Source organism: Siphateles boraxobius, unplaced genomic scaffold, assembly GCF_051911475.1.
Source record: "Siphateles boraxobius isolate OS27281-9 unplaced genomic scaffold, OSU_SipBor_1 12, whole genome shotgun sequence".
Lineage (NCBI taxonomy): Eukaryota > Metazoa > Chordata > Actinopteri > Cypriniformes > Leuciscidae > Siphateles > Siphateles boraxobius.
Genome location: NW_027508722.1, coordinates 27,260,813 through 27,404,991, shown reverse-complemented (window position 1 = coordinate 27,404,991; position 144,179 = coordinate 27,260,813). Strand labels below are relative to the sequence as shown.

At 40.0% G+C, this 144,179-nt stretch overlaps 1 protein-coding gene across 1 annotated transcript; it reads right to left on the bottom strand.

The window, feature by feature from the left end:
- Positions 1 to 1,784: 1,784 nt before the first annotated feature.
- On the bottom strand, positions 1,785 to 4,563 carry pou3f1 (POU class 3 homeobox 1). Its single transcript, XM_077216921.1, has one exon. The coding sequence runs from the start codon at positions 4,548 to 4,550 to the stop codon at positions 3,444 to 3,446; it is 1,107 nt and encodes a 368-aa protein (XP_077073036.1). The 5' UTR covers positions 4,551 to 4,563; the 3' UTR covers positions 1,785 to 3,443.
- Positions 4,564 to 144,179: the final 139,616 nt, after the last annotated feature.

The following is a 144,179-nucleotide window of genomic DNA, read 5'->3' as shown; positions in this document are numbered from 1 at the left end:
TTTAGACATGGGTATTGGCATGGGATTAAAAGAAGCACATATTTTGGGAACCAATGGATTATAAGGCTGACCTTTGAAGAGGATTGGAAAATTGAACAACGAACCCTAGCACCGCAGCTCGTGCATTAACTCTTTACGTCGTTAGGGGGCGCTTGGGAATCACTGTGTTCTCATAACTTCTCTTCCAATTCGATGCCTGAATAAGTGGACACTCACAGCTTGTATTATATTTAGGTAGGCTACTATAGCAAAACAGAAATGTTAGTTGTCTAAGATAAATTGCGAGAAAAAAAGAGAAGAAACCAAGGTATAAGAACCTTGTCACTTATGTTTTTTTTTTGTTTGTTCTTTTGGCTTCAGCCTGTTAGTCTCTAGCATATCTGATGTTTGACTATACTGACAAAGCTTGTTTAGGATGCTGAGCTTAATTTACCAGTGCTAAAATCTTTCTTTAAAATTCCATTATTTGTGTAAATTATTTTTACTTCATAAACTAAGTAATTCATACTTAATAAAAGTTGCTTTTTGCAGGCTATAGGCTATAGCCTACGTTCTCTAAGCACCTCAAATCCACTCGCGAACGGAGAGCCGGTGGAAAACGAACAAAAATAAAATAGGCAATGATAAAATGGGCAAATATTTACATACCCTACGACAGTTTATAAATATTGTTAACAACTAATTTTTATATCTACCATTTTAAAAGATGACAATGTAATTTTTCGTGGGAAACTTTCTTGCTCTTAGCCTACTCTTAACTAACAAATAACGTTTTAATCCGGGATTTCTTATAAGTGCTTTCAATTTCAAGCAGAATCCTGAACTTTGATTATTCTCAAGCCGTTCTTAAAACTTATTAATCAGAGGAAATATATATTACAGAAAACTATAACGATTGATGATGGGAAGCAACAGTCTAAGGAAAATCAGCACCATATAAACGAATAATAGAAGATGCTTTAGAAGATGTTTAGCCTATAAGAGAAGTAAGAACCTTCTTAAAGACTTCGAATTTTGATTTGAGAGTCACGGATAAAAACAAACTATCACAGTAAATTACCAAATCAAGACTCATGTGAAATCAAACGAGTTTGCCCATGTCCGTTTATACATTTTTCATAGAAAATAGTGAAGATTTCTTTAGATAGCTAATTGGTTTTTAGATAAATTTGCATGGTCAGTATATAATCTTGGTGTTCTAAAAAATATTTTTCACAATCTAATGGGTTTTTAGAACAACCACATTTTGTTACATTTTAAAATGCATAAACCATAGAGCATAGAAAATAATAAACTGGATGAAATATATGCTGTTGTTATTAGAATAAAATTTTTGACGTACCTCAATAGATAATTATTATATAGACTTACTTGTGCGGTAATTTTATAGTGTCCTCTTACGCAGTGTACAGTTTTATTAATCGAAGTTTTATTAATAGAGCGAAAGTGAAATTTCAACATTTATAGCTCACAAAACATAATTTAAAATGTGTTTTTTAACGATATGATTGTCCATATTTAAAATGTTGTACTTTGTGTGAAATATTTTTATTTAATCATGCATTAACAAAAAAAAGTATATGATCAAAGCGTGATTCTGTGCATTGATTTAAACACATCAACCAACTTGAACGCTTCTGAGGTTTGAATCGCAAAAAAACTGAATCTTGAGAGGGATTTTATGAAACCTTATGAAACCTTCATGAAATTTGTATTTTATTTTTCGTTCCCCATCACCATGATAGGCGTGAAAATGTGCTTCAAAGAAGACAGAAGTCGTGTTCTTGTATATATGTTTTATGTAAGTAATAAAATATTACTATAACATAAATATAAACGTGACTTTGCAGTCTACATGTCGCAATCAACATACAACCAATGTAGTAAACAAAACATTTGTAATCCACTGCAACATAATCAACAGAGCCGAACAAAAAAAGCTCCAAACACACGTAGGAAATAAATATATAGATATATAAATGGTCATAAATGAAATATTAAAATATCTTCTTGGAATTAGTAAGTGTACAAAACTGCCCGGAAAACAAAACAAAACAAAACAAAACAAAAAACGAACCCAGAACAAATACATATGTTTACATATTCGACATATTTACATATTGGAAATAATCCTGACAACTATTTATTTAAAATCTTTTCTCTTGTAATTTATTTTTATTTTTATTACTTTTTTGGAAAATGTTGTATATTCACACTGTTCAAATAACATTTCAGAAATGAACACCTGCTGTCCAATGAAAAATGTCAGACCTTGAGAAACGACACGAAACGTTACCAGCCTCCTGTTTTTCTTCTTCTTTTTTTACCCCAATCCTGAAACGAAGTACCGAAAACACATCCCTTATTCACTAAAACAACTACTTTTCTCCGTGTCCAAGATCATGAGTAGGATGTAAAATGTAAGTTACATAAACTAAACGGACACAGCTGACATAGAGAGTGTCAAGAGTTGGCCAATAATCAAGAAGAACTAAGAGTACAGCACGATTTTTGGGCACTGAAAATTACCTGAGATATTTCTTTCTTTTTCATTTTGACTCATCCCTCTCAATATGTTTAGCTGGAGCAGACTTAGGAAAGAAAGAGTGCCGGTTCAAAATAACACGAAATTGGAAAATAAAATTGTAAACAAGTAAAGCATTAATGTCGTATACCTCGAACAAATACAGTGTAAAACAAAACAAACAAACATTAAAATAAATCAAAATAACATTATCATAAGTGCCTCATGCAAAGAGGGAAAAAATGAGACCATGTAGAACTCAAAAAATGACTAAATATTGTTTCAGACAGTGTAGCTATTCATGTTGCCATTTTAACGTCTCTGCATCTTTAGACGATATCAGGTGCTAAGAAATTATCATTGTAAACAGGTCCTGGTGCACTTGTTTGTATTGAAGGTTTTGACCAAGTGCCTGTTGTTACCATCACGAATTTCATCTGTCTTTGTTGAAATTATAGTAAAATACTCGCTAGACAGAAAAAAAAAGGATCTTAGCGTTAAAACATTCAAAATAAAGTAAACGACACAAATAATACAGATAAGCATTGTAATAATTAATCTGGTTAATCGCTTTAACAAAATCACTGTCCTCTCTCCTTTGTCCAAGGAGACATTGCCCTTTTTCGTGGCTCGTAGCTCCCTTTTTTCGGCGGTGAAAGAATCGAATTTTTCCATAGTGGCACAAACTATACGATTTTCGTAAACACTGGTACTGATTTGATAAATGCACGCGATTGGGACGCGGTACTTAATGCATTTTCACGTGATTCAGAATTAGTGGCGTCACGTATAAGCTGTCCGGTAACTGTCAGCGAACTCTTCCCAAACTTTCTGTCTCTGATGTCTTGGGATATACAAAGGAGATAAACAAAATCCATTGTAGTTTATTTTGAAACAAGAACACTGTTTATGCTAGCAGTCACTGGACAGGACTCTGTAGTGTGTGGTGGAGAGGAGGTGTCTCCGCTTGCGAGTATACGTCCTCCATGGTTGGATGAGGGACCCCCACCGGTGTCATTCTTTTCTCTTTCTGTCTTCTGTTGCAAAACCACACACGCACAACCTCTTTTTCCAACTGCAGAGTGCCAGCTAAAGAGGTGATTTCGTGGGCGGAGGGCTTGGGGCACTTTAAGAAATGGTTTTCCAGTGCCCCTTTCACTCCGACTTCGATGGAGGTCCTCTTCTTTCGTTTCCGGCCCTGTGCTGCAATCTTGTCCAAATTCGTGGGGCTGCCAGTGTTTGAATCTGTCTCCTCGAGCCATTTGTTAAGCAGAGGTTTAAGTTTGCACATGTTCTTGAAACTCAGTTGCAGAGCCTCAAATCTACAGATGGTGGTCTGGGAAAAGACGTTTCCGTAGAGTGTGCCCAGCGCTAAGCCCACGTCCGCCTGCGTAAACCCAAGTTTGATGCGCCTCTGCTTGAACTGTTTGGCGAACTGCTCCAGGTCGTCGGAGCTGGGGGCGTCTTCGTCCGAGTGGTCCTGATGGTGGCTGAACGGCTGCTGGGGCGACTCCATCTGGTTGTCGTGGCTACCCGCGTCGTCGTGGAGCGGTTCCCGCAAGCCGTGGTGCAGCGACGGCTGTGGGCTTAACATAGTGTAGCCCGTCTGCGAGTAGACCAGCGACTGGTGACCATTGGAGGCGGGAGAGAGCGGGGATAAGTGGTGTGTTGTGGTCGGCGCCCATGATCCGTGGTGGCTGTTTTGCGTCGGTTGGTGGACCAGGTGCGATCTGTGGTAGCCGTTCCCCAGGTCTTCTCTGCTCTGCACGCTGGCTTTGTTGTGCTCCGCTTGTCCGATGTGGGTGCCGCTGGTCCAGTCGGTGTTGGAGGTTGGCAGCCACTGGTGGTGCGTTAGGCTCATCGGATGTCCCGTGTTGGTCGCTAGCCCTTGTAAGTACTCGTGGTGCATCATTTTCTGCACCTCTCTATAGGTCGTCCCCTGGTGCATCCTGTCCGAATCCGGATGCATTAGCGGGTTCGAAGGCAATGAGTTATTCCGCGGAATATACTGAGCTGTTGTCGCCATGGCTCCGACTTAGAAAACTGACAAGCACTTCGGAGATCTTTGAGCTTTAGAGCCCAAAACGCAACAACCTGCTTTGGGAGGTCTTAGGGAAAAGCTAAGACACGCCTCCCCTGCGCGTGTATTGGTTCCTCGCAGACTACAGCCCACCAGGTTTCCTTATTACCTCTCGCGGGCCGCTTGGTTGGCTGCCGGGCGCCGTGATCCCAGTTACTCGCAATTGGCCGCTTTCACTAGACGCTTTCTATTTTTTTCCCTTTTCTTCTCCTCTCCCCACTAGTCAAGAGAGCGTGAGCAGCAAACCCGTAGGAAATTACTGGGCTTTGAGGGTTGTTTGGCAAATAACCACGTGGGGGAGTGTGGTACTCTTTTTGGTGGGGTGCAAGAATGACCCGCCTTGCTTTTAGTAACTGTACCACTCCTCTTTGCAAGTAGATTAGTAGCCTATTCTAAAGTATATCAGGAGCCACCCACGAGAACGATGAAAATCAGTATGATACATTAAAAGATGTTTATATAGCAATATTATTTAAGTGTTACCCACATAGCACAATTATTTATGATTAGCCTATTCAAGAATGCACTATCACGGAACAATGTATCGAATTAAGTAAACATACAGAAATACAGACCGCCCACACTGTAACTGTAACATATCAGACCTCCATCATTATGCATAAATGCATAAACAATCTACCACCGACCATGTAAATAAATATACTATCCATTTAATTTAATTTACCTTAATTTAACTTAGAGGCTAGTTTAGCTACGCATTTGAAATATTTTATGTAAATTTTACTGAGAGTAAATTTCAGTAAAATTGTCATTTACAAATAAGTAGGCTAAATTTCAGTTGTTGGCTTTTATAACTCAAAATTAAGCCAACAGATTTTTACAAACATACAAAGCCAAAGCTGTGGCGTGTTGACAATATCTTCACTCGAAGCATCTTTCTAAACAGTAACTTCGAGAGAAATCCAGTGTTTCTCCCTCCTGGCCTCCTCCGTATTCCTTTCCCGGCTGATCTGATTATTTTTCCCTTCACGTTTTGTCCCAATAGCAAATTACCAATTCTATGAATTGCAAAGCAGCCTCAGAGACGCTGAGGGGTAGAGAGGGGGAGATGCGAAGATTGAAAGGGATCTTTGCAAACACAATCACGTTCTTAAATGGAAATGTGGGGCTTTAAACAAATCTTACATCTCTCCTGTTCCAGTCGTCTAAAACTCCGCAATCAGGCACACGTTCGACTCCATCTAAAACCACAGCTTTTTTAGAAGATTTTTTAGGTATCACTTCTATTTAAATTATTTACCTCAGTGTATTTTTTTAGTTCACGTTCGTGTTTGTGTGTTTGTCTTGCTCTTACGGGGTGTTTCCACAGGCTTTTGCGAGGAAATGTGCCGGAGAATTCAGGCGTCAAACCACAACGCTTCTCAGTGGTAAGTTTACACACTGCTTTTCCTATCTGTCCATCTGCACGAGCTTCGCGCGTTCATGGTGTAACCTAAATGATGTTCTTAGGGTCACAAGTGCTCGTCACCACACTGTCAAAGGCGTGGTTATGTAAAGCCACCATTTATTTATTTATCACATATGCAGTAACACTCGCAGGGATATTTCAGAGGATATTTGAAAGGGATATTTCAACATCATTGCATTTAATACCAAATTAAACAACATGCAGGTTCTTTATACGATATTCTTAAGTGGTTTACACCTGTGTTGTAATTCAAAGAAACTGCATATATTCTTAAGAACAACGTTTATGTAATTTAATAACTTGAGTAAAGCATCTTAACTAATATAATATGTGTTTTTGATAAGAATGTTTTAACTTCACATCTTTTAAACTCTACAGTGGCTTTTAAGCGTTTAGGCTATATTAGACTATTCTCTTTCTTTACGTTTGAATATTGTCTGAATGTAATTTCCAAACAACAGTAATTTTTTAACCTCAGTTTTTTTTTCATAATGAAAAAGGCGGTGGTTCTGCGTCCATTATATTATTACAAATTAAAGACATTTTGTGTGCATGGCATTAGGGGGGAAATGAATATGTGACCCACAGGCAAGCAGATGACAGGATTTTAATCTAAAGCGTGCTGTATAGCCGAATGCAATCCGAGAGCCGCAGTTAACGAGTATGCTTCCCTGTACAGTTTCTCTCATTTGGAAGTCTATAAAAAGAGATGCCCCGCGAGCTGCGTCACAGTAGCAGCACAGTCAAACTCGTCGCTTAGTTTGCCAGCGAAAGAAAGTGGTTCAAAAAGCGCCCAGATGCTTCTTTTTTTTCCTTCGCAAAGAATATGGCCTTGTGTGGAGCGAGGTGAATTTTTCCTGGGATGCACGAGGTTGCTATGGAGAGCAGTTTGAAAGGATCACACTGATCCTGCAGATGAATGATTTGCTATACAGGAAAAGACAAATAATAGCCCTTGTTTTGTAAGATGGCAATGAAAGACAGTAGGGAACAATCGTGGCCTTTGAGTATCCAGGATGTACTAAATCTGTTCACAGAATTTTATAGCTCGAAGTTTAAGTAAAAAAAAGTTTTACTCATCTCTGCTTATCTGTTACAAGTTGATTTTCTGTAGGTTATTATAACCAGGATGCCTTGAATTAAAATAGGCTAAGAACTCAAATTAAAGTCTTTGCTGTAAAATTAGCTTTACTTACTTAATTTATTCACTTGATATTCAAGTAGCTCTATAAGAGCAACTTTTTATTAACATAGTTTAATTCGAATACAAAATGTCTCCTTTCGTTCACAAAAATATTGGATTCTAGGCTCTAGTCTACTTTTCTCACGATTCACGCGTCTGTGGTCACGTGCTTTTCTCTGCACTAGGGACCCCCTCCACTTGAATATAATTAGAGTCTGATCGGTCAAACCCTCCATTAACCATAGGCCGTAAAAGTGCACGGGAGAAAGAGTTCAGAAAACAGCTAATATACATGGCGTTATCTGTGGGTGCCAAATGCTAAAACATTTTCATATTAGAGAGTTTATATTAGAAAGTTTCATTGTTTTGACCTTTATCTTCTATTTTGCATGGCTGTATCAGCAATAGCCTGTGTAGAAATTCAAATTTCTGCATATTTATTAATTTGATTGCATCAATAGACTACACTTTTAAAATGTTCAAAAAATGTTTAATCACTAGCCCACTCAGATACAAACTAGAAAATAAAGTTAAAATGCTGCAATCTTCATTCCAGCATTAAAAAAAGAACAGAACAAATTATACATAATAAATAATAAATATGTAAACAAGGAAAATAATTATGATTCATTTTGATGTATCTTTTGATGTCTATAACGAGGAGTATAGCCAGGCCATTGTAATTAAAATTTAAGTCCATTTTAACACTTTTAAAAATAGATAAAAAAATGCCTACCGAACTTTAGGAAGCACATACTGACATATCGACTCAAATTTAAATGAGTGTTTTAATTAAAGACTCGTTCTACTAAAGATTCACCTCTCATTCTGTTTTCACCGGTTGGCTTTGACAGACATGCGTAATGGGTACGCGCGTTTCCTGAGTAACGAATTTACGCTTAGCCCTGAAAAAGCGAAGCATCCTGCGCTTTTTCAGGTAGGCTACCTCTTTCTCTCTTTTTTGGTTAATGAACTCAGGCGATTCCGGAAGCATCCCGAGGGAACAAAACGGGAATGTTTTCCTTTCCGTGAAAGGTGTGGGCTATATCTCTCCAACTCTCGACTTATCTTTGGGCTAATTAGGCGGGGCCCTGAAGACGCAAGCATGAATATTCATGTGAAAGCACAGGCGCGCAATTAGCCATGGAGTTCCTAACTTCAATCACTGGCCAGTGCAAAGAGAGAAGGGTACTCTTCCCTCACACCCAGAGAACAAGCCTTTTTAAAACATAATGTGTATGAGTAACAGCTAAGAGAGGTACTTTTTTTTTAACAGTTAATGCTAGACGCTGTCGGTACTTTTTTAATGGATGGCAAACCTATTTATAAATTACAGGCTACCCACATTAATTTTTTTCCATTACCGACATTTCTGAGGATTTTGAATATATAAAAGTTCAGAAGTGCATTTAGTCAATCAAGTAATTTTTAGATTAAACGATGTTTTAAAGCACACATTTCTTACAGTATCCTAGACAGGTGTTTTTAGTTATAGACCCAAACACCTCCATGCAGAGACTCAGGACCAACCCAGGACCCCCCAAGTATAGAAAGCTAGATTTTCTCAATAACATTCTGTAATAACTTTAATTAAAACTCACCAGAACATAATGATAATTTAAGTAATTACTAAACTTTTTTGTTTTTTCCATATATCTTCTCCTCAGACATCTGCAGTACCTTCACAGACCCCCAGGGGTCCCCTGTTTGAAAACCCTGGTCCTAGAGAGTTTTTAAACGAAATTAGGATGTATTGGATGCCAGATAATATGCTTTAACTAAATTAAATATGAAACATTCTATACATTTTTGAGATCGTCAAGGCTGATCATCACCATATTCTTGTAATGCTTCAGTGCAGCTTTCATTGTCAAATCACTGGTCATTTCTTCTTTTCCATTTCCTCCCATTCTAATACACTAGCATTTTAATTTAAAGCTAATTAATTAATTACATTTATATTTAATTTCTATTTATAATTAAATGATTTAATTTAGTTTTTTTTCTGTGCCTTAACATTATCTGCTTCTATTTTTATAAAAATATGCAATCTCTTCGTCTTTCTCTCACACACATTCATGCACCGTAACCTGTATTGCTGCCCGCTCTGTCCGCCAAGGCCTCAATCCTTTGCTTTGAATTCAAGGCGGTCTTTATCCTGCCCCCATCCAGGTGTGCACTTGCCACTTGCTTCCATAAAGATGCGTTTATGTATGTATGTATGTGTGGAGGGGAACAGGGAGCTTTTGGAGGGGGGCTTTTTGAGATAAGCAGTGGAATTTGTGGCGTCTGAATATGGATGGCAGCCAGACCCTTGGTAAGCAGCTGATAGAGTGGTAAACAGCTTGTGGGCTGAAGGGGCTAGAAGCATGCTTCTGAATACATTGGGTCTCTCTTCCACTGTCTGCCTGCACAATGGTCAATCAAATCAACGTCACTTTCCCCTCAATCCCTGTGATGCAGTGGGTTTGTAATGTTGGACAAGCTGCCACTACACCCATCCGCTCACTTATCAACCGCTGACATTAATGTTCAGGCTTGGTGGATGATTGCAATAGCAAACATTTTCTGTTCACTTTCGCTTGATATCAAATTGTTCTTCAGATTTCAGGACTTGACCTCTGAATCATACACTGTTGAATGTTAACTTAAGAATCAAATTCCATTATATGTGGCCTCTCTTTAGTCTTACATCTCATTAAATGACACTTTAATTAATTTAAGTAGTTCACAATCACATATTTAAATAGTATATGATTTCCATTCCCTTCTAGAATGTTTACTGATGGTTAGTTTGTAAACATTCTAAAATGTTTTATGATGACGTAGTCATGACAGTTTCTATAAAGTGTAACCATACTATTTTTTTATAGATTTATTTTTATAATAATACACATCTTAATGCTGATTGGGTTTTATCATTTCTTCTGACAGGACTAATGGAGCTGAAAGCTGATGATAATGATGTGAGAGAAAATATGCAAACATAATTTGCCTTCTTTGAAAGCACATCCAGAGATAAAAGATGTGATGCACATCACATTATTTAACAACTTTAAAGTTATTTAACAACAATTATTGTTTTAAAGAATTAATCAAAATTACAACATCATGTTTCAAAAACCCAACATATATATATAGGGCTGTGCAAGATTAATCGCATCCAAAATAAAAGTTTGTGTTTACAAAATATATGTGTGTGTGTACTGTGTATAATTATTTTTATATATAAACACACATACATGCAAAAATATGTTATTTAATATATAAAAAAAAAAAAAATATATATATATATATATATATATTAATATATTATATATAAATAGATATACATACAGTATATACATGCAAATATTTCTTAAATATATACATGTGCCAATTAATCATTGCACAGTCCTAATACACACACACACACACACACACACACACGCACACACACACACACACACACACACACACACACACACACACACACACACACACACACACACACACACACACACACACACACACACACACACACACACACACACACACACACACACACACACACACACACACACACACACACGAATACATATATTAGTGTATAGTGTATACACAGTGTATAGTGATTGTAACTTTTGGATGTGAGATTGACATCTGCACCTGTTTACTGCTAAGTTGCAGAGTGACATTATCAGAAAATCCACAGTTGTTTCTTTTCTTTCATTCATCAAACTCAGCTTGGGAAATAACAGTACTTCTAAAAACCTTGTGTAGCCGTATTAAATCATTATTCAGTAATTTAAATATTTAATGATTGATTTGATGATCCTTGTGGATTTCCTCATGTAAACTGTCTGTTGCACTCTTCCCTGGTAGCAGCCACAGTAATGCAGAAATAAACCAGCACAACGCCGCAGAATTCCACATGTCACTGCGCACTCAAGAGAGCATCTAGAGGCCCTCACCAAACTTATTAATGACTTGCTTCCTTATAATTAGAGAATAATTCATGTTAATGCATGCCTAATGAACCCAAATCGTTCCCTTCGGTCATTCCGTGGAGTTCCACTGTGTTTACTCATTCTGTCTGTTTTTCAGCTTTTGTGTTTTATTAGGCTCAAAGGGGCCTGAAAGGACAGAGCGACTTGCTTTAGAGACATCTGAGGAATCCATTGAAAAAGCCAATCACAGGATCAAAGGGAATTTGGGTATGAATTCGACCATATGATATCTAGTTACGGAGGCTGCTTTAGCTACAGATGCTTTGAGATCACCACGATATGTTCACACTGAACTTGAGGCTACGGGGTTATATGTACCTTATGTGTGTGTTTTTTCGAGGGCACCTCTGTACTGGGACTGGCTAGGAGACGGTGATGGCAAAGAGCGGAGTGACCAGACCAGCTCCAGCCCAAAAGGGGTCACGACCAGACGCCAAGTGGTCCCGTCTCGATGTCGTCTGTGGTCAAGCACTCGCCGGGGCATACTGAATTAAATTAGACTGCTTTTAATTGAGGATTGACCAGTCTGAGAGCAGCTGGCGCTTGGGTCAGTCAAGATAGCAAAGCTCGAATCCCCCCAGGCCCCAACTGCAATTTCAGCCCTGCAGGTCCTTGAATGGACTGGGAGGGAGAGAAGGCCAGAGCATGCTGGGAATGCATGGCTGATGATTAGCAAGAAGAGTTTACAGGAAGGCTTAGTTTGCTTGAGTGGAAAGTGTAACACACACACTCAGAGCCTGTTCTTGTGTGTAGACTAACTAAATCGGCTTAAGGTTTGCACCTCGCTGAAAATCTCCTCAATCGCCCGGTCGACACAATTAATCGCTTCATTAATTAACAATCGCTGTGCGTGATACACCACCCCGACTGCGTCTTGGCAAAGTGTGCAACTTACAAGCAACCTCCTTTTTCCTCTTACGACGTTTCTCTTCTTTCACTCCTCTCACCCGCTCCGATACTCCTTTTTATCTTTTTTCTTCTGCACTCCTTTTCCTTCTTTAAGCAGCATTGCAAGAGCCAACTCTGCTGTTTTAGCACGAACAGACGCACTTTTCTCTCGGCAAGCAGGTCAGAGCGCTCTGCTAACATTTGTTATCTATAATCCTGCAGGTCCCCGTGCAAAATGAGCATAGTAAACTCTTGCAAAGCCCTAATCCCTCCATTTCTTTTAGATGCGCTTTCTCTCTCTCACGCGCACTCTTTTCTTTTCCATCTATGGGGTGAGAAAGTGTTCTTTTTTTTTAAAGATGATGCATCTCAGATTGCGGCACTTATTTTTGAGCTCTTGTGAATCACCAAACTTATTTTACCTCCAAATAATTAACAATCCTTTACTGGCAATTAAAAATATTTTTTTAATGCAATCCAATGCTGAAGAATCATTTCAGGCCATCACCAGCCGCCCATGCTTTTATGACAGGCTTAGTTGATTTGCTTTTTAGAGTCCTTGTGTGTGGTTCAGAGTAGTTATGCAAAATCTCTCGCTGTATTCATACTGTACGCATGTATGGTTTGACTGTATGTCAGTTAATCTGGCTAGTGCTGTTGATTCATCTCAGTAACATACAAGGATATGTGCAAAAAAGTTTTTTTTTCTTTCGCCATCACTCTCAATTATCTATGCGCTCATTTGATTTGAGTTTGATACTATGGAAATTATGTATATGAATGCTTGCGCGCAGTTCTCCTGCATTTTGTCTTGGTCATGCACACCCACACATGTAGTGAGCATGTCGGTGTGTGTGTGTGTGTGTGTGTTGTATGGTGAGTAATAGACGAGTTCGGTGGAAGGCTGTAGTGTTGACAGCATGGTAAACGATGCAGTCTGCTTACTGCAGCAGCTAGCCTGCTAATCACACACACCACATGATAATGACAACAACCCCTGTCGCCCCCCACACACACACACACAGCAAACAGACAAACATACTCTCACACACACTGACCCATACTTCTACAGACAAATGGGAGACATAATGGTAGCCGGAGGCAGTGCACGCTGCATCTCTCTATCTCTCTCTTACACTCTCGAGCTAAACACATCTCTATCTCTTTACTGTCCTAACACACACACACACACACACACACATTCACTCATCTCTCATACCAACAGCCTTCTGTCAGAAGGGACTCGGACTTGAGCCACACTTACATTAAGGATGTGACTTTTACATGGAATCAAGAGACAAAGTATTTAGGTCTCAAAGGTGATCACTCACTGTATTGACTTTTAAAATTAGTTATTAGAAATAAAATAAATAATACATTTAATAACATGTGATTGATATTAATAAATATACCATTAGTTAATAAAATATTACATTTAGAATAGATTATTTTTTAAAGAAGTCTTGTATGCTCACAAAGACAGCATTTATTTAATCAGAAATACAGCAAAACCCCTAATATTGTGAAATATTATTACAATTTAAAATAACTGTTTTCTATTTCAGTATACTGAAACATGTCATTTATTCTTTTGATGGCAAAGCTTAATTTTCAACACCATTACTCCAGTCTTGTGTGACATGATCCTTCAGAAATCATTCTAATAAGCTGATTTTGTGCTTAATAAACATTTGTTATTATTGAAGATGGTTACAACAGTTGTGTTGTTTAATATTTTTGTGGAAGCTCTTTGATGAATAGAAAATTCAAAAGAGCAGCATTTATTTGAAATAAAAAAATGATAATGGAAAAGTCTTTACTGCCACATTTGATCAATGAATGCATCCATGCTTAATAAAAGTATTAATTTCTTGATCAACAAAATCTTACTAAACAGTAGTGTAAGGAAAACCTCACACACTTTATTTTAGATATGTATTTAATGACAAAAAGGATTTGAGACTTAAATAGTTTTTTTGAAAAAAGGCAACATGTCTATCTTTTCCCCCGTAAACATTTTACACACACCGAGATGCACAGAATATTACATGTGATATATCAGACCTTCCGGCTATAAGGGAATGAGGAGGAGTTGAAAAAGAAAGGAAGCAAGCAAACCCTCAAACTCAGACCCATGGGCACAAGATTGTACGTAACGGCTCCTTTCTAAAGACAGCTGTGGGCTATGAGAGATTTCCATTCAATTTTTCCTCTCTTCCTCACAACCCAAAAAAGTTCCAGCTGCGGATACAACAGCCCCTACTCTGTTAACCCATCAGGACACTTTGCTGTTGCATGAGGGACAGGAACAAGGGGGTAAACAGTCATCTGTCATTAAACCACACATGTACCTGACAAAATCTCACATCATTTAAACCTTAAGGCTATTTATGTAACACAAACCTGAGATTCCAAGACATTTGAGGACTGTGCCAGGATACAAAATATCACTGCACTTTGTTTGAGGACGTCACACGCAGATTTCCAGCACATTACCCATGATTAACAGAGGTATAAATGAGGATGTTGTTTCCTGGCAAACGTGCACTCTAAGGAATGAAGATGTGCAAATGGGTTCGTTCATTTTAAGTGAGCTGACACTTCACACAGTCTCACATTCACACTTCTTTGTATCTTGCAGGGTGGCATGTGCAGGATGTAGACTGGAGCAGGTGTAGTGCCTGTAGGTTCTTTTTGCAACCCATTCACTCAGGTAAGGCCATGGGGCATCATGTTGCCAAAAGTGTCACATTCCGACATTTTACACTCTTACGCTCTCTCTCTCTCAATCACACAAACAAACACATTGAACCATCTGCTTGTTCAGTATTTTCTAAATAAAAACAATAATCACAATAATAATATTATTACAATTAAATATTATTCAAATAATAAAATACATATTATTATTATTAATATTATTTAAAATAAATATGACTACTCATATTTATGTATTGTTTATTTTAGATTAATGTTTGTTTATTTTTATTTATTTGATATTTATTTATTATTATTGATGATGTCATTGTTTAATAGATTAAAAAGCACTTGATGATTTATTTTGTATGATGTAATTCTGAAGATGCCTTAAAAACAATAAAAAAAAGTAAAAGAGTTATATTTTGTAAAAAGTGTGCTTTTTGTATATTACTTGGCTACTCTACTTCTACTAGGAATTAGGACATTTCCGTGATTACCTGCAGGGACAGTTTCCCTGGAGCAGGGTGCTGTACTCAAGGGCACTTGGAATTGAACCTGCACCCTTTGTACTGTCAACCGAGATCCTTAACCCTGTATTTGTGTAGCAAAGTGGTAAAGCTTCTCATTTGACACAGAGAGCGAGCAAATGTGTTTGTGTGTAAAACGAGTAAAAGCCATTTAGGATTTGACCCCATGACACTGCTTAAAGGCAGATTTTCCTTGGCTGTGAAGACACTCTCTCATTCTCTCGCTCATGTTTGGTTCTCTTTCCTCTGGTTGCTAAGCCACATAGACTGGCACATGCAGTAGCAATGCTTGTACTGTCCGTCCTGTCTCTCTACACTGTCACCGTATGCTCGCTGTTGCGGGCGGGCAGGGGGTGGGGGTGGGGGGGGGGGGCTAATTATAAATTGCATATATTGCATAATATTGCAATATATGCAATATTCCCGCATTAAACCACCAAAATAAAACATATTAGAAACAAAATTAAAGTGATAGTTCACCCAAAATGACAATTGCGAAACAATGAATAAAATATGCAAGTAAATGGAAAACGAAACTCTTCGGTTAACAACTTTCATGTTCCACAGAAGAAAGAAAGTCAGGTTTAGAATGGCATGAGTGTGAGCTTGATGATTGCAAAAAGTGCAATTTCATATGGAAGCTTGTTTCTGCCACGGAATAATTTATTTTACAGACTTTTTTCTCACAATTGAAAATTTTTGCAAAAGGTTAACTTGCAATCTATAAAAAAATCTCTTTTTTATTTTTTATTCAGTGGCGGAAACAAGCTTCCATAATTTCACTATGAGAATGTATTTTTGAAAATAAAAATTCTAAATAAATTGTCATGACCTCTAAGAAATATTTCTTCTTATTTTATTTTAAATATTTTATAATAATAATAATTTAATTATTTTTTCCATAATAATAATAAACAGTTTATTTGGCACCCTGCATAATTTCAATGTTTAAAGCCCTGCTTAATTCCATTAATTTCTCAGACGTGCATTAGGGGGAAAAAAATCCCTTCATAGACAGACGTAGTGTCATATTTAAACTGTAACTCGAGTTTGAACCGAGGCTAAAGTTCTCAGATGGTGATGTTCGAGGGGTACCCACCATCAACAAACACTTCTACGTACACACACACACACACACACACACACACACACACACACACACACACACACACACACACACACACACACACACACACACACACACACACACACACACACACACACACACACACACACACACACACACACACACACACACACACACACACACACACACACACACACACACACACACACACACACACACACACACACACACACACACACACACACACACACACACACACTCACTTCCCCTTACCAAAACTTAGAGGAGTGGAAACGGTTCCCGCTCTGATGAAAGGGGCCCTCTGATCGAGACGACAACAAAGGGTTTGGCCGCCTGTGTTTGGAAAAGCTTTTCCTTTCTTCTCGCCTTCCTCCTCCTCCATCTCCTCTTCTCTCGTCTCTGATCTTTCCCTCTCTCTATCTCCCTCTGCCCGGTGCCACTCTCTCTGGCAGAGCCCCGCTCAGCTCTTCGTTAGGGTGGCGATACAATCGGGGTGACAGGATTAAAAATCAGTGTGCGTCCTTGTCGAAGTCGCCCAGGATGGCGCACTTTGATGTCTCTCCGCAAATTTGAAATTCATATGTTGTCACACTTCATTTTTTTCTGCCCTTTTTCTTTTTCTTTCTTTTGGCTCGTTCTTTAGTTGCACACATGTACTGTGCAAAAACGTGAATGGGAGAAGATGTAAAAGACATTCTCCCTCGTGCCTTTCTTTTATTTTTTATGTTTCTACATCTTTTGGTGGGCGGGAAGAAATAATGAATCATTTAATTTGCTTTGATTGAAGGAGGCGTGATGGAGCCGCTGCGGTTCGGTGGGATGGCAGTGTAGAGGACAGAGAGAGTTCAGAGGAAAAGAAAGAAGGAGGGGAGACGGGGGTTTACACTTTGATGACACTTCAAAAACTGTGTGCCAAAACTAAGCTATCAGCCCTATCTGAGAACTAACTAGCATATGTGTGCCCTCCTTTACAGTCCCCCGTGAAAACTAAACGCAACGCAACAACAAACAATGCCGGCAACAAACAAGGCCTTCTATTTCTTCAACCAACAAAACAAGAACGACGGCAGGCTGAAGTAATCTCATTAGCCTGTGAGGAAAAACATCTATTAACGGCAATTCAATACACTGGGCAAATTCACTGCAGTTGGACTTCAGATCAATGTGACTGATAATTATCCGACTCGGGTTTTACGTTTCTCATGCAACCTATCCCACAATGAATTCTCCCCAACTTCACTGACCTCCCCTGACAGTAACAAATGGGCTTAATGGCTGGGCTGATGTTTGCGTATATGGTGTGGAAGGGGTTCTCCTATCACTTACGGCATAAAACAAGCTTCGTCATCAATCTCTCCAATATCGCGATTCCTTCTACTCTTCCAAAGCCTGAATTCCCAGGCAATGGCAATACAGCCTCCGACACACGGCCCAACCTCTTGCTCTCCTCTTTATGACGAATAGGTTTTAATAAAAGCTGACAGAGTGATGAAATTAAAAGTGCATCCCATGGCCTCCAATTGCTCCAGCTGCTCAATTACAGCGCATATCTCAGCACCCTCACCCTCAGTTCTCCAGCATTGTCTTACATCACCATTGCCGTAATATTATTGGACTCATCGTCGTCAGATCCGATTGCTGAAGTCTAAGTCGTTGTTCTGATAGACACCCAAAGAGATGCATAACGCCTGTGCGTCTTCCTTTATCCTAATAAAATCCGCCAACCTCGACCTTATTAGCTAGTATTATGTCGATTTCCCATGCTACCTCATTACGGTAGTGATGGTAGAAGAGTTGAGCAAAGAGAACAAGTGTGCGTCTTTCTAAGGGAAAAGTCCCATAAGTACCAACCGACAAAGTACTAATCTGCCCTGTCAACCCTTTTGGAAAAAAGCATCCTTTGTTTTAGATTATGCAGCATCCTTAATCCTGCTCTTATCCCCCACTTGTACTAATTTATAATCTTTTAGGTCTGAGTTTGGAGGGGATGGAAGGGGTCCCGGTGCTCTGTTAGAGGCCAGTACTGTAAAAAATGTTACTGCTATTTACTTAAAATGATGGTAACAATATTACATAATATTTTTGAGTAGTTAAGGCTTTCATGGAATCTACCTCAATAAATCCTGTAAAATCCCCTAATTTATTTAGTCTGTGACAAAATGAAATTCATATTTTTAGTGAAATTTTTTTACTCAAAATTGTGTGAATTCAAGTGAATGGAAATGACCTGTTTATATTTGACTGAGTTATATTGTATTTTTAAAAGACTGTATACTGCACAGCACAGAAACAAAGCACAGAAAAAAAGTCCAGAGACTTTTTTTTTTACTATCATTAGCAGAGTTATTGCTCAATGAACAAATCAACATGCTTCAGAGTATTAATACATGCAGTTATTCACAACCTACACGCAATGGTAAAGATAAAAACTTTAATGTAAATGAAACTCTTTCAAATGTCAAACATTTCTGAACATTAAACATTAACAGATGTTTCCCTTTACTCAAAAACACATTAAATAACACTTAACTTTAAGGTTTACCGGTACTCTCCATTTCCAGCCACGTGCAAAGCATGCTTGGAACTAAGAATGGTGTCTCTAAATAAAACCGCATAATTTAGCTAATTCTGTTAAAACAAATAGGTAACCTTTTTATCATTTTAATGATCAGGTTTTTTTCAGGTTTATCAGTTCCTCAATTCAAGCCTCAAAATTGTTTGTTTCCTTAAACAATTTAAGAAAATGTATCTCTTGGTTTTATTAGTGAAATGTACTCAATATTTTCAATAAAACACTGAACCATAATTTTCTTAATACAATATACATAATATTTTTCACCTTTTTTTTTCATTACAAAAATTACTCATTGCAAAAAAATTACTCATTGCATCCAAGGCAGCAATGTTTTATAACAAAGGAGTTCATTTTAGGAAGACACAAATCCTCAGAACTGCTAAAACAATTTCAACATATGCTCATTGGAAAAATGTGCCTCTACCTAGATTTTTGCAAAACTCCAAAGACGTACCTATATATACAATTTACTACAGATTTCAGCTGAAATGAATAGTGGCAGGAAACACCAACAACTTTTATTCCTTTTCACACAAATTATAATTACAGGGTTAGATTATTGATTAATTTTAGAAAATGGTGTACAATGTTATGTTATGATCTTAATACACTTACCTTAGTGAATGATTTTTAAACTTTATTTAATAAACTAAATTTAATCAATTTTAATGTTTGCATCACATAACCAGCTACAAAATAATGTGTTTTTTTTTTCTGACAAAGGAAACTTGCTTGGTTGTTCACCTGGTACAGCATTGCACTTAAAATAATGTGAATGTGAGAACAGTGAAACATGAGTCACAACAACCCATAAAATATTTGTAGAAACAAGCTTTATTATCTCACATTTGCTTTTGTTAACAGCTATCAGTTAGGTTTAGGGTAGAGTTAAGTGTAGGTGGTACGTTATTTTCAAACACGATAGTGTGTTAACCTTTTAGATCCTCTCACCATTTCACTTTGAAAGTGAACATAATAAAATGTCACATCACATTCATCTGTTTCTGAGAAAACTGAACACTTTTGGCATCTCTTACTGGACATTTCACTTTTAAAGTGCTGCGAAATATGCAAAAAAAATTAATATCATTTTGCTGAAACGTTGCCACAGATCCTCTTTCAATGAGCCTGGGATGTAAAATATTTACCTGATGATCAAAATGATCCCAGCTGATATTGTAGCAATGTATAGTCTCACAACATCGTGTTTTTTACATCTACCTGAGCCCACATGTAATCTATGTGTTTCATGTATATAAACTGAGCAGCAGAGCTGAAAATCTCAAAGTGGCACATAAAAAATGTATTATATTAACTCCATACCAGTAATATAAGTGATCTAATTGCTTTGAGAAAACAAACAACACATAAAAAACCAAAGTAATGCAGGATTAGGAGGGTGGTTTACTTTGTCAATGATAGTGTGTGTGTTAGAGGGAGAAAGAAGTACTATCAGGGGTCGAGAGAATTGGAAGACGCAGTAGCCATCGATGAAATAACCTTGGAGGGCGTCCAGATTGACGGCGTGAGTGGCAATGACTTGGAGCCGTTCCATGCAGGGCCTTTTGTGACTATTCCCAACACGTTACAAAAAGACGTCGACATTTAAACTGTTTCAATAATTGAAAGGCTGTCTTGGAAGCCATCTGTGTAAGCAGCTCTCTGTTACCATGTTCACAAACTCAAGCACTTAATACAGATATTTATATGAGATTTGTTTTTATAAAGGAGATCGCATATATGCTGTTAAGGTGGTTTTTTATACTTTTTTATTTATTTACACACTTTGCACTGAGAAATGGCAAGCAAAATGTTGTGTTGTTGGAACAAAATTGCTATTCCCTTACAAAAAATAAGTATACTTCAAGTTCATTTTATTAAGCATACTTAAGTAAAGTTCAAGGGTGCTTCTCATTTCTTATTTGTGCATCCTCGTTTCCTTTCCTCGCATCCTTTCCTAGCGTCTCAGCTCCTCCCCCTGTAGGTTGTGAGGGAAGGATGCAAGGAAAGAAAAGGAGGACGGAGGAATCGAATGAAAGCTTTTTTTTATACATTGGAATACTAGATCACTCGAGCATCACTTCATAGCATCATCAGCAGCGCTCAAAGGATCTGCCCTTATGTTGTTGAAGTTTGTTTATTTAATAAATTCATAATGAATAATAATAATGCAAGATACCCTGTTGAAATATGTGAGATGTGTGGTTTATATAAACAGCAAGGGTAAAGTATAAATTCAAACTATTGTGACCGATGTGAAGGGGGAGGAGAATTTATACGTGCGTCACATTTAGTCAATAAAACACTTCCGCCCTCGCTCATTCCTCCTCTGGAAGCCTCCTCACTCCTCGATCCTCGACTCCTCGCGGTGCAATTAGAGAATTGAGATGTCCTTCAAGATGGCTGTGCTTGATTGGTTTCCGGGTCACAGGATGGAGGACAGAGGAGCGAGGAGACGAGGAGGGATATTGAGAAGCACCCCCAGTATATTTTAAGTGTACTTTATGTAGTAAGCACTAATATTAATGTACTAGTAATATACTTGTAACTGTACTATTTCACTACTTGGGACTAAATTGGCCAACTTTTTAGTTTATAAAAGTATTCTTTTAAGTATATTTTAGTTGTGTACTCAAAGTTTACTACTATTACACTTAGTTTACAACTACATTTATCGTTTGTACTGCAACTATACTACAAGTGAACTTATAAGTATACTGATAGCTTACTAGTTAAATACTAGTTAAATATACTTACTAGTTTAGCACATTACTACTATGTTCCTATTTAGCTATTCATTTTTATACTTGAAATATAACTTTAACTGTACTTTAAATAGATTTAAACTATGTTCCTATGCACTACCAGCGGACTATTCACATACACAGAATTAGGAACATAATCTTTTCTTTATAAATCAATACTTTCAAACAATGTAATTCATGTATGTAAAACTATGTGAAAAATTGAATAGGATACACAATCAAAAGGGTAAACACAACAACGAATCAAGTATACTGTACTTAGAATACTTAATTATACTTTTAAGTATATCTCGATCAAAAGATTGAGTACAGGTATAGGCCAAATATACTTTGACTTTTCTGTCAGTATAAGTCAAGTATACTTAAGTGTTATTCTAAGTATATTTCTGAGAAGTACATAAATGTAGACTGAAAGTGTACTTTCATATGTTTAGTTTAAAAGAAGTACTGTACACTAATAGCACACTTGAATACACTTTTTTGTTAGGAATACAAGTTTTTTGCTCATTGCCTTTACTCAAATCACTTGGAGACATAATTCCTTTTGCAAATAGATAAAAAGAGTTTCATTTTAAGGGCTAAATTGTAGCACTTTTCAGTAGTTCAGTACATCAATCCATATGTAGCTGCAATACATCAAGGCAATTTTAACTTTACAGCCTGCATCAATACACAATGAATAAATGGAGCTCCTGCCCATATGTGAGGAGTGCTTTGATTAATTCATTTACTGAAATATTAAAAAATAAACTTTAAACTGATGATCTAGTGGAAGGTTTTGATTTTCTGGGCAGTATTTCAGCTTGGGACAGAAACTTGTTAGGGTTCCTTTGCCAATTGGCACAGGCCCAGAGAGCCCTGTTAATTCCTGACCCACCTCAAACCTTCCAAAATGCTTTGTTTAATGGTCTCTGGCTGCCCACATTTTTTAAGCTGTGTTATGTGCACAGAAAAGGAGTTTCTTTATAAGAATAATGCCACAAAGGTCAAGCACAAAAGTCACAGAGAACAAGTGGCACTTCTCAAATATACAAGAAGTGCCTTAATAAGTTCTGCATACTGGTTATTGGAGCACTTGCAAAAAATATGAAACATAATTTGTATTGGCCATACAAATTTGTATCAATTGATTTCTAATAGATACATAATTGATCATGTCACTAACTAAACCGGAAAATTATTTAAAAAAAATCAACAGCAAACAAACAGAAATGCAGAAATTGCCACTAATTAATATGCCCTGAACTGTCAGTTAACAGGTTTTCTTAGAGGGCCTGTCCTCATGAAGCCTTTAGGACATGTTGTTATTTTCTCAGAGCATCAAGATAAGTGGAAAGTGCGGCTCTATGGCGAGCGGAAGGAGTGACTTTGAGAGAGAGATAGAGACGTCTCAATGCAGGAGGAGGATGATAACTCAGACATCCCTTTGAAGCTTCGCCTTTACCTGAAAGCTACTGGACAATAGATTTCATTTGTACCGGGCGTGTTTGGGTCCATTTCGCAAATGCTAAAAGAGTGGGTGGGATGGGAAACTGAGAAAAAGATTGAGGGGAAAAAGAGAAAGGGAGGGAAAGTAAGAACTAGGCCTTTGGATTCAAGCATCCCTCAATCTGGCAAGCACTTTACGGCTCCTTCTTCTGAGGAACTAAAAGAACTAAAAGCCCAATGCACTTAGTATCTGTTTCATCTCTCGTTTTGTGAAGCCAAGTTTGTTTTGATGCCTTCACTTTGAGAGCAGCGTATGCACAAGGACTGAGATTTGAGCTTTGTAGAAGACGCTGCCCATCAACAATCTGACTTTGCACTATCAAAGTTATTGGCTCTGAGCTGCGTAGCAATCCCAGCAGAGGTAGGCCCAACCGCGTACAGACAAATTGATATGTTGGATCCACGAGGCACCGAATTGCCTCCATCACCTGAGGGGATGTAAACATAAACAGAGCAAAAGAGAGCTGAGCCCCTGAACCAAAGGTCCAGGGAGGATACGCTCCCTTCTTCAATAGAAAAAATGGGAGGGATCAGTTTAGGGTGTTTTTAATAATTAAGCTTGCTATATTCGTTTATTTTTCCCCCTCACTTCCACACTCCTGTGTCTGTCAGTCTCTGGGGTCCACACAGCAGTTCTGCGGATACATACAGGGAGAGAAGAGTTGAGTCCTCTGATTGGGCTTCAGCATTTGTTGCCTCAAGCACAGGAAGTGCCAAAAAAGCACATTGCCCTCTGTCCACTTCACCTGCTCAAAACCCTCAAAATCAGCATAATGGCCCTCCAGACAAAGTTGGTGGAAATAAACAAAGAGGAGAGGAACAGTGGAATGGTGAGTGGAGAGATGAGTTTTTTTAGTCATAGATTGATGAAAATTTTACTTATTTAGTCTATATTTTCCACTGTCATGTTTATTAATTTTACCCAGCTTTGCTCGTATTAAAATGGCATCTATTTTTAGTCAACGAAAATATTTGTTGTTGTTGTTGACAATTAAGCCATATATTCAAACATTTAAATTCACTTCTATTCTGATTAAATTACTGCTTCAAATAAATGCTCTTATTTTTAACTTTATTTCAAAACCATCCTGATTTTTCTTTATGCTTTTTTTTTTTTTTAGAGTTGTACAATAACAGAATCAAACAGTTTGATACGAGTACACTACATCTAGAATTGCGGATTCACTTCATGATGATGTGCCATGGGTGTTAAAGTGTGGTCAGGCATGTCAGCAGGTCAAAATACTATACAAAGACCCATAAGAGATGGAAAAATCAACACAGTATATGCTCTCAGTTGAGTTAGTAATGAGCCGGGCCATGTCGAGCAAAAGAAAACATATAGTTCCATCACACAGGAGTCTTGTGGGGATGAAAAAGGAAAAAAGGGATAGGGAGACAGCAGGAGAGGGAAAGAAACGAGTGCGAGAGTGTGAAAGAAAGAAACGGCAGAACAGAGCAGGCTTGATATGATTTCAATGGAATGTTTGTTGACACTGATTCATGGCCCGGGGCCTACAGATAAATGATTGAACAGCTCGGCTGTCAAAGCCAGAGGATTTCTTTGGGCTTGTGTTTCACTGTGCACTTTTAGCTAGAGGGAAGGTAGCAGTCAACTAACTGACACAGAATTAACCATGAAACACACTGAGCACTCCCCCTCCTCTACAAACGTAGGTCTCCGTAAAGCATGAGGGGCTCTACGACAGAGACTGATCTGGTTACACCACACCCACACAAACAGCACATATGAATGCTATGCTCGGAGAGCCCAACAGGCATATACACTACATGTAATCAATTTGTAGTTTAAGCATCCAGACTTAACCCCACAGCTCTAACCTCCTACTGTTGTACTTTTCTCCAGGCTTCCACCTACCACAATACCAGGAGGTATTCAGTGGTGTTCAGTGGCATCCTCAGAGTCCCTTCAGGGTCATAAACATCCTCATGCAAGACTAGAATTCAATTCTGTTAAATTTACAGAAACAATTTAAGGACATGAAAAAATATGTTTGAAAAGATCAGTCAACAGAAATGATATAGTAAAGTTATTGTGGATACCATGTCAGCTAATTTAATGCGTGTTTCTTCAACTTTATCTATCTATCTATCTATCTATCTATCTATCTATCTATCTATCTATCTATCTATCTATCTATCTATCTATCTATCTATCTATCTATCTATCTATCTATCTATCTATCTATCTATCTATCTATCTATCTATCTATCTATCACATTTGATAATAAAGGTTTGATAATAATGAAATAATAATACATAATAATAATAATAATAATAATAATAATAATAATAATTGTGGGCTAAAAAAATGAAATTTATATTTAAAAGTCAAGATGGAATAGTTTTAATGTAATCATATCAAAAACAAAATATATATGACATAAAACCCTGGGACGTAAAATGCCTGAAGTAGAAGAAACACATTAATTTAGCTTACATGATAGGCCTATCCAAAATAACTTTACTGTATAATTTCTATTGACTGATCTTTTCAAATATATTTTTCCATGTCCTAAAGGTTTTCCTAAAAAATAATGAAAATAATCATTTATATATATATATACATACACACACTAAACAAAAAACTCAACACTTTTGTTTTTGCCCCCATTTTTCATGAGCTGAACTCAAAGATCTAAGATTTTTTCTATGTACACAAAAGGCCTGTTTCTCTCAAATATTGTTCACAAATCTGTCTAAATCTGTGTTAGTGAACACTTTTCCTTTGCCGAGAAAATCCATCCACCTCACAGGTGTGGCATAGCAAGATGCTGATTAGACATAGACACACACACACACACACACACACACACACATATATATATATATATATATATATATATATATATATATATATATATATATATATATATATTTTTTTTTTTTATTTATATTTATTATTTTTAGGTTATGTGTGTATTGAGTATAGCTCAACCAATGAAGTAAGTTTGGGGTGGGACTACCTGTTTGTCCGACCTATGGAAGACTGGCAGAATGTGGCAGAATGACACCTGTATAAAAACATTTTTTCTTATTTACAATTCTGTTAGCTGACACTAGTGGCACAGAAATCACACTCGGATCACAGGGGAAGTGTCTTAAATGGACTAAATTTCACTCATCAAACATCCACAACAACGTGTGAACAGCGGTATCTGCTGTAGCCCCACAGACACACGTCCCAACAAGATGTTCTCAGCTAATTAAGACTTGGATGGGTGACAACAGAAACAAATGACTAAGCAGTAGGTGTACCTGTGTGTGTTATAGGTGTGGGGGCCATGTGGAGGAGCGAAATAATGCCACTAGTTTGGCCACCTCAGCTCCTGTATGTCCTTGTAAAGGAGCTGAGGAAGAGAAAGGGCGGGGAACGGGGGGCTTGGGTCAGAAAGGTTGCCATTTAATGCTGACTACCGACCAATCAGAGGGTCCCAGACTGTCAAGGACTGTAGAGGAGAGGGGGGCAGGCAGCTCAGAGGCAGACCCGGCAGGTCAATTATCGCTAGCAAGGAGACACCGTTGACGAAGCTCCAAATCTCATTTGCGCAGCTGCGGCACGACTACACACACCTGAGTGTGTGTGGCCGCCACCCCACGAAGGCAATTAACGTCTTGTCTCAATGGCGTGCATATTTGCAATGACAGCTCCTGTAGCCTGGAAACCAGAAGGGATACACCTACCAGGTGAAGGTACTGAGAGGAGAACCTTAACTCATCTTCCCAGAGAGACTAATTTTAGGTGCTACATGTTTTGTCTTTGCCCTGCAGCCACGGATCAGGTGAGAGAGCTCTGCACCTGTTAAACCACACCGTACCGGCTTAAAGTGTTCTGCTGGGAACACCGATCCCCACCTTGCATTGAAAAAGGAAACAAGAGAAGAGTAAGGGTCTTATGAGCCACTGAACCAAACAGCCCAGTGGATTCTCTCACAACCTCCTTAAAGTTTGTATCAGTGATTTCTGGCCCAAAAATAAAGGTCTACCATTTTTACCACCACCACTCAAAACCAAAATAAAGTGTTCCAACCAATCACTGACAGGGGCGGGTGTTGTGAGGTTTTGCGCTCGTGCACGGCTGGACGCGAAATCGGAGCAACACACTTTATTTTGGTTTTGAGTGGTGGTTGTACCCATTTGTTTTTGTGTGCAGATCTCAGAGCCTAGGCTGCCTACAGATACGCGATTTTTGGACGGCATGCTTATGGTGCGGGCAGCTAGCGGATCGTTAGGAAAGATTAGACATTTATTTTTGGGCCTGAAATCACTGATACAACCTTTAAACCACAGAACACAGCCCTGAGTGAGGAAATGTGTCACCCATCACACACAAAACAAAATGATGTAGGCTAAACAGAAAGCACTCGTGAAAATCATAACTGCATGTGAATGTCTTGAACTGAGACATTTTCTGTAGCATGTTTAAGCTCTCATGCAATTTGATGGTGTATTCTTTCTTAGCTAGCTAATTAGCCTAAACATTTGCAATGACATCCCACTTATGCGTTCTGATTCAGGCTAATAAAAATGTAAATTATAATGTAAAATGATATAATAAGTAACATTGACTTTCCTTAGCAAAGATGTTTATTTGAAGGAACTTTCATTACCAAACTAAGCCAATAATGAAACTAAAATGGACAGCATCCCTATTATTGTCCACATTTGTGTGGACTTAACATCATTACATTTGATATATAAATCATACACAAACATACTGGTAGGTAACCCCCCTAACCCGCCCAAATATATGCATTTATAAATATATTCACACTTCTGTGATCAAAAAACACGTAAAACTGTGAAGTTTTTTTTTGCACTATTATATAAAATAACTGTTTTCTCTTTTAATATATTACTGTTTATTCCTGTGATGGCAGTCAGTACTCCAGTTGTTAGTGTCACATGATCCTTCAGAAATAATTCTAATAGGCTGATTAATATTTCTGTGTAAACCATGATATATTTTTTCAGGATTCTTTGATGAATAGAAAGTTTAAAAAAAAAACATATTTTTTTTAAATAGAAATCTTTTGTAACATTATAAATGTCACTTTACTTTTGATCAATTTAACACGCCCTTGTTGAATAGAAGTATTAATTTGTTTAAAAAAAAAATTCTGACCATACATTTTTATTTATATACATTACTAAATGCGATACTTTTTAATATAATGATTCTTTGAGGGGATTTAAAAAAAACAATTTTTTTTTACATTTGGTCTATTCAAATAAACTGGTTAAAATGTTTTTACAGTACAGTCAGGCACTCTTAAGCATAGCAGACTTCCTGAATTAATTCACTGAGTCATGTAGCGGCTTTCTTCTCAGTTTGCTTTATCTGTGTTTGTGCCAGATCCACAAGTAAGCAGAAAACACATGTGGGCTTTCTGTATGATGGAAAGAAACCGAGCAGAGACAGATCATTCTTCCATTCAGAAGCCCATCATAATGCTCAGCGGCTCATTTAGTTATTGAATTACTCACTGCACACATAGGTGTAATGCCTTGTGCAATGTCTACAATAAATACAAAGTTAATCCACGAGGGTTTACAATAGCCACTGCTATGTATCCTAGAGAAAAAAACAATGACATCCACCCCGCGGCACATACTCATAATAATACTTGCATTCCTCGCTCTCATTTCTTTTCTTCCCCCTTCCTTTATCACTCTCTCACACGCTCCCCAAACATGTGAGGGCCAACACGGGCTGTCTGTCGGATGAGAATTAAACAAATGTATCAGTGTGAGCTGGAGAATATAACGCCCCTGGGACTTCATTTACCTCCCGCATATTCAAGGGAGTTTGTCTGTGTTTTACTGCCTCACATAATCTACAGAATCCCCTCTACTCCAACTCTCCAGCATCCGCGACTAGCACTGAGCTCATTATGAGCGGCAGGGTGAATTCCACTGAACGTCCAAACCCTGCAATTCCACCCACTTCTCGCTAAAGGCTAGCATGCTTTTAACTTTGAGCGTTCATTAATAACTCAGGCAATGCCATCTGCTTGTGCTGGGCTTTTGTCTTGATTGTTAGTTGACGTGTTGCTAATACAGGCCAGAAAGGTCACGTACAAGAAGCCTCTTTTGTTGTTCTATTTGGAATTGCTCTCACCCGTTGTGTTAAGAAATCATTAAAAATTGAAAGGGAGAATGCTGGAAGGGAGAAAATGCATATGTTTTGGACATTATTAATATTAAATAATCATGTTTGTCTCCTAAATTGAGAGTGACTAGCACCACAATATTAGTAATTAGATGAATTATAGATAGAGGAGGGATGGGCAAGTGGCCGTCTGAGTAAATGGAATTGCCAAACCCAATTATGCCTCTTTTTTTTTTAAGTGCAGTCCCATTAGGAGTGTCACTTCAATGTCCAAATGGCACCACTAATAAAACCACAACTAGCACTTAACCGGTTTAATTAATAGTGAGATGATTAATATTAGAACTGGGCGTTAAACACTGCTCAGGCTGAGCAATGTTTGACAGTGGCAGGCGAGTGTGCTGGCGGGAGCAGCATTTTTTAGATGAAGTACTCTCATTACAGAAAACTCTACACTGAATTCAGTGTAAATTCGGTAATACAACATCATTTCAACTTTTTATTTAGCATAACTGCTTACACACAACAGACGTGTTGGTATATAAAGTTTATACATTTTCCAACTACATTTTTATTAATTAATTTTCTAAATTATTTTAATGCAATTTTTAGTTTAACATTTATGTTATGCCATGTGACGGCAAATGAACGACTAAATACTATATCTCTCATGGAGTTCAATTGTTTATGTGTCAGAATAGTTTTAATTTATTTACTTAGAAGTGGTCAATAATATAATAATGAATTTACATAAAGCAAACCGCTATGATTTATTTATTCTTTTTTCATATAATAGTAATGTTATTAAAATACAGTTTGAAATAACTCATTCACTATCATCTAGTAAACCTGTGCTCTACTTTCTTTTCTATGGACAAGAACCAACTCAGAGCCACTTTTCTGGGAGTTGGAGTACACTGGGTGCAATGTAGGCTTTTGATTCACTAAAAAGAATCAGTTCATAACTACTATGACTGTCAGGAAGTATCTACCTGCGGCTTTCTATGCCATTAATGATGTATTTCTACGTTGACTGTGAGCCATGTGAAGCTTCAATCCCTCCAGTGTCTCTTTTGACAGTAAGATAACATTTCACCACAGCACATCAGCCTCTAATCGGACCCGATAATTAGTCCAAATGAAATACTCATGATAACTACAGGCACAACTCTGCGCATGTGCTTTGTGTGAATGCTACAGGGGAAGTAAATACAGGATGAAGCTATTCCACTACTGCTCCCCCGATCCAGCTCTCTCTTGGGCACACCTGAACTCTCTCACCAGCACAAGTTTTCCTCAGTATATAAACATGCCTGAAGTGGTCAAGAAATAGTAAAATGGCACCTTGCCAGACTTGTGTTTTTCCCGGGAAACAGTTCCCCAGATGAAGAGAGGCCCCTGGGCCTAGATCCTCTGAGACCAGCAGGACAACTAACGGGCACAAAAAGAAGCTGACAAACACACAGTTCCAAACAACTGGAGACAACTACTTCAGCTTTAAACAAAACATATTACTAATTCAATAGAGGTTTTCATTATGTACATTGTATACTGAAAATATAAAATACCTAGTGGGAGTGTGTTCAAAATATCAGATAAACAAACTGATTTTCATGGACACATAACTTCCTTTATGGCCCTGTCCCAAATGGAGCACTTCATGCGGACTTTCGGTCTCGTGGACTTAAATTGCGCATGCTCGCCGAGTCTACGAGTCCGTAGGCCGTCCCATTTAGCATTTTAACGCTCTGAAGTGTGCTCAGCAGCGCCCCCTTTGTACCCTTGAAGCGGTCTTCCTCGAAGCCCACATAGATGCAGGCTCCACGCACTTTAACTACCCAGGAATCCTTGTGAAATGCCAATCAGAAAACGGATGGGACGAGATTTCGGTAACGGATTGTTAACATGCCTTTATGATATAGGCGTACTTTTTACCAGTTGTTACTTACAGTTTATACAAACATTATCGACCAGTGGTTGATATCTCAAACATAATAATAGCGTGTTAAATAATACGATCGCATTATGATTCATTACATAAATAGAACCAAATGTCGTGGCTTTACTGAGTCATATAAACGTAGTATGAATATTGAAACCTACACATTTTTCTTAAACTCATTTACATTTTAATTTTGTGTTAAAATTGAACATTATGTATTATTATGTACAACTGTATTGATCATTTACATAACCAGGACATCTATTCTAATGCCCAGGTGGCATATACAATTATAGAACTTTAAAAGCAGGCTGTGTAGTTCACATGGACATAAGATTTGGGAAAATAAAATAAATCCTGTTCTCGATGCTAAAGACTGTAATTTTTTTTAATGATATTTGTGATATTTTTCTAATAAAGGGACTGATGAGATGACCTTTAAGTTTATTCTGCTTCGACGTTTGAGCTGAGACCTTCTTCCTGTTTCCGGCGTGACGATCGAGTCCTTCCAAAAATACCTCTCAATGCGCCCTCGCGGACTCGCGCTAAGGGCCCTATAGGTCTGCACTACATGACGTCACCGAAGTGTGGACTTTGAGGAAGTCCACAAGTCCGGAGTATGCCATTTAGGACAGGGCCTGTGTCTGTGTAATTCAAAGAGACACCAAGGCTAAGAGGAGCAAAGTTACCCATCAGGGTTTTTTCAATGTTTATTTGATTAATATGATATCAAATTGACCAATATGAATAACATCGAGGGATGTGAGGGACCTTGTAGCAATGTTCAGGGAAGGAGGCGGGAACCGGCGAACATTCAAATAAACTTTATTAAAATAAAACAAACCAAACTAAAATACCGCCAGCAGCACCTCGCGGACGGCTGCTGGCTTACCTAGAATAAACATAACGGCCAGCAGCCCCTCGCGGACGACTGCTGGCTAAAATAAAACACAAATACAAAAAACAAAACTCAACTAAAACACAGGCCTGTTCCTCTCTCGATCATCAACGTCGTCGCTCCTCCTTTATGCTTCCGCTCCTACTTGAGAGATGCGAGACCGGTGTGCTTCACAGGTGTTGCTCATTAGCAATCGCACCACCGGCCTCGCGCCGTTCTCTCACGTCCCTCAGCCGTCCTGTTCGCCACATACCCCATCGCCCCTCAGGCCGGGGGGTACCCACGAGCCTGTGCCTACCCCCCCGTCCCGGTGGACGGCGACGGCTCCTCGGGTGCCTTGGGCAGACGGTAGGAGTCCCCCGCTCCCTGCTCCTCCCCTCCATTGGTGGACGGCAGCAGGCTCCGGCCCACGGCGAGCGTTGGCGACTCCTCCTCTCCCTCCCGGATGGCAGCCGCCCCGCCAATATCCAGGCGGCCGGCAGCGAGCTCGACCGTCCCACCGGAAACTCACTACAGCGCACCGCCTCGAGCGTCCATGGTCGCGAGTCCCCCGCTCCCTGCTCCTCCCCTTCTGGCGGATGGCAGCAGGCTCCGGCCCAGGGCGAGCGGCGGCGACTCGCGCACCATGCTCGTTGGCACCGCGGATTCCCCACAGCGGCGAGGACTCTCTGACAGCGCGTTCCTCCCTCTTCCCGGGTTTCGGCATCAGTGTAGCAATGTTCAGTGAAGAAGGAGGCGGGAACCATCGAACATTCAAATAAACTTTATTAAAATAAAACAAACCAAACTAAAATACCGCTAGCAGCTCCTCGCGGACGACTGCTGGCTTACCTAAAATAAACATAACGGCCAGCAGCCCCTCGCGGACGACTGCTGGCTAAAATAAAACACAAATACAAAAAACAAAACTCAACTAAAATACAGGCCTGTTCCTCTCTGGATCATCAACGTCGTCGCTCCTCCTTTATGCTTCCGCTCCTCCGTGAGAGATGCGAGACCGATGTGCTTCACAGGTGTTGCTCATTAGCAATCGCACCACCGGCCTCGCGCCGTTCTCTCACGTCCCTCGGCCGTCCTGTTCGCCACAGACCTCCTTATCAAATGTAAGGCAGCTATACCGTTCAAAAGTTTGGTGTCGTTAAGATCCATCAGAAATCATTCAAATATGCTGATTTGGTGCTCAGGATATATATTTTTTTTATCATTATCATTATCACAATGAAAACGGTTGTGCTAATATTTTTGTGGGAACCATGATCCATTTTTGTCAGGATTTTTTGATGAATAGAAAGTTCAAAAGAACAGCATTTGTTTGAAATAGATTTTAAAGTCTTTACTGTCACTTTTGATCAATTCAATGCATATTTGCTGAGTATTAAATTATCTAAAATCTTACTGACACAAAATTTCTGAACGGTAGTGTAGCCTATAGTATAGCATATGTATAAAGACCCATTTACACCGTGTTGAAAAAAACAATATACTATGCAAAATTAAATATTTGTCTTTTATTACTGTTAAAATTCTTAAACCAGAATAAAAAAATAAAATAAACCGACTTGAGATGTACAGCACTTTTATAATAAATACCGTTCCAAAGCAGTTTACACTATCCTAAAAATACATTTTCCCTGAACCCCCATAAATCGCAGTCCCCATTCTAAGCCCTGGCCTAGATTACAAAAAAACAAACAAACAAAAAACAAATGCAAGGGTGAAAACATCCAAAGAGCAAGGTTGACTTGTGTAAAACAGTGCAGAAAGCCGTGGACAAATTGAGAAATTAGGAACGCAATGTAAGGACTCTCTAAGGACCAAGCAGTGAGCCGAGACCTATTACAACACATGGCACTAGACAGCTGTGCTGGTAATTATCATCTATATGTTTAGCAGACGCCCTCATCGAGGGCAGCATTCATGGCTTCTGCCTCTACCATTTAGCCAACCTATTTGCAGCCCGTGGGGATGAAGAGGGATATCAGACTGGGATTTGATCCCAAAACCATCTCGTATCAGATCTCTGTGTGCAAGTAAATACATTTTGCAGTGAACAATGGATAACTGTTGTTTGAAACGCACAGCTCACAATACTGTTGCCTCCAGCTGTGTCACATTGTTCTACCAATGTGTATTTTGGGAGCTTTAGATATAAAAGAGTATACAAGTCGCAGTTCTCCATTAAAGACAGTGGTGTGACTAAAGCCCAGATGTGGCACTGATGCTCGGTTGCATCCAGAGGTGCTTCACCAGTCTGTCTATTGTTGAACAGCTGCACCCAACCATCTGCTTCACCTCTGTGCTCATCCGCTCTCTCCCATTCTCTTTCGCAGAGACATACACAGACTGCCTGCACAGAGGCTTTCTGACGAAACGCAGAGCTCATTAGGGAACGTTAAGCAAGAGGTCCTTCACAGAACACACTCAGGAAAAGACAAAGCTGGTCTTAAAGGGAAAGCTTGCCCAAAAATGAATATTCTGTCATCATTTACTCAACTGTCTATCTTCTGTGGAAAACAAAAAGGCTTCTCTTTTCCATATCATAGAAGTGAATAAGGACATTGACTGTCAAGCTTCAAAATAACACATATCATAAAATACGACCCAAGCACTATACTCCTACACAATATAAGCACTAAGTCTTATGAAGCTGTATGATAACTTTATGTAAAGAAAGAATACAATTTTATTCATTATTTATTAATAATTGTCCGACCCAGTTGGGATCACTTGAATGAATAATTTAGACTGGTTATAAAATTAATCAACAATCAATAAAGAGATTTGGCCCAAAAGGTTGATTCGTTCACCAATCTGATGAACTTACCAAGGCGAGCTAGAGCGGCCGAAATTTTGGTTAGTTCCTCACATACAGCTATTGTATGACTTCAGGAAACTTGGAAGACCCACTTTTATGGTCCTTATTTATTTTTATGTCATTTTGAAGTTTAACAGCCCAAGTTCACTCTCATCATAAAGAAATAAGCAACTACGATATTCACCAACAAAAAAGAAAAAAAAGAAAATCTTTTGTGTTTCATGGAAGTAAGACAGTCATACGTGTTTGAGCAATTGCTTATACATGGGGAAGAGGGTTGAGTACAAGAAGACAGAATTTTCATTTATGGGTGAACAACTCTAAAATTGAAAATAAAAAAGGGGAATAGAAAAAGGAAAGAGATAGAGAAATAGTACGTATGTATGAACGTATGCATGGATTATCTGGTGATGACATCATGGTGGAGGAAGAGGATGAGGAAGAGTGTAGGAACGTTCACTCCAAATGTGGCTAAAGGTGCATAATAAGGCACTGGCCGTCAGCCCATTATTCCCTCCCCTTTCTCTCCCCCTTCTGAAGATAGGCAGGATTTTTTTTTTCTACATAAAAGTAAACAACATTGCCTGCAGGCACAATTTCCCTGGCAACACAATAAAATGTGCAGTGAATTTATGATGGTCATCCATTAGCTCTTACCAAGGAAACATCACCCATATCTGTCGTCCATCATTCTAATAGAGGGTTAATGCACCAAATTTACATAAAAAAGTCATATTGTCTGCATGAATTATTTACACCCTCAGCTGTTTTTTTTCTTCCTTTCTTTCCCTCCCTCGCTTTCTTTTTGCAGCAACTTGGGGTTTTGTGTTGGATTCTCTGAGAAAATCCTGACAGCAAGAAGGTGGCCTTGTCAACTTTCTCTCGTTTCTCACATCAGACAGATGTAGCCTACACAAGGAAGTCCTGCATCTCGCTTCTGGCACAATTAAGAATACTTGTTTGGAACTCATGTTTAAAAAAATTGAACTAATTATCTAACAGTGAAAAACAAAACAAAACAAAACAAAACAGAAATCCATCAGTGCATGAATACAAGTTTCGCTAAAAAGAAATAAAGTCAAATTAAAAATAAATACAAAAATTGGGCTATGCGGAAAATCACTGTTGCTAAAAACAAAGAGTTTTTTACTTTTTTTGACTAAAGAAAAAATCTGTACAGATTGGCCCTATCAACCATAAGCAAAGAAAAGAAAAGAAAAATAATAAACCCATACACGGAATCCCCTGATGTAACTCGTTTCATAAATGCTTGTGTGGGGACATGAATTGTAATATTGCCACTAGGCCCTTGGGATGAGCTTTGTGATTGAGCAATTATTACAAGCTCAATTACTATCATCACATTATCACTGCTAATCCATCGGTGTCAAAGACGTGGTGCGCGGCTCATCGTATCTTCACACAGCCTTTCCGTCGCTCTAATGAAAGGCACTAAACCCCTGCCAACTGACTCATATGAACACCCCTGTGCCTGTGCCCTCCCCTCTCTGCGCACTGTAAAGTTGTCGCTAGGATGAGTGCTTCCATTTTTTCTAATTTCACCTGACAGCACTACAGGCGTTTCTGGCGAGCAGCGCTAATTTCTGACATGCCTCAGCAGACAGAGACTCGATCACCCGGGTGTCATCAGACACGAGCAGGGAAATCAGACAGAAGGACGGAAGTACAGTTCAGTGCTGAGTTTGGATAATAAAAATGCTCAAGGCACACTTCAGAATATCAGAAAGTGATTTATATGAGAATTCTAGAAAACAGTACGACATACTCACACATAACAAAGGAAATTACATTTGTAGTATGTTAAAAATGTTACAGATTTTTATTTCAAATAATGCTGCTCTTTTGAATTTTCTCCCCCGGTTTCTCAGAAAAGGCTTAAGGCTAGTCCCAGACTAAAATGTATGTTTGAGCTGTTTTAACTGAAAGCAATTTGCATGGACGTATCTTAAAATATGTCAGTGCCATTGTTTCGTCTCAAGGTGCAACATGTTTTTTTTTTTTTTTAAGGCAAATTTATAAAAGCTACTTAAATGTCCTAATTGAACTAAGGCCTAATCCTGGCTCTGTTTATAAAAAAAGAAAAAGAAAAAAAAAGCTGGAAAAAGTATCACATTTTCAACAAAAATATTTAGAAGCACACCTGTTTTCAACATTGATGATAATAATAAGAAATGTTTCTTGAGCACGAAATCAGAATATTTGAATGATCTTTGAAGGATCATGTGGCACTGAAGACTGGAGTAATGCTGGAAAATTGGCACTACAGGAACAAATTATATTTTATTATTAAAATATATTAAAATAGAAAACAGTCATTTAAATTGTAAAATTATTTCACAATATTACTGATTTTAAAAGAAAAATGTTCTCACCCTCATGTTGCCCAAAACCCCTGTGACTTTTTTTCCTCTGTGGAACACAAAATGAGAAATTTTAAAGAATTTCCTGCCCACTTTTTGAATGCAATGAATGTAGGATTGGAGCTGTTAAGCACCAAAACAACAACAAAAAGCACCATAAAAATACATTAAAGGGGTCCATATGACTTGTCAGCTGAATCCCCACACTTCGGAAGCCACACAATAGCTTGGTGTGTGGAGAAGAAACACAATAAAAGTCATTATTCACTTAAATGATTTTTGAAAGAATCATTCTTTGAATCAGAACTTTTCAATGAACCGGTTAATACAGTTCACAAAACTGAGCTTAATTATTTGTTCAAGACAAATTAAAATGATCACATAGCTTCAAACTATAGTGTACTTTTATGGTGGTTTTGGGCCATTTTCTGGGTATTTCTGAAATTCTCTCTCTCTATTTGTCAGTTTGTACTTCTGGTTAGGCTGATGGATCACTTTCTCCCTACAGCTCCACTGATCGCCAGCTTAAGGAGCTGCAGTGGTGGACTGGGATCTGCCTGGTCTTCTGTTTAACCCCACCGACCTCACCACCCCCAAATATCCCTCCAGTTAACAACCTCATTACAAGTTCACTGCCTGAGGCACCCACTCTTTCTCTCTTCTCACGCTCTCTCTCACACATTATTGTGCATAAGTTTTAATTTGGCTCTGAACAATTGAATAATCTCACCTAACATGGACAACACGATAAAGGGTCGTCTCATAAAAACAATAAATGAATAAATACCTTAATAAATAACTCTCATGGAATGAGAAAAGTATTGAAACCTTGCAGGCAGAACTGGTACTAAACAAATCAGTGGCCTGACGTCTTCTAATGATCCAGTTATGTAATAATATTGCTGTAATGGCACAGTACATGCTTCATAAATTACAAAGCCACTAAAACGGCTTCTAAATGGTATTTGCATGCTCACCACCCATAACATAAATTTACATACAGAATGGTGACTGGAATTGAAAATCAACTTTGATCCACCCTACTAATGAACAATTACAAACCTGGTGCTCTCAGGCCCTGATTTGCATTCTAAGAGCCAGGCAAAAATGTTACTGAGAAGCATTTATCTCCTTCTGCAGAGAGAGCTTGTAATTCCTGACAGCCGGGTCAAAGTTTCTGTTTAATCTAGATCGTATTTTTTTAAAATCTGCTGATCAAGTGAATTTTAATAGAATAAAATAGTCTATTTGAAGGAAACACTAAAAGAAGACACCTACGATAGGAAACACATGTCCGAGATTTTGAGTTATGGCATGTCGGGTGGATCTAGGAATGCACGTAACGCTGTGTTTGTTGGAAACCGGTCTGCGCACGGCACCATCAAAGCCCTGCCATAAGGACAGGTGCTTCCGAGGTGAAGTATAAGCCCCAGGGTATTATGCTTTACCCCTGCATATCAAAATGCCACATGCTGGGTCCAACTTATCTTGCATTAAAAATGAAGCTTTGTCAAACATCCTCAGATTCAGGATGTCTGGCTGTGAATTGGAGTTTGGACATTAATTAAAAGAGTGTGTGTGTGTGTGTGTGTGTGTATGTGTGTGTGTGTGTGTGTGTGTGTGTGTGTGTGTGTGTGTGTGTGTGTGTGTGTGTGTGTGTGTGTGTGTGTGTGTGTGTGTGTGTGTGTGTGTGTGTGTGTGTGTGTGTGTGTGTGCATGATGTAAAAAATAAACAGGTTATGATAATAGATAAATGAAACAATACAACAAAACCTTCATGTAAATACATTTTCTCTAACAGCCACATGCATACAAAGCTTAAAAATATAAAACAATCTCTAAAAAAGCAATACACAGTAGGGAAATAAAACAGAACTAACTTCAAAAACCAGTTTTTTAGTGCCTTAAACTTTGCATACCACCTTTACACCTTTAAAATGTATTCAACAGTGTATGATGCCTAAAAGATGAGTTGCTGAACAAGTGATTTTAAAAATATTACTGTGAAAGTGAGACTTGTTTTGGTAACCTCTTTCAATAAAACACTCGAGGTGTCGTTTCTGACATTCACTTACCTCCAATGGCTCATGTGCTGCGAGGCGTCTTCCTCCCTCCATCGATCAATACTTACAAATGCCAGCATCCTCCTGACTAATGTGTTTGTGTAATAATATCTGTATCACACACAAAGCTGTTTGTCACACACACAGATGCACACAAACACACAGACATGCAGTAAAGCAATAAATTAATCAGGAGATTAAGTGGAAAAAGCCATTGATTTTTTGTTGTGTGCAAATAGGCATGAGCAGCGAGGAGCACTGGGGTGGAACAAGCTACAGATGTGTGTGTGTGTGTGTGTGTGTGTGTGTGTGTGTGTGTGTGTGTGTGTGTGTGTGTGTGTGTGTGTGTGTGTGTGTGTGTGTGTGTGTGTGTGTGTGTGTGTGTGTGTGTGTGTGTGTGTGTGTGTGTGTGTGTGTGTGTGTGAATAAGAAATTAAATGCTTCTAGCAATAGTTCCCAATATTTTTATGTACCATGAACAGTACATACAAATATATTCTAGAATCTGTTTGGAGAATTTGGATCAAACATAGTAAATCATGCAAACAAAATCATGATTTAAGATTATGTAAAGGCTAAAGCTGAGTATAAATTAAGCCTATTGCAGCTAATGAAGTTTGCTTAATAGCTTCTGTTCCCGCTGCAAAGGTCTCACCTTTCTCCACCAAGGCCTGATGTTGGGGAAAGGAGGGGTTTGATTTCTTTGCCAACTGGCACATGTTCCATGGGAAAGCCAGCCAGCATCATCCCAGCGTGATACAGCCTTGCCTGGCAGAACTCCATTCATCCTGCAGACACCCCACCCGCCCCTTTACAACAGGAATCCACAAGTCCTGCTGCACTGCGAGGAACCAGACCAAAGACCCCGTTTACATCTGGTTTCCATTTGGGCGATATGATAACAACAAGTGGCTAAATACAGGGACTTTTCACTAAAGGTGCAGTCACATTATTGAAAATTCATGGCCAAAAAGGTCCATTTTATATTGACAATAATGTAGCGATATAAAATTCTCACGCAAGTTACTTTCTATCCAAGCAGCTTTCTTTTTGGCAGCGTGGTAATATGCGCTTATGCACGAGAAGCGCAATGTTTACATAGGAAAAAAGCATGGTTGTGGAACGTACAAACTTAGTACAAAACATTTTGTTATTTGATCACTTAAACCACGTTCATATTAAGTCGAAAATGTATCCACATCGCATTTGGTTCGTCTCTGACAGCAACCAAGGACCGCCTACAGACCTGTCAATCATCCACTGCCCAGAAACAAGTTTGCCGGTTATGTTCGACTCTAAAACAAATAAAGAGGCCGTTCACACAAAACACATTTTTGCATTGTGCTCACGTTTCTAGTTCAAATAAAATACCTTGTGTTTTTTCCCATTTCCCCATTTGCAAGTGAGTTGTGAAAAAAGACACAAAAATATGTTTCAAGCCGACTAATCATATTATTAGCCTATCAATAATATCCCAGCAAATTACAGGCAGGTGTGATAATATGTACTTATGAAGCTAATATGAATTTATGAAGAATGTTTCCTAATGGTTAAACTATCCAGCATGTTGATATCTGACATAACGAGGAAGCTTTGTAGCCTATACGATTAGGGTCCATTCACAGAGATCACATTTTTGTGTTGAACAATTCGAGACGGCGTGCTGTCCAAGGAGAGGGTTCCGAGCTCTGTATTTTGGCTCAAACCCAGAGTACTCCCCCTGTATGCCTGGCTGTGGTAGGAACCAGCCAAGAGTGAGGAGTCAGGGTGGTGGAGGGATGCTGAAAACTGTAGAGGACCATAGGTGAGTCTATCGATAGGTGATTGGATGGATGTGTCAATTGCTGATTGGAATGGCGTGTTGATTGGGTAGATCATTTGAACACATTCCTCCCGAACTTTGTTAGTAAAAATCATTTAAACTTCTGCATGTCTGAATCATAGCTTTACCATACAGGTCACCAGGCCATTCGTGTGAGTACAGCCTTGAATCTATTGCAGGTCTGATATGCAAATGAAAAATCCCACAATGCATTCCAACGTAATGCATGAGCGCAATGCCTGCCGACCTCCGGATCCATATGCCTCTGAATGTGAAATGCTCACTTTTTCAGACTCTCTATGGTTTACCTTCCGCGTCCTGATGACTTGCCCTCTCCGTCACTCCACTTTTTTATTTGCTGCATACATTTCCATGCCTTCGTTTGCAGAGGCCACTGGGAGTGGAAGAGCAGTAAGGGGGCAAAGTGGAGCGAACAAGTGTGGAGGAGAGTGACTTAAACAGCTCCTTCTGTACGCCATTCACCTTCACTGACCGCCACAGAACACACACGCACACACTTGCTTCCGTTCCTGACCTTACAAAGCCATCACTGTTGGGGGCAAAGGTAAAGCAGATGCAATCGTCTCATTGCTATTCCCTCAACAAAAGAGTGCAGATGAATAAACAGCGTCCATCAGGCGGCCGGAATATAGCCGAGTGAATGAGGTGTTTGGAAAGGGGTCAGGGAGAGGTGACTGTAACCATGTCAGAACCACAAGTGAGCCGATTGGTAGTCAACAGTCGACAACATGTGAACAAATGGTGCAATTGGCCTGAGACCTGAACAACGAAAACTTTTTGATACCATCTTTATTTAGAACGACTTGTCAACTTCTGCTTCTTTAGAGCATTTTCTACTTTCGTTCCGCAATGATTCAGTTCTTCTGAGGCAGTCACTGTCTTTCGTTTAATCTATAACTGTCTTTCACTCTCTTGTGTGCTCTTCTTTCCATAAACACACACCTGTGCACTTCCTCCCCTTCTGCCTTGAGCAAATCAGTCTCTCTCTAACAGGAGCAACGGAAGTGCAGTGTTTGAGACAGCAGATGGTGGCTTACCTCACTTGACTCAGGCATGCACCTGCCTTATAAAATAATCATAGAAATCATACGCACGTTCAACAAATGAAACGTTTAATCATCTAAAACATTAGAACCCATGCTCAGACCATACGTAAAACTCCATTCGCATAGATCCTGAAAAATTAAATCTGTTTATTCTGTTAACTGAGAGCCATCAATTATATAGTGAATGTTTCAATTAGAAGCTTTGCCGTGTAACAATGTTCTCACAGAGACAACCAGAGTGTTTAAAAAACAATGGAGTACAGATATGGACCGGTTTAGTGACAAAGGAGACTTGGAGGGTGTATTTTAGTGTGTGTGTGTTTGTGTGTGTGTGTGTGTGTGTGTGTGTATATGCAGCACCTGGGTTATGGTGCTACCTGCTGCAGAATCCTGATTGGGTTTGTTAAATAATGCATGGCTCTGAGGACAGGCCTTTGATAAAGTGTAGCACAAGAGCCCATGCATAAACAGCCACCATATGCAGAGGAAATTGATGGAGGAGATAAACTCCTTTCTGTGTGTGTGAAAGTGCCAGTCTGTGTGAGTATTTAACTGTATCAAGGGTGTATTTTTATGTGCAGGTTTGCATGGGCATCCTACATATTACCATAGAGGCCTAAAAAGTACTCTGGTGGTATAATGGTACCATGATGAAATCAGTTGGAAATGCAATGGTACTTTGACATATCTCATGAAACTGCATGCTTAACATATTCATATGAACTTTAGATTTGTAAAAAAGGAAATAATCACAGAAATAAATGACATGTTATTTTAAATTGTAATTATATTTCAAAATATTACTGTTTTTTTAATCAAATAAATGCAGTCATTTATGAGCAAAAGAGACTTCTTTCAAAACCATAAAAAATCCAACAAAGCTTATATATAAACAAGCTATAAATGTGCAATATAAATATATAGACATAGACATGCACCCTGTGTATTTCACATTAAAAGGTATAAAAACCATAATGCCCTCAAGAGTTATTTCTGCTTTATGAATATTGTGTATGTTTAATGATATACTGTCGATAACAACATAATCTTCAGCATATTTATACGTCTTATGATGCTATTCAGTATCTGTTTGTGCAAGTGTGTGAATGTGTATGTGTGTGTAGCTTCGAGCCGGTCTGTGTAACTGTAGTGGGTCAAGGGGCTGTCGTTGGGGTCAAGGACTGCTTTGTACATGCGAAGATGCAGTGCTTTCTGTGGATCTGAAGAAAGAGCCGTTATCATCATAAACAGCCTGTGTATGGAGATACATGCAAACTAGCCTCTATCTTAGTCCGCCCACCTTATCACAGAACAGTGTCACCCTGATCTCATCGGCGCTCACCCCCCCCCCCCCCCCCCCCCTTTTTTTTAATCCATCTTTATTCTGTTTTATAGTATGTCAGTCCATTCCTGATTTTTTAAGCTCTTTCATTTTTCTTTCAGGGGTTTTCTGTTTTCTACAAGTGTTACATGACATGACTATGGGCAGAGCTGAGCCCCCATAGCCCCCAAAATTTATTTACATCAAAGCCAATGTTTACTTGCATTAAGTTATAGATCCAGGACTTTGAAAGGGACCTATTATGCCCCTTTTTACAAGATTTAATATAAGTCTCGGTTGTCCCCAGAATGTAGCTGTGAAGTGTCAGATCATCAATTTTTATACCATGTTGTAAATGCCCATTTTTGAATGGAAGGTTAAACATGCTGAAACATATCTCTGATACTCTGCCAAAAACTAAAACATCTGTTTGGTTTTGATTATCATCTCTATTTCGGTCACTCTCAAGTGACACTGCAGATCTTCAATATCATGAAAGTTCATGATCTGCATTCATTTTTAAACCATATCAGTCTAAACTTCTGATATATGTTTTTTTGAGAGCACACATGTGCAATAGCATTACAGAAAGCTGGATGTCAGACGGCTCATCCCGTGAGTATTAAACTAAGTTCTCTTTCACGTCTTATTGTGTGTCAACTATCACATACACACAAGGTTGTCAAACAAAGCTCACATAAAAACAGTCGGTTATCTCTGTGAACACAAACAGTAAATAATGAAATCACATGTGTCTGTGTATTAAAGTAAAAGTAGCGAAATGCAATACCTACTGCTAAATGCTGTTAATATGAATCAAACAACAAAAGAAAAAAACAGAAAACAACTCACTGCTCTTGATTGAATTAACTTTAGTAGCTTTAATACATTTCGTTCTTGAATGCTGCTGTTAAATGCTCTGGTGAGGAGATAATCATGTGGGACTGTGTATAGGTCTGTGCTAATAGAGTCCCTCAGCAGCTGTGGGCGGGGCCTAAGCATTTGTGATGTCATAAAAGTTAGAATCTGTTCTGAGACACTTCTTATGATTGATGGGGATTAAAAAAAAGAGGAGTGGGTGGACTTTTACCACCACTGCCGACACACATTTATGTTCAAACACCATTTAAAAGTGAATTTAGTATAATAGGTCTTTAGGTCCCACATCTTGTAGCCAAAGTCTAAAAGTCTCCTTACAAGAAACCCCTACACCTACTCTAATCTCCTTTCCTGCCCTCTGACCAATACACACCCAAACCATAAACAATAACAAATATACTCTTCTGTGTGTGATACTTCAGCTTTAATTTACCTAGACCATTAATATTTCAACTTTCTTCTCTTTTCTCCGGGTGGTCACAGTGGTGGCGGGTGTGCTGAACCGTCACACCCTTGTTGTTTCAAAGGCATAAATATTTTAGCCTGCTTTATTGGAGATCCTTGTTTCACATCCCAAAACCTCAGTGGCACACAAGAACACACAGACTATCACACATTACCTCTTTGCTCTCGTCTTTTCCTCTATTTCTATCTCTGTTCTAAATAATCTCGTTTTGCTCCCCTTTCACACCCTCTTTTCTTGTATGAGTACTATTGGTGCTTTTGGCCCTGTGGGCTTTTAAAGAAGTCTATTAATACACTTTTCATGCCCTCATTAATTTAATTTGTATATTGGCAATGTCCAACACCACATTTTTTTTCTTTTGTAACATTCTGTGCAGTAAATGCACACAATTAAATCATATTTTCACACTTTTTGCAAAAAAATAGAGCCTGCTTGGAAATGATGCACAATAATAAAAAAAACATGGCAAATATGATATTTACCTAATTTTTTTTCTTCTTCACACATAACATATCATATTTATTCTAAAGCTCTTCACTGACACTGTACTGTCCTTTGTAAACGAGCACACTAACTTTTGATTTTTTTTTAATGGATTTGGTGTGGTGGAAATGACACTATAATATAAAAAAAGCTTACGATCAGTATGAATTGACAAATCATTTTCACACAATAAATATCTGAATGTTTTATGTATGTCTTCAACATAGTTGTAAAAATTAAATAATTTTAGAATTTCCATAGTTTAAGATTAAAAATCTGTCTGGAACAAGGACTAACACAAAAAGGATTGGTGCTTTACAACATTAGTTAAGGTTAGTTAATGTATTAACTAACAATGAGCAATATATTTGTCACAGTATTGAATAATCTGTTCTTAAATTAAATAAAACTGTTCTTTGTTAGTTTTTATCATCTCAGGCCCATTACACTTTTAATAGATAGACATAATAGCCGCGTTTCCACTGTCGGGCCAGGGCCTGGCCAGGGCTAACAGCGAGCCGAGCCGAGCCAGTGGGTTCAGGCCTTAAGCACCGGGCTTGCGTTTCCACTGCCGGGCCAGTAGCCCTGCAATGCTGTCCTAGACCCCGCCCCTAACACGCCTTTCTGGATCAAACGTCATATAACCCAACCCATTTCAGCGGGTATTATGAATTTATTTATTTTTTAAGGTAGGAAGATAGCATGTATATTAACTCAGGCCGTGGCTGCAATAGTGTCCCGACTTGTCTCGCGAGTCGCCACTAACAGCACACTGCCCCAGCACACCGTCCATCAAGTCGAACCATGGAAAGTTTCTTCTCTGAGCTCCGCTTTGTCCATTGTGCGTTTTAATCGCCTTGTACAATACTGCGCCCGCAACTTTTTTATTTTTTCCCGAACTTAAAGCGTTGCTCGCTGAAAGCTTAGCTTAGAAAATTCAGCAACGATGTATTTTATAACGTCCTCGTTTCTTCACACGCCGTCAAATTGACGTTGTACCCTTTCTTCTGCCCAAATGCTCAGAAGAGCTTCGGTGTCTTCGACAGACCAGTACAGTCTATTCTCCATTTCGAGCAGTGATTATTTTGAGCGATATAAAAAAGTGAAGTGTGCATCTTGCCGGCTTTGCCGCAGACCATAACTCTCCATAACACCGATAAACTACGCCTTTTACCTTGCCCACGCCTCTAGCCCGAGCTGGCCCGCTTTGGCCCAAGGTATTCGACGGGCCAGAAATCCTGTCCGTTGGCCCTGAGTAAGCCCCGATCAAGCCCCGGAAGTGAAAGTGGAAACGCGACTGGCCCTGGCACGCACTAGCACGGCTCGGCCCTGGCCCGGCAGTGGAAACGCGGCTAATGAGACACAATTTCAAATAAATGACGAAGGCTTGAAAAGTTACCAAAAAACTTTAAAAACAAAAAAAGGACCTAGTACATAAAAGTGCCTAAAGTTAGAAGTCTATTTTGTGCAGGTCATATCAAAGGACACAACACGTTTTCATCCGTAGAGTCCCAGCAGAGCTTTCCTTATTCAAATGTCCAATCTACTCTCCTCTCTGCTGAGTATTTACTCTAATAGACCTCCAATGAGGCGTTGTGAGTGAAGCATCAAACACAAGTTCATTAACCTGCCGCTTTTCTGAAGCATCTTCCTTTTTCCCCTCACCTCGGTAATGCGCTCTTCCTGCCTGCCTTAGTCATTACCTTTCGCTCTGATGTGTGTGGATGCGATTGCATGATTGTGTATGTGTACATGTGTGTGTGTGTGTTTGTTTCTTAGTTACATCTTACCATCACAGTGTCTTGGCACGCATACGCCCACACACAGTGCATAAAAGTGAGGACGTTAGAGGTGATCTTCGGTAGGCAAATGGGAGCTACGAACGGTGCCTTTGACGAGATAAAATACACTGCCAAACTCAACACACAAACACACACCCAGGGGGAGGGAAAACACAGAGCAATAAGCAATTTGAAAAGTTGGAATTGGATTTTGCAGAGAAGGAGGAGGCCGCCGAGGACTCTTTTCTCACAAACCAGTACCCGATGGAGCACATGCGCACATACGAACCTGACGGGAGTGCGCATATTGAAATGCGTACTGTCTCTGGGGCACTTATACACCCCTGACATTTTTTTAAAATGCAAAATGGGTTGTTTTTGCCCACTGACCCAATCACCTTAGCCAAACTCCAACGTGGCCCCACCCTTCCCTGGACACCCCCGCACCATTCGCCGAGGACTCTCTTCTCATTTGCCTATTCATTTAAAAACACCAAATGCCCACTGAGATCCAATATGGGGCAGAGGCAGGGGGCTCGAACAGGCCCACAGCGGGGTAGAGCCGTGAAAGAGACGGGGAAAAAGAACAGAACAACCTGGTAGAGAGGAAAAGAAAATAAGGGAGAGAGGCGGAGGATGACCAGGCGTCATGAGGAAACATCTTCAAATGTATATCTTTCACTTCTCCTCCCTCATCCAGCTTTCAGGCTGGTGGGTGGCGGGTTGATTGGTTAGAGCTGCCCGCTCGATGGGTCCTGTACGTGACCCGACCATTCTCACCCCCTCTGTCTTTCTCACGGTAGATGGAAATGCTATTAAAAGACACAAAACTGGTACACAAGGTCAGATAAAGTCCACTAGTCCGTAACACATTTCTTAAAATCAAACAGAGGTTTAAAATGAAAAGCTCAGATGAGCCTGCTGATAAATTTATATGGAGTTACTGTGGGTGGTGTAAAAGTACTGAGAAATTGTGCTTAAGTGAAATTACTGGGTAAATGTTTTTATTTCATTTTAATTACAGTAGTTAAGTTCAGTTCCTCAAGTAATTTACACTCCCCTGTGTTTGTTGGTTTGAAGAACATTGAGAAAGAAAAGACGAGGAAGAAGAAAGAGGAAGTTTTTGTTATCAAAACATGTAGCAAACGTCTTGATTAATGTTGCAGCAGCATTAGAACATGGTGAACAGCTAATCACATTCCTGTTGATCATTAAAAATGTATCATTGTAAAATGTATCATTGAATGAACACACAGACTTTTTGACACAAACATCAGCATGTCTGCCCATATTAACAGTAAGACTTTAGTAGCATATGTGAAGAATAAACTCTACTAGCTTGATTTAATGTTTTTTACCTGAAACACATGTGCTCTCTTAAAACAGCTTATATTTTCTCATTCTTCCTTATTATCTCTCTCATCACACAAACATACACGCAGGTTATTAGGCCTAATAGCAGAGGTGATGGTGCTTTCTTCCATGGTACAAGCAAAATCAAAGCGGAGCTTTCCCTCCTCCTTTCTTCTTCCTTCATTGCCTGCAATATGCTTGTTCCCAGACCTCTTGTTCTAAATACTTCAAGCGTCTGGTGACAATGAGGCTAGTTGTGGACCTCTTAAAATGCAATAATCTCCATATGAAAAGAAATGCATTGTAAACGACTCCCTCCAAACATTAAAAGTAAGGTGTTTATGGTTAGCATCGTCTTTTGAAGACTCATGAACTGCCAATGTATGCCGCGGCTAATCCATACAGAAATACAGCCGTTAGCACAAAAGGGCATCTCATAGTGAGGAGCATATGCAAAAATCACTGCCACATAATAGCCTCTATATCCTTAGGATATTGAGAGTGAGCCACCAGTGAATACAAAAGGATTTGCCCTACCAATGACAAACCTGGCGGTCACGCGGCCTCGCTAATGCTAACATCAGGGCTTGTGGCATACCTGTACCCCAGGAGAGATAAGCGAGAGCCGTGTTCAATCCGCTGCTAAGCCAAGTGTCCCCAGTGAGATGGCTCACCTATTGTCTATGCTCCTTATCATAATGTAGGCCATGTTGTCTTCCCTATTTCGCACCGACCATTCAATTAGCCCCCATTTCCATAGTAATTGAGGCAAGCGTTGGAAGGGTCAGCCATGACAAGGGGATGAGAAGTGCCCGACAAGACTTTTTTAAAAGGGCTCTGTTTGAGCTGGCACACAGGCGGGGTCTTTAATGGTGTCTTTCTTTTTAGCAGTTGTTGGTCTTGTTCAGAACACTAGCGTAGCAGTTATTATAGCTATTTTTAAGCACTGCTTTCTACTTGTCAGGTTATCTTATTTTTGGATCTTAAGGTTCAGGTGTTAAGAAGGCAAAGTATATTTGTTGAATTTTGAAATAAATTCTGAGCTACAGGAGCTTTAATGTGCTAAGCATATGACAGCATCCTAGCACCACTGGTATTTCTTGTGCTAGTGGAAATCAACTACAACAATGACTTTTACCTGCATTTTCTTATTTATTAGATTTGACTGTCTGATTATTGAGGACATAAAAGGTGTGAGGAACAGACAGTTATCCATGACATTATTTACTTAAATTAGCACTAGTAAAACAGAATTTTTACTTCTGGATTAACAATCCCTTTAAATCTCATCTGAGTCATAAATTTTTGCCTATTCAAATTGTTTGTCTCAAGAACCAATGATATTAGGCATAACTGAGGTCAAATCTGACGTTACATGTATTGGCATGCAATATTTACATTTACTTACATGTAAAATTTTATTGAAGAGCTGCATTGAAACAGGTTCTCATTCGATAAAATCTTACATTTCATCCAGACAAAGTTTATCAGACAAAGCTATCACATGACTCCAGAATAGCTGCGTACAGACTACTTTTACAGTGTCGTTTTGGAGGCTTCAAATCGAATTCGTTTTCATTGTATGGAAAAGAGCAGAGGTAACAGTCTGCTAAACTACATTTTTTGCATTCCCCATAAAAAACTAACATAGTTTGAAATGACCTGAGTGAAGTTAATGTTGAAAGAATCTTCATTTTCATTGAATTATTCCTTTAAAAAATGATGGTACGTCCTGGTGTGGGCCTAAAGACTGACAAATCAGTCAATGTAAATCCCACATTAAACACAAGCCTGTCACATACGTCTAGTGTCTTCTCTTTTTTTCTCATTTAACCGTCTCTGTCACTTTCTCAATCTGTCTTTCTGTCGCTTTCTCTCTCTTTCAGAGAAAGAGTCACGCTGTCATTACTAGAACTTTGTTTGGCTGTCTTTCTCTGTCTCTTTTTCTGTCGTTCACTCTCTGTGTCTATCTACCTCTCTGTCAGAGATAGTGCCAATAACACTGGCAGTCAGTGCCAAGCTCTTATGTAGTTTTATGTACACCACCCCTGTCTGGCACGATGTATGACTGAAAGAGAGAGAGGGAGGAGGAGACAAATAGAGAGAAAAGGAAACAGGGGATTGCATGCAGATGCAAGGCCCTTCTCGTTTACAAATATGCAAATAATGTTGCCTTTGTGATATGCAAATGAGAGATTACAGACCGCTAATTAGGGTCAAAAGAACTGTTCACGTCAATTAGGGAGAATAAAAAATGATACCCCGATCGGCTGGCCCTCTTCCCTCCCACCCCTCCACCTCCTACCCTTGCAGCTCACCCCTGCCATGGATATCCTTCCCTTTTGTCTTAAAAACAGGAACAAAAATGAGGACCGATAAAAGAGACATTAACACAGGGGGGCGGCGAGCATATGCTTTCAATCGTCAATCTTTTATAAGATCAGTCCAGCTGCACCTCTATTGAGAGCCGCCTCCACATCTTCCCTTTCCTTCTCCCTGCTATGTACCTGTCGGACGCGGCTGCAGGAAGAGCGAGGCCTGGATTTGCATTCTAATGAACACCCCCCCCCCCCCCCCCCCACACACACACACACACACCACCATCTTCCACTCCCTTTGCCTGGCTCCTGAGAGGCAGCCCCTTGCATCACCCAGAGATCAATTAGAGCAGTCCCACCGCCTGCCGCTACTTGTGCCGACCTCCTCTCTCCTCACACTCTCCCTTCCTTCCCTATCTGTTCTCTCTGCCCTCTCGTTCCCTTAACATCCACCCATCCCTCTCTGGGACGTACTGCTGCTCACTTGCTTCCCTCTCATCCACCCATGCCCCATCCGGTCTTCTCGCTCTCTCCTTTTCTTTTATACTCAAATTTCTACTCAGTTTTTCCTAAATCTTAAGCTGCCATGCAGTTTACTGCCTACATAAGCAAAATCGTAACTGAATTAGACCTCATTCTCTCTACATATACAACCAATACAAACTGCACTCATCACGCAAAGCACTGAGGAAACTTAACTCACAATTTATTTCAGAAGAAAGGTGATAGCATGTTTAAGCAAATGACACAATACTACAGTTTTACTTTCAATGCTGGACTTGATATATACACGCATACACACACACACACACACGCGCGCGCACACACACACGCACGCACGCACGCACACACACACACACAGACAGAATGGCGTGACACAATGTGACAAGTTTCTGACAGTAAACTGGTGTTCTATTTCTGACATACACCAAGCGACTTTTAACATGAAGCACAAGTGGATTTGCAATGGTTGCTTTGGCGCATCCAGTGTACAGTGTTAAAATGATTAGTGATGAGTAAAGGCTGCTGAAATTGATAAAATCTAAAAAGTATATATATGTGTGTGTTTATTTATATATGTATATATATATATATATATATATATATATATATATATATATATATATATATATATATATATCAAGAGTGAAGAGTGTTACCTATGTTGCTTAAATTTGCTGATACGTTTGTCTCTCCCTCAAGTCATGGATTTTTTTTTTTTGAAGCTGTCAAATGCCCTTTCCTCTGATATCCTCCAGAGAGTGCTGAGAGCGGGACAGTTACCCCATTCAGTATTGGCAGCAGGTCTGCAGAGCCACAGCTGGATCCTTCCTACAACCCTCCAGTCTGCAAATGTGGCCTCTTTCCCACCTCATCTTCTGCCAATCACAGGGCCAGCCAACCAGAGGATGAGCCGCAGATCTGGGCTTTACATAGATTTCTGATGCCACTGATCCAGCCGATCAGTTTAAAAAAACAGAAACCCCTCTCAGTCCAGCAGTCCCAGTGTGCAGTGCTGATTGTCAGCGTGTTTAAATGCACAGTTTTGACAACTCATGCCAGTTATGGAAAAAATCTAAACGGTGATTGAAAAGGACAGGTGGTAAAGAAAGATGTGGGTAGAGAGAGCGGGTGAAAAAAAATGGGGGAATTAAAGGGCAGATTAAAAGGTCAGGGCACAGAGCAGTCTGGTCTGTGTTTGCTCCCTCTCTCTGTCTCAGGTGCAATCATTATGGAGGTCTGGGCCGCGGGTGTCGAGGTCTGCTGACTATGGAGCAGCTTTCATTAACAGAGTCCCAACACTCCAGCACTGAGTAGCTCTCAATTACTGTCTCCCTGCCCGTGCAGACTCCAGACACACTGTCACCCTGGAGAAAGAAAGAAACCAACAGAAAGTGGGATTATGTGTATAACAACTTCTCTAGATTGACTCAGACAGGCAGTGTGGCTGCCCTCCAATTGCATCCACAAACAAATAAACAAATGTTAACATGCAGTAGATATGCACTAGAAATATTTTTGAGAAGGATGGTATTATTAGATATAAGGCCCAAAGGCATGTATAGTGAACACACAGAAGGATAGTTCACCCAAAACAAACCAATCCATAATCAAAAGAAGAACCCTTTACTCATGTAATCGTTCCAAACCTGTATGATTGTCTTCTGCAGACCACAAATAAATATTTTAGGCACAATGCACTAGAAACTGGAGTTTTCGATTTTAAAAAATGATGTGAAGCAACATTAAAAGTATCATAAAAGTGGTCCATATGACGCATGCACTACTTTACATTTATGAAGTCATATGAAGTCATACAATAGCTTTGTGTGAGAAATTGTGTGAGAGGAACATACTGTAGTTCTCCTTGACACATTCATGAGAGAATTGCCATCTTTGATTTGTGTATGAATCATTCATTTGATTCACATAATTTCAATTAATTGATTCACTCAGTTCAAAATATAATGATTGAGAATGAACGATTCTCACACAAAGCTATCACATGACTTCAGAAGACTTGATATATAGCTCACAAGTCATATGCACCAATTTTTTAAAATACTTTTTATGGCTATTTTGCATCCTTTGTATAGCGTGAAAGCTCCTGTTCCCCATTCATTATAACTGTAGGGAGAATATATGCCTTATTTTGGGAAGAACAAAAAATGAAATGTGTAAATGAAAATGTGATCTAAGGGAGAATCATTTCTTATATAGATTCAATATAGTGCTCAACAGAATCAAACTGAGGGTGAATCAAACCAGCAACCTTATTAGGAGAGACGTCCTCTTGAATGCAATGGCACAGTAGATATCAAAATAAGTTTGCAAACTCAGATAGAGAGGACTAAAAAACTAGAGAGCATTCTCAACCATAATCACTGGCCAAATGCATGGAGAATGAACAAAATCGTTCTTCGTCCAACTGCAATGGATCAGACAGATTAGCCTCTAAGTTGTGAAATTTCCCCTTAGACTCAATGACCCCCATGGCTAAGGATTTGGGCCTGAAAGGGGCCATGATGGGGGTGTTGGGGTGTCACCGTGAGGATTAATGCTTCCCCACCCCGACACACACACACACACACACACACACACACACACACACACACACACACACACACACACACACACACACACACACACACACACACACACACACACACACACACACACACACACACACACACACACACACACACACACACACACACGTGCGCACACAAAAACGCACAGATTTCTCCCTCCTCCTAATGATCTGTGAACCTCAGCTCTTCTCCTGCTTCCCAGCGCCTGTCAATCAAAGTCCAGATGGAAAAAGGAGGTTTTGGGGTTAAGGAGGTGGAGTAGGGCATGCTGGGAGGGTGAGGGAGGGGTGTGTGTGTGTCTGAGAGGGTGGTCATCATTCACGGGCAGCAGGCAGTTCCCAGTGTATTGGTACGGCCGGCCAGAAGACGGGGCAAGGGAAGGAATGGTAGAAACGGAGAGCACAAAAATGGATTAGCATAACAGAGCCTGTCTCGTTAAAATGAGCATACCTCCCCTTCCCTGACACGTCTCCTCTGTGAGACCTTGAGCTGCTGCATTTCTACTTCCACTTCTGCACCTTCATCAAATACTTTAAAGAAACAACCAATAGTTGAGGTCACAAATCATAAATTAAGTGTAAATGACTATGATATAAACATACAATGAATGTGATGCGAGCTATTAAGCACCCATAGGAAGAAAAAACACAAATGAGATCTTTAATATCTCAAATGCTTCTCTTAGCAGCAATGAGATGAAATGGAGGGAAACGTTCGCATAAATCGCCTTCGCATGTGACACCAGAGAATAAAAACTCTGTACTCTCATGTGTCTCAGAGAAGTTTTCTAAAATATATCAACAATGTTTTGGACTTACTGAAATCGAAGATTTCAATATAACCTCAAATCTTTCTCCTCCAATAATTCAAAGATGTATCAGAGCTCTATAATTTTAGAGCATTTCAACAAATATCTCTTTTTTTTATATCTATTTCTCCTATAATGAGTTTTACATTTCACATCTGACGCAAAGTTGCAGTCTGTGCACTGGTTTGATCACAAAATGACACCTCTATAAATCACATTCTTTATTAGTCTTTTTTTACATCTAAAGTACTCACTGCTCGAGTGAGGCTTTATGGAGCATACCAGCAGGAACAGGTGTCATGCTGGTCATAAGATGAGAGGGATCAATAGAACTGCTGATCATCTCAATCGATCTGCGGGGTCTCCAGCTGATAAGATCAATAAAGCATATGTAGGCCTACACGCCAAATGCTCCCTGCCTGATCTCTTACCACGGATCGCTTAAGCTCCAATATGTCCGCCAGGAAGACATTCTTTGAGTGGTTTTTGGATGACTCTGATAAATACATACTGTACATAGGCGCCGATACCGAGAACCCACGTGTGTGCCAGACTGCCAGTAGGCTACATTCATTTAAAATTAAACATTGCAGTTGGTGCTATGTGAAGCGTCTGTCACACTGTGATTGATTATTTCGCTGTCAGTCGTCTGCTCCATATCCTATTCACCAATCACAGCGTTTCTCGGATGAAAACGCCTCTGATCGCGGTTACGTGTCTGTTAAACTTTTGATTTCCAATCCTGTCTGTATTTGTGAGAAGTGGCGCTGTCCTGAGCTATGGTCCTGAGTTGAAAGATAGTCTACTTTACGGCTTTATTATCAAGTAAATGGGTGTGTGCGTTCGTGTCGGCGGCTGTCCATTTCCTAAAAGTGGTCGCACACCGGACGAAAAGCGCAGCGCCGCGTTGTGCCACGTCTTTTAAAAGTCGAACACATTATTCTCTATGAGTGTAACTTCACACACCGGCGGCGCCCAGCTACGGCTATATATGACCTTGTTCAAAATCCTGCCGTGCCACAGAGCGTGCCACTTTACATAGTTTTATATTACATTTACATTTATTTGTCTCAAATCGTCGTTAATGTACTGACTTCAACCTGTGCTGCAATATACATTTATTTTACATTCATTTACAGAAATCAGCTGCTTGAATGAAAATTACTGATGTTATCGGATTTTCAGGTGATATTCTCAATTCATTCAGTTAACGGACCCCCGGTTGTATTTAATTGTACAGTACAATCGTAACATAGTAGCCTACAGACATTATCTTAATTCCATAATGTCCTTAAACATAACATTACAATATTGCTGGCAATAAACTGACAAAGTGCGCGTCCGGTGTGCGATACGCTGTCTCGAGTTGTCATAGACGCAGCGCTGCGCTTCTCATTCGGTTCTTAAATGCAAACATTTTTTGACTAGTCCTAACGTTACTTTTTTTTTCTTTTCTTTTTTTGTAAAGGGCGTGCGCCCATGAGCACCCACGGAGGAAAACATAAATCGGCGCCTATGATACTGTATATCCTGTTTGGTTTGTTTTAAACCTCAATATATTCTAGCTTAGAAGATCTACTGTCATTAGGGTGAATCTTTACACAAAACTTGAATGTGACAATAAAACAACAGTCCTTACTGAATGGGAAATTCTACCTCAAGCAGGGTTCACACACTGTACGATTTTGGCTGTCTGAGACTAATTTTGTGAATCCTTAAAGATTCCTCTGATCCTAGGCCAAAATCTGAAGTCTTTGATCGCTAATTTGACACGTCACTTGACAGACCATTGGATCATTTTCCAGTTTTTTTTTTTAAGGAAAGATAGCTAAACGCTAGAGATTGATTTTGTTTGCTAGCCACCATTTCTATCCCGCATGTAAATGCAGCTCACAGTCACTGAATGTGTCACGGATTGAGAATGAACCATGAGTTTCAATGGAAGCAAGAACATCTGACCATCTGTACAAAGGAGTCACATGATGAATTAAAATTTATATTTTATTTAAAAGCTGTTCTTTTGAACTTTCTATTCATACAAAAGTGGTTTCCACAAAAACAAAAAAAATTAACACTGATAATAACAAGAAATGTTTCTTGGGCACCAAATCAGCAAATTAGAATGGTTCCTGGAGGATCATATGACATTAAAGACTTTAAATGTTTAAAAAAAAATTAAATGTGCGATAGGAAACAGCTATTTTAAAATGTAATTAAATTTCACATTGCAATTTTTACTGTAATGTTGATAACATGAATGCAGTCTTGAGCATAAGAGACTACTTTCAAAAACATTAAAATGTGACCCCATACTTTTAGGTAGTGTATATGACAGAATATAGAAATCTGGTAATTGATGTCCAACATTTTTGAATTTTTTCAAAAATAAATGTTATGGTCACACTTTAAATAAGGGTGTAATTCTCACTATTATCCAACTATTAACTATGACTTTTGCTTCAAGAAACTCCTAATTACTGCTTATTAATAGTTAGTAAGGTAGTTGTTACGTTTAGGTATTGGGATTAGTTATGTAGAATAATGTCATGCAGAATAAGGCATTAATATGTGATTTAAAAGTACTAATAAACAGCCAATATCCAAGTAATATGCATGATAATGAGCAACTAGTTAATAGTGAGAATTGGACCCTATACTACAAATATGCAGCATAATAAATTGAGTACAAATGCCTTAACTATTCCTAAACTCACTGAACCCTAACAGGGTTGAAAGCTAAATGCCAGCAGTACGGCACAAGAGTCCCCTAAAATCCTGCCCTGACCCTGGGAGTCTCTCACACACTCTCTCTCCCCTGGCCACGGCTCTTTGTTTACTTTCCCTCTCCGTTAGCTAGCTCTGCTGGAGCGAGGAGTGAATGGTAGAGGTATTGTTTCTTCCTCATGACCCTGGGTGACCTCATTCACAACCCTCAAAAACGCCATCTGTATGATCCAACAGTCAGAGGCCAAAGGAGGGTGGAAAGGTGACAAGAGCTGCATGACGTAAGAAACTAAAACCAATCAAAGAGGATGGAAATGAATGAATGATAGACTGATGACTGATTGGTTTTGGTCAGACGGCAACAGAGATGCATTTCTTTGGTCTCTTTATAAATTTATAAACTATAGAGACAAAATAAAATCATATTTTACTTCATTTAGAGAGCAAAATAACATTTTTACCCTAAATAAGCACTGTGATGGCATCAGATGATAAAAGCTTTGATGTACAGTATACTTATGGTACGGAATAATTACCATATTCCAATTTAATGGTAATCACAAGCTACTTTTTGGTACTTCAAACGCTAGAATGTATTACTGGCTACATCTCCAAATAACATTCTTTATAACACTCTTCTAAAAGGTGTTTGCAGTGATGTCACAAAAGAACCATTTTGGGTTCACCAAATAACCTTTTAGTGATTTTTTTCTTATTCTGAAGAAAAAGAAAATGTATTTATAACTGTAAAGAATAGTGTGCAATGGAAATGTTCAACAGATGTTTAAGGTTGTTAAGGGAACCATCGATACCAGTAAAAAAACTTTATTTTTAAGAGTGACCATTTGCATTTTGGTGGAAGTTTTGGCATGTTTTTGTTAGGGTATAAAAAAAGCATTCTTTGCATTTTCCATTCAATCATCATCAACTCTTATTCCCCGATCTCTCGCTTCATCTGAGTTCGTCTCGAGCATTCCAGGAGCCAGCCTGCTGCATTTGCGCAGGAGGTCGTTTTTCTCATGGGGTTGCAGGTGAAAAACCAGGACTCTCTCAGCGCCTGCGAGGGACGCCATCTGTCCCCACAGCTTCGTCTGCGGGGCCCATCCCCCCATCCCCTCCGCCCCCTGCCCATTTCTCCATCCCTCCATCCTTACCCCCTCTCTCTCTCTCTCAAACACCTCATGCCAGCCCAGCAGGGCACATTACCCTGGAATGCAATTCTCCTCTTCTGATCTACTTTTTAAATCTAATCTACCATCATCATACCATACTGCACAAAGCCTTTGCAACACAGTCAAATTATAATGAAGTTCAGGGCCAGGAAAGTGATGCTGTGTTCTTGCCAGGTCCTGCTCAGCTCCAGCCCGGTCTACAGTAGCAATGCACAACCAAACATCAAAATGAGTCCAAACGTAAGCAAGTTTGTAAAATGCTAAGTAGCAGGGATGTAATTATACTTCATTTACATACTTAAAATTATTTAGGGGAATTTGCTAGATCTCCAAAGCAAGTCGAGAGACAGTCAGAATTTTGCAGCGCATCATGACTTCAATAATTCAATCGTGCTGAGTTTACACGCTGAACAAATCACAAATCACAAATGACACACACACACACACACACACACAGATGCAATTAGATGCAATTTTAGATGCAATTTTTTTAAAAATTTCACTCAAATATATATATATATATATATATATATATATATATATATATATATATTTATATTAGTAAGATTTTGATTAAATAAAAATTGTACAGTCAATTGAGAATAATAAAACATTTCAAACTTGAATGAGACTCATATGTACCCATTGTGAACCGACTATAAACACTTCTAGGATGTGCCAAGTTGCCATGTTGCTATGTTGCTTAGCAACTGTACAGTAATACAATTAATTAAATTACTTTCCAAAAGAATTGTTTATTCTGATAATTATTAATAACATTTGAACTTTTTGTTGAACAGTGGTGTATTTAGCAAAAAGCCACTTGAGTCTATGCATTACAGTGATTTCACCACTGTTTTGTGCCTAAAAATTCCACTTATTAGCCTAACCATGGTCAAATGGACATAGTTCATCGCCTCTGGTGCCTTTTTGCATTAATATAGTCCTCAGGTTTATTTTAAATACTTTTTTGAGACGAAAATGAACTGAAAAGAAGAAAACGATGAAGTTCTCATGAACGTCAGTAAGTTACGTAAGTATCGTCGAATGGATGCGCTCAGCTGAGTTGGCTGCGAAGCAGGATGTGGTTGTGCTAACGGTCAGATGGTCCATTCCAGAGTGAGAGAGCACTTTCACGTGGGAACCCGGCCACTGCGCGCAGACAGACAACACAGGGGCAGCTAAGTGTGAAGCTTCCAAACTGTCACTTATGCAGACAGCCTCCCTCCCTCTGCCTGTCTCTCTCTCTCTCTCTCTCTCTCTGTCTCTCTCTCTCTCTCTCGTCACACTTTATCCATGGTCCCTCACAAAAAAACAGACAAGCACACAGGCACACACACTCGTTCTCGCCATATAAACACACACACAAAACACAATGCGTCAATCTCCAGACATCACCGATAGGCAGGAGGGGGAGGGAGGAAAGAAAGAGGAGGGAAAGAGACAGAAAGAGAAAGACAGGAATGAGTTTGTGACATCCAGAAACTACTTTTTATGTCCCTCCATCAGCTGAAGCACAGAGAATATAGTCACAGACACTGAAAAGGAAGTCAAAAACGAGAGGACAGTGAGGAAAAGGCCACAACATGAGACAGAGAGAGTTTGTGGGACAGCATTGAGCTAAAGTGTCCCCATTCTCTCAGCGCCTGGGCGTAACAAAGCTGTGGGCAGGCGAGCAAGGACAGTGGAATGGGATGACAGTGGGTGGCGGTTCGCTGGGGCCCCCGTTCCTCCGCGCCTCTTTGGGGTCACCCTGCCGGTGACCCCACCCTGATTGTTTCCCTTGCCTCTGTCAGATCCCATTGTCGCTGACTGGTTTAATGGGGAGAAAATAGAGGAGGGGCCGAGTGTGCAGGGAGACGCCCCCTGGTCTTCCTCTGCTCTGAGAGATCTGACTATTTGACCTAAAAAAACAAATTTTGTTGCAGAAGAAATTAAGGTAGGAGAGGTAGAGCGCCCCCACCTGACGGTGCAGATTATGAAGAGGGAGGTAATATGACTGCCAGTAAGTTGCAATGCACATTTACTAACAGTGCATAAATGACTATGTTTTATGAAAAATCACGATGAATCAATTAATTCTGTGAAGGATAATTCAGAATCTGAGAATTTTGTCAATGAGAGTGAATTTTAATTGAACTACTCACACTCCACAATAAGATGAAATAGAATTTAAACTGGAATAAACAGGGAAGAAAAATCTAATCTACCTATCAGTCTATTTATCCATCCATCCATTCATCTATCAGTTGTACCTACCTTCTTATCTACTGTATGTGTATGTATACATCCACCTATTCATCTATCCATTGTACCTACTTACATTCGTATCTATTGTATGTATCTATGTATATATTCTATTTATCCATCCATCAATATATCTAAAATTTGCTTGAGAACCATTTCTGCCCACATAAGTAAACAACTTTTATGCAGTTATTACTGAATGAAACACAGTTTTGACCTCACTATATTTCCCCATCTCATTGCTGATATTTGCGGACAGACATTGTTTATTTATGCATGAACTGTCTAATGTGTTGATTGTATGACCCATATTTCTCACCCAAATATGAGTCATACATTCTGGCTGCTATAAAAACACCAAGCAAACTTATGTATCTACAGCTAACCAACTGTTCTGTGACTCAAAACTCATATGTTTAACTTCAGTCCAAATTGTTTTAAGCCCTGAGGAGTCTTCATTAGATCAATGATGTAAGCCTATCCACTGCAGAAGTCCTTGAGTCAAATACCTGAACAGCAACCTCTAGAAAGGCCAGTGGGCTCTTAATTGAACAAATGGCTTGCTTAATTGATCATTGATTTGTGATCAATAAGGTACATGTGTTCTGGATCTTTACAAGCAAGTGATTGAGAGTGAGCAATAAAATCTGCCAGGTAGTTTGGCAGTTGCCAATAATCTCACTTCCTCACTGTAAAGCATACAAGAAGAAAAAGAGAGCGAGAGAAAGGAGATAGTTAGAAAAGAACAGAAGAGTGTTTAGAGTTACAATAACCTCGTTTTGCCAGGACTGTACATGTTGCTTTCGACATGGGGCACAGCTGAGTGCTTCTGGTGCCCTGCAAGCACGCGCACACACACAAACAAACAAACACACAGGTGTTGGTTTCCGAGTGGCACGGGTCCACATGGTGTGGGGTATCACTTGGGTCCTCAATCTCCACTCCAAGGAAAACATCAATGGCTCTCTTTGATCCCCCACTCAAGGTCTGTCTTAAAAGGGCCATGGACGGATGGAGAGATGGGGGAGACACTCCACATCAGTGGGCATGGCCAGAAGCCTCAGGTACCTTCTCACCACACTCGTACCACCCCATTAAATATGGAACACAAAGACAAAGGAGATGGGATTGGAGCAAGCGCAGGGGGTGGTGGGGGGACAGCACTCCATCCCTTTGAAGAGCAGAGCTGATGAGGAAACCTACACAAACACACACACACACAGCTCATAAACAGGTTCATGGCAAAAAGGTTTTTAAACGGTCATTTGCATTTACGTTCGTGAATAAACTCCACAATCACTGTGCTGGAGGGATGTTACACTGTGCCACTGCCCCACGAAAGCAAGTTTGAAACACACCTCGACCCTGAAACCAGCTCAGAAAGCTTAATAATTTGGTAATAAATTGATGTGCATATCAAACTTCAGAAACCTTCAAACCTCCAGAAAACTTCAAAAACAATAAAAAGAAACAAAAAGAGATATACTGTGAAAGACCATTCACAAAAACTAAAATAAAACTTGATATGCACCATGTAGTGGGAGACAATTATTTGTCCATTCTGCAGTAAAATAAAATAATAAAAAATCCCAAAAATATATTAATCCCAAAACATTATTATTATTATTTTATATTTAGACGACAGATAGATAGATAGATAGATAGATAGATAGATAGATAGATAGATAGATAGATAGATAGATAGATAGATAGATAGATAGATAGATAGATAGATAGATAGATAGATAGATAGATAGATAGATAGACAGATATAGATTTTCACATATAAGACAGATCAATGTCAGATTCCTTATCCTGTAAATCAATACGGAGGATCCTTTCTCTTTCCTATTAGAGAAAAATGGAAAGGAAAGTACTCTTCCTTTAGTGTGTATATGTCTAGGGCCAGTGGTCAGTGTGTGCAGATCAGTCATTTCATCCTCTATCTGTGGGTGATCCATCTCCTACAGCTCTAGCCCTTTCATTTAGCTCTGCCAAAGCTTGAAACATTCGGCCATTATATGTGTGCAGGCTTGTGGGGAATGTGGGAATCATTGGCATCCCAGTGGCCAGTTGGAGTGAGACAATATACTATCAAGATTACATCTGTTAAAAGGACATGACAGTGTTGCTTTCACACACAACTGCACACATACAATATAAACACTTCAGTTTAAGGGGCAACGGCGTGTACTAATGAATTTCACTGAACATTTCCACTGCTGTCTTGGGAAAAGCTGTCCTGACACAAAACAGCCTTAACTAGTAATAAGCCAAATTAAATTGGTAAAATGATAATAATATAAAAATAAAATAAAAATCAGTTGATGAAATAGCAAATTTTAACTGTATATGGTAGATATATTGCGTAAACCTGCAACATAAAAAAGCATTATGTGACAATTTGCCCAGATGTGAAATGTGATAAATTTATGCTTGTGAAAAATACCCATGTTCTGAGAACACAACTTAAACTTACCTTAATTATTTAGTTGGACCTTTGAATTAATGTATGCTAAGATTGAATTCACAGTAGTTGACAAAAAGCTAGTTCATTTACTCATCTTCTTGTTGTTCTAAACTTCTATGACTTTCTTCTGTAGAACGTAAAAATGAGAAATGTCTCTTTTTTCCCTATACAATGGAAGTCAATGCTAAACGAATCTGTTTGGTTACCAACATTATTCAAAGTATATAATTTTGTGTTATGTTATTTTACAGGTTTGAAATGACATGAGGGTGAATAAATGATGACATGTTTGGGTGTTTTTTAAACTAAATGTTTGAAATAAACATTGCATACATTTGCAACTACACACACACACCGTGGGGTGTCACCGTAAGGATTAATGCTTATCCCACCCCGACACAAACACAAACACAAATACACACACACACACACACTATAAAGCTGCTACGAGACAGCAGTGAGCCCCATGTGGCTGCATCCAGTAACTGCACATTCTCTCAGAGAGGTCCATTATTCTGCCTGCTTCCCTTTTCCTTCCTTATTCTAGTCATTGAAAATACTGAATTACATTAATTATCAAAATTTTGGGTCAGTATTGAACGAAATGTGAACAAAAAAAGATGGATGGTTCTCTAAATTTGTGTGATGCAAAACCCTGTGACCGCAGACAGTATATCTCAGCACGACAATCCTTTTTTCCCCCTCAATCACTCCTTCCTCTTTTCTTTCTCCTCACCCTCTCCTGACTCTTTATGCTGATCCCAACTCCCAACCATCCGCGCAAACACATACACACACACACACACACACGCAATGGCGTCTCCCCAGGGGCACAGGGGAAGGGCAGGGAGGATGGAAATGAATTCAGCGATGTTGCAAGTGGCAACACGCATCTGCATCTGTAATTAACCCCCAGAACGACACACTGAGCTCCCTACTACTTCCCTCCATTCCTCCCTCCCTTTCTTTTCTATCTCTCTCATCCTCTCTCAAAGGCTTTTTAAGAGATGCTTGGTGGGCCAATTAGGGTGAGTGTCTGTGTGTATGTGGTGTGTGTGTGCGCACGCCCTGGCACATCTTGAGTGTGGAGGAGTGTATGTTTGCATGAATTGATCTTTAAGTGGAAGTGTGTGTGTGCGTGTGCGTGTGTGTAGGTGTGTAAAGTGGCATCTCTTTGTGTCTGGGACCGGGCACATTTGCCCGTGTTTTAGCGTTCCCTCAGGCCAACGCTGGTTGCGCTCTCTCTCCGGCTTGTGTTTGATGACATTTCCATAGGGAATATCTCTGACATCAGAACGCTATAGCCAAAAGCACAGAAACACACACTGCCATTTGACCATTTCGATAACATACACCGTTGTCTATCAAACCAAAGTTAGGATCATCATTGAATCACATGACACCATAACGTTTAAGTCCAAAAGTTTAGCAGGTATAGGGTCGACCACAGCTCTTGTGCCTCCCTCCCGTTGAGTGAATGCGATGGGGAAGGTTGATGTGGATCAAGAGGGACCCCCTGGGTGAGGTGCGGAGGAAGGAGAGGAGAGGAGGAAAGGGTAGAGAGGCCCACCTTCTGTCTCTTTAGAGGGGTACATCACTGTGTGGCCAATTAGCAACGGACAAGACACAGGGGCTAAGCACACAAATGTAACCAGAAACGCAGTTTTCATGACTGCAAAATATCACAAAAATGAAATAAAAATGGCTACAAATTAAATGTAATGATTTAAAAATGTTCAAATGTCACACTAGACAAAAGATGATGCTGTTAAAATAATAAAATAAAATAAAATAACAATTGAGTCTGAAATCAAACTCTTAAACACACATACTGGTTTTCAGGTAAAGAAAATAAACCCTTTCTCATCAAAATTTTTTTTAAGGTCTTTGAGTTTTTGGAGATTCTTGAAGCAGAAGTTCTAGGTAGCAAAGGAAATGTGAAGCCCTACAGGGCTCTTTAAAGCACCCGTATGATGGTTTTCAAGAGAAGTGATGATCTTAGAAAGGTTCTTGTTTGGCAGTGGGCTGAAAAATCTTTTGGATTCTTTTTAAAAAAGTGCATAAAGAAGGTTTTGCTCACACTTATCCTTAGAAGACCAAATAAAAGCTTTAAAAGTTTAGGAACTGTCAAATGGAAGAAGCTTAGAAGGAAAATACAAAATAAACTTTCGTAAATATGCAAAGGCAATAGGGAAATTCCTTAGAGTATTAGAAAAGATCCTCCTTGTTCACCTTCCTGATGTCTTTACACATAACCCTGGACATGCATTATAAATGAACTTATAATTAACGTGTGCGGTATTATATGAATATTAGCACTATAAGGGGAGCATCTGCCATACGCACAAAAACAGAGGCACTGTGGGTAAACAGAAAGGACTGTGGGTAAACAGAGATGACTGCGGGTGTTCCCTCACCCCTCTCCTGATGGTGGGGTGTTGTGGCATGGAATATGATGGAAAATGTGGCCTGTGAATAATGCATTACCCTGTTGGTCAACAGTTCCTGATCTGCTTTAAAGAACGGAGGACTCTTCGCTATTATGAGATTAAAACAAGCCCACCTTTGTCTGCAAAAAGCCACGCTTCCACCGAACATGTCAACACTGCGATTCTGCCTGTCCACACATGAAAGTGCAGCTGCAGTTCAGGATGGCTTATTATAATGTATGTGTGTGTGTGTGTGTGTGTGTGTGTGTGTGTGTGTGTGTGTGTGTGTGTGTGTGTGTGTGTGTGTGTGTGTGTGTGTGTGTGTGTGTGTGTGTGTGTGTGTGTGTGTGTGTATCAAAGCTTGAAACTGCTGCCCTCTTTAGATATTAAATTTTGCCATTTTTATTTCAGTCAGACACAATTTTAATCATCTCACTCTGACAGCCCATCTAGACAAGAAGAGACTATATGGATAACATGTAAAGCAACCAACCAGTTTGTGGCAGGCTTGTGCACAATTCAGAATTGAATTGAGAATGACTCCTAAATTCCAATTCAATTCTTGAATTTGAATTTGAATTGATGTCAAAAACAGGATCTAGAATTACAATTCGAATTTGAATTAAAGGAAGCATAATTGCAATTCAAAACAAATTCTAAGAAATTCATATTGATATTTTAAGTGAAGTGTTTAACAATATAGCTTTACAGTATATGTCAGATATGATTGCATTACATATTCTATAAATTATATTAGTTTGAACTACTTGTACAGATTACATTTACAGGAAATATTTCCCCCCAGCAATGAATGTTAAAAGCTCTAGTCACAGAACAAATAATTAAGTTTGATTTATTGTAATTGTAATTTTGTGGAACATGATCTTAGAACAAAATATATGCAGGATTGAGGAGTGAGTTAACTGTAATGCAATTATGTTACTGAATTACAAAATGAATGTAATTGTATTTAGTTGTATTACTGAGGTAAAATGTGTAATTTAATTTGTAATTTAATGTGTAATTTAATCAAATTTAAAGGACATTGATTTACATTGATAAAGTAATCCAACTAAAATAATCCAAACCACATTTATAACTTATAACAGTAAGCAATTACATTTCCAAAGTAACCTTCCTAACGCTGAATGTATGTGAGATTCAACATATTCTTTCTGTTGTGTGAGTAGGGTGACCACCCGGCACACTTTGTGTTGTACCGCACAGCATGTTCACCCCTTGTCCCCCACGTCGCATATTGAGAAAATGTCCCGCATTTTTAGCAGTCTGTTTGTTTTTAATTATGATATTAAGAAAATGTGCATAGGTTCTTTTGCCTTTTTAAGAAAACATTTTATTTATTCTTTTTGCGCCGTAGTTCCCTTACGAAGGGAACTCAACGATGCGTCCATCGACGCCATGGGAACGCCCCCAGCGTGACTGCGTCTGAAGCATCTATGTCAACTAGTCCAATGGAAAGAATGAGCGTCACGGGCGGGTGACGTCATGACCAGGATATGATAAAAGCACATCCGGTGCAAACCGGCATTAGCTTCTGTTGCCTCAGCAAGCGATCTGTGTCAAACTGTCTGTTATATTTACTGTTGTCTGTCTGATATATATATATATTTATGGAAACTAAACAATTGCACAACTCTGTGTTCTCCCTGCTCGCGCTATTTAACGAGTAGGGACACACACGAGCTTTGTGTGATGTGTTTGGGAGTAGAGCATGCGGTATCAGCCTCCGAGGGGGCTGATTGCCAACATTGTGAGAAGCTTTCGCTTCGCATGCTCCGCTCCCGCCTGTCACTTTTCGAGGAAAGTGGCCGGGCTCGCAATTCTCAGGGTGACAGGTCCCGCGTCTGCCGAGGCAGCGCGGAGAATGCATTCCTGTGGATCGCGAATAGGATCTCTTTACGGGGTTGGAGACGGGTCCGCGGATCTTATCTCCTCCCTTTCCACGAGGGATCCAGTGCTCTCTCGCCGGTCTCGGAAGCCCGCGCTGCGGTCTCTTCCGCCCGGGGAGAGAGAGAAATCAATGCTTCAGTGCTCTACCTCCGAGGAGGTAGATGTGCTGGGCATTGAAAGTGACACAATCATGGGGGAAGTGAATTTGCCATATCTTTCCCCAGCGTATGAGAAATATATATAGCCTATATATATATATATATATATATGATAGTTTATATATTATATATAAAATAAAGTGAATATATATAAAAAATATATATAAAAAATAATAAGCTGGTGGAAGTGTTTACTAAGGCTGTAGATAAATTAAATATTTATGGCCAGCAGAAATAAGGGGGCACTCGTCCTAAAAATAAAATAAATTAAACGAGTTTCCTTCCCTCTATTTTTCCACCTCCATCACGGGGCCTTCCATTTTTCCCGATCTGCACAGCGAGCTGTCTAGATCATGGAAAAAGCCTTACTCCTCTTGTCTTTTAGCCCCCACATTCATGTATATTCAGATATTTGGGGGTTAAGAGGGTATGGCTATACCCCGGGTAGAACAGACGCTTGCGAGCTATCTGTCTCCCGGTTCAGTATCGTACCTGAAGGCGTCGGCTTCTCTCACTAAACCATTAAAGAAAACTATTGTTTAATCTAGTGGGAAAAGCATATATGGCAGTGGGTCTAGCATGGGCCTGCTTGCACACCATAGCAGTGCTACAAGCATATCAGGCTGACCTGCTGCGGTATTTGGACAGAAGTGAGGGAGTTTGGCCCGATGGGGTTTGAGAACTCCGTCGGGCCACAGATTTATCTCTCAGGGATGGCAGCCCTTGTGGTCACTGAGAGACACCTCTGGCTCAATTTGATGGGAATCATAGAGAAAGATACAAGATAATCTCTCCCTCGCTATGTCCAACCCCCTGGGGCTGCTGGGCGTGAGCAGCTCCAGCCGTCTAGTTTCTCATACACAACACAGCAGCCAAAGCCTTCAAAGCAGAAGCCGGATCCGAGGACCGTTCTTCACGCTGAGAAGGCTGCGGCTCAAAAGAAAAAAAGGTCCTGATGTTCACGCATCAGGCCTGTGAGGACAGCCCCGACCGAAGTGGAGCGGTGTACACCTCATTTTACGGTGCCCGTTCCATTTCGGGGTCCTCACGAGACCCTTCTGCCAACCCTGCCACCCTCGGTGCTTCAGGGCGCAGCGGTCTCCAGCGAGTCGCTGATGCTATGCTGCGGCACAGCATCGGTTTCGCGCCCTCTGAGGGGGGCCTTAGAGCGGCCAGTTCAGGTAGTTCCTGCCATTATGTTTCAGGCTCCGGAATTGGCTGTCTCGATAACACCAGAGACCAGCCTCGAGAGGCTGGTTCCCTTAGTAAATTTTCTGGCAGCGTGGAAGCTTCTGCCGAATATTTCTCATTGGGTCCTGCAGATTGTAGAGAAAGGATACAGAATCCAGTTTGGTTCTCGTCCTCCTCGTTACAACGGGGTGCTGCCCACAGTGGTGCATCCCGAGCAGGCTCTGGTAATGGAGCAAGAGGTAAAGGCCCTGTTAGCAAAGGAAGCTATAGAGCAGGTGTACTCACCCGACATTGCGTCGGGTCTTTACAGTCGTTATCTCATTGTTCCAAAAAAGGATGGAGAGCTGCGTCACATACTAGATCTTCGTCTGTTGGAGTGTTTGGTGCTGGAACTCAATTCCAAAATGCTGACACTCAAACAGATCGTGACTCAAATCAGATCCGAGGACTGGTTTTTCACGATAGATCTAAAAGACGCATACTTCCATATCTCCATCCTCCCTCAGCACAGGAGGTTCCTGAGGTTTTCTTTGGGGCAAAGAACACCAGTATCAGGCACTTCCTTTCGGTCTAGCTCTATCACCCCGCACATTCACGAAGCGTGTAGACGCAGCTCTGGCCCCGCCAGGCTGCAGTGTATATGCATTCTGAATTGCATAGATGACTGGCTGATTCTAGCGGAATCAGAACAGTTAGCGGTTCGGCACCGAGGTGTCGTTCTCGCTCCTATGCAGATGTTGGGGTTGAGGCTCAATGCCAAGAAGAGTGTGCTTTCTCCAGTACAGAGAACCACTTTCCTTGGTGTGGTATGGGATTCAGTGACGATGCGGGCCACTCTGTCGCCCGTTCGTGTAGCTGCTATCCTAACAGCCACAAAAGAGCTGAGGCTAGGCCAGTCACGCACTGTAAAACAGTTAGAGAGACTGTTGGGTCTTGTGACAGCAGCGTCCAACGGGATAACTTTTGGCCTGCTGTACATGAGACCTTTACAGTGGTGGCTCAGGACCAGAGGGTTCTCCCCGAGGGGAAACCCACTTCGTATGATCAAGATCACGCGGCGGTGTCTCCGCACCTTGGTTATATGGAGGAAACACTGGTTCTTAACCCAGGGTCCGGTGTTGGGAGCTCTTTGCCATCGAGTTGTGATCTCGACAGATGCTTCCCTCACCGGCTGGGGAGCGGTATTGGAAGGCCGCTCAGCTCAGGGCTTGTGGAGGAGTCATCATCTCTCTTGGCACATGAATTGCCTAGAGATGATGGTCGTCTTCAATGCGTTGAGACATCTCCTCCCAGACCTGAGGGGCCATCATGTGTTGTTCTGGAACAGTGACTGTTAGGCCTCAGGGCAGCAGCGTCCAATGTGATACCCTTTGACCTGCTGTACGTGAGACCTTTACAGAGGTGGCTCAGGACCAGAGGGTTCTCCCTGAGGGGAAACCCACTCCTTACGATCAAGATCACGCGGCAGTACCCCGCGCCTTGGTTATATGGAGGAAACTCTGGTTCTTGACCCACAGACAACACGTTGGTGGCCTCTTATTTTGGTCCCTCAAGAGATTACGCTGTCTGAGGGCAGTGTATATTCCAGGGGGGGCCAGAATATTGGAGCAGACACCCTGTCGAGGCAGGGGCTGAGGCCAGGGGACTCCACCCCGAGGCGGTGGAGCAAATATGGGAGTTTTACGGCCAGGCAGAAGTGGATTTGTTCTCGTCTCAGCATACGACGCACTGTCCACTCTGGTTATCCCTCACTCAACCAGTCCCCTCGGGGCTGGATGCTATGGTGCAGACGTGGCCGAGGCTACGTCTGTACGCATTTCCCTCCGTTGCTCTGCTCCCAGGAGTTCTGGAGTGAATCCGCCAGGATGGAATAAGCCTATTTAGTAGCACCACCCTGGCCGAGCTGAATTTGGTTTGCGGACCTAATTTTTCTCCTCGACGGACCTCCCTTGGAGGTCCCGATCAGGAGAGACCTTCTGTCTCAGGCAGGGGATGCAATATTGCACCCCCGGCAGGGGATTTGGGAACTGTGGGTTTGGCCTCTGAGGGGGCCCAACTCATAGAGAGTGGTCTCTCAACCGAGGTTGTTTAGACCATTCTAAGCTCCAGAGCTCCCGCTACAAGGAAACTATATTCACTATTTCGAGAGTTTTTCACTTCTTGGTGTTACCAGCGTCAGTGGGATCCGGTTAACTGTTCAGTAAACACAGTATTCGAGTTTCTGCAAGAACGCTTTGTATCAGGTCTATGTCCTTCCACGCTTAAGGTATAATATGTGTGGCGGCCATTGCGGCTTTCCACGCCCTGGTGGGTAGTACATTTTTGGGTCGAGACCCCCTGATCACTCGTTTCCTTCGTGGCACTTTGAGGCTGAGGCATGCAACTTGCACTAAGGTGCTGGCTTGGGACCTTGCAATAGTTCTAGAAGGCCTATCTGGGGCTCCCTTCGAGCCCTTAGATTTGGTCTCAGAGAAGTTCCTTTCTTTTAAGACTATTTTCTGCTAGCTATTTCGTCCCTATAAGAGTCAGACCTTCAGGCCCTTTCGGTCCCCACCTGCCTTGAGTGCACCGGGATGGCCAAGGCAATCTTACCCGAAACATGGATATGTTCCAAAGGTGCCTACCATTATTCCGAGGCCTATTGTGCTGCAGGTTTCTGTCCTCCCCCATTTTTCGGACCAGGAAAAGCTGAACCTCTTGTGCCAGTGCGAGCACTGGACACTTATGTTCATCGGACTTCTCTGTCGAGAAAATCCAACCTATTGAGCAAATAGATAGTCGAGACTATTCTTCTTGCTTGTGAGTCTTCTGGCCAACCATTTGGTGGTCAGGGCTCATTCCACTAGGAGTATGGCTTCTAAGCGTATTATCTGGAGTTCTCTCCAAGACGTTTGTGATGCGGCGGGCTGGTCCTCACCGCTCACATTCATGAGGTTTTACAGCTTGGACCTGGATGCTGCCCCAGGTTCTCAGGTGCTTAGTGCTTAGTTACAACAGACTGACACTCAGGTACTTGGAATTCTGGCGCTTTGGGTATTCTCGTTCCCATGGCGTCGATGGACGCATCGTTGAGTTCCCTTCGTAAGGGAACGTCTCAGGTTACTATTGTAACCATAGTTCCCTGAGAACAGGGAACGAGACGATGCGTCACCCTGCCATACTTCCTGCATCCCTGTGATCGGCTTGCTTCGGCAATTTTCGAAGCTAATGCCGGTTTGCACCGGATGTGCTTTTATCATATCCTGGTCATGACGTCACCCGCCCGTGACGCTCATTCTTTCCATTGGACTAGTTGACATAGATGCTTCAGACGCAGTCACGCTGGGGGCGTTCCCATGGCGTCGATGGACGCATCGTCTCGTTCCCTGTTCTCAGGGAACTATGGTTACAATAGTAACCTGAGACGTTTTTCACCTATATTTAACAGCGCTTCGTCAGAAGTACAAATACAACAGCCATTTTTAAAATCATATCCAATGGTTTAAAAGAAAGGAGTAAACACGGTCACTAGTAGGTTGTCAATCAAAATGTTGAGCGGTGATTTGTTCCATGTGTTCCCTGACAGAAAACAAATGGATAATTCGGTAAGTTACAATTTTAATTTAACAGAATTTATCAACTTATTGCCTACTGTAGTTGTTTTAATTCACATCCTTTCTAAAAATATGAAAGTGTTTGGTGTAATATATTCTTCATATATAAGGCTGTCAATAAACTAATTTCATTTTGTTTTACATTTTACTTGTTCATTATTTATTTTGTTGGATTTTAGTTGGACTTAGTCAGAACTGTTTCAAAAATAGTGATCTGCATGATGCCTGCTGCCTTGCTCAGTGATGTTGAATTTAAATGGCAAGTAAAATAAAGACATGTTATGTTACATTGTGATGTAATTGTGTTGTCTGGAAGGGACTAAATAACAAAGTATTTTTATCAGCTGAAATGCAGAATACAAATGTTTTTATTAAGTTAAATGGGCATTATATAACCGTTTCAGGTTATGTTTTAGTGTTGGTAACATGTGCCAAACAAACTTAGTAAGCGTCCCACATTTGGTTTGTTTGATGGTGGTCTCCCTATGTGTGACTGTGTGGAATTTCTTTGAATTGCCATGAATTTAATTCCACTTCCTGTCATTCCAATTCAAATTCAAATTCAACTTCCTGTGGGGCGGAGTCAATTCAGTTCAAATTCCAATTCATGAATTGAATGGAGGCCAATTCTGAAATTCTGAATTTTGCACAAGCCTGGTTTGTGGATGTCTAGTTAACTAGATTAACTACTGTAGATCTATCTAACACATTGATTATTCTTTTAAGATCAAAGTATACTTAAGTACACTGCACTTGAGTTTTTTCTTTAATTTGTATTGCTTTTAAAACTTACTTGAATAAGATGGAAAAATCAATAAAAAACACAGAGAACGAAGGTGGAAACAACAAAAGAGGATATGTAAGGAGCTGACAAGTTATCCACGTTTGTAAAACCTGAATTTGAAAGAAATATGAAGATGATGCAACCACATGTGAGTTCAGGGTCAATGGATTAGGGCCTATACTTTGAAAACCTAGAACAATAAAGACGTAACAGAACTGGTCATTTCATCTAGGTTTATGTGTGTTATAATGCTTCAAGCGATACAACGTTCACCAAGTAAATGAAAAGTAATCGAGTAACTTTTGATGTTTGCTAGAGATTTAGTAAAAAAAGAAAAAAAAGAGGGCCAATGATAGTCTAAAAAATTAAATTACATGCAAATAAACACATATTTGTAAGCCTATGAGCATCAAAAAGATTACAGTGACCTGCTGTGTTGTATATCTTAATTCGAGCTTCTCAAATGAACAGTCACTGACGTGAAAAGAACACAAATATAATAAAACGGACTGGGGAATATTGCTCTTAAGTGGCTGCGCTTTTCCACACGAGTAGCTTTAGTGTGACATAAAGTCCCTGCTTGAGTCCTCTCAGGTAAGTATGTGTGTGTGTGTGTGTGTGTGTGTGTGTGTGTGTGTGTGTGTGTGTGTGTGTGTGTGTTTGAGCGAGAAAGAGAGACACGGGTAGCTCATCCTCACGTAATCATTCCTCAACTTAATCTCTGTGTAACAACGTTAGCTCTGGTCTGGCAGAGAAAGTTAAATATTCACGATACAAGGCAATCTACTCAGTGTTCAAACAAAGTGCCCTGCCAAGTTCAGCCATGTATGTAGAGACTCGCTGAGAGAGAGAGAGCGAGCAAGAGAGAGAGAGAGAGAGAGAGAGAGAGAGAGAGAGAGAGAGAGAGAGAGAGAGAGAGAGAGGATTCTATTTTATTATTCACATAAGGCATAATAAACCAGGGCTGCTCGGTTAGCACTTAAACTCCCAGCGCTTTAGTGGTTATCCTTAATGCGACAGCACTGATTTGAGCACATCCTATTAATAGTCCAAGGGTCTCATCTTAATGCAAAGATCCATGTTAATAAGTACTCGTAAAAAGCTATTATTAGATGCACATCTCTTTTTCTGAGCCTGTTGGATTTAACGACATGTTCACGTGTGTGTTTTACAGTAAGTGTGTGTAGTTTCAATATATGAGCTATGAGGTGCATGTGTGTGTGTATGAGTGTGTGTAACACTTGATCTCCAGCTGCGAGCCCTGGTGTGTGCAGGCTTCAGGATGCCGGCCAAGCAGGAGGGAGTGAGACATGGATATTTAATGGCCAGGGACACAGATGCCCTTCACCAGAAAACATCCCAGCCTTTGATTCCCACACATTACTGCCTAATGGAAAACAAGATCAGCATTTATTCTTATCAAGCGTAATTAAACCAGATCGGTTATCTACAAGTCCAGCAGGATTCATACACTTCAGTGATGGGATACAACATTTCTAGATGGTCACACTAGATATGGGTCTTGACATTTACACGGCTACTTGACAAATACTGTTAAAAAGTTAAAAATTAATTATTTTATTCAGCAAGGATGCATTAAATTAACCAAAAGAAAGATAACATTTCTAATCATCAAAGAATCCTAAAAATAAATTATTATGCAGTATATATATTATTATATAATAATATTTTAATAAAAAGTAGTGCTGCATAATTATTTTAATAATATATTATTTTAAAAATATATGCAACTCTTCAACTGTGATAATAAGAAATGTTTCATGAGCAGCAAATCAGATTACACAGATCAAATGACACTGAAGACTGGAGGAATGATGCTGAAAATTCAGCTTTGACATCACAAGAATATATTAAAATAGAAAAAAAACATTTAAAATAGAAAAGTCATTTTAAATTGAAATAATATTTCACAATATTACTATTTTTACTGTATTTACCTTGCCTTCAAAAGCATTACAAAATCTTACCTACCTCAATCTTTTGAATAGTATTGTAAATAAATAAATGAAAATTAAATACTTATTAGTTGCCAATGACAGCAGTCAAATATACAGCTTAAATATACAGCTTAATGGTCGATATAGAGAGATATCTGGCCTTTATTAGGCAATAGTAAAAACAAAAAGTAACATTAATATAAGATAATTATTTTCTTATACATGGGAAAAATTATGGTGATGTTAAAATATGGTTGACATGTTTGTATAATCCAACCAGTCACAATGCTGGGATCTCTGAACACTCTCAAAATCTTCCAGCAATCCTCCGCCACCCGACTCAACCTTTAATTTCATAATTAGGTCCGGTGGGGAAACTTGAGGGAGTCTCATGCTTAAGTCAAGTCTGTTTATCCTTTTCCTCATTCCTTATTTATAATATTATCACATGGACATGCAGACGTGTGAAATCAAAGCAAGAATGTCATGTCCTTAGCGAGACATGTACAGTTATTATGAAATTGATTTATTTGAATTCAAAAGAATTGGACTTTGTTGAAATTCCAACAGCATGAGACACTTCTAGACTCAAAATCACACTACAAACTGTCCTATTGTTTTAAATACCTTGTTTCTAAGTGCAATAAAGGGATGTGTGTGTGTGTGTGTGTGTGTGTGTGTGTGTGTGTGTGTGTGTGTGTGTGTGTGTGTGTGTGTGTGTGTGTGTGTGTGTCTCTGTTGGGCAGGTGTGCTTAAAGAGGTGTGTGATTTCACTCTCCATATTTTGACACCTACATCTTCATCTAAATAACATATATACAAAAAAACGCACAAATACACTCATGAATGCAATCACAAAATGTGTTCATCTCTTTTATCCTGAATTTGTTTTATTTAATTCTGAACTCTTTTAATTTCTGACTTTAATTTCTAATCACTTAATCAGACTTAAAGCAGCAAACTACATCACTACCAGTTCCCAAGTGGTCTACGATTCCTGAAGACAATTTTATAGGTGTTTAATTGGGGAAGGTGTATATGACACCAGAGTTGCTTTGTATTTTTGGGGTTTTGTTTGGTCTGCTACTCATGATAAGAGTAATTTGTTTGGTAGGTTTAAAGAGGACAGATAATTTTGCTATAATGAGAAGGCTGACTGAGGAAATGTACAGTGTGGCAGAGAGGTAATTTGTGAAGATAGCCCACATTCTGTCACCGGTTGAGAGGAAGAGCTGGCTTTGAGAGGAGCTCTGTGAAACACACACACACACACACACACACACACACACACACACACACACACACACACACACACACACACACACACACACACACACACACGTTTCACAGTTGTTATACGTAATTTATATATAATAAATTCATAATAAAAAGAAATTGATGTCCAAATTAAAATTATTTCAGAAGGCTCATGTGACACTGAAGACAATTACGAATTAAAGCAGCACTGTCAGATTAGATGTATCAGAGCGTGTTTGTTTATGGCTGTTTATTGATATATGTGTTTCATCATAATCATGACTCTTACACAGGAGACTCTATGATACGCATGTCATGGGCTTCTGAAACTGGTTGTTACATCAGGGATCACATAAAACTGACAATTATACTTTAGGTAAAATACCAAGAGCAATTTGTCACTTCTTACCTTGTCAGAACAAGGAATAGATTTAATTTTACTTACAGTAATCCAGTTAGCCTACAAATAGGCTAATTTCAGCAGAATACAAAATCACCACAAAAGTAAAACCAACAAAAAAATCAGTCAACAATGACGTACATTTCTGTTTCTTCATACCAATTTATGGATTCATAAAATAAGTAATATAAAGCATGAGTCACATGGACCACTTTAAAACCATTAATTTAAGTCAAAGATTGGTGCAATTGTTTTTGCTTTTGTTTTTGTGTTTTCTTTTTTCCGTCCACAGCAGATTTTGCAGTAAAAATTCCCATTAGAGACAAAAGAGCTTTATACATGTACTGTAATTCGAGAGCAAGTGAGAAAAGATCCATCTCAATGTGCGGATTCAAACACACAATTAATAATCGCTGTTACCGCCACCCGCCTACCACTGACCGCACTGGAGCAAAAACAAATGTTTCGAAAGGCACATCGGCTCCCTCATTAATTTGAGAGTAGGGTCATTACTTGTTTGAGGCAGAGTGCATTAGTCGTGTAGACAGAAAGGAGCAATGATGCGGCCCACCGCCGTTGGGGGATGAGGACGTTTTTTCCCGTTTTTAAACTTAGACAGGAAGTGGGGGATGGCGATTTAAGAAGGAATGGTCAAGTATGACCTTACAAGACAAACTGCCTTTGCATGTGGAGTGTAAAGGAGTGAGGGGCAGTTTATTTATTTATTTATAAATTGGGCATAGGAGCTTAACCAAATTTTCTTAATTGAATTCCCAGTATAAGCTGTAAAAAAAAAAAACCTCATTAAATGTATTGACAGTGCAACGAAATAAATATCAAGGGGTATGCGGGAGAAGTGGGGAGGGTTCAATCCATGGATTAAAAAAAAATAAAATAACATGTACTCTTCAAAGTATGTCTCCCTTCTCTCTCTCTCTCTCTCTCTCTCTCTCTCTCTCTCTCTCTCTCTCTCTCTCTCTCTCTCTCTCTCTCTCTCTCTCTCTCTCTCTAGCAAATTAGGGAATAATGTGAAAAAATGCTTAGCACACTAGAAAGCGAGCCCATGCAGCCAGGGAAGTGGGTCCCTTGAGGGTGCCACCGAGCCCCACATACATAAATCTAAAGCCAGATGCAAACAATCAATTTTCAATTTTAATTATTTACCATGCCCTGCCAGATAGAGGCATTCGTTTTCCTTCTCTGTCTGGATTAAAAATTAAAAATTAGGAGATTAATATTTGGCAGAGTGTGCAGAAAAGCTCCAAAAATTTTATTAGCACCCTTTTTTACGCTGTGTGACTGGCATGCTGAACAGAGCAATCGATAACTTAATAAATTCTCACTGACCCCCTCTGTTGGCCCCATGTTTACACACACACACACACACACACACACACACACACACACACACACACACGCGCACACGCACACGCACAAACACAAACACACACACAATAGGCGTAATGGTTTACGATAGGCGTAATGGTTTTAATACAGTACAAACTGTATATTTTTTTATTAAAAAATAAAGAAATAAAGGAAGTGTCCTCGTAGACCATGCTTATGTTGTAATACCCATGTCACTATACACATCTGTGTCCTCATCAGTGCCGGCTCATCAGGAGAGGCACAGCCTGCCTAAAATTTTAAGGTGAAAATGAGATAAGTATGAATTAATGTTAATCAAATTCCCAGTTATTCATTATTTGTCTTGGAATTTCTTGTTTGTAATTTCACCACTGTAATTGTACCACTGTGCACTTCCTCGAACATGCCGAATCTGCCGATGTACTGTAATTACAAATGTTTGGAAACTGTGCTAAAGTCAGTCTGAGGTAATAGAGAAGGGGAGGGGAGGCAAATCCATAGCCAGAGACTTTTGCTTTCGGTGGTAAAAATGTTTTTTTTTTAGCCAATCACCATTGAGTATTTTACTTTCAGCATTTAGGAGTGTTGAGAATAGATGGCAGAGGAGGCTAGTCTCCCGTGGGATATCAACCAATCATCGAAGACATGTAAAATACATGATATTAGTTGAAACTGCTACCGCTGATGTACCAACTACATATGGAGAGTAGAGATATTGAATATTTGATCATAAACAAATTTACCAAGCTACCATTCAAACAACAGCTTCAAATTAAAAATGAAGGAAGACCCCATGCCTAAGCTGGATATAGGCTACAGCAATCAGCTTCACTAAACAGCCGAACATGCTCTTTTAACATGGACAATTGAAAGGAAAGAAGGACGGATTTTTGCTTGAAGTGATAGGCTAGGCTTTTCTTGCTGTATATGTTTCGAGTTGTTTACATTTTCTGACCAAAAGTGAGTGATTTTAAAGCAGTTAGGCAAAAAGAAAGATGCTTGGGAGGGGATCTGACCACTAAAATTTTGTGTGCCTCCTCTATTTTAAAATCCACCAGCAGCTTCTTTTCTTTTAAACCATATATACAACACAACCAGACACACACACACACACACACACACACACACACACACACACACACACACACACACACACACACACACACACACACACACACACACACACACACACACACACACACACACACACACACACACACACACACACACACACACACACACACACACACACACACACACACACACACACACACACACACACACACACACACACACACACACACATAACACACAACACACAACACACAACACACAGCACACAGCACACGCACACACTTCAACACACCTTTAAGTTGAAGTCAGTGAGAATAGGAATCTGGCTGTACTACCATGGAAATGAAACAAAGATTCATTCACTCTGAGAGACTGAGTTAGGGTCTGAGTCGTGTCAGGTCACAGGGTCTTGTTTAAAGTCCATCTAGTCCTGTAGCTGCATAGAAGAACAAGATCACATATATGAAAACATTGCCAGCCAGTTAGAGCAGAAAACATCTAAAATACCAAGAGGAGGCCACCTGAAATCCAGCATCCAGAAGCTGCATTCCAGTAGAAAGAAGGTGGTAAGGCTAAAATGCCTAGGCAGCCATACTAGACAAAACATCCCTGAATACAAGAGTAAAGAAAAATTCCAATGAAGGGCAGAAACTGAGAGAAATAGGAAATACTATTTCCCACTTTGCAACTGTATGTACTGCATTTTCATTTGTTTTTTCCATTCTTCCCTTTGCTTCTTTATATTCTTAAATGTTTATGCTAAATTCTACAGCTAAAACACACATGATCCAATATATCTAAAGATATAAAGTATTTAGCTAGAACTTTCATTTATATTTTTTAACAGGCTTTACTATGATTTAGATGTAGCCAGACCATGATCATAGACGAAAGGAGAGTTTACACTACTGGGTTTAGCAAGATAACTCACAACAGTGAAGCTTATTGGCTAGAGCAGTTTCCCTGTAGCTGTATTTGACCTCTGCGAAAGCAAGGGCCATAGACACCTGTGCAGCAGGAGGAAAAGGTCTGACCTTCTGTGGAGTCATTCTCTGAAGTCCGCAACAGCAAAGGTCAAGAGGTTGACCTGCGCCTTGGCAGGGTGACCCCCCATGATAGACCACTTGACCCCGCTTACTGTGGAGTCCACTGGGGCCCAACCACCTCTTGGCCACCGCGGACTCTGCGGAGTGCCACTGACAAATGAGGTCAGGCCGGAAGAGAGAGATTTATGTCTCTATTCACACTCACAAACACACACACATAATAGGCTCCAGGTTTGTGAAGTACAGAGGTTTATAACCAACTACTAATACAGCAAACTATGAGAGAATGTGTGTATAAGAGTAATGGCTCCACTGTGATTAGGCTACAGAAAACAAAAGTAAGCAGGATTTAAAGGTACAGTTCACCCCAAAATGCAAATTATTAACCGTCATGTAATTTCAAACCTGCGAAACTTACTTTCTCTCATGGAACACAGAAGTAGAAATCTTAAAGACCATATTTACGTAAAATACACATTTCATTGTATTTTACATACAGTAAAAGTGAATGGGGGCACTGTCATGCTCTAAAACAACAAAAAAGCACCCTATGAGTTTTGTAAAACTTGGACATACAACTCGCGCACTTTATTTTAAGTCTTCTGAAACCTGTATGACTTTCTTTCTTCTGTGGAATACATGAAGATATTTTAAGAAATGTTTTTTTCTCATTCAATGGAATTTAATAGAAACCAAAACAGTTTGGCTACCAACATTCTTCAAAATATCTTCTTTTGTTTTTTGCAAAAGAACACAAAGCTATGTTATGACCTCAGGAGAGGTAGAATATATCATATGGACTAAGAATAAGTCATATGAACTACTTTTCCTGAAACTTCTCCGGTGCTTTTTTCTGTTGTTGTTGTCTTTTTAGAGTTTGACTAGTTCTTATTCACTTCCATTATATGGAAAAGAGCAGCAGGCACTCTTGTTCTCTTTTAGTGTTCCACAGAAAGAAAAAAAAATGAAGTCATACAAGTTTGGGTGAAAGATGAATGATTCTCTTTTGGGTGAACCATTCATTTAGGTGTCTGGAGATAATTTTTCAACATCTTTCCAACATCTAGTTCGAGCTCCAGCTGAGCCATGGCCAACATTTCTGTAAATCTAAAACTTGGAGTGAGTGAAAGTAGAATGGTGATGCTCTCTCCATCAGGAACGTACCAGAGCTCAAGGTCAGAGCAGTCTGGAGCTGGATACACAGTCGCAACAGCGTACCTAAACAACAAAACACACACACATACACACTCCAGTTTGCAAAATTAGCGGCTAGGTAGCAAATGAACAATAGCTGTCCCGCTCTAGCCACGTCCGCTCGCTTATTTATTATTTTAGCCCAGCTAAGGAACATATAAATAAATAAATATACGCACATATCAATCTATCTCTATCTTCCATACTCTCTTCTTCTCTTTAAAGTGATGCGGTGGGCTTTTACCGGAATGGTGCTCGGGCACGGGGATCATTTATAACCAAGCGGCGGTGCTAATGCAGCTTCCGCAGCTAGCCCGATGTTTTATTCATGGGCTTTTATTATTAGGGCCCCACTTAAAAAGGTGAGCCTGCGCTCGGGCCTAGCCGGTCCTACTCACCCCACGTATCTATCACCCTGACAAGAGTTCCTCTGGAAGTCTTTCAGAAAACTTCAAACAGAGGTGCTATTGATTTTTTTTGCCCAGCCCTCCTCCTCCTCTCCCCACACCTCCGTCACTACCCTCCACCTGGGCACCAGCATACATCTTGTCTGAGAGTTTGAAAAGAGAAAGAAAGGGAGTTAGAGAGAGAGAGAGTCTGGGTCTGGCATAATGAAGGCTAAGATGGCAGGAAAGTTTGGCTGTTGTTTGTGTGTCTGACCGCAACAGGAACTCAGAAGTGCATAAGCAAAGGCGGGATTGCATGCATTTAAATATGACAAATTGAGGGACTGAGTTGCATTCAAGGAATGATATTAGTCTACTGAAAAACATGCCCTCATTTGAATAAATAGACTTTCAGTTATATTATACACAGACTTGAGTAGTAAAAGACTACTTAAGGAGCGTTAACAGGCATTTCATTACACATCTGCAATGGTTTCACATAAAATAAAATGTATAAATAAATAAAAATATTAAATTATATTTTAATTAATTATTTCCTAAAAAAAAAATATTTTAAAAAGATAAATAAGATAAGGTTCATTTATGAGAACAGACTCAGAATTAAAGAGTCACTTTGCAGAAGCTACAAATGCAGAAATGCCACATGCGTATCCCCCTCATTCTTCAAAAGAACGAACTGTAGCTAATGCCTGGCACACGCACAATTAAAAATGTAATTAATAATACAGTTAGAGGTCCATTCAGATGAGAGAGGACACAATCTCTTCTTTGTAAACGCTTCAGCTTTTGCCAACAGTGGAAAGTACCCTCTGTGCTCGTAATGCAGTCTTTATTCAGTCTGAGAGATAACTTGGTTTCTTTTATACTGGTTGCATTTCCTGGAAGACGGCACTGATTATTGCTATCTTTATCTCTTAAGCTATTAGTCAAAACATTACAATGGATAATTCTTGGTCTTTTGATGGCACAATTCATGGTTTGCGTTACTTTTCAACCCGGAGTGGCATATCGATATTTGATTCAATCACTTCTATTATTAGTATTTTCTAGTACAATCAGGGTTAATGAGCAGTGAAAGGATTAAACTTCTTTCCTGGTTTTGTTAAACCGGGAGATGGAGATATTTATCTTTATTTTCCATTGTGCTGAGCTTAGACAAGTCTGCTAGTCTGTTGTTTATTTTCTTCTGGTTAACCCTCCTACCCTTCAGAGAGCAAAACAATTCTGCAACCTCAGTAACAAATTCCCAATGTGCAGTATGAGGGAATGTGTAAGGCGGTTCTTCCAAAGTAGCGAGAAAAGTAGATGTAAAAAAAAAAAAAAATTTTTAGTTAGTTTCACTAACTAGTTCTGGTTCAACAATTTTAGACTTTGTTGCATGTAAAACAATTTGACAGATCCTCCTATATTTCGCAGATGTCCATGTGTATTTGTGTGCGTGTACGTATATATCTGTTTGACGATTATTGCCATTTATTTCAAGTAACCGAACTTCTGTATGCAAACTTCCTCAGATAATGAAAAGATAAAAAGGTGTCTGCTTAATAAAGTGGATTAAGATTTTGAATGCTAGTATCAAAAGGTCCTTTAAACTAATTTGGCTTGTTGCTCTATTTATAGCCATTTTTTTTGGTAGTTATTTTTCAAAAGCCTAAAGAAACCAAATTAATTTCCTACACGTCTGCTAGAATATCTTTACCACAGAAAACATACTTTTCCTTTTTTCCTGTTGTTCACCTCCCAAACACACCGCCTCCGGCACCTTTCCTCTTTCAGCATTTGCGTGCCGCATCTGTTTTTTCTGCATTTGTTTACCAGAATGACAATCTTTAGTCTCTTGTCTCTCACTTTTGGACTGCGGAGGAAGTGTTTATAGACCTGTGCTTCTCGCAACTGGCAGCAAGCACCCCTACAGGAGCATAAATTAGCACCCATGCCAGCAATGTAGCCGTCCCTGGGACCCCAGCGAGAGGTATCAATATGGGGCGTAAAGCAAGCTGCGACCCTGATTGTGGCAGGCCAAATGTTCCGACAGAGATGTAACCTTTTACAGCTGTTAGACCTTCCCACCCCACCACCTTCCCATATTCTCACACCAACACAATCTTTTCTCTCTCACACATTTTCTCTACCTCACTTTCTTCGAATGTTTTCCTCGGTCTCCCATTTCATACACAAGCCCTCTCTACCTCTGATTAATTGTATGAAAATTTGATGCAAGACAAAAACAAAGGTGAGAATGTAGACAAAAGAAAGAAAGCAGGAGGAGAGGGGTGAACAAAACACATGCGACACCAAACAAATGCACACCCATTAATATTTCATTCTAATTGAAATATTCATATGTATTGCCGTGCTGAGACCTTTCATCAGTCCTTTGAGGGGTGGGGCACATGGGGTAAAGGGCTGAGAGGAGAGCTGGGTATTCCACTACAGTGGGTTTCAACTCTCAAATGTCAACCTGATGTGGCACGACAGGCTAGAAGACAAATACCCAGGAGCTCCAACTAATGCACAACAGTAAACATTCAGTTATTAAACCCCTAGTTCATAAAAATATGCAGATATTACTCACAGTGTTCTTTGTTAAACCTAAAGACATTGGGTTACGTACAATATATATATATATATATATATATATATATTTTTTTTTTGTGAAATTCAAGGCAAAATCTTGCCTTGAATTTCACACAACTCCAAAAGTGAGTATAAATTAATCCAAACGGGAATTTGTATGAGCGCATGAGTTTGCAGTCTCAAATGTGATCAAATAAAAAGACTGTACCTTACAATAATTGATTTGAACGTAAAAGCACAAACACAAACATACAATGCAACAGATGGAGTCTGATTCATAATCAAATATCTCATGATTATTAAAACAATTATTCAGCAAGGACACATTAAATTGAACAAAAGTGACAGTAAAGAAATGTAAAATTTTAAAACTATTTTAAATAAATGCTGTTTCTTTTGAAATTTTTAATCGTCAAAGAATCCCGATTTTTTTTTTATCATGGTTACCACAAAAATGTTAAGCAGCACAACTGTGTTCAACATCGAAAATAATAATAAATGTTTCTTTAGCACCAAATCAGTATATTACAATGATTTCTGAAGGATCATGTGACACTGAAGACTGGAGTAATGGCTTTGCCATTAAAGGAATAAATTACAATTGAAAAATATATAAAAAATAGAAAATGGTTATCTTTAATTGTAATCATTTGCATACATATATAGTATATAGTGAAGGGTGGACAGAAAATACAATTCTGTAGTAATAAACACAAGAACAACACAAGTTAATGGTAGTAAAGTAGTAAAAAAAACATTAACCATGATTCGCTCACTCTTTCCTTAAATCCTTGATATAAAATACAAGGCCTCATAATTTTAGCGGAACATGAGCAAGTAATATGACTTGAATTGTGGAGTAGTGTGTCAGTAGTTAATCAGGCTGTGATTATGTGCTGCTACTGTAGACACAGACCAGGTTTATTAATGCTGAGCCGATGGAAAGTAAACAAAAAAAAGCGGACTTACATTGTTGTTTATAATCTATGTGTCAGGATCTTTATGGGTGTCTGGGTGGCTCAGTGTTTCCCCTCTGTGGCTACGCATGGTCCCCTGAGGTGGACTAACTGTATGAGGTAAACGCATCAGGAAAAATCAATGCCTCTTCTTCCTTTAAGTGCTCAATATTTTTTGTTTCTCTTGCCATAGCCTTAATTTGATGCACCAATCAAAGGTAGCGTCATGTCTAATTTTGGCCCTGGGACACTTGTTAGTGTTGTGACCTCATCTCAAAGAGGGGGGAAAGGGGGCCATCACTCCCGTTTGACCTCCCCTCCCTTTCTCCACCCCAGTCCCGACTCTCTCGTGAGTCAAGGACGAGAGTAATTGACATGAAACTTTCAAAAATGAGTTTGGCCATGTGTGGCACTTACGGATGGGCTTCCCACCACTCCGCTGGGATCATTTGTTACTCAGCCCTGATTGGCCCTGACAAAACAATACCTTAAAAACTCACCAAAGTAAATTATGGGCTTGGTAAATGGCCAGGGGGGAACGGCGGCCGGGGCCCCGGAGCTTTGGCGCACCGCCAGGCGCAAAACAAAGTAATGCGCTTTTGATATTAATAACTGAGATGATATTGATCCGTGCCGTAGCAGAGCCCTCGGCGAGCCATTCGAGAACGGCCCGAGGACGGCTCCTTGAGGCACTTCCACTCTCTCTGCTGAAAGCCACTTCTCCAGTGGGGCCATTTCATTTGAGTGTCTTTAATTACATGAAATGGATTCCATGGGAAAGGGAGAAACTGGGGGGAACGAGGGGTGGAGATGGAGAGAGGAAAGCACAGGGAGAGAAGTGTGCTGGGGGAAGTCACTTCAGCTTCCAGCATCATTGCACTGTCAACGGTCATGTCCATCTCATCTGCTTTCTTTTTGTTCTGATAGATTTTTGCTTCTGCACTCAATAATGCAATGCCCTGTGTTTACAAATGGATAGAAAGAAGGGAGGAAGAGAATAGGCAGACATCAAGAGACATCAAGGGCATGCTGAAACAGAGAAGGGCAAAAATGGCCTGATTGTATCCTATCATATCAGTTAAACAGTTTGTCAAATAAAAATAATTTTTTCAAATATTCAAATCTTGGCTATTATATAATATATCTGTAACATATTTAGATAAAATATATAAAAAACTACTTAAAAATCAAATACAAATTTATAAATGATTTTTAATTACATTGACTTATTTTCATATCACTGAAGATTTTGTATGTATACGTAAAATACATCTTTTCCAAAAACGAAAATGCATAGTGGTCATTGAGCTGCTACACACACACACACACACACACACACACACACACACACACACACACACACACACACACACACACACACACACACACACACACACACACACACACACACACACACACACACACACACACACACACACACACACACACACACACACACACAATTAACTGTATAATAAAATGCATAGTATATAAAACAAATCATAGTAAGTCTTATGTGACCTGAGAGTTGATACATTTTTAGTTCAAAGCAAATGATCTGTAAAAGACGTGATTGGACTGAATGTATTTAAAGATGAGAATGCATGATTTCTGCCACCACGTACCATGTGTTACATACTTTAACTACAACAAATATTCATCTTAATTATAAAAAATGCATATCATAGTGTATTGTGTAGTTGAATTCACAAGACACTCAAGTTAAAAATTGCATGACACTTTTACCTTCGGGGGTTTACACAAAACAGTCCTTCTAACGAGTGATTTTTGCAGGAGAACAAGCGAGAAAACAATACAATACGCTGCATAGACCACAAGCAATGAGAGAATGATGTAATGTTGAGATATATGGTCCATGGAATGGCTCTATTAATTATCCCTCGGTTTACTAAGGCTAATTCTTCATATTGTAAATAGACTGTGTTTGCATTAAATAATTAGCAATGTCGTGCTAACTGTTTAACAGTGGTAGGAGAAAAGCTGTGACTCATTCCAGACAGCAAAAGCTAAAGCCAAGCCCTCTGCTCTTTCTTCCTTTTCTCTCTATTGTATGCAAGGATGCTTTGTTCCATAATTTACGTTTTCACATTAATTATGTTTGTACTGTCCTAATGAAAGATAATAAACAGAACACAACACACAACACATTTGGAGAATGTTTTCACATAATTTCACGTTAGCATTGTCCTTAATAGACACAGACACGGCTTCCTAAAGCAACTAGTGGAACAAAATGACCTCGAGTCTACAGAAACATTAATGAGAGGTCTAATGGTGATCAACCCACAAACTAGCATTGTGTTCAGTGTCTCATTGTGCAGTTCATCTGAACATTATGTACAATATGAATGTTGACAGCATATAAACGTAAATATTTTTTACGTATGCAAAGCTTTGAAAAGGTTAACATCCTTTATATCATATTTACAATATGTTGTAAATGCATTTTTATGGCTTAATTAGATATTTTTTAACCCTTTTGAACTTACATTGCATTCATAGTACAAAGGCTAATGTATGTGTGCTAGAGGAACACTTTGAAATTCCACTTACAAATTCTAGCAGCTCACACTTACAGTACAAATAATTAGAGTAAAAGAGAATAGTTATTTGGTGTTCTGTCCAGGGGAGGGCTCCGAGCTTGCAATGTGGCCCGAACCCAGAGTACTCTCCTGTATCCCTAGCTGGGATATAAACTAGCCGAGAGTGAGGAGTCTGGGTGGCGGAGGGATGCAGAAAAGACTGCCAAGGAACATAGGTGAGTCGGCTATATATAGTAAATATATAGGCCTCCAATCGTACTGATTGGGTAGATCATTGGAACGTGCTCCTCCCGAACTTTAAAACATCATTATGAGAGATTAGATCACGTTGAAGGAAGCCATTAGTATGGGGTTTTCTCCGAAAAAGTGTAAACATTCTGGTGCTTTCAACATTGGTCTGAACAATGGCATTCAGATCAGGTCTGTTTCGGAAGCCTGTTTTTTCATATGGTGCAGTAAATAACACACTGCAGATTTAAGGGTCAAATTCTAAAGCACAAAAGCTTCCATATATTAGCAGGCATATATATAATCATCTATCCATCCATTTATCCATCTAATGCCATCCAGACTCATTCAACCCAGCATCAGCACCTTCCACATCTAGTCCCGCACAACCTGCAAGAACAAAAGAGAAGGGTTGTGGGGGTCATCTTGTGTGTGTTTGTGTGTGTGTGTGTGTGTGTGTGTGTGTGTGTGTGTGTGTGTGTGTGTGTGTGTGTGTGTGTGTGTGTGTGTGTGTGTGTTTGTGTGTGTGTGTGTGTGTGTGTGTGTGTGTATTGGTGACTATAAGTGAGTGTGTGCAGACATCAAATTTGCCTTCAGTCACATCATGCAAACTCACACATACATACACACACAAACACCTCTTGATACTTTCCAATATATATGCAGAGAGAATTATTATGTGAAGCAACAGAAGTCCTGCCAAGCCAGGAAAAAAAACCACAAATCTAAATAAATAAAGAAAGGAGGAAATCAAGGTGTTTCTTTTCCGTTGTGTAGACATACAATATTGAGTTGCTGATGAGCTGGAAGGTGTCTGTAAATGTTAAATAATAGAGAGGCTGGATGCGTCTGGGTGAGGGGCTATAGAGGCCTGATTCCTACCTCAACCTAATGCATTATTAAGAGTGTGTGTGGGGTGTGGGCAAACAGTAGGTAGTGTAGGTGCGGATGGTAGAAAGGGGTCAGAGGAAGAGTAGCCATCAGTCCTGCACCAGACAGACGACAGATGAAGCAGAAAACAAAGTGGGCATGCTAGGAGGGGTGGGGGGCTCAGGGTCGAGTCAAGAGGTTCCCCCATCTGTCTCGCTCATATCAGGAAGTCTGATTTACTAATCACATGCTTCGCCTCATGTATTAAGAGTTACATGGAGATCCGTGTACTTGAGGCACGGCAGCTCTAAAGTACAACAAACTCTTGCAGACTGAATTTTCAACAGTTTCACTGAAACTAACCGTAGATGTTTTTGTTGTACTTTACAATTGTTGCCTGTCAGGTTGTATGATATGACCCAAGTCGAGTAATGCCCACGGAAGACAGTGGGACCATAAAGGTCATTTATGATTGTACGATTTACAACTTGTCAGCTACATTGTCAGAAAACAACGTGAAGGGCAGTACCCTCAACGATACACCATTGTATCTTATCCATCTATAACAGGTGCTTATTAGGACCTTAAGGGTCCTTAGGACCTGGTTTTTTTCATCAGTTCACACCTGACATGAAGTAGTTGTACACAAACAAAGAAACTTACAAAGAAAACAACAACACAATTTTTTGTATAAAAAAAAGCAATTAAATTAATTTCTGGTGCACATTTGCTTGAAAGAGGTGAGGAAAAAAAGGTTTCAGGTTCTGAAAACACAGTAGGCAAAGATTTAGTTATAAAAGGCACTCATTTAGAAAGCACTTGTTATGAGTTAAAAAATGTTGGGAATGTACTAGAAGGTGGCAGTGACTGAGAAGGACACACTTGGGGAAGGAACTTGTAGCGTAGGTAAATAAATAAATAATTGTTGAATAAGTGGTGCATTTGATGTTGCCTTGTGCTGCCTTGGTACTACACAACGCAAAGGAGCATGGAGGCGGGTGTTTAGGGGGAGCACCCCTCTGAAGAGGTATGCTGAAACAGGGCGTAGGAAGAGGGAGGTGGGGCAGCAGTGTTTACAGGATGGCAGTAGAACTGCTGCTGTCCCCATGGTGGAGATGGCAGTAGAGAAGCTTCTAAACTGAGTGAGGGAGGAGCATTAGACACTAGAAAGTCCCTTAGCAGCAAGAGAACTGCTTGAAGTTTGCTGTGAGGACACAGTAAAACACAGACGCAAATAAACTCAGAGACAGAAGTCGCAGCTGCCATAATAGTTAGTTGATTCACTGTGAAGTGTCTTTATCAAAAGTCATTTAGGTATACTGATGCCAATCATTACCCTCTACACTACTTGTTATCAACAGGATTTGATTCAGGAGCCAAATTTTACATTGGGTGACCCAACCAATACAGTACAAAATAAGCTTAAAAAGCAAACAATAATATAATTAATATAATATAATATAATATAATATAATATAATATAAGATAATATAATATTTGCAGCTAATAAATCACAAAACGCTTAATTCTTTTATTTTAAAATCAAGATTAAAATTTTACTTTATTTTAGCATAGTTTTGTTCAAGTTTTCAAGGATGAGAGAATGTTATATAATACATTATTATTGTCATTTGGTAAACAACAGTCAGATTAGACAGAAAATCGAATTAATTTAATTTTCATTAATTAATTTGCATTACATGACCTCTTATCAAATAATAAATTAGTTAAAATAAAACCTGCACAAAACAAACGTATTAATATAACATAGTTGAATAGATTTTAAATAAATTAGAAAGAAGGAAGCTGCATCAGGTTCTGCTTACCAAAACATAGACAATTCCTGAGGATATAGTAAAGTTAAAAACATTCACATAAACCTTCTCCTACTCAAAGTGGTTGTTCATTTATCAACCAGTTAACCTTTCGGTTCCCCAGCAGCAGCATAATAAGAAAAAGACTGCAAGCATTTTGGCACATATCTCCGTATCTTCACAGTAGCTTCTGCAATAGCTTTTAGCTGAAAGCCTGGTGGTAGTGGAGAGATGTTCTGGCGGGATATCTGCTGCGTGAGGGGGATTTAATCCGTTCCTGCCTACAGCTTGGGGCTTCTCTGAATAATGGAAGACATATTTGGGTGGTGGAAAAGGTTTCATGAGGAGTAACTCTATGAATATTAGCCTAAAACTCTAATGCTAGCTAGTTCTCAGGTGCTTTGCGGGGAGGTGGAAGTCAATATATCAGAGTACCGACAGTATGGCACAAATATTTCCACCTCTAGGGGCACCAAACATATTCTAAAAACATTTCCTTCGTCTGCCATTGTTCAACCAAACATACCGTTTTGGTTGCACCACGCATGTCAGCCTGCTTAAACAAACAGCAATGTTTTGATAGCACCACAAAGTCACATTATTTACACTTCTAAGCAAATCAAACCACCTACTTACTTACTAGCATAGGAGAAAGTATTTTAACATCCGAAAAAAAAATTACACACATCGGTTTTAACAGCTCAACATACAGGACACCTTGAAAACAGTCAAATGTAGAATCAAATACAGCTGTTGTGCTATTCCTCTCTGCTAATGGGAGTCAATTAACAAGAACAATCGCTAAAAGAAAGTTTATCGTGCCGCATCTGTTCCGAAAATCTTTCTCACAATTCCATGCTCTTTCAAAAACTAGCTAATGTGTTTTCCAGCAGATTTGGTAGTGTAATTTAGTAGTTTCGCTCTCAAGCTTGCTGCAAAATCGCTGCCCGCCTTGCCCTGTCACATGCGCGACGGCCAATGAGACCAGGGCATGCACCGCTAACAAGTGCACATGGAGGTCAGGGAGTCTGAGAATATTTATAGGGTTATTACCTACCTTCTCTCCCCTCTTCCAGAAGGTGAAATAAACTTTGCATACAACCTTGCAAACATCACACTTCCCCTCCTTAGCCTCATCTCTTGCGTGTTATAAACAAGAGTTGCTTTGAATAATCCTCTCGTTTGTGTGTGTGTGTGTGTGTGTGTGTGTGTATGTTTGTTTGTGTGTGTGTGTGTGTGTGTGTGTGTGTGTGTGTGTGTGTGTGTGTGTGTGTGTGTGTGTGTGTGTGTGTGTGTGTGTGTGTGTGTGTGTGTGTGTGTGTGTGTCTGTGTGTCTGTGTGTGTGTGTGTGTATAAGGTGAGGCGAAGTGATGATGAGTAGACGGAAGCTGATGCCGACACGAAGGAGGAGAGGAACACATATTTAAGGAAAAAGCAAAAGGAAAGCAAGGAATCTGCGTGGCATCGAGAAGCGAGATGGTCAGCTTAAATCTTGACCATGTGTCAAAAATGACTGGCAAAAAAACAGATTGGGACGGGTAACACCCGGGCAGGGGTTGGGAAAGTCTGTAAGAGTCTGGACGACACCGTAGACCATATCCGCAGGAGCTTCCCCCGGGGTGATTGAAGTTGCTGACATTTTAAGGCTATTGGAAACAAAAGCTAATAGGCAGTGCAGTGTGCTGAAATCATGTCTGGTTCATGTTTAACAAAACAAGGTCAGCAGAGTTGTCAGGCTGTGAATTCCATAAATAACTTGATAATGGGATTTTAAAACAAGCCGTCCGCCAAACCCCCCATCTCCCTAACAGGACCACGCGCATGTGTGCATGTGTATGTGCGTCTTTTGAGAAAGGGGGAAATTAGAATGCAAATGGATTCACACCACATCCTCATAAACAACAGTGTTCATTTAACCCTCGACCCCTGCATTTAACTGCCCATCAAGTCATTTTTGCATGGCAAGGCGTGTGGAAGTGGACCAAGACGAGGGAAAGGGAATGTGTGTGTTGTCGTGAGACGGCCCAGGTTCAGAGTTTACCATTTGTAATGCTCAATTAATCTTGTCAGCATGCATTTACAGGCGAACTGAACACCTTTTAAAGTTCCCTTGGTTTTGTCTCTCATTTGTACCGCCGTCCATCACTCGAGAACACTTCCTAGAAAATTCAACACATATACACACAGACACACATCATTTAGCTATATGAAACCCTTAATCATCGAATCACTCAGTTACATCATTTTCCCCAACCTGCAAGAAGGGAGAGAATGATAGACAGATTGCATACAGGCATATGGAGGGACGACCTAGAGGTTGGCACATACGCCACAAGAGAAACGGGGGTCCATTTGAATGCCGTTCTCTTAATCCTGAGCCGTTTGTCGTAGCTAATTACAGCGGACAAGCCTCTTTATCGAACCCACTCCTGCCATCGGCATTAGGATGCATGAGCTGCCGCTGTTGTTTTAAACGCTCTCATTTAGCACACAAATCAGCGCTGTTGACAGAGTGCTTTTGAATTAAGCGCAGAGCGCCCTCCGCGCCACTGTTGCGCTACGACGCGCAAGCAAGACCCAGGACAAGGAGCAATTTATAACGCCATTAGCCACACTCGCCGAGGTTAGAGGCATCAAAATTGTTCCCGTCTAATTATTCTTAATGGATACAGGGAGGCGGCGGCACTCGGGACAGCTTTTTCATTAGCCCTCAATCAAGGAGGCATAGTGTGGGGGGGTTGAGAGGAAGAGGGGCCAAATACACTGACACTGGCAAGGGGGAAATCCACAAAAAATTGTGTTTGCACGCTTTTATTGTTGTAGAAGGACATTCTCTTCTGAGAGAGAGAGAGAGAGAGAGAGAGAGAGAGAGAGAGAGAGAGAGAGAGAGAGAGAGAGAGAGAGAGAGAGAGAGAGAGAGATCTAAGACGGTCTTGTGGTTTCAGATTCGTGTCGATATTAGTCACTATAAGAAAAAAAAAAAAGATTCACTCTCTTGCTCGGCTGAATTGCCTTCAGCCTTAATGCTTGATTAAGAGAGGAGATTTTTCCCAGCTTTTAAAAAGACGGATTAATGTGAGGACTAAACTTAAAGAGGGGCACTTAAAAGTCGCCCCACTCAACCATTTGTTCATCAAGGGCAAATTACATTTAGGTATGATTACTGCTCTCTATGGATGTGCGTTATTGATTGTTAATGCAGACTGTTTTAAAGGGCTCTAAAGTGTATCCGTCCTCAAAAGAAATAGGACACGGCAGAAGGAAGTTGGGGAAAGAGAGGAAAATGTACTGTTGCCAAAGCAATTTTCTATCAGAATATCCTAGGTAAAAGACCTCAAATGCCAATTACAGGCAGTGAGAGAATAAAAGGTGTAACATCGCTCAGATTAAATGCTGATCAAGGATCAGTTTAACCTACTAGTACCTAAATAAGAGCTTACAAAGACAAAAAAATAAAGTCTATAATAAGATTTTTTTTTTAATAAAAATACGTTATAATAATAGTCTTCAGTAAAGGCCCGTTTACACCAAGGACGGTAACTACTAACCTGGCCCTAGCCAGATGAATTTTGCTCCGCCTAGCTTCACTCACATCCATCTGGAACCTCTTCCATTGAGAGTGATTTCTTCAACCAACTTTATGGTTTAGCAAATCAGGACGCAGGGCGGGAGTTTCATAGATGTGACGTAGTGGAGAAGCGACCGGGAGACTGTTTTGATTCAGACAACAATGGCGGCTCGCATCGAGGAAGCAAGCGTTAACATTGATGCTGCTATTCATCCGTGTTGTCCAATCTACCTAATATTGTTTCATTAAAAGAACATCAAAGAACGGCTCTTAAGGCTTTTGTTGGTGGAAACGATGTTTTCGCCCTTCTCCCGACCGGATTTGGCAAGAGCTTGATCTACCAAATGGCTCCTCTGGTAGTTAAGGAAATGGGACTAGTGCAGCACCCCATCGTTATCATCGTGTCCCCGCTGATTGCTCTCATAGAGGATCAGATCAGAGAGGCTGGAAAATTGGGTTTTACAGGTATGCAGCTGGGAGGAAGAAATGAAAACGACATCCTCGACGGACGTTGCCAGCTGGTATTTGGAAGTCCCGAGTCGTGGCTCAACGAGAAATGGCGGAGCATGCTTGCTTCAGAGGTGTACCTGAAGAACTTGGTGGGGATCGTAGTCGATGAGGTTCACGTTACGTATAAATGGTAAGTTAAAAATCCTACTGTTGTCACTGAACAACCTATCGTTACTCACTGAGCACTTTTGGCCTCGACAATTTAGTAGCTGGGGGAGCAGTGGGTGTTCGGGGTTGGGGACGCAATTTCGACGGAGTCGGTTCCCTGTTCCGTTTATGTGCGACAGGCGCCTTTGCACTCACTGATGTTTCTGATGATTGTTCAGAAAGCGGTTCCTCTTCTGATTTTTGCCATCCTCTAAAATTTGCCAGAGCATCTTCGAGTCTGCCTATCAAGCGAACGCACCGACTGGATATCCGACATGATCTTACCTGAACTTGTAACAATGTTAAACCGAGTTCTGTAAGTCGTTCGTCTATACTTTTTTGGTTGGCTTCTTTGTTAAAAATAAGTTTGCTGTGCACAATGTTGCCTTTTATCCGCACATTTTCATGGCACAGATGGCATTGATCATTTACCGACATTGCGCTGATTGCACTGCTGCTATATCCAAGATGTCGGCTGTTCTGTTTTGTTTTTTCCTGCGTCGCTCTCATCAGCATCACGGGTTGGCTTCGGTGTGAGTGGTTGAAATAGCACGTCGATAAAGATGACAGACAAGTGGCTTATCCAATCATATGCAAGGATTTTTGATAAGGCCCAGCCTTCTGAAACGCCATTTCAATGGATCGGTTCCAGATGGATGAGTGAAGCTAGGCGGAGCGAAATTCATCTGGCTAGGGCCAGGTTAGGTAACTACAGTATAATGATAACGATAATAAGAAATAATTCTAAATATAAAAGAATTGCCACAACACAACTATAACGATAATGGCACCGAGAAAGATATTATTGGAATCACTTTCAGGAAAAAAAAATGTCAGCTGATGAAAGATAAAAACATTGACAGCCAATCAGAATCCATCCTACTTTAAGAGCAAGCATTTAAAGCAACACTATGTCAGGGTTCTGCCCTGGCAGCTTTGTCTATGTCTTTGTTTCATGTCTCTATGTTTGTGTTGTGCTTAAACATGTGGTTTTGTTTGTGTTTGCCATGTGCTCCTTTGTTCCTGCCTCCTTGTTTCCCTGTACCTGTCCCTCTTGTCTAGTTGAGTCTTCGTTTGTCTGAGTGTTGTTACCTGTTCCTTGTCCGAGTGTTATCGCCTGTTCCTCATGTTCTCTGCTCCCTTTATATGTGTGCTCTTTCCCTCATGTGTTGCCAGTTCGTTATATGTTGTACCACTGTGAACTTCTGAGCTAAATAGTTTGTTTCCAAAGTCATTAGTGTTTCTTTTGTAAAGGTTTTATTGTGCTTTAGTTTTGGCTTCGGTTCTGTCTGTCTTGTCTCTTGTTCCAGACCTGTCCTGCTAAGTAGAGCGTCCCTGACTGCTTTCTCACTTTTGCTTTGGAGCAAGCCTAGTGCTGAGTCTGAGATCCCTGTGTGCCTTGCTGTTGTACGTGGATTTCCTGTCTGGCTACTGCTGGTATTCTCTGGTCTCGCTTTGCCATTGCTACTCTCCAGCCTACAGACATCTTGTGCAATTATCAACGGCAGCTCGGCTAGCTTCAACTTCTGTCTTTGTGTCATCCTTGCCTATTGTTTGGACTGTTCACCTCTCCCACCACTTCATGTCGTCTATCTGTCAATAAATTGTTAACTCACATTCTGCATTTGAGTCCTCCTTCATAGACCCGTGACACACTATGGGTGCTTCTCATTTCTTATTTGTGCATCCTCGTTTCCTTTCCCCGCTTCCTTTCCTAGCGTCTCAGCTCCACCCCCTGTAGGTTGTGAGGGAAGCACGCAAGGAAAGAAAGTGAGGATGGAGGAATCGAATGAAAGCTTTTTTTTATACATTGGAATACTTGATCACTCGAGCGTCACTTCATAGCGTCATCAGCATGCGCTCAAAGGATGTTGTTGAAGTTTGTTTATTTAAGAAATTCATAATGAATAATAATAAAGCAAGATACCCTGTTGAAATATGTGAGATGAGTAGTTTATATAAACACAGGGTTCCAGACTGCGACATTTTTTGAGAATGTGCGAGTTAAAATGTTATGTGGTCGCATTTGTGCGAGTGGACGCTTGAACAACAGAACGCCGTTGTATCAGCTGCTGCAGTCCGTAACTTATGTTCAAAATGAACGAGTTAGGCTACATCATGAATCCATTTTACAAACCGTGTTTTTTGACTTATTCTGAATCACTACGGTACGCCTATAATAAGTGTTTATATTCTGACTATTTTATCCCGGGGTCGTCTCGGCTGCGGAGTAGCCCAGTGCCTGCGTGACTCGCCATAGACATTAACGGAGAGAAGTTCCGTCTACAATGTTCTTCCGCAAGACACGTGCAGTTTATTTATTGACAAACGTAGACGTCACGCGCATTGCAAACTGATGGTGAAACGCGCCAATTACGAATTCACGAATTAAGGCATATAAAAATGATAAAAATGGTCTCACGAAACACAGAGCCCCTTCCTCCTACGTCTTTTCAGCGGTTATATTTTCCTCTGTCGAGTGATTACTCTCATGATCGCTCGACAGAGGAAAAGGAAATTATTATAAAATGCCGAAGGTAAGGAGTGTGAGATTTCAGCTTTTTGTTACAACTATAAACTTTGATAACGAAAAATCTGTATCAGTTTATTATAATACTCTAATCTTTTAAAATGTAATGCATACATTTGAATGTTTAATGATTTTTAAAAGATAGAAAGGTGATAATAGACAGATAGATAGATAGATAGAATATGATTCAAATGTAAATAGATAGATTGTATATAATTCAAATGTAAAATGCTTAAAATTACAGATTAAAATTACTGTCCAGAATCCATGAAAATCCTGAAATTTGGCAATGATAATTAATATATTACAGGTATTTCTGCTGCAACCCAGAAAGCCTTTGCTAGCCTTGGTCCATTAAAATCAATATTCATCAGCATGCATTGATTAATCCCATGGCATGTAGCAAAAAATAAATAAAAAGGTGCGACCAAATCATATGCTGGTGCGACCAACTGAGAAAGTTGGTAGCACCAGTGCAACCAGTGGAAAAGTTAGTCTGGAGCCCTGAAACAGAGAGAGTATAAATAAAGTAAAGTATAAATTCAAATTATTGTGACGATGCGAAGGGGGAGGAGAATTTATACGTGCGTCACATTTAGTCAATAAAACACTTCCGCATAGGATACACCTGTGTATCCTCGCTCATGACTCCTCTGAAAGCCTCCTCACTCCTCGATCCTCGAGGTGCAATTAGAGAATTGAGATGTCCTTCAAGATGGCTGTGCTCAGACCCGTCGCCAGACCTCAGTCTTAAGGGGGGCCTATGAAATGTATGGGGGGGGGCACAATTATTATTAGCCTACAGTATGTATATTTATAATAATATATATTATTATATAATATATAACTCTAGTCGCGCAGCAGGTAATCATCACGTTAAACATATAACCAACAGCAATATGATCCTAGCCTACACCACATTACACAGAATCAATGTTATGAATATCCATAAAACACTTGACTACACACCATATTAGATGTAACACTAGAAGCATCTCTCAAACATTGCATTTTAAAGCAGTCAACAGAGGGATATGCATTGCCATGACACACACATACACACACACTCGCACAGATACTTTGAGTGAAGGCGGCACTGTCCTCTCTCCAGTCCCAGTACAGCGGGAGGAAGCATTTCTCCGAGCAGAACCTCCTCATCAAAGTATCATTCCACTCGGAAGAAACTGAAGCGAGTAAGGCGGCAAAAACTCGTTTTGAAACAGCTTTCAAAAATGCGCGGTAACTGTTGAGCGGCTTAGTTGTATGTCACGTACGTTACTTTTGTAAGGCCGTGATAGGCTGTTGCAGTGTAGATTCCCATCAATCAAACTAAATCACACCATTGTTTATTTATATTTTTAATATTTTAATGATAAAGAATGCAACATCAATGCAACACAAAATTAGCAACTATGATAATATTAAAATTAAATTAAAATTAAATTATCTGTGCCTCAAGTGGGGGGGCACAAGCATTTTTTGGAGTGGGCCCGGCCCCCTATGGCCCGCCCATAGCGACGGGTCTGGCTGTGCTTGATTGGTTTCCGGGTCATAGGATGGAGGACAGAGGAGCGAGGACACGAGGAGGGATATTGAGAAGCACCCAATGTCGTTTTTGTGGTTTTTGCTCTCGGGGTTCCCTTACAGTTGGGAAACAGTATTGTCTGTCTTCTACTACTGTCGTAAAACCTGTCATGGTTACACCAGGGGATACACATACATTTGTTGACAAGTCGATACCGTCTTGAGTTCTCACGTCTTGGGCAGACTGACAGCGTTGCGTGTGAAATGTCTTCATCCCAGTAACATTAGCATATATTTCAGCATGTCATATGAATATAATTCCATGGGTTTTATTTTTTTTCAAACGTCAAAAGAATGCGTAGCTCACGTTTACAAGACAGCGTCATTATAGTAGATTGGCTACTGTTTTACATAACGGATATGCTAATTCAATGTTTGTGTGGTAGGTAATACCCATATATTGTCAATATTATAATATAGCTACCATAGATGAATCTGCAAATTTGAAAATCGATTTGCATTATAACCTGAGGCAAGACACTTTCACCAGAAAAAATAAATAAACAAACATGACTATCAGCCTGCACACATTAGGATAGTTATCCTGAAATATTTTTTATTATAACCATCGTAAACTAGCATGTTAGTGTTTATCGTTACTAGCTACCAGATTGATAATTTGCTACTCTACTAGCATTACTTGATTCATAAAGAGAAAAAGGGATGACCAGATAGATTCCGTAACATGGCCATGTTATACAGCCTTTTACATTTCGCGCGGTAGTCAGCTCCCTGACTGCTGCGCTTGTGACAGAGTGCATGTTACTGAGAGAGAGAGAGAGAGAGAGAGAGAGAGAGAGACGGTTGCGCGCGCGCACTCTCATCCAGTGTTGCCAACTTAGCAATTTTGTTGCTAGATTTAGCAACTTTTTTGACTACCCTAGCAACTTTTTTTCAAAAAAGCACCTAGCAACAAATTTAGCAATTTTTTACATTTATTTGGCAACTTTAGCAACTTTTGGAAAGTGACTCTAATCCAAACCACATTCGTACAAGCTAGCTAAATAGACTGAGCGGTTCATTCATAATTCCTTAAGATCACTGTGGAAATCGCTGTGAAAACCGAAAGACAAAACACAACAAGCACAGGGGCGGGGCCATAGACATAATAAGACGCCCTATTGGCCACTGCAGCGTACGTCAACGGTGCCGCCATATTGCAGAGGGCAACTTTCCAAAACCTCTCATTACGGGAATTGAGAAAAATGCCTGCTTCGTGTGCTGCTTGGGGCTATACAAATCGCCACACAATTGAAAACAGGTCTTGGGGATTTTACAAGCAAATCTAAATTAGCATTTCAAATAATACGTATAACATAATGGCATAGTTTTGCGTTGCGATTACGTAATTACGTCATAGCGCAATGATGTCACAATGTCATTTAGCAACTTTTAGCAACAAATCGATCTGCCTTTAGCAACTTTCCCAGAAAATTAGTTGGCAACAGTGCTCTCACCTTCTTCAAACTGTTTGGATCTCCCTTCAATGTTGATCCTCGTCCGGACTTTTAATTTGTCACTCTCTCTTTTTCTTCTATTAGTCTCCTCTGACAAAACCTTTGCCTTCTTCCTTTTAGTTGTTACTTCGGCCAAGACAACAACATGCGGGTATCAAAAGCTAACGTAAGTTGGGATCTCATGTCAGAATCTGAGGAAGTGGGGGAAATGACGTATGCCGTAAAGCCGTCGAATTTTGTAGTTTTTTTTTTGTGCTCGGGTTACTACCCGAAACCCTAAGTTACATGGTGTCAGTAAAAGCGATACAGACACTGCCAGGCTATGACAGACGTGTCATTCAACCTATTGTAAGTCGATCTACCATCTCAAGGGTCTTGGAAATATATTATGAAGGTTGAAAACGACATAGTGTTGCTTTAAAGCGGCAGTCGACAAAACAGCACGCACTTAGAATAAACAGAACGATAGCGAGTGCTGGTGTGGATGCTAATAGAGTTATCATTATGGTTATCTTTTTAGTTATAGCTAGTTCTTGGTGTGTATGGGCCTTAATACTAAACTGTTTAGCTCACATTAACTAAATGCAGAAAGTGTCATGTAGCCAAACATTCTTTGTTCAGCAAATTATCAATTTCGAGAGTTAAACGTTTTCTATTAATTGGACGAACCGGTTCACAAACCAAGTCTGAATGGTACAATACACAAATTAGTCAGAGTGGTTTTAAAATCACGACTTATTGAACCAAGAACAGTTTCTGCTTCAATTCAGATTTGAATAAATAGTGATAAAATAGAATATTTTAAAAAAAGAAAATCAGCTTAGAGATAAGAAATTGAACTTCGACACAAGTTTAATGTAAATACAAATTATATAAGTTTATATTTAAGGCAAGACAAGTTTACTTATATAGCACATTTCATACACTATGGCAATTCAAAGTGCTTTACATAGAAAGGATTAAAAATAGTCACAAAATAAAAGCAAGGATAAAAATGTAATTCAAAATGCTTTACACAGAAAGGAATTAAAATAAATCACACTATGGCAATTCAAAGAGTTTTGCATAGAATAAAAACAGAATAAAAGCAAGGGAAATTAAAACAGTTATAAAAGGAATTGAAAGAGAATTAGAGTAAAATTAATTAAAGTAGAACCAAAATGATACATAGAATAAACTTCTCATCTGGCAAAACACTGGTGTATCTTATTTTGCATATAGTTTTACTCTGACACTGTGTCTGTGGTGTTCGGCACGCCTATAAGAATTCCATTTGATGTCTCAGATGGACCAGATTTTTCCCTAAAATCAGACAGGAGCTCTAGGACTGACTCACTGGTTAACCTCGGGTTCACTGCCCCATCAATCCGCACCCAAAAAACCCATTTGTTTGGAAGCTCTAGGAATGGAGTCGATCTAGTCCGCACCGCACAGAACCTCGAGTTTATTTACAAATGAAACTCACTACTCCACCACAGACCCAGGTTATCAGCATGGTTTCATCTCTCAATTTCTTTAGTTTGTCTCTTACCCAATTTTCAGTGCCATTTGAGCGCCATTTGAGTTTAGAATCAAAAGGAGAATGCAGAAATAAAACACAGTGTAATTAGTCGGACGCACAGCGTCACGGTTCTCGTTCAGTAAATGCACAGCTAAACTGGTGTGTTTTGAGTCTGAATTTGAATGTGACTACTGTTGGAGCACATCTGATCTCTTCTGGAAGCTGGTTCCAGCTGCGGCTGGCATAATAGCTAAAAGCAGACTCACCATGAACCCTTAGAGTGAACCCTTGGTATTTCTAGCTGATGTGATCCTAATGATCTGAGTGATCTGTTGGGTTTATATTCAGTGAGTATATCTGCAATGTATTGAGGTCCTAGTCCATTTAGTGATTTATATACCAGTAATAATATTTTAAAATCAATCCTAATTGTAACTGGGAGCCAGTGTATAGACCTGAGGACTGGTGTGATATGCTCATATTTTCTGCTCAGAATTCTGTATGGGCTGCAACTGTCTAATGGTCTTTTTGGGAAGGCCAGTGAGGAGGACATTGCAATAATCCACCCTGCTGGTGATGAAAGCATGAACAAGTTATTCTAAGTCTTGTCTGGAAACTAAGCATTTAATTCTTGCAATATTTTAGAGATGATAGTATGCTGATTTAGTTATTGCTTTGACATGACTACTGAAACTAAGCTCTGACTCCAGAATCACAACGAGATTCCTGACTTGATTTTTAGTTGTTTGACCCCTAGCATCAAGGTATGCATTGACCTTCAGAACTTCATCTTTTTTTCCAAACGCAATGACTTCAGTTTTGTCTTGTTTAACTGAAGAAAGTTTTGGCACATCCAACTGTTTACTTCATCAATGCATTGGCACAGGGAGTCAATTGTGCTGTAATCGTTAGACAATAGGGCTAAGTAGAGCTGCGTGTCGTCTGCATAGCTGTGGTAAGCGATTCGGTTCTTTTTCATTATTTGGCTCATTGGGAGCATGTACAGGTTGAATAGGAGTGGCGCAAAAATTTAGCCTTGAGGGACTCGACATGTCATGGATGTCCACTAAGACTTATGGTCTCTTACACTCACATAATAACCTCTCCCTTCTAAGTATGACCTGATAATAATTTAAATGATTAAACTATTTAAATTATTAAATTATTATTATTAAATTATTAAACTAATAATTTAAATGAAAAATTTACTCCAACACCTGAACTCTTACACAGGCATCAATGTTAATAAAACTTTTAAACCAGAATCAAAGGAGAAATGTAATAAAAAGCAATTTGTGTCTACACTTTTTAGAGCATGTAACATGACACATCGGAATGTCAGGGCAATATGACAATTATGACTTTTTTTTAACTGGTTCATTGAAACGTTTCATTGAACCAGTTAACACACAAACCTCAATAACAGTGATCATTGGCAAAATAATAAGCTCTTTAACATCAACACAACTGTGATGACAAAAAAGAAGTCAGATGATAATCTGACTATTTATTCATACTGCATACTGGGAGCTTGCAAATAATCCATTTGATGTAGTGTTTCGTGGTGATTCATTAACAACAATGGCCGTCGGGATGAAAAATCGATAGTGTTATCTCGTATGAGTGTATAGTGTGTTATAGTGGACAACAACCAATGCTTCGTCTGCAATGCTTCACGACGTCCTGACAGAAAGACTAGCATGTTTAATTTTTCACCGGTCCTCCCCTACGGGTTCCGTCACATCTTTGAAGTTCACCAATAGGAGCAAATAAGTTCTTCCGTACACAGCTTTCAAAGATGGCAAAACAAAAGAGCGACGATGGTATTGGTGCTGCTAGTTGGAATTATGTAATGGAGGAAAGGTTTGTGGAACTATGGCAAAAATACTCATGTCTTTATGATGTTTCCTCGAGTGACTATAGCACGACAGAGTGAAAAAAGATCTATGGATCTATCTAGTACTAGAATTAGCATTAAGCTAACACGCCGCTTTGATAGCCGTTGTTCGTTTACGCTCTTGTTTCCGAAGTCAGTCACTAGTTCCGCCTTCTCGATGACATCAAGCATGTCATTAAAGATGGCACGCAAGGTCAGCTCCGATGGCCCTGTGGTTAGTGCACCGACATATGGCTCAGCTGAGCCTCAGGTGACCCGAGTTTGGTTCCCAGCTTGAGGTTCTCTGCCAATCCTGTTCCCCTCTCTCTATCCCACGTTTTCCTGTCAAAATCTCTACTGTCCTATCCAATAAAAGACACAAAATAGCCAAAAAACATAACTTAAAAAAAAAAGACGGCAAGCAATGACTGATCGGTAAGCAACGTGTAGTCTGACATGTGTTTGTCCACAACACAACAAGAATTTAGGAGTAAAAATCGCATAATCTGACCATCGTTGTCTGAACCCAGCATACGTCTTCTAGTCTTTGACAGTCAGAGAAGAGCACAAACCTAATGACTGAGTCAGTCCACTACATTACTAAAACACACTACTTGGCTGAGGTGCAAGTACCAGATTCCTGTGGCTGTGTGATTTCCAGCAGAGCAACCTCTGCTCTATCCCAATGCAATTATGTCCCCCCGCGGTGTCCTCCGTCATAGCTCGCGTGTCATCTCGCACAGACACGAAACAGACGCCAAATTGTAAGTGTTAACCATCTTTTACAAGCCATTAAGTGAGAGGGCATTATCGCATAGCGGAGTCCCTTAACGAGGACTGACATATGTGAAGGAGGCAGTTAGCGCCTAACATTAAGATGTGCCAGCGTGCTGATGGAATGGGACGTTGTCCATGGGGAAGACATCAGTGTTAATTAGAGGATAATCGTTGGCTGGTGAGCTCGATCTCTTTTCTCACACTCTTGCTAGCTGGCTCTCTAACACTACTGCTCTCACTTGCTCTCTCGCTCACTTTCTTTTCGAGACACTCTCCTGTCCCCACTCTTCAACTACCCCTAAGGAGAGATGTGTAGATTATTGCTCATTTGAGAACTGGGTAATTTCTTCAGTTAAGCCTTGGAATGGGTCCTTTACCATTAGTGTGCAGAGCGCTGCAGTGTAGAGAAAGACTTTGCACTGATTGTATCTCAAGAGAAGTCTTCCTGTGAGTTTATGCATAATTATAGAGGCCTTTAACTTCATGTCATAGTTATGAAGTCTATAGCTCTGTTCCAAAACCTACTGAGCTGCCATAAGCAGCATCCTAACGGTCATAGAACCTCACAACTGATTTCAATTCAGGTGACGCAAGAGGAAAAAGTCCTCCAATAAACAAATATACATTTCAATAAAAAAGTCTGTTTTTAATTATTTTGAATGATTAAATAATGAATAAAAATAGTAAATAATTTTAAATTGTGAATAATTTATATTGATACTTTTTGTATGGAATGAACAACAAGTGCACTAACATTCAGTCCGTAAATTTTGTTTTATTTTATGTCAATTTTAGTCTCTTATGTTCACCAAAGCTGTATTTATTTGATTAAAAACTATGGTAGAAACAGTAATATAGTTAAATATTACAACCATTTAAAATAACTGTTTTCTATTTTAATATATTTTATAATGTAATTATTCCTGTGATGGCCAATTTTCAGCATCAGTACTCCAGTCTTCAGTGTCACATGATCCTTTATTCTAATATGCTTATTTGGTTCTCAAGAAACATTTCTTATTATTAGTGTTGAAAACAATTCATATTTTTATACAAACCATGACTCTTTTCAGGATTATTTGATTATTAGAAGTTTTAATGTCACTTTTTTTAAATGTGCATGCCCTTGCTGAATAAAAGCTGATAAAAATCATACAGACCCCACACTTTTAAAAAGTAGTGTATATTTATAAACTATTTATTTATGTTTTACTTTGCTTGCCACAATTCATTCTGGAATTGCCCTCTACAAGCGATGCCATCTAAATTTTACAAAATCATCTTAGGAGACAGCATAATTAAGTTATCTACTTTTTTTTAACAGTGTTTGCCACAAAAGCGTGTCTATGGTGTCTTAAAAGACAGCCTCTGAGGGTAGGCAGCCCACTAGGTTTTGGAACAGAGCCCCAATCAAACTGTGACAATCAACGAAGGAGACTTGTAAATTCTCTCACGCTGTCTCTGTTTATGACTTTAGCTGTGGGTTTTGACCCCTGATGAAACAAACATGCAAGCTGGGAAGGTGTGACTCTTTAGATGGGCCAACACTAGACAAATGATTTAACCCTTCATACAAAAGAAGCAGAGTGTTTTCAAATACATTTTAAAATATCTAAAAATGACACTCCAAACATCAGTCCTAATTCTTTACGCTATAGCAAACTAAGAAGTCAGAGGACTGTCTGAAATTAACTTCTGACAACCACAGACGGTCGGGCGGCATGGTGCCCAGCCCATTCCCTGTCTGCAGGGCACAGAGTGGCAGCGAGAAAGACAATAGAGCTAAACAAACAACTTCAAATTCCCTTTTATATGTAAAAATTTGGCAAACAATAATTGCACAAATGTCTATCAGACCAACAAATTCACATACTGTGCATGAGAAAAAGATGAAACATGGATCAGAGAGTTACATAACTTTGTAAAACATCTAGCTGACACCCTCCACACACAAAAAAAGAAACTACGCCTCATCGAACCCCCCCCCCCCCCCCCCCCACTTCTCTCTCCAGTCACAGTGATTTACAGCAGTGGACGGGTCAGAATAATGCCCTCCGGCAAGCACGGCCAATCAGCTTGAATTATGACCCATACGTGTGGAACGGGACGCTGGCCGTTGGGGCTACAGGGCTAAACGCCACAGTGTACACATCAAGAGCGATTGCCCTGAGAGACTCAGTCCATCGATGAGACTCTGAGCCCTGCAGTTTTGAGCAGCATGTGCGCTTGTATGCTCAGTGTGTGAGCATGAGACCAGAGAACTCGCACACACGTGTAAGTTTCAGTGTTGTCTTCCTCGGAAGGTTAGCACGGCCACCTTTGCGAGCTAAGTGAAAAACTATAAACTTCTGAAAGGCTTGCGCTATTGTATTTAGATTTTACCACCCGTATTTTCTTTCAGAGAATTCATCTTTAAGACATACTGATTCATTGTTTTATGGAAATCGTCTTTTGTTTAGTGAAAACGTGATAAATATGGTTGGCTAAAATTAAAATAAAAAAGTGGCCTACTATGTTAGCCTGCTTGGTTGTCTTGAAACACAATGTTGGTCTCCGAAAGAAAAAAGGAAAGTGAAAGAAGTTTAAATAAGGGAAAAAAACATGCAATTGAGCATGACTAAAAGACAACGATAAGCAGTAATTAATATTCGATTAATGCCCAAGGAATTTCTTTTAAAGTAATTAAGCGTTTATTAATGCGATTTGTAACCCCTGAGGTGTCACAGGATATGCTAAATGAAATGCTAATGTTAAATTGCTCTGACCCCCCCACTGCCAAAATGTTCCGCTCCTCTTATTGACGCTTAATTTAACAAATCCTCAGTCTGAACTTCATCAAGTCAGATCAGAACTTTAATCTTTGCTAAATCTAAAGTAAACTTTTACACACAATTCTAAACTTAGAGGATCTTCAAAACCCCAAAGGTAATTGTGTCAAAAATAAAATCAGTTTAAGTCTGCCAATTGAATTCACAAATCAAAGAATTAATATTAAATTTAAAATAAAATATATAAAAAATTAAATAAAATCTGTTTAAGTCTGTAAAAGTGCTATTTTAGGTCTGCCAATGGAATCCCGAGTCAAAAAAATTATATTAAGTTTAACATATAATATAATATAATATATTAAATAATACAAATAAAACCAGTTTAAGTTAGTAAAACAATAGCCAGTTTAATTTTGCCAATGGAATCACAATAAGTCAAAGAATGAATATTTAATTAATATTAAATATAAATAAGATAAGACGAAATAAAATAAAATAAAATAAAATAATAAAAGTGTCATTGTGAGTTTGTGTGAGTAAGTTTAGATCAGCCAATCCAAGCAGGAGCGTGCATCTAAAAACAGTATGTTTGTGAGAAGGCCTATCCATCAATTTTGAAGTTATTGCCCTGAGGTCCTAGATTTCTTGTTGGTCTGCATCTGTGTGAATGCATAAGTTGGATCAGTGTGTGTTCTTATGTGTGTGTGTGATCATGAGGGCTGACAGTAGGCTCTGGAGGGCACTGGGCCATGCCAGGTCGGCTCTCAAAACTGGCTGGAGCAGTGGGAAGCATCCTGACAGGGTCTCGCAACCCCTCTTTCTGCCTAATTTAACCCTGTTCCTCCTGCTTAACAAATTATGGCACCAACTTATATAGGCACCTTGAACCTCCCAGCCACTCTTCTATTTACCTCTTCCTCCATCCTCTTTTGTCCTCTCCATAGATCGGTCCATCTGTCATCGACCTCACTTCCCGTTTCACAGAATAAATAACAGCATATGACTCTGGAACGACATGAAGGTGAGTAAATAATGACAGATATGTCCTTTTTGGGTGAACTATTCCTTTCATCATCTGGATATTGCCCATGTATATTCTTTCAATTGCCCCACTTTCTCATTTTTAGCTGCCTTTACACCCTTTCATCCTTCATGAAAGCTTTTCAACGTCCCAAATACCCTGACTGACCAAACAGTTTAATGTCACTTTGCCCTCGTTCGCTCTTTTTCTCTCTTTATCTGCCTGTCTCGCTGCAAATTGATAAATCTCAGAGCTCACGGCCTCTCTTCCACTTTGACTGCTGCATGTCACTGCTTGTCTTCTTTCTTACTCTCCATTTAGATGTCTCTCTGCTTCCCTCAATCCAGCCCACACAGACAGCCAGACCTGATCCGTCTAAGCTCCATCTCACTCCTTCTCCTCCCTATGTCCTACATTTGTCTGATAGACAGCAGATCTGCTCCTCCTACAGCTGACAGCAGTATCTGATCCTCTGGCCTGCAGGTATCCCACCTTTCCTTAGCTTATGTGGCCCTCCAAATCCCACTTTCAAGCTCTTCTCCTTGCCTTTTCCTCAGCATCGGGACCGTAATTTGCACTAAAGCGCTGGTAAATCTGGCAGAAGGACACATCCTGATCCAACTATCCCATGACAGCTGAGAACCGTAAAGCTAGTGATCCCAGAACAGCTCCAGTGCGATATGTCACCTTGTTGCTAGAGAGCTGAGGATGGCAGACACAGGAAAGATGGATTTGAATAGAGAGGTAATGGGTAAGGTTGTGGACTGGATCACATTTCCGAAAACAGCGGCAGACCGATATATATTGGTCAGTTTAATAAATATGATTATATTTGGCCATTGAGATGCCCATAGCATCCGAGGAACAGATGCATCAAAGCATCAGAAACGGTGCCTTGCAAAATAATTAAAATTACTAAAATTACAAAAACAGAAATAAAAAAGTAAAACAAAATTGAAATAATAATAAAAAACGAAAAAGCAGATACAATTACTAAAAGACACTAATATGAAAATAAAAGCTAAAAATAAAAGCTAATTATTAGTATTAAAATATTGAAAAAAATAGTATAATAGTATAAAAAATACTAATGAGTAAATGAAGTAAATATTTTGAATTAAATTAAATTGATTTCTTTCAATTAAATTAAAAGAATTGTTCATATGCTCAATAAAGGCTCATTTGCATATCATATATGATATACAGTGGAGTCCAAAGGTCTGAGATCACACTGAAAATCTGGGAATAAAAATTTAGTTTAAAACCAGGTAAAGAACAAAGAAATGTTTTAATTGAAAACATTTAATAACTTTCAAAACAGAACCAATTTAAGTCTCGCTGTTTTTGGACCTCACTGTTTTTGAGATTTTTCCACATTATACTGAACTTTGACATTTCTGACTCCTAGATATTAGCATCAGCCATTGAAAACCCACATTGGTCAACCACTAATCAAAAAACTCAAAATAACAGACATACACACAAGAATAAAACACACTACACACAAGAATGAAGTGTTTGTGACCTCATGATTACAGTCACCAAACCCCAATTTATCTTTCTTCTCTTCATATATTCCCAAACTAACGCCTTTCCCATGTCCATCTGAAATCCTTCTGCCTCCAGCTGTCATTTAGAATTCAATTTTCCCACTCTCGTGCCTAAAGGTCAAAGTTTAATAGGGAGCAAAACAATAGCCCTGCCATAGACACAACAAACAAAGACCCGTGGGATTTGTTTGCTTATTCCTTCTTTTTTTAACCCCCTTTTCTCCTCCTCCTTTTCTCGCTTCTGTCCCCCCTCCTGGGCGCTAACTGGGGCGAGTAAGGCCTTGTCAATATCCTGTCGCCTGATCAGTGGTTTATACCTATTTGGGAGGTTAATTGCCGTTTCATGGGCTTGTATTTACATGAAAAAGCCTTGTTAGACAACTAATAAAGACTGGGAGGTGGCGAGCCCAACAAATTAACAAGAGAAGCTGGAAGCGAAAGCTAATTACCACATCCAGTACACAATCATCTGTGCAAATAAACAAGCTACTTGTTTTGCTTCGATAGCTTGTTCTAGAATTACGCTTCACTGTCCGTTCACAGACACGCCTGGAAAGAAAGAGAGAGAAAGAAGTGTGAAGAGCAAGATGGGTCGTCAAGAGACCGGCTGGCCCACATGTATGTGTGCTTTCACATTGTTCAGAGGTACCTTCAGAAGGGTGGGAACTGTACAGATTAGACAGGGAGAAGAAAAAAAACATGAGAAAGAGAGAGAGAGTGCGAAAGGGAGGGGGATGGGAACAGTGTCCTCTCTTTTGCTACAAGGGGGGTCTTGTCAGCTGGAGTATTACACAGCAGTCGAGCAGCAAATTCAGGTCATTGCCTGTCTATCTGTCTGTGTGTGTGTGTGTGTGTGTGTGTGTGTGTGTGTGTGTGTGTGTGTGTGTGTGTGTGTGTGTGTGTGTGTGTGTGTCTGTGTGTGTGTGTGTGTGTGTGTGTGTGTGTGTGTGTGTGTGTGTGTGTGTGTGTGTGTGTGTGTGTGTGTGTGTGTGTGTGTGTGTGTGTGTGTGTGTGTGAGAGAGAACATACGCTTCTCTGAATCAGTAGAGGGCACACATACATTTACCACACTAAACTTTTTAGCGTTCACTTCAGGTGAGCATGTAGTGGCACAAGCACATCGACCAAGTTATTTTAATCAATAATTTAGTTGAATAATCCAAGAAACGTGTAAAACATGACTTGGCCTTGAGTCTTTTTTGAAGGAGAGGAGAGGAAATGATAAGGGAAGGAATATGATAAAGGAGTTGATGCTATAGCCAATGTCTAATCTGGAACCATGCTTTTCCATGGAAGAAAATATGGTTCTGGACCAGGAAAGAAAAAGACTCTGCAATTGTACCTGGGTCATGGTGGTCTATAAACAGGAATTGCTAAAATTGAATGTCATGAAACAGAATAACGTTTAGAACTAGATTACATAAAACTGCAAGACTCTCATTAAAATCAACAACTGGAAAGGCCCAATGTAACAACACAGTAGCATTCTTATATGTAACTTTTAACCATGTCATCAAAAGCAGCTTGTCATTCATAACGACTCAAACTATTAAAATATCAAAAGACTCAAGCAAAGACCTGCTTATTTGTGGTCAGATTATGAATAGTAATGTAATCAGTTACACTACAGTTCAAAGTTTGGAGTCAGAATGATTTTTTTACTTAGTTCAGATTACTTAAATTGACAGTAAATACATTTATGCATTAAATTAATTGAAAAGACATTTATAATGTTAAAAAGGATTTCTATTTCAAAGAATTGTTGTTCTCTTGAACTTTCTATTCATCAAAGACTACTGTAAAATGTATCATTGTTTCCACAAAATACAACCATTTTCAATATATGTATAATGTGTCTTGGGTTGGCTGTAGGGTCACAAGAACCAACAAAATTTCTCTGAAAAAAAAAATTGGTCCTGGTCATATACCAAAAGCTACCTTACGCTCTTTGCACCCTCCTTCACATAGGCATTGTGGGTTCAGGACAAACAAAGGATGTTGATCCCAGAACATGTCCGACATGGCTAATCATATATCGTGGGTATGTTATCAGAACACCTTCAAAAAAGGATTCTGAACATGTAGGCATTCACATTTTTTTCTTTAAATGTCTCTGTCCTCTCACTTTCATATCTCGAGAGAAGTGATCTCCTCCCCTTCTCCCTAATTCAGCGTCACGGCTACATTTTGTCAGAGTCAGCAGCTAAAACGGATGGTTTAAAAAAAAGAAGGGAGGAGAAAAAAGAAAGTATTGATTAGCTTTCAAAGCTCCATGTGGGCCACTTTTATCGATTAGGAGAGCTGAGCTGCTGGCCTCCTCTCTTTCTTTCTCTCTCGCTCACCCTCTTTCTCTCCCTCTGGGCTCTTTGTTCAGGGAGTGAGTGATATAATGGTTCTTTGAGGAGTATGGAGGGTGGTGAAGGGGGGGGGGGGGGGGTTGTTGCTGTCTGTGGCATCTGGGAAGAGGGGGAGGCAGAGCAAGAGAAAGAGTGAGAGAGACACCAAGGAGAAGAAAAAAGTCTCAATGACAAAAGGTCAGGGCAGCCGGGCTTAGGGTGACGGGGACCAAAGAGAGTGAGAGGATAATCTGCTAAAGCCCCGAAAAGAGAGATTCAGCATGCACACCACCCTCGTAGGGCCTAAGAGCAAATTTGCACATAAATAAAGAGCCAGCGTCGCTTTGAACAAGCAGGTCTAAAAGGAGAAGGAGGGAGGGAGAGAGTGATAGCGAGAGAACTGCAGCTGTCTGACGGTCGGCCAACCGTCTGGCCAGTTTAAAGAACATCACCATTTTATGCCCCTGTTGGTTTTAGAGAATCTGGGATATGAAGTTTATCATTTTTGTCTTTCTTTTCTTTTATTCTGTTTTCATTTTCTTCTCAGCCTTAGGTATAACCTTTGAAAAAAAAAAAAATCCCAGTCTTTAGACTTCTGTATTTTTGATTGTGTATGTCCTCTGAGGAAAATTTTCTTTGCTCTTATATCTTAACAGATTTAATGGAGTTCTCTGTCATGTTTTATTTAAAAATCCAGAACCTAAATTTCCTAATAGATGATATGATACTGTACATCTGGTGACACACAATAAGAGTACCGAACTATGACATTAGTGTTTTGCTCAGATAATCAGACTTGCAGACAAAAACACATAACTCTCACCACAGTTATAGACCCCATCCACACTACTAAGTTTTAGTTTAGAAATGGAGACCTTTTTCTACCTTTGCACCTCCCATCCAGACTAAAACGGCAAGAACGAAGACCTAAAACGGAGAAGTTTAGAAATGCTGCCTACCCAGTTTTGCTTTTTGAATCTTCGGAGGGCGTTTTAGTGAAGACGGATTAAAATTGAGGACTTTAGAAACGATGACGCAGAGGCTCACGCTTGGCTCTCTGATTGGGTGTCAAGCAACGGAAGAAAACATACAACAACAGCCTGGACTACCAGTTACGTTAGTGCAAGTAAATTCTGCATTTTACAATGCTATAACTGCCTACATGCGCCGGAGGCAAGCTATTATTCGAATGATCTGTGACAATTCCGTGTGCAGCGGCGGTATCGACCATACATGGAGCGTCGGTTTTGGGTCAAGCCGGGAAGAACCAGCGCATGGTGGGATAATTTTATCAATGAAGTTGTGGTTCCTGAGGAATGGTGCGAAACTTTTCGAATGTCCAGATCGGCACTTATCAACCTCTGCGAAATCTGAGGAATAGTCAATCTGTTTCCTGTTTACACTGGCAAGCGCATGCCCAGTGTAGGTGAATGGAAACGTGATCCGCGTTTTCAGTCGTTTTAATGTGGACGGAGATCAATTCTAATACGTAGCTCAAACGCTGATGTGGACGGAGATCGTATTCGTTTTAATTCTCCATTTCTAAACTAAAACGCAGTGGTGTGGACGGAGATCGTATTCGTTTTAATTCTCCGTTTCTAAACTAAAACGCAGTAGTGTGGATGGGGCCTTTGACAACAAGTCCATTGGAAGCCTATAGGAGACACATTATGTTATTACTAAGGATTTTTTCTTAAAAAGACGTTGTCACAGTGTCTGGTTTGTGGTCCCTGGGTTGCCACTAGAGGTCCTCGTTCTCACGGTGTCTTTCACGTTTGACTTCATTTCCCAGCATTCTGTCTGTCACTCATCAGTTCATTGCACTCAGCTGTTTCCCATCACCTTGTTAGTTTGAGTGTATATATACCCTGTCTGTTTTAGTGTTTGTCACGGAGTCGTTGTTATTCGTCACACCACCTTGTAGTCTGCCTGTTTCTGTTTTGTGCTACTTGGATTGATATTATGGACTTTGACCCCCTGCCTGAACTGTTGTGAGTACGGATTACCCAATTAAATTACTGCTTTTGGAACTTACCTGTTTGTTTGTGTGTACCGTGACAGAACGACTCCGTCATGAATAGTTCCAGCAGTATGGGGTTCCGGGCCTCTTCCCCAGCCACCGAGGGGGGGAGGTCGCAATCTGGAGAAGTGCCCACTCGAATGAACATTTTCGATTGTTTTGCACTGTGGGCTCGCATCACGGAGGAGCCCGTGGCGGGAAAGTCCCCCGAGGCCTCTTCCTTCGAGAGAGGAGGATCGTTTGAGGGGACTCGTCTGGCCAAGTTCTCCGGAACTAGGGGAGGTTGCAGGGGAGGAGGTGGTCGACAAATTCCACGACACCGTCCTCCGCCCTGCCATGTTCCTGATCCGGAGCCGCTGGTCTGGTCCAGCACAAGACCCTCGTCGCAGGTTCCGCCCAGCACGAGGCCGTCACAGCGGGTTCCGTCCAGTCCAGAGCCCTCACCGCTGATGCCGTCCAGCCCAGAGCCCTCACTGCGGACACAGTCCAGCCCAGAGCTCTCACTTCTGGCGCCGTCCAGCCCAGCGCTCTCTCGCTCTCATGGACGTAGGAGGAGGAAGAGAGACAGTCCATCTGCCGATCCAGAGACCGTTCACGTCACGTCTGCGGATCCAGAGAGCATTCACGTTCCGTCTGCCCAGTCAGAGACAGTTCACGCTCCGTCTGCCCAGTCAGAGACAGTTCACGCTCCGTCTGCCCAGTCAGAGACAGTTCACGCTCCGTCTGCCAAGTCAGAGACAGTTCACGCTCCGTCTGCCCAGTCAGAGACTGTTCACGTCCCGTCTGCCCAGTCAGAGACTATTCAGGTCACATTTGCCCAGACAGAGACGGCTCACGCCACGTCTGCCCAGTCGGAGACGGATCAGGAGATGCCCATTCTCGTGGCCGGAGGGGCACTGATCGGCTATTTAGAGCGTCTAGCTCGGATCCTGGAAACGCCCTTCAGACCTTTAGTGTCTGTTCCTGAGCCGGAGCCAGTGTCTGTTCCTGAGCCGGAGCCAGTGTCTGTTCCTGAGCCGGAGCCAGTGTCTGTTCCTGAGCCAGAGCTTGTTTCTGTGTTTGTGTCTGTCCTTGTGGTTATTTCTGTTCTAGTGACTGTTCCTGAGCCGGTGTTTGCAGTTCCTGAGCCGGTGGCTGCTGCTCCAGAGGCAGAGCCAGTGCCTGTTCCAGAGCCGGAGACAGAGCCAGTGCCTGTTCCAGAGCCGGAGCCAGAGCCAGAGACAGAGCCAGTGCCTGTTCCAGAGCCAGTGTCTGTTCCTGAGCCGGAGGCAGAGCCAATGCCTGTTCCAGAGCCAGAGGCAGAGCCAGTGCCTGTTCCAGAGCTGGAGTCAATGTCTGTTCCAAAGCCAGTGCCTGTTCCAGTGCATGAGCCGGTGTCTGTTCATGAGCCGGTGTCTGTTGCTGTTCCTGTGCCATGGTCTCCCTCGCCCTGGTCTTCACCGCCCTGGCCACCCGAGGGGTCTTCACCGCCCTGGCCGCCCGAGGGGTCTTCACCGCCCTGGCCGCCCGAGGGGTCTTCACCGCCCTGGCCGCCCGAGGGGTCTTCACCGCCCTGGCCGTCCGAGGGGTCTTCACCGCCCTGGCCGCCCGAAGGGTCGTCTGCTTCGCCCTGGCCGCCCGAAGGGTCGTCTGCTTTGCCCTGGCCGCCCGAAGGGTCGTCTGCTTCGCTCTGGCCGCCCGATGGGTCGTCTGCTTCGCCCTGGCCGCCCGAAGGGTCGTCTGCTTCGCCCTGGCCGCCCGATGGGTCGTCTGCTTCGCCCTGGCCGCCCGATGGGTCGTCTGCTTCGCCCTGGCCGCCCGATGGACTGTCTGCTTCACCCTGGCCGCCCGATGGGTCGTCTGCTTCGCCCTGGCCGCCCGATGGGTCGTCTGCTTCGCCCTGGCCGCCCGATGGGTCGTCTGCTTCGCCCTGGCCGCCCGATGGACTGTCAGCTTCGCCCTGGCCGCCCGATGGACTGTCAGCTTCGCCCTGGCCGCCCGATGAACTGTCTGCTTCGCCCTGGCCGCCCGATGGACTGTCTGCTTCGCCCTGGCCGCCCGATGGACTGTCTGCTTCGCCCTGGCCGCCCGATGGACTGTCTGCTTCGCCCTGGCCGCCCGATGGACTGTCAGCTTCGCCCTGGCCGCCCGATGAACTGTCTGCTTCGCCCTGGCCACCCGATGGACTGTCTGCTTCGCCCTGGCCGCCCGATGGACTGTCTGCTTCGCCCTGGCCGCCCGATGGACTGTCTGCTTCGCCCTGGCCGCCCGATGGACTGTCTGCTTCGCCCTGGCCGCCCGATGGACTGTCTGCTTCGCCCTGGCCGCCCGATGGACTGTCTGCTTCGCCCTGGCCGCCCAATGGACTGTCTGCTTCGCCCTGGCCGCCCGATGGACTGTCTGCTTCGCCCTGGCCGCCCGATGGACTGTCTGCTTCGCCCTGGCCGCCCGATGGACTGTCTGCTTCGCCCTGGCCCATCCGATGGACTGTCTGCTTCGCCCTGGTCGCCCGATGGACTGTCTGCTTCGCCCTGGCCGCCGGCTAAACCATCACCCCCTGTTTCTGTTCCCTTCCATGGACCTGGTCCCCCATCCCTCCCCCTGATCCTCCACCGTTCCAACTCCCTCCTGGCCTCTTGTTTTGTTTGTTTTTTGTGGGTCTTGGAGCGTCTGGTAGCCGCTCCGTAGAGGGGGGGTTATGTCACAGTGTCTGGTTTGTGTTCCCTGGGTTGCCACTAGAGGTCCTCGTTCTCACGGTGTCTTTCACGTTTGACTTCATTTCCCAGCATTCTGTCTGTCACTCATCAGTTCATTGCACTCAGCTGTTTCCCATCACCTTGTTAGTTTGAGTGTATATATACCCTGTCTGTTTTAGTGTTTGTCACGGAGTCGTTGTTATTCGTCACACCACCTTGTAGTCTGCCTGTTTCTGTTTTGTGCTTCTTGGATTGATATTATGGACTTTGACCCCCTGCCTGAATTGTTGTGAGTACGGATTACCCAATTAAATTACTGCTTTTGGAACTCACCTGTTTGTGTGTGTGTACCGTGACAGACGTCTCTCCATTTAATCTCATTGATGTCTTGGAGAAACAAATTAAATATTAAAAGGTAACAATTTTTTTTTTTAGTAAAATACTTTCATCCCAGCTAAATAGGCAGAGAACACAATAAGTAACTCATAGGTTGGTTTCCTTGAAAAGTGTAAACACTGTGAACGTTGTAATTTATTAATTTACATTTTTGCATTTAGCACTCTTTTATCCAAAGCAACTTGCATTGCATTAATGCATTCAAGGTACAGTGTATATATATATATATATATATATATATATATATATATATATATATATATATATATATATATATATATATATATATATCATAAAATCATGCTTTCCCTGGGAATCAAACCCATGACCTTGGTGTTACTACTGCCATGGTCTACTGTTTGGGCAACAGAAATGCTACTCTATCACACTATCAAAACAGTTTGAGTATCCTGACCATCTCTACAACCAATGGCATGAGTTTAGGGGTGGGGATATCTGTTTTTCTGAACAGGGGAAGACAAGGGGAGTGTTCAGAAACTTGTTTCAGAAATTTTTCTTAAGGGTCTGTCTGATTTGTTCAGCGTAAGTTTTTTTGAGAATTTCCTTTGGAATTAGTAACTAATATATGCAAACGACTTAAATGGATTTGCCTTAAACTTTCTTTAATTTTTCTTGACGTGCATCAAAATGTCTCAAACTGAAAAACATCAATGGCATCCCCCCAAGAACTCTTTCATTACTAAGTATAAAAAAAACTAAAAAAGTAAATATAAAGATGATTTGAGTCCAATACTTCAGAGTCACCTGCTTAAAATTCACAAGAGGAACAAGCCTACATATAAATTAATGCTTCACTTTTCCTACTAAATACAGACTAAGAGCCCACGGCTAAAAATGATGTAATGACAACCATCTAAAATATCTCACCCACACCCTTCCACTTTTCATTCTACCACCTAAAGTAAAGCAATAATAATAACAGATCCCAGGATTCCGGTTCCTGAAGATGATGGGCAACGGGGCAGTTCAAGCCCAGGAGGTGGACAGGGCATGAGAGGTGAACAGGGATTGAACATAGCAGGTGGTATTGACCAACCAAAGACGTTCTGAACTAACTGTGATTTTGCTTTCATAAGAGTCTCAATGGGTATTGACTGGAAAATTAAAAGCGTGTCCAAGTACTCCATCTTGAGTGCACGACTAGAAGACGGCAACAAAAGGAGCATGAAGGTGCATACATGGGGACATATATCCTGAGTATACTTCGCATGAGAGTCTGTGCACATATACATGCACAAATGATCAACAGACTTGAAAATGTGATGTTACTCAAAAACATATTAAATGACAAACATATTATTAGAATCTCCTTGGAACAACAAAGCAATGGAGACAGTATCACAAAGGAAGAAAGCAAGCTAGTAAGAGATTTCACAGAGGAGAGCATGCGGCCCACGGCAGGAGAGGGATTTGAGGAGGTGTGCAGCGCGTGGCTGGTCGAGGGATGGACACCGATGGCCACACGCTGACCAGCAGAGCTCTCTCGGATCACAGACATCCTGCCAGGACAAGCTAATCCCCAGCTCATCCCTTCTTCAGGTCCTGGGCCTCCCTGCTACGCTATACGTGATTTCACGGCAGCATTTCTTTCTAAGAAAGCTGCAAGCTAAAGGGATAAGACCGGCCCCCAAGCGACAACTGAATCTCTCGCTTGTGGACATCTTTTCTGTCATTCCTTTCTTTTCTTTTTCCCCCCCCTCCTGCTTTCTTTCTGTCTTCAGGTCTTTTGCAGTACAGCTTATTTCTAAAATAGTGGTTGTCTGACTTTTTCTGGTGGTGGATAACTTCAACAGTAAAACAAAAAGTGCAGACTACGTGACACCCCAAATCTGGAGGATATCACACTCTACCTCAAAACAATTACAAATGACTTGTTACCCTATCTTGGCTATGTAAAAAAAAAAAAAAAATTTGCCAAATTTTTACCACAATTTGGTCATTCGTAGTTTTGCCTTATACTGCAATTTTGTTTTTATTTAATGGAAATTTACAAGACTAAATTACTTAACTATAATAATAGTTATAATAAACTATAATAAACTATTTTTTTACTTACTTAATATTAAGTAAAATTAAATAAGGTAATATTTACTTTTAATAATTAATAATAATTTTCTATATATTTATTAAATTGTTAATGAATGATTATTCAATATAAACAAAAGGTAATATAATTATTATGTTTATATATTTATTTATAAGTTCAAATTAAGTTAAAATATGTATTTAATGTTGGCTTTTTTAATTTCATGTTTATGTACTTATTAATTTAGTAAATATTGAATAACATTCAATTTTAACAATTAATAAAACTTCAAATATTTATTCATAAAATTATTCTAACTAATTATAAAATTGCAACATTTTCGCAAAAATCAATAAAAAATAAAGTCATAAATCAATTTACAGACAATTACAGATTTAGTTTTTTTTGTATTTTACTTATGGGCTTTAGGTCAGTTTTTTATGCATATGAAGAGAGGCCAGTAAATCTCAGCAAAATGGGGGACAAAGATTGAACTTGAACCAACGGCTTAACCAGTAGGCTATAGTCGACTCTCACAATTTTACCACTGTTTTCTTTTTTTTTGTGCTTTTCAGTCTTCTGCACCATCCTCCTTTTCTTCACTCCCTCACCCTCCTCCGTCTCCCTCCCGGCAGCTGGCCTTGCTCACAGAAGGGTGCCCATCTGATCGCCTCTCGCTTCCGTCACACTCGCTGGGTCTCCGAGAGAATCAGGCGGAACGAAGTACACGGCAGGACGAAGAGGGAAATATAGGAAAGACAGAAATAAGAGAGGGATGAGGGATCAACTGACACTCCCACCTCATTGCCCCTGAGGGATGTACGGTACATACTGAGACTACTGCCTACAAAAAAAACTGAAAAAAAGGTTTCAATGTGCTCTACAGCCTGCCATTTTCCTCCTGAAACTCTGGCGGAGCACTGGAACCCTGAGAAGGCACACACATCCCCCAATTAAGCCCCAGTCGAAGACTCTCCCCACACAAAAAAACACAACTTTAAGCATGTTAGCTTCGGTGCTACCCATGCAAGCATGTGAAAGCTACGGCTGGTGAATGGAACCACACTCGTTCGTAAAAGGCAAAGCGATTACACTGAAAGGCACAGTATATGTGTCTAACACCAAGAGCACATCCCGCACAATCGCCACGCTGTCGAAAAGGTGGGAGGCACCTCACGCCCCCGTGTGCCCCACAGACAAACAGACACTGTGGCTTGAGGAAACCATGAGACATTTCAATAGACAGGAAAAGAAAAAAATAACATGAAATGTCCCAATCCACCATCCAATGTACTGTCTGGCCCTCTTTTCAAAGAGCTTTGTAAATGAAACCCCTTCTGGTAATCCTTCAGAGCGTAAGTCCTCTCTCCCTCACGCTTTTCTTTTGTTTTCTGCAACCGTTTCGCTTTATACCACCTGCTTTAGGGTCATTGACAAATAAGGGTGTCTGGGATGATAAAAAAATTAAAAAATTAAAATCTTTTAGCATTTTAGAAATTTAATTTTAAAACACATGACTATTTCTTAAAGATATAATCTTTGAAAATGTCAGTGTCGATTAAAAATCAATTGTTCAACCAAAAAAAAAAAATCAAGTGAAAAGTACTCTGAAAAAAATTGGTGTAGGATTTACTTTGAAAACAGTATTACTCAGAAATTGCTAGTTTTAAATTTCATAAATATTTACAAAAAGAAAATGCAAACATTCTTGTAAAAAGAACTCCAATAATCTTTATGTACAACTTTGAAAGAGCTTTATATTATGGGCTTTAATAATATGTATTAACAACAATACATTGATACATCATAAATAATAAGACGTTTTCTTAGGGTCACTTCATTTGACCTGATCATATATAGCGTGCCTAATATATATATATATATATATATATATATATATATATATATATATATATATATATATATATATATATATATATAAATATATATATATATATATATATATATATATATATATATATATATATATATATTATTATACAACTTTGTTCTTTCTATAACCTCCAAAGCCCTAACAAATTTTAAATAGAATTTTTAAACATAGAAACGAATGTTTAATATAAAATTGGGTGTATAAGTATTTTTTTTTTCGTATCAATATGTGTTTTTTAAACAATCGATCCAGACAACAACAAAAAAACTTGCTTCGTATTTCATTTCCAATCTTCTTTCCCTCCTTTCCCCTCCCCCGAGACACCTGGCTGGAGCGGGAAGACAAGTTCTGACTCCCCTCCCTTTCCAATAACCAGACCCTTCGGTGTTCCATAATGTTAAGAGTAGTCAAGCATATAAATAAAGGTGAGGTGAAACGATGGCCCCTCGACTTGTCAGAACTGCTGAACCACAAAGAACACCTTGAAGGGCATGTTAACTGTCCATAGACTTCTGCGTAACCCTCCCAGCCATTAACATAAAACTAACCCTCCATTTCTACCTCTCCTTCAGATACATGGCTTCCACCGGTGTGGCAACATGCCCTCCATCATGTCACCCACACACGCACAACAACAAAACACATATATTCAAAGCACACCCCCTAAAAGTTCTACCACACCCTAATGCTAAAACATGCACACATACAAACTAATGCCATGTTCGACACCGCCGCTACGTGACCAGACACTAGAAATGCAGAGGAACAGCGTGTAATAGGTGAAGCATGAACTAGATGCATATGTAAGGCCTGATCTCAGCTCTCTCACTCATGTGGGCTATTACTGCAGTGTGTGCTGGTCTAATTCTCCAGTCCCAGCAGTGTGCTTCAGCTCATAGACACCTCATATGGACCCAGACAGGACCGACCCATCATCAGCCTCTCCGAGGGGGAAGCACAGCCTCTGTGAACAACAGTTCTGAACAGCCCAGCATTTTGCTGCTGTATAGACTCACTGGGGAACATTTTCATGTCATCTCTTTGGAGCGCGTTGCATCACCAGGTAGTCAAATGAGGTTTTTTGGTGCTTGAATACGGAGTCCCACTGTTACCGTCACACTTACAGTATATACAAGGATAAAGCTAAATAAGATTAATTCGGCAACTGCCTGGAAGCTGCTCAATAGTTTTTCTCCAGAGAGCAGGTCCTTTCTTCAAATGTTTTTGCAATAATTGGTTTACCACCAGGTTCTCTTTGCTAATCAGTAATTAGTATGTGATTAAATATTCAGAGGATATTGATGCACATTTAGCACGCACTGGTAAGTAAATGATTGTTCAGTGTGGTTCCTGTAGCCATGCGTCTCTGACATTTGCCATCAGTCAAGAGCGTGGAAAATATCTAAATGTACCACAAAATGGAATTAGCATCAAATAACTACGGCTTTTAAAACACCCGTCAAATATCATCACACCCGCTGACAGGAAAGAGGAAAGTACAGAATAAAGGAGGATGCCACAAGAAAGTAAGCAGCAGAGAAAGACATCACAGATTTTTGTCTTAATGCAACATCAAATATATATATATGTTTGGTTTAAGTTAAATAATAGTTATAGGCAAAACTTATTTTAACTGTTAGTGTCGGTTTGGGTCAGTCTTTCATGTAAACATCTATTCAGAAGTTTGGAGTCAAAGACTTTGAAAGAAATTAATACTTTTATTCTGAATAAAAGTGACCGTAAATACTTTTACATTGTGTTAAAAAAAAAATCTGAGAATTTAAAAGAATCCTGGAAACAAACATTACCACAAAAACATTAGTCAGAATGACTTGATAATTGATAATAATAAGAAATTTTTCTTGCGCATCAAATATTAATACTAGAATAATGTAATAATAATAATAATGTAATAATAATGTCTGAAGGATCATGTGGCACTGAAGACTGGAGTAATAACTGTGCCTGAATAAATCAGATTTTAAAATATATGAAAATAAGAAACTAATAATATTTCACAATATTACTGTATTTTTATCAAATAAATGCAGTCTTGGTGAGCATAAGACATAGGCCTAATTCAAAACACATACACACACACACACACAAAACATTTTTATTTCTATGTTTTTTATTTTTATATTAAAAATCCCACTCTAGTCTGGGGTCAAGACACTGATACAGAATGAGTTATCTGAGTCCTACACTTCATTTAGAATCCCTGACTGGAAGACTTGCAAAAGGCTGACCAGAGACTTCAATCCAGTGCGTCCCATCATGCCAACAAGCCTTCCTTATTTCTACCAAAGGACCATTCATCCAGCCACACAGGTGATTTAACACTGTAACTCCACCTGCCAGCACCCCTCAGCTCACTGCTTTTGATTAATCATGCTCTAGGGGGGATTTATTGCATGCAAGATATTTGCTTCAGCAGTTTAATAAGCATGGGGGAAGAACAGGGAACAAGATTAATCAGGGTGGGCCTACCACTGGGCATACAGCAGAAAAAAAATTCATAATTAATGACTTTGAATATGTACATTTGTTTGTCTGCTACTGCAGTGTGCCAAGAGGACCGTACCTAAGGCATACAGTGTGTGTGTATGAATACACAAGTGTGACTTGGTGTTGACGGCTAAGTAGGCAAGGAAGCAAGGACTGACTGTATGAGTGTGTGGAAACTCGTAACTTTTTCCAACATACTTGTATAGAGAGGGATGGACCGCCTCTAATCTTCATTCTAAATTACTGATGTATCATCTCCACCTTTCCCTCACTGCCGCTGGCTTCTTCAGTATTAGATCAGCACAGGTATGCTTTTCTTTCTCCTCCTCCTCCTCCTGCAGCACCATAGCTCATAATCGCTCTAACAAGGCCGGTGCACTGGGAGAAATAATGATGCACGATCGTGTTGGCCCATTTATCAGCGTGTTTTACAACGGCTGCCGCGTGGAAGTAATTAAACTCCAGCATCATTACAATGAAAGCGCCCCTTTAATAGAGACACGATGAGGCTCCGGAGGCCTGTGCCGTAATTGTACCTCCCAACTCTGCCATTGAGGAGGGGGTTTTAATTAGTGCAGAAACAGAGTGCCCAAGCGATAAGGTCCAAACAGTGGGGTTCAAACACTCCTTGGGGTTCTGTGTTTATCAGCTCCCATTTCAGAGTGCACAGGGCAATTGAAAGCTGCCTGAAGTGAGCTCGGCTCCAATGGGATGTAGCATCCGTGGCGTAGAGCTCAAGATTGTGGATTACTAGACGGATGTGGGCTGTGCCGGAGCAATGTGTAGGCTAGCTGTGGACTCTGAGTGTAGTTTGTGGCATTCTGAAACAAAACAAAAACAAAACAAAGAATACACATGAGGTCATAACTACATAAAACAGGATGCGTCATTATGAAGGGGAGTGCAATGCCCAAATGGAGTTTTCTCCCTTGGCAAACTTGGTAGTATCAAAGTCTTTCTGTCATATTCAGTCAATAACTGTCAATAGTCTACTGTGCTGTACCGGAAATTGTGGTGGCAACTGAGGCTAAATAAGAAAGTGTCCTTGAAATTTTTATTGATATGCATTGTGAAATAAAGTAAAATAAAGCACAACACAACACAACAAATAGAATAAAATAAAATAAAATAAAATAAAATTAAATTAAATTAAATTAAATTAAATTAAATTAAATTAAATTAAATTAAATTAAATTAAATTAAATTAAATTAAATAATACACAAGGTAGCCTTGTTAGTTAAGTTTATTTTAACTAAGAAATGCTGGACTTTTCAGGACAGGTATAAAGATTGATAGAAACACAAATTGATTCTCTTTACCGGACTTATTCTGGTTTTAAATAATACCATTTTAGTACATTACACAAATTAAATCTGTACAGATATACAATAACCTCCAGTTTCTTTAATAATTATCTGGCACAATGTCTCATAATATGACTATTCTTTGAAATATTATGGCAAAAAATACTATTACCACCACTAAATAAAAAAAGACCTTTTAGCAACTAATCCCATTTAAAACAAAATCATCACAAGAAGAGTATTAAAATGTGACTGGACACAAATTCCTCTTTTTCCAAACTTACTCCCTCTCCCCTTGCACTCTCTGTTCAACTCGGTCCAAATAATTGTAGACTCTCAGGTCCAATCAGGCCACCAATTAAACACCACACAGTGGTGTCTGCACAGTCGCCTGCAGACAGCCGCCATCAAAAAGTGTGGCCGGCTGTGGTAGCTGCGCTGTTAGCATTAGCATTAGCAATGTTAGAGAGCAAGAAAGTGGCTGTAAACATCCATTAGTCGTTAGCAGTCTCCTCATTATTCCTCCGAAAGCTCTCTCATTAACGAGGCGCTAGCTGACAGGTAAACACGGCTAATGGCAATGGCCTATCAATAATAGCATTGTGTGTTAAAGGACTGGCCTGTGGGGGAGGATATAAATAGGGCTAAACAGTGACGGTTTATCATTAGTGGGACTTTTCCACGAACAAAACGATGGTGGTCGTGAATGTAGCACCGTGAATAGTTGTAGCTGTCATCGTACTGTAGATATAATGTGTGTAGTAACAATATAATGTCAGAAAATGAGAGGAGGCCCTCAGTGGTACATACAACTAGCGCACATTTTTTAAATGTTTAAAATGGACAGTTGGGATCTTGTTCTAATGAGTGTGCTGGGATGGGTGTAGGTTTATGTGCCTGTGTGTGTGTTTACGGAAGGGTGGCAGGGAGGGAAGGTGTAAGGGAGAGGAAGACGAGAGATATTATTTATGTTTGCTCTGGGTTCATCCCAAGTTCGTTTTACCATGAGATGTCCCTGGGGAAGTAACAGCCATGTTGCTGTGTTTGGGACAGTGTGAGGCTGGTAATGGTCACGGGATGTACGGACTGAAGATTGGAGGGCTTGTCAGGGATCCATTACTGGAGTCACAGAGCAGTAAATCAACCTTAAACCCACTGTTGAAAACACTCATACAAGGATATCCAACACACACACACACACACACACACACACACACACACACACACACACACACACACACACACACACACACACACACACACACACACACACACACACACACACACACACACACACACACACACACACACACACACACTTATTGGTGGCACTTATCAAGAAGAAGCACAAAAAAAGGCACTGAGAAAGTGAAAATGGGAATGACACCGAAGTGAGAGTCAGGGAAAGAGAGGACAGCCCATCCATAAAAACATCAGATGTAAAACTTCAAGGACTCAGATATCATTTTTCCTTCACAACACACAAGTTTATATCATGCCTATCACATGAAAAAAAAAGAAAAAAAAAGCTCTACCTGGATTTTATCAGGCACAAAACAACATGCTAATTCACCAGACAAATCATTTATTTTGTATCTGCCGACACTCAATGGGATTCAGTTTTTAAAGAGATAGTGCACCAAAAATTCACCTCATGACAAACCTGTTTGAATTTTTGACTGTTAAGTCAGAGTTGAACTCTTTGGTTACCAAGATTCTTTAAAATATTTTCTTGTACATTCCACAGAAGAAAGAAAGTCATACAGTTTGTAACGACATGAGGATGAGATTTTTAGGTGGACTATCCCTTTAATAAAAATAGCAATTTGTGAACAGTCTTCTTTGACTTTTCCAATGAATTGGTCTATCCAGTTCACAAATCTAAATGTTTGCGCACTGTTCTGGTTCTGGTTTGAGTTCTGACTCACTGACTTAATGACCTGGTCACAATGGTTAACAATCTATTGGAATTAATGTATAATGATAATAGATAATGACTTACATTACAACATGCATTTAGTCTTTATCTTGTATTTATATGATATTTATATTTTTATGTTCCGTTTTTTAAGCTTAAAAAGCTCCCCCATTCCTTGTGATAGCATGTAAAAAAATGACCAATATATTCTTTCTCTTTTTCTGTAAAAATGTCATTACATACAGTACAGCTGTTTACGGCTCCCCAGAACGGTCATTAAACAATAGAGCCTGACAATAGAGCCAACACATGCCTGTACAGGAGAAGTTGTGTTCGGAAGGAGGAGAGAAGTGCTTTTGCCTTTCCACCACTCTAATTACACAGCCTGACCTCCCACCGGTCGCCCTGCGCAGGCCCTTCTCAGATCAATATTCATTCTTTTAGATCTGTCATCTGCTTTTGACGCTATCGACCACACACTGGCTCTCCTCTCTCCTCCCTTTCAGATTTATTCATTTATTTAGCTCCCCCCGCACCCCCTTGACCCCTAAGGCTAGCTTTTGCACATACACAGGGGTCACTCTATATGGGATGGTTAACCTGGCATTATCCCTGTTTTTCTGTTTCTCTGTGAATGTACTAAGGGCTAGGAAGAATTGCCCTTGGTGGATTCCAATGGCGGTCATTTTCTATGGTAATATTTTGTAGACTCCCATTCTGCGCAAAGTGAGTATATTGGTTTTTGGCTGGCGTTATTGCGGATAAGAGCCCAGGAGCTAATGAACTAAGCGAGGGCTGAGCCAAGGTCAAAGCCTTCATTTAGGAATATCCAATGGGCATCTGCCACTCTGTGTGGATACACATATGGTAATTGCCTCTAGCACTCTACAAGAGTTTGCTCTTAGGACGTTGTTTTTCTAGTTCTGACCCGTATTACTCATGTTCTGAGTTATGCTGATTTCCAAAAGAGGCTTTTAAAGTTCTTGGAAATTATACATGCTCCGGCCTCTTTAAAATTGTGGTGACTCTAGGTAATGAGGATAATGGCACAAAGGGACAGGACAGGACGCAATTAAAGATACAAAGTGTACTAGGTGCAGTGATAAGCAAGGTCAACTTACGCATGTAAGGAAGATACATTTGGTGCTGATCTCAGAGCATCCATCCATCTATTGAATCTGTTCTGTCAGTCTGTCTATCGTTCCATGTTCTCTTTGTCTGTAAGGCGTGCAAACCTTCAAACTTCTTAACTACCGAGGATATCTAAGCAACCACAAACAAAACACATTTAGCACCCTAGCAAAGAGTTTAACATGGGAAACACCACTAACATTTTCTTCAGAAGATGTAAAAGTTTAGTTATGTATTTTGTGTGATGTTGTAATGTACATCCCCTGAACTTTAACCCTGCTCTAACCATCACTGTGAATTCCCCTTTGATGTTTAGTGTGACAAGACTCTGTACTGTCCCCTTCTGGTGACAGGCTTCAAATAAGCCATTACTTTATGGTCATATGACTGACAGCTGTCAATCAAGTTTGGCAAAAAATGGAAACTCAGAACGAAGAATACACAAACTCACTTTGGAGTTCTTATAAACTCCTTTTCAAAAGTTTAGGGCCAGTAAGAATTTAAAAAAATTTTAAAAGTAATCTCTTATGCTTACAAAGGCTGCACTGATTTGATCAAAATACAGTAAAAACAATAATATTATAAAATATTGTTCCAATTTAAAAACAGTTTTATTACATTTTTATTTACATTACTGCATTATTTAGGGTCACATGATCCTTCAGAAATCATTTTAATAGGCTCTATGCTGATTCTGTGCTCAAGAAATATTTCTTATTATAATCAATGTTGAAAAACAGTTGTGCTGCTTACTATTTTTGTGGAAACAGTGATACATTTTTTCAGGATTCTTTGATGAATCTGAAAGATTCAAAGATTCAAAGCAATACCTAATGGGATATGCCTTTCTACTGTCCTCCCTGTTTGTGAACGTGTTTTACTAATAAGACTCCTCATCCACTCTTTTATTAACATTAGGTTTCCCTTCTATCCTGTTATTTGTCCTGTCAGTAAGATTTTTCACTTGACACATCTGACTCATGCCACCCGTCTGCCTGCATCTTTCAGTACGTCCCATAAATTGAAAAAGAGAGGTTACTTGGGAAAAGAGGCTGAGAGGAGTCCACAACAGACAGCCAGATGTCAATCATTTCTGTCAGCAGAATACCGGGACCCTCCACAATCTTTGCCCCCTGGCATCTTTTATTTTCTGGGGGACTAGGAGCTTATGAAAGCACTGTTCTTAAAAGGCAAGAGAAGGAAAGGTGTGGAGAGTTACATTTTCTAAGTCAATACCCCCAACAAATTAGCCTGGCTAAAAGACTGACATAAATAAGTGTGTGTGTGTGTGTGTGTGTGTGTGTGTGTGTGTGTGTGTGTGTGTGTGTGTGTGTGTGTGTGTGTGTGTGTGTGTGTGTGTGTGTGTGTGTGTGTGTGTGTGTGTGTGTGTGTGTGTGTGTGTGTGTGTGTGTGTGTGTGTGTGTCTGGTGGGCGATCAGGGGCACAGAGGGGTGGAGGGATGAGGTGAACGCAGGGCTGGCTGGAGGGGTTTACAAAAAATCAATAGACAAACAAGCAATGGAAAGGGAAGTAGGAAAAATAAGCATTTAAAGAAATTCCACTCCTTTGGACGGGGACGGAGATGAGGCTGTGCATGGAGGGGGGTGGTTGCGGGTATGAAGCCAGAAGAGCTCCAGGGAGCTTTGGATGAGGTAGTCGGCCCACAATGCCCGGCAGCCTGACAGGGTTGAGTGACCATATTAGTGTCAGCAGGCAAACAAGATTAACGCAGAGAATCAAGGGTAGGCCCTTTACCACCGATTCTCCTTGGCATCGGGCAGGTAAGGGACTCTGTGTTGCGGTGGTCAATTGCTAAAGAGCAAGACCAAAGTATTACTAATAGTCTGGTTTAATGTTTCAAGTGGTAAACGGGAGTGCAGGGTTGTGTGGTCGGCACTAAGGTAAACAGGTCAATAGTATTGATCTTGCTTCCCTCGCACTTCAGCCAGGGCCAGCAACATGTAATGCATTACAAGCTCCTGTTCTGCATTGCACCTTAACAGCAGTATAAGACTCAATGAGTGTGTGAATGTGTGCTTGTGTGTGTTCCTACGCATGTAGAGGTTGTTTGTGCCAGTGCTCTCGCCTGAGAGCATTTGATTTTTCAAAAATAGTGTACAAATTCACAAGTAGACCATTGAATAGTAGTATTTGTGTCCTGAACACTACCAGTGTGTACAATAACAACAACAACAACAACAAAACGAGTCCCGCTTTCTCATTCACATGAGCATGATATGACAGGCTAATTGAAAACTGGTAGAAACAAAAGTTTTGAAATCTACATCCGACATTGTATCAGACACGATTTCTCTCATACACATTGAATTTCTATTTACTTTTTGGAAATCCGTTAGACAACATAGGGATAGGGATGTAAGACAACATAGGGATTAATCTGGGATATTATTTGGGTGTTTCTTCATATTTTTGGTAAAAATATATTATAATTTTTATATTATATTACACTATTTATAATTTATATATTTTAAAACAGTCTAAAAAACCCATTTTCAAACTATCACTGGTTTATTTCATTTGTCTTCTAACAATGTCCATCAGTGGAAACATGCATCAAAAGAGGATTTTGTCATTTTTTCTGAACCATCATTCTTCTTAATTCACTACGTTTTCAACATTTCAAGTTATGTACTGCGTTAAATAACATTATATGATGGCATTTTACCATCATTTCATTTGGTTTCCTAAATAAACAATTAAATAACATTTTCATAATTTGTTTTTACAATAAATTAAAGAACATTATTGAAAAAATGTTAATACATGTAGATAGAACACTTTGCTTACAAGTCCTGGTGTCTGTATAAAACAATACGAAAAATGATCAATGCATTTTAAAAAGGGCTGAGCAGTCCATTATTTTAGATCAGAAGTGCTGCACCAACAGACATCGATTCATTCAATAACAGAAAATGGGATGTTAGTGGAATTTTAACAAAGTCTGAAAATTAGTAAGTGTATCTGATCTTAAAGTTAAGTAGATTATGGTGTAGAGCAGGAGACGTAATGCAATAATGAATCAAATCTACCTCTCTCTCTCTGTGCAGTACCTCTGTGACTGTGTTACTCAAAGCAGGGCCCATGCCAAATCCAGTGCATGTGGGAAATAGATTAATTCTCTATTTACACCCTCTCCTGGCTGGCAGCGGTGGCTAGCGTGGCCAGCCAGCTGATGACAAGGGAAACCCCACCTCTCCAGAGCCCATTAAGACACTCAACAGACTGTGTAACCCTGATTATTGCATCACAACACCGCGAACGGCTGTGCAAATTATGGCTGGCTGAGGAGATTGGGTATTTCCTTAATTTAAACAATAACTCACTGCCCTACTCTTGGACCTCCCATTGATGTATGGCTCTTTTATTTAATGTGTTAATTATTCCAGCTTGATCTGTAATTCCCAGCGCAAGGATTTACAGAGGCTGAGACGGAGTGAGGGAGAGAGAGAGAGAGAGAGAGAGAGAGAGAGAGAGAGAGAGAGAGAGAGAGAGAGAGAAATAATATATGAAACAGAAACCTTGGGGAAAGATCTGTTTAATTTGCTTCTCGCCAAAAACATCGGCCCTGCACGCTTTATTGATTTACACCTCGACTCATCTTTCAATAGATTTACTTATTATTTTTCGATTCCAACTAATTCAATTAAAAAAAACTTTTTACACATCTTGCCGCTGATGTAAATTCCACGGCAACATTTCATGTTTCTTTTTCACACACTTACACTCACACTCTTAGTAACACATGCCCGGACACGGTCTCACGTTCACGCGCATGTACACTCTGCGGTTCAGTTTTTGCAAGTGTAAATGAGTCTGTGCCTTTCTCGCCGACTGACTCCGCTTATTATACTTCAGTCACACCCGAAGCGTCAATCAGAAAGCGTTGCCCTGCAAAGTGGCGCAAAACACCGTTTCGGCTAACCATATGCTTACACGTACACGCTCACCGCTCACGCTCCATGTCAGCTCGTGCCCATCCAGCCAGGCATTTAAGCATTGCTAAGACCCAAACGAGAGCTTTAAATAAGTGCGCTAAGGGGAGAAGAAGTGTGCCAAGCGGGGCACAAACACCCTGGCTAATACGCAGGAACATTCTTCCACACAAAAATGGTTGGGAGAGCAAATGCTCTTTCTCTCTCCCACATTCACACACGTGTGTGTGTGTGTGTGTGTGTGTGTGTGTGTGTGTGTGTGTGTGTGTGTGTGTGTGTGTGTGTGTGTGTGTGTGTGTGTGTGTGTGTGTGTGTGTGTGTGTGTGTTTGGCGAGGAGTAGACTGAAGTTAGCTGTGCTTGCCCTGGGGAGGACTCGTGGCCGTGGCGGTGTGACAGGCTGCTGGCAGATCAGGCTCCTGTCAGCCATGCAGGCCCCCGTTAAACAAGCCACACTTATGAGCCAGAAAAATAATTGGAGGCTGCCGCCCGCAATATGCTACCCCCACTCTCTGTCCATCCGGGTGGCTTCAATAGTGTCAGCTTCGATTAGGGTGTGGAGGCCAGTGGAGAACACATTCCTTTCCACTCTGCCAATCTATCTATTTACCTCCCAACCATCTCAGGTCCACTAGGATGAAAAGAGCAGCCTGTACTCACCCTATCGCCCACCTTTTCTCGGGAGGGCAAAGATATAGAGAAAATTCAGAGAGTGGAAGGGAAAAAAACAGAAGGAGGAAGATTTGCTTTTTTCCCCCAGACGGGCCTGTCATGTCAGAGTCTCAGGAAGCCTGGCTGATTCCGTTGATGTTGCCGTATTGTGTACGCATGCATGTGTGGGACGGTGAAGACATGCTGAAAGGGACAGGGGTGAGGATGTCACAGAAGAGCTTAGTGAGGACCACAGCCTCTGATCTGACAGGTCAGCGAGGCCACGAGAGATACACAACCGGCCGTGCGCACACTACATGGCCATTATCCCCCTTGGGACGGCAGGATCGCTGACCTACTGACACCGGATCAGCCTAACTAACACACCAGGCACTGTCTACAATGCCCAGTGTACTGTCAGCTCGGACACGTGAGGCGCAGCACATGTAACTGCATCCCGCGGCAGCGCGTTACACAGCAAACATGTCATACTGTTTGGACAGGGCTAAAACTATCTGACACACTCTGCTGTGTGATATCCCAAACAACAGCCCACAATGCCCACCTTCCCTTCTGGCCATAAAACGGCCAGGCCATAGTGGCCCCATGCAGTCTTCAGTAAATTTCCACAATAGATATAGTCAAATATAATATTTTTGACATTCTATAAAGGAACAGTACTTAGGAGGTTCTTTAATGATGTCAAAAGGCCACTCAAAAATGAAAATTCTGTCATAATTTACTCACTCTCATGGGGTTCCAAGCCGGTATGATTTTCTTTCTTCTGTTGAACCCAACATTAGATAATTTGAAGAATGTTTTTGCCCATCCATTTAAGGTGAGTGGGGTACGAAACAACACTGGACTCCTTTGACATTCATTTTCCATTTCACTTATTTTTTAGACATTTTTAAACATCGTGTTTTGTGTTCTACAGAAAAACATAGTCAACAGTCAACTTTACTTTTGGCTTATGTTAGCAAGTCCTCTTATTTTTCAGCCTCTCACCTAATATAGAGGCAATTTTTCATTATCCAAATCCCGACAGATAAAAACAACACATTTACATTTATGCATTTTCCACACGTTAGAGAGACTTGCAAGGAATTCAAGCTATACATTTTTTATACATTGGGAAATGGAACCATGACATTGGTGTTTCTAGCGCCATGCTCTACAGTAGAGCCCTGCACAATTGTTTCTATAAAATGAGTGGTAAACAGCATTTCATGTAGATTTCAATGTTCTTGACTATGCATTACTCTGTATTTAAAGAATCTAAAAACGGTCTATTGAGCCCTATAAAAGAAGCAAATGACAATCATTTTGACCTCAGATCAGGGAATCCGACCTCCACACACTGTATTCTGCACACCAAGATCTTCAGCCGGTCTCTAGTCCTCTGCATCCCTGTGGAACCAGTGCAACTGAGACTGGAAAAGACGCAAGAGGTGACATTGAGCGTACCTGCGGTCTCGGTGGATGTGGGGCATCCGTCCGTCTGTGGCCGGCATACAAATAAATAATGCAATGTACACCTAATGCAGTGGTCCCAAACGTAGGAACCTGCCGTCGCCTCCAGCTGCCTTTGGGGTGGAAAATAATTACAATGCAGAGAGTGAGAACAGGCCTCCTATACACAGCGTAATGGGCCAAAATAAGGGGATGGAATGAGGCTGCCCTCTACGCTTCACTGCCTTTTCCACAACACACACACACACACACACACACACACACACACACACAAACACGCTGCCCAGCTGAAAGTTACTACCTTCAAATTGCCTTTGCATATCCCCATTCAACACTGAAAAAGGCTTCCATCTAGGAGGAAGTGAGAGTCACTTATAATGGAGGGATGAATACACAAACAAGTAAACAGAGGCCGGGAGCGAGTAAATAAACCTGCGGAGTGAAGAGATGGAATCATCTTGCTTGCAAATAACTTTTCTGTTTACCTTTTTTGTTTCCTACTGTAATTATGCATTATATTATGCATCTGCCAGCATTCATAACAAATGTTTCGTTTAATGCTTTAAACGCTTCCACATGTTCTAATTATGCATATGAGAAAGCTCGGATACGTAGTGCTGTAGCATTATAATGCTGATGCCTCAGAGTATTGATTGGGCTAACAGATTAATTGGAAAATGAGTAACAGATTCATTGATCGACTGATTACTTAATTAAGTTTAGCAATTAAAATCAATTTACAGTCTGCGGTAGTTTACATAATTTGGGGACAAGTTTTAGTGTCGGGTACATTTATGTGAGATTTATACAACAGTAGACTGTACACATAGTAGAAGCACATCGGGATCCGGTAAACACAAGGAGAAAGGCTGTGCATGAGTAATAAAGGTGGTCGATATATGTGCTGTTTGAATGGAGATCAACGTGTTTACTCTGCCTCTCTCAAACCTCAGTCTGGGCTGAGATGTAAGCCACTGTACACTACTTCGAAAAGACAAAATATACACTTTCATGTTAGGTTGCCTCGCATGACAGATTTCTTACAAAAGCAATATGTACATGCATACTGTACAATCACATTCATAACAAAAAGAGTGATTTTAGTCTGTTTGGGGTCTCAGAGACCTATGGACCATTTTGACAGCTTGAAAATAAAGTGTTTAACATTGAAGATAGAATAATGCTCCATTATTTTATCTTATGAGAGCTGATTGTAAACAAAAGTTTAAACCGAACGTGATTCATGAATTTTGCATTATCTATGTTTGAAGTCTCAGAAACCCTACATATAAAACAATTTTCATATATTTTTTTATTATTATTATTTTTATTGTGGTTTTGTTGGGGTCAAACCAAAGATAAATATTTGTATTTAAAAAATATATATTTTTTAAATGAAATCTCTAAAAAATATTCTAGATGGAATTAAATATCAAAATATTTGATAATAATTATGATAATGATTTTTAAAATTATTATAATTTTTTCCTCATTATTATTAAAATAAAATATTTGTTTTTGGTTTGTAGGTAAAATTCAAACCTAAAAATAACATTCCCAGAATGTTGCGAATTGGTTCACAGATCCAAAATCAAAGCTATAATAGATTATAATTTAAAAAATTTAAAAAATTGTCAATTTGATTCATGTTTTAACCACATACTAAACTTTTCTCAGTCTCCTCAGCTGCTCCTCAAGGTCAATACAGAGTTTCTTGTCCCACAGGAGGAGCGCTGGAGCTGAGACCTACTCTTTAAGCTTCGCTCCGCTCTCTCCACTGGGCACGGGAGATCCGGAGCGGGTTGAACTGATCTCAGCTGCCCACATCGCCCTCCTTCCCCCTGGGTGACCACTGCTCTGGGGTTCTGGCCACTTCCCTTTGAAGCTCTAAAGACTTTCGGTGGAGACATTGGATGTCCTTGAGAGGCCCCACCCCACTGTGACCCTAACAGGATCCAAAATTCCCTTGTCCCCTGTGTTATTTTCAGCCCCTATCTTTGTCTGGGCTTATACTAAGAAAAGGGATATACGAAGCTAGAACTCTACAGAAAAAGATTTATTAGCAAACCAAATATGGTTTAAAATGTTAAAACCATGTGTGAATGACTTTTGGATAAGACCCAGTGAATAATCTTCGATTTGCATTGTTCTAAGGGAAAAAATGAAATTATGTTTATTTAAGTACCTTGTCTCAGCATGTTATTTTGATAATCATTGATTAAATAGTGATATTGAAAGTAAAAGGGGGGATTCAAAAACAAGCACAACTGTACGGTATGTGTAACCCAGTAGAGTTAAAGATATAACTTATAGCTTAAGAAAAGATTGATGCATCCTCATCAGCTGTTGGACTATCTACAGTGAAATGTATGTAAACTCTGTAATAAAATTACGAGCATGCAACGTCGTAGCTTTGTTTTCAGTTGGTAAGTCATGACATTTCCAAAAAGTACCAATAAATGTTAATTATCTGGGAAGGTTAGCTGCTCGTTCTACTCATCAACAGTGCATTTTATTATTGTGTCTTTATAATGGTAATGGTAGTTTTGAGAACCTTAACCCAAAATGCCACTTTCTTTGTGTGATTTTCTATTTTTTTATGACTGTGGTGTCACACCAACTTACTAACTTTATAGTAACTAAAACTAGTTTGGGACTGCTATTTAATATCCTTACCTTATACTGTATTTTCATCTGTGTTAATGATATTCTTAAAATTGTATGTGTATGTTAAGTAAAGTGGTACTTGTGTTTGTGTCAATCATTTTTGAAAAATAAATTTGCTTGCTTCAAATTCCTAAAAATTTGGATCGTGGCTTAGTGAGCCAAACCAGTTGAGAACCACTGGTTTCAAGCCATAAAATTAAAACTGTAGGAATGTGTTCCCAAAACCAAAACCAACTGAGAACCATGCACTAATGTAAGGGGAACGTTTTGTGTTGGCTGGGTTATAAAGACCCAAAAATGTTTTTCAACATTCAGGATCTTTCAAATTAAACTATGTTGTTCATTCAGACACCTTTCCCACAGTGGTCTATGTTAGTTGGAAGTCGTTATTTCACCATAATCCTTCTGACAGGATTCTCATCCTTCAGCATTCTCATTTGCTTTGGAATTGGTTGCATTTTCGTATGTCTTCTACTATACACATCAATATGAGTTGCATATTATGCCTAAAACTACATACCCGTAAAATTCATTAGCATCTATTTAGCGTAGAAGAGCAGCACACATAAAAACACAAATAATTGTGTGTACATCATTAGGCTTTCAAGCTGTACACTCACAAACACAGACACCCACCCACAGACACCGACACACACACACACACACGTAATTTTTTCCGAAACAAGCAAGGAACGCGCATTTGACCTGGCAGTCATTTCCACTGTCCAATCTCTGTTTTCCTGTCATTATCGCCCAATGAGTACGCTCGCGTGCGCGTGCGTTTGTGTGTGTGTGTGTGTGTGTGTGTGTGTGTGTGCGTGCGTGCGTGTGTGTGTGTGTGTAGATATGTCACTGTGTCTCTCTGGCACACAGAGAGTAGGATCCATGCCCAGAGGCAAGTGCCTTTGAATAACGGTAGGTTAAGACATAATCATCTACACGAAAGAGAATATTCTCTTTGACCCATGTCACCTCGCCACCTCATTCACCAGAGCTGGCGGGCCAGGAGAGAGGAAAAGCTAATTGCAGAGGGTGAACCTACAGGCAACAGCGGAGACACTGAGAGACAGAGAGAAGGAAAAGAGAGTGCGAGGGAGACAGAGAGGGGTATCCCACCGCTTTGAAGCTAAATGAGGAGCTCTTGTACTGCTCTAGAGACCAGGAGAAGGAGAAACATATTTTAGTCAGCTGACACCTGTTAAAGTCAGAGTTATTGGGCACTCTTACATCTGGAGATGCTTGAATAAAGTCATGGGAGATTCGTTGAGTGCTTTCAAGCCTGCTGACTTAGTGTGCATTCTCAATTCTCCTGCTCTTATACAGGGTCAGAATTAACAGTTGGCAAGTGCTAAATGCGTGTAAAAATGGCTTTTAGCGGGTTTCTAAATACATTTATTAAAGACAAGCTTTGTGACTCTCATGTCTTCTAATAGAATTTACCTCTATGGAAAATGTAGCATTTTTGGTGGGCAAAAATAGTTTGTCCCTTTATCGCTTTAAGCCTATGACTGTATATTGCCATTAATCAACTATAACATAATACACAGAACAAAATCAAGATGGTTTTTATGTCAGGTTGCACTTCAGCAAAAGATGCTGTAATTTTTTTATTAAATAAGAAAACCAATGAAGTCTACCTGAGAAAGATATCCATTAGGATTGAGTTGAAGTTGTCCAGCTGGTTCAGGAATCCCTGCATATAGCCTATACGATTTGAAATCTACCAAAGCTTCTGTTGTTTATGGGAAATGCCATAAATGCAATGTGACTAATAACTCTGGAGCCAAGATGAAAATACATTACACTGATTTCACTTCAAAATAGCAAGGTTAAGGGTCAATGACAAATAAGAGTGTCCACAATAAAGACAAGTAAAAAAATCTTAAATCTAGTTTAAAACACATTTGAAACACACACACACACACACACACACACACACACACACACACACACACACACACACACACACACACACACACACACACACACACACACACATATATATACTAGCTTGGTTTTCCTAGTAGTGAGTAAAGTTCTTTGAAAACAAGTCCCCACTCGATATTTCAGCCGAACAAATTTTACATATTGCTACTCAAGCTTAATTTTTTAAATGCGTCCTCACTGCTCTCATATTTTCCTGTTGTAGCTTATCCAAGTTGTGTGCACCGTTTTGGGCAATGATTTTGGCCCTCCGAATTTCAACTGAAACAAAAAAGCCTAAAATTGATTTATTTTAACTCTCTGAAAATTTGGCGCATCACTAAAACAATATTTCTAAATAAATAAATATGTATATATATATGTATATATATATATTTTTTTATTTTTTATTGTCATAGCATTTTTGCCATTAAGTAATTAAATAAGCCACTATTTTGGTTTAAATATTCTTTCTAAGAAATAATAATAATTATTGACAACATTTTGGACTACATGTCCCCCAGAAAATATTGAATTAAATATTGAATTAAATTCAAATTAGGCTGTCAATAATTTAATAAAACAATTTAATAAAATTTTTGCATCATCATAAGTGATGTATTTAAGTCACTGTATGTAAAGTGCACGGTAAGCCCTAACACTCAAAATAATAATTTAATTGGTTTGAGTAGGACAAACTTAAATTAAACTAATTAGTTCAGTCAAATTAACTTTATACTTTACAAGTATTTAGCACTTTCTTTTTCTTTTAAGTTCACAGAACTGATATATTTTAAGTAAACTGAACTTTTTTATTGTTTTGAGTTTTATGAAATTATTTATTTTAATTGAGACAAACTTAAATTTAACTGAAACTGGGATTTCTTTTTCTTTTTTTACAACATTTTCAAATTACATTTTTTACATTTATTCATTTAGCTGACGCTTTTATCCAAAGCGACTTACAATTGCTATATTTCAGAGGTCGCACGCCTCTGGAGCAACTAGGGGTTAAGTGTTTTGCTCAGGGACACATTGGTGTCTCACAGTGGATTCGAACCCGGGTCTCTCACACCAAAGGCATGTGTCTTATCCACTGCGCCATCACCACCCAAATTAAATTAATTTTAAGTGGGAGATTTAGTAGTGATTAATGTTTTGTTATGCTAATTTAGAATAATTTCTGTAAAAGTTTTAGGAGAGTTAGTATCATGGTGACAAGTGGCGCATGTGGCTTGGTTTGAGAGCAAATGTTAAAGCTTTATATTACTGCACTCAAACAGCAAGTGTTATACCATGCTATTGTTAACATGTTAGCAAATTAGTAAGTTAGCATTTATTGAACTAGCTTGTTATAGCTAGCTACGTTTATACTAATAAAATTGTTCACATTTAATTTACATGAAAATTTTAAGTTAAATGTATGAATTAGTGTACTCATACATTTTACTTGTTCTTGACTTGAAATGTTTGAGTACAAAATATAAATCTGCCTGGTCTGCTTAAACTTTGAATTTCTTAACTTAAAAAATTAAGGCAAATGATTGCCTAACATTTTTTGAGTTTTGCCAACTTATTTGGGTTTACAGTGTGGCAATTGTGTAAGCTTTTCTGAATAAATTAATTTAAAAAGGAGTATTGTGTAGACCTTACATAGTCCATTACCGGATATCTATAGTACAATAACAATGAAACTTGCACTTGCAAATACTTGCAAAAAAATGTCATCAATCGGTATGGCTGTTAATGCAGAAATATGCTTTCTGGAACCAGACAGTGTGGTTACAGCATCTATCAACAGGAGCTAAAGGGGTCTTGATAACAAGCAAAACTTTAAAGAGGCAAAAAAAGGACTAAATAATTAGGGCAAAAATAATTAGCTAAATCCACTTACATGGCCAGTTAGAAACAATTAGATATATTTAATTCAATCCCCATTAGCAAGTTTTGGACCCATTGTATTGGCTAGATGAACTCACATACTGAACCATCACAAAGAATTCTATCCGACAGCTTTTTTAATTTAATTTTTTCATTTGCTGTCCCACTTTTACCGTTCCTGCTGGAGCCTGTCTCTCCACACAGCTTGTGGTCCACTAACCTACTTTAGAACTACGTCAACAGATCCTCTCAGGTCTTCCTGTCTCGTCTGTCGTTTGAGGTAACTCAAGCTTTTAATGAGCTCTTAATCACAGAATCCCTGAAAAATAAAATTCCCTCCTCAGCTACGAAAGATTCTTTCCACATAACGAGACTACTCTGAGCAGAGACTCTGAGCAGAGTTGTCTGAGTTGTAATCTGTGAAAATTCATGAATTCAAAAGGCTGAGCCGATTTGTCTAAACACAAAGGAGCAGAATCGGTTCAGGAGATCAAATCTACTGAGGAGTGTCAGTTGAGGCATCTCATGCATCACAGTAACATGAAGTTCATTCATGAATATACACAAGCCAAATCACAGAGAGGATTCACATGGCTTGACTTGGCATTTCATCCTTCAACTGTCTCACTGAAAACCTTTTCCCTAAAAGCTAGCACATTATTTTTTCCCCATTGCTTTCTTTTATCTTTCCTCAGGCTGTGGAATGCATGATTGACCTCAACTTAAAAGACAGGACAAAGAGCAAATTTTAACACTGGAGCTCTGTCACTTACACAAACAAGGAAATACATATAAAAAAACGACAGACAGAGACACACACACACACACACACACACACACACACACACACACACACACACACACACACACACACACACACACACACACACACACACACACACACACACACACACACACACACACACAGGGTCCAAAATTAACATCCTGTAAACAGCAAATGCAAGTGAAAATATCTCGGGTTACAACTGTAACCCTTGTTCCATGAGAAGGGAACGAGACGCTGCATCGAAGACACCACTATGGGGAACGCCCCCAGCGTGATAGCGGCTGAAGAGAGTAGTCCTTCAAGGCCCGGACAGGGCATAAAAGGCTTAGACTTTTCTGATCAGCCGACACATGTGGTGGAGTATAATAGGCCTGCAAGATAACAGACCATGCCACATTATATGGCAATAGAGTTGTCAAAAAGTACAGACTTCGGTACCAAGTCGGTTGACTCAATGAGTGGAACTTAATTGGAATCGTAAACACCTCTGATTGGCCATTGTGTTAATGCGCTCATCGGATATGTCTGTGATTGGCTACAATGATCAACGCACGGGAGCATTTGAGAGCACACGGAACTGTTTGAAAGTTTTTTTTAAATGGGAGCGGGAGCTTTTGACAGCACAAGTAACCGTCTATCAAAGGACCGGTCCACCGATAGACTCTTTCAAATGCCCCCGTGTGTATCTGTGTCATTGATGTATATTTACAACATGTTTTTGAAGCGCTGATCATTCTAGCCAATCACAGACATATTTGATGAGAGCACAATGGGCTATCAGAGGTGTTTACACTTCCACTCAACAGAGCTCGAAGCTTCACATTTTTTAAATTTCAGTACCGACGAAATTTTGATGTCAGCAATTTACTGTGTTAGTAATGCCAACAGTGCAGATCAACAAATCATATGACATCATACGACAAACAAGCTGGAATACAGTCATGCTAACATAGACTCATTGCCCCCTGTCCCAGACTACTATAGTTAAACATGGTTTAAAGTAACACTATGTAGTTTTTCAACCTTCAAAATATATTTCCAAGATAGGTTAAATGACACGTCTCCCATAGCCTGACGTGGTCTGTATCGCTTTTACTGGCACTATGTAACTTCGGGTTTCGAGTTGTAACCGGAGAACAAAAAGAACTACAAAATTCGACTGCTTTACGGCATACTTAGTTTTTCTTAGTTTGTGATGTCTTTCATAAAATCATGCATCATACTCTACCTTGTCTGTGGCCATTGTCGATTCCAAAGTCGGTGCTGGATAAACAGCAAGCGTGCGCGTGCGACAGTAGGCTGCGGTAGGCTAAATTATTTACAACAGCGATAATGGACAATTCCGCTTCCAACCTGTAGGGCGACCGCAGAGGAAAAGTTCCTTGGTGTTGCTTTAAATCAGTTTGTAGAAAAAAAATAATCTGACCATCACTGATGTGAGTGATTCAAATCAAACTATCTACTAAAGAGAATAAGAAACTTATGTCTTCTTTTATCTTAGTGGAAAATCTATTAACTCCATGTGGTGACATATACGCAGAAAAAAATATATTAACAGCTTTAGATAAATGTAATTTTAGTACATGATTTAAATTTTTTTTTTTCTTATTAACTCCATGTGGATATTGTGCTTTTAGCCATAGTTTTTTCTTTCTTTTTTTTAAGCATTCATTTTACAAAACTCAGTAAGGTTTATGATTAAAACGAGAAAAAACAATGGGTCTCATTAACTAATAATTGCAATGATTGCTCAAATTAATACACACAGGAGAACTCACCAAAAATTTCTCAAATTGCGTCCAGACATGAATTTGTTGTTAACCTCGTTGTAATATTAATGGCTTTTGAAAGTATTCTAAATGAGTGACGGATGCCTGAAATTAGTCATTTGCATGGTACACACCTAAACCATCTCCATAATAAGGACTTTCCACACAATCCTCCCTTTAAAGCCTTTCGTCATGCTCAGAAAACATATGACGACCTCGACTGAGAGCACAGCAAGATCCATCCTCAAAACCGGTTCAAACACAATAAACACTTTTTTTACAGACCC

Bases quoted from the DNA above. Each gene is read 5' to 3' on its own strand.
- pou3f1 (XM_077216921.1), bottom strand. From the start codon at position 4,550: ATGGCGACAACAGCTCAGTATATTCCGCGGAATAACTCATTGCCTTCG.